This window comes from Zosterops lateralis, assembly GCF_965231275.1.
Source record: "Zosterops lateralis genome assembly, chromosome: 1".
NCBI lineage: Eukaryota > Metazoa > Chordata > Aves > Passeriformes > Zosteropidae > Zosterops > Zosterops lateralis.
The window spans coordinates 139,548,922-139,693,100 of NC_139762.1; the positions used below are offsets into that span (position 1 = coordinate 139,548,922).

Sequence of the window (144,179 nt, forward strand, 5' to 3'; positions counted from 1 at the left end):
TACAGCAATTATGACAAGGGGCTGCACCACAGTTTTCTTCTTGGAAACAAACGTGGACACATTTGTGGGGTGTGCTTTAAGGTGTGCAGGGAGAAGTGTATCTAGGCTAGTTCAGGCATTGTTTCTAGTTATCTGGATGTATACCATGGTTTTAAAATCCATACAACACTTTTCCTTTGTGTATAACACGAGTGCAAGAAACAGGTCACTGAGCTTTGATTAAAAGAGAGCATAAAATACATTAAACTTGGTTTGGGGAGTTTGGCATGAAAGTCTGTCACACAGTTGTTCAGGTTCTTCTACCAAGTCTCAGCTGTTGATCAGAAATTCACTGTGTTATTTTAAAACAGTAATCTATGTCCTTTGAAGGAAGGGAATGACTCATAAACTTGGTCTGGGCTCTGTTGCTACCTAATATGAATTTTTTTAAATATTGAAACAACCCATAAGTTCTAGACAGGATGGCTGGAGATTGAATCTTGAACAGATATACAGAGATATGAGCTGCACATATTTACATATGCAGGTATTTTTCTTCCATAATGTTCATTACTTCAGTATCAAAGCATGCATTTGGTTAGCAGCAATTCAAAGACCTGGAAGACCTTTGAAGGAAGCAGGGAAGAGGAGATTTAAGTGATTCCATTGCTGGACGACAGGGAGAGAGTTGGTAACATTCACCTACTTCTCATGGGAAGGAGCATGAGGAGCCTCATCTTAATAATGAATCTAATATAGTTTGCATTTTATATTAGTAAAATTATACTGGAGTTGGAGTACCTTAACCCTGTCCTGATCCAGTGTTGGTGTGTATGAGCAGTGTGGCACACCAGCTTAAATAACAAGTGAGAAATTTCCTCCTCAATCCATGTGCCTTTTCCTTTTCACACAGGAATCTGGTCCACACAGAGTCAGCTGGTCCTAAAGCAGTGCTGGAGGAAACCCTGGCAAGAGATGCAAGCAGAAGATTAGATTTAATTGAACGACATTTTGATTCGTAAAGATCACACAGATGGAGAAGCCTGATTTAAAGGAAAGCTAAAGGTCATGCACTACTTAGGCAGGAGTGGAATTTGTCCGTCCTGCTAACTCTAAAAATAAACTTTTAAGAATGTAATAAAATTGGACTTAGGACTAGAGGCATTTTGTATGTTTTGAAATGCTTATGCATGAGCTGTGTGGGACATGTAGGCCTAATGACGGGAACAGGGAATTTGCATAGTGATTAAAAACATGGGCATGAATCCCGTAAGTCTGCAAGATAGAAACCACATTGCTGTCCAAAGTACACCTATAAACTAAGACAATGACTTCACTGTCCCTGATTTGAGACGTCTCAGTACCACATCAGCAGCAATGTCTGTAACCTTTGAGCAGGGGGTGCATATGATCCAATCACTGAGACTGGGAAGGGTTATAGAACCTCATCCATTGACTTTAAAGGGCTTAGAAAAAAAACCTCTTCAGCTTGTGTATGATTTTTTTATCCTAATTAAATTCCATGATAGATAAGATTTGGGATAATAGAAAAAAAGTCTTCCACACCCAAAGGATGATATATGACCCCACATGTACATCAGTTTTAATTAGTGTTACCAGGAAAGGCAAGCCCTTCTAAAAAGTGGCTCAGGAATACTGACTTCTCTATAATGGGTAATGACCATGACAGAACTCAGAGCTTACAAAATTAAAACAGCTTTTTTTTCTGAGAGAAATATTTACCAAGTTCCTGGCTCTTTTAAGCCATGCATGCATTGAGTGATAGCATGGATATCCCTGTGTCTCATGCCTACTAATCTTGCTTGCCTCCTTCTGAGCCCCAAGATTACTACCAAAGGCACCAATGACACAAGATTTGGTGGGAGAGTTGCCTGAGCCACCAGTGTGGTGACACATAAGTGCCACCTACTTCCTTGTAGGTCATATAGACCATGAAAAAGTAGGAGAGCTTAAAACAATTCTCACTGTCATGACAAAATACGAAGCAGTCATCACCTGCAGTGCAATCCTGCCTTGAAGGTTATCAATCCAGCATGATATTTTGAGAAGACCAGCTGCTTGCTACAGAGAAACATTAGATATATTATATCATCAGAACAGATAGATATTCACCTTCCACCCTAAGGGAGGCATATTTGCTACCAGTTGTTTGAGGAAAGAATAGCTTAATGCAAAAATAAATACTCTAAGGCCTTTTAATATACAAGCATGAAATGAGGCTTCATCCTACAATACTCCAAGTAAACACCAAATCATTTTCATTCCCTGTGCCCTCCAGTGAGAGCTGAGGGTCTCAATTTCCTTGAGGAGCTTAGTGTGCATACTAAGAGGAAGTTGCCAGTCTGAGGATGGACATGTGTTCCAAACTGAATTTTGTTTCTCAGAAGCAGAAGAACTTTTCCTACACAACCAGGATTTACTCTGATCATGATTTGAAACCCACAAAGCAAATGTCAGTGAGATAAACTGGGAAGTGCTGTCTTTCAGTGGGACTTGCACACATCACTGTAGGAAGAAGGGTGATATTTTGAGTGGCATAAAACTGCCTACAGACCTCAAATATACTTCTTTTTCATTGCATTATAACTTGTGTAGAACTGTTCAATTCAAGGAGTCACTTCACCATGCATAAGAACAGAGTGGTATAAATCAGGTTGCTTCAGGAGCAGGTCTGATGTGAAACTATGCTTGAGATCTGGGCAACAGGCAAGATGGCTTCTTAAAGCAATTGCAAATATGTAGAAACTATTCAAAGAAGAAAATTTACACTGGTGAGTACAAGTTTGCTGTATAATAATCTTATTTCAGGTCTTTCTGTGCAGAGCCCAGGCATTCAGTGAAGTGCAGATGTACATGAAAACATCTGGCATCTGAGAAGAAACCTGCAGTAATCCAAGGCAGGGGGCTCAGCCCAGTGGGTCTTCTCTATGTCCCTGTGACTCTGAACACACAAAGCTCCATTTCACTGCATCTGATCTTTGGTGAGAACCTCACAAGGACATCTTTCTGGTGGCAAGCAAGAGATTGGAAGGCTTCCAGTTTTGGAAATCATGGTTTTAATCCTGGCAGGAGCAAAACACAGTAAAAGCAATCCCAAAGAAATTATAGCCAACGGGAAATTCCAATCATCCTTTAGGTATATCTATCAGTTCCTCAGGGTCATAACCCAGACCCTTGTGTGTGTGTAACAGCTCTAGTTGTCATCTTCTAAATAATTAGGAAAGACAGGATTTACGTGTTTTGCTGGTTTATGGGGATTTGCATTCATGATAAGCATTTTTTAAGCTCTTGGACTTCTAACTAGCAAATTCAGAACGGAATTGAAGTTAATTCAAGACTGAAGGTTCCTTATATGATCAAATTGTTTTAGGGTCTGTATCTGTCTGATTTCAATACAAATAATTCCCTTTGGATTTTGCTCTCAGTGAGACTTTTAATGCCAGATTTACAAGAGAGTCTAAGTGATTCAGAGGGTGAACTCCTCAGTCTGTTGCTCTGTTAATAAATAAAAAAATAAAATAATATATAAAATAAAATATTACAAAAATAAAAATTAAAAAAAAATAAAAATAAAAAATAGTGTCCCTACAAACACACAAAAGGAATGTAGAATGGAAAAGTAAAGTGGATTCATTAGTGCTGCTTTGGAGTGAGAATAGCACCTCATTTGTGCTATGCCAGAGCAAGGTGTGAAGCAATTACCAAAAGAAAGATCTTTCAAAATAGGGCCATCCCATCTCCTTGATAACAGCTCCCCAAAAATCTCTTCCCCTGGTCTCATTGCTCAGGAACATGTCCTGCATACAAGCACACCAACTGGAAACCTATTTACTTGAGATTGGCCACTTAATCCCCTTTTCTCTCTATTTTCCTACCTTTGTTCCTCTCTAAACAAATTATAGCCTTCCCTCTACCTGTCTTTGGTTTTTCCCCCCACCCTATCCCATATGAGGCCCTGTGGAATCCCCAGCTTCTCTTCCACCACACCCTATAATGTGCCCCATACACAGGCAAGGATGCCTCTCCCAGCTGTGAGGTGAGTTGGGGGGCTGTTTCCCTGGTGTCTTGGTTTAGAAAGACAGGTGTCCACCAGGGAAAGCTGGAGCTTCCCTTGGAATGGAGAATGTAAACCCCCTTCCCTCCAAGTTATTATAATTTTGCAATTAGGTGATTTCAGGCTAAGATATGGGAATAGGAATAACAGTTCTTTACTAGGAATATTAAAAATACGAATATAGTGGTACAAAAATACCAAGCAAGCAAACAAACAAACTAAAATCCTAGAAACACTGGCAGAGTCAGAAATACAACCTGACACCCTGCTGGCCAGGGTGTTGGAAGTAGTCCAAATAAATCCTCCTGGAGTGGCAGATGTGGTTCTGTTGGAGTAGAGATGATCCTGTAGAAGGGTCCAGTGGCGGTGAGATGGGTCTAGGTCTTCCTCCAGGAAATCCAATGGAAACAGACTGTCCTGCTGTTTCTGACTCCCAGTTTTTATCTTGGTAGGAATGCTTGGCTCCCCCCACTGGGTGGAGCATCTCCCAATGGGATGATGTACTGTTATCAGTCATGCAGTGAGCCTTGATGGCCCATTAACAGCAGATATCCCCCTGGAGGGAGGATGGGCCATGGGAGAGATAAGGAACATTGTTCCACCCGGTTTTAACAGCTGGCCATTAACAAAAGACACTCACCCCCTCCCCCCCAGAGTTATGAGGAATGAGTTATACAAGAGATAAAGGAAATATCTCCCCAGCCTATTTCAACAAATGGAAAATAGAATACACATTTTTGGTTGCATATTGCAACCCAAGACACCTAGGAAGGGCGTTACCTCCCACCCATGAAGCTGAGGCTCTCCTGGAACAGCCCCAGCCCAGTTTGGAATCTTGTGTCTCTGACTGGTATATTATGGTTCCATGACTTGTCCTTCTGCCTCTGTGTGTGTGTAGATGAGCCTTTAATCACACAGCCTGATAGAGTTCTTCCAAAATACATCACATCAGATGAAAAAGGATCCTGAGGACAACCCTCTGGCTCTGCATCTGTGTCTTGCAGCTTTTCTGTATAACTTTGAATAAAACACTTTTTGGTCTGTACCATGGGACATAACACAATGGGGGAAGAGGAGGAGTGTGATGATGTTGGGCACTTTTTTAATGTTGTGAGATACTGCCAAAGACCTGGTTGAGAAAAGGTTTAAAGAAGGGAACACAGAGGACTTTGCTTCATCCAGACTATGTTAGAAACAAAAAGGGAAGAGAGAAACAGATCTGTTCTGGGAGAAGGATACTTCGTGGACACTTGGGACATCCCTATTCATTTAAAGAGCACTGGAAAATCTTGGCTGTATGGAAGTGATCTGTACTCTCTGCATCATAGAATAAGTCTCCATGGGGACATGGGACAGGAGAAAAACAGAAATCTGGACCTGTGCTACCTTGTGCTACTACACATCCTTTATCCTATATTGCACAACTTCCAATGCCAGCCTTGCTGCCTTAGAGGGCTATGTCTGTCCATCTTCCTCATTTGGGGCATTAAATGCAGGTATTGATGCTTGTTTCATTTTCTCCCTTGAGGCCAAGATAAAGCACTACTACACTTGCTGAATTCATCACTTCATGCAAACCACATTTATATGACAGCAAATCTATATAACTTTCCCATGTCCATTTACTCTGTTGTTCAGCTGTCAGGAAAAAGCAGCCCATCAGGTCCTTGCCAAAGGGCACAGTAACTTCTTCTTTCTCCTGGCTCAGTAGGATCCTTTGCCCTACATGAAGCCAGACACCAGAGGAGAAGCCTCCTTGGGATTTTTCCTCAAAAGATGCAAAAAGACCCCCCCAAAGCCCCAGATCTCTATTCTAATAAATGATTGGGTTGTTTCCTCTCAGTAGTTCATCTTTAATGTTTGACAATCAGTTCCCAGCCTGTTCCCCTTCATATTTCCTGTTTTCCATAAGCCATAAACATGCATAAACCAGGAAAATTAAGGGAATGGAAGAGGAAGATAAGTTCCAAGGAAAGGTATCAATGTGAGGGAGAGAAAGTCTTGGTCTATCTGTACCTTGTTATCAGTCATGAGATGAGGACAAAACATTATTGTGAAAACAGACTTTGAGTCTAATGTAGTCTTTATAGGGCAATGGAAACAAAAGTTGCCCCAGAATAGATATCTAAGATTGCCTCATAAGAATCAGAATCATTAGATTCGAAGTGACCTCTGAGATCATCAAGTCCAACCCAACCTTAACCTCAACTAAACCATGGCACCAAGTGCCACATCTAGTCTTTTCTTAAACATATCCAGAGGTGGTGAATCCACCACCTCCCCAGGTAGACCATTCCAATACTTTATTACCCTTTCTGTAAAAAAGGGTAAAAACTTTTTCCTGATATCCAGCCTATATTTCCCGCGGTGCAGCTTGAGACTGTGTCCTCTTGTTCTGTCAGTTGCTGCCTGAAGAAAGAGACCAACCCCCCACTCGACTACAACCCCCTTTCAGGAAGTTGTAGAGGGTGACAAGGTCACCTCTGAGCCTCCTTTTCTACAGGCTGAACAACCCCAGCTCCCTCAGCTGTTCCTCACAGGGTTTGTGTTCCCAGCCCCTCACCAGCCTTGTTGCCTCCTCTGGATGTGCTCAAGTGTCTCAACATCCTTCCTGAACTGAGGGGCCAGAACTGGACACAGCACTCAAGATGCTGTGCCCAGTGCCCAGTACAGGGGAAGAATGACCTCCCTGCTCCTGCTGGCCCCACCATTCCTGATCCAGGCCAGGTGCCATCGGTCTTCTTGGCCACAAGGCCACACTGCTGGCTCTGGTTCAGCTGCTGTCACCAGCACCCCCAGGTTCCTTTCTGCCTGGGCACTGTTCAGCCACAACATCCCCAGCCTAGAGCACTGCAGAGGGTTATTGTGGCCAAAGTGCAGGACTCAACACTTGGACTGGTTAAACTGCATCTTAGTGGATTCTGCCCATCCATTCAACCATTCCAGGTCTCTCTGCAGAGCTCTTCTACTTTTCAACACTCTTCCAGCTTAGTGTTGTCTGCAAATTTACTAATAATTCAATACCTTCATACATGTCATCAATAAAAATATTGAACAGAACTGGCCCCAGAACAGACCCCTGAGGGACACCACTGGTGACTGGCTGCCAGCTGGATGCAGCACCATCCACCACCACTCTCTGGGCCATCCAGCCAGTTCCTAACCAAGATAAGAGTGATCCTGTCCAAGCCATGGGCTGCCAGCTTTTCCAAGGGTGTGCTGTGGTTACAGTGTCAAAGGCCTTGCTGAAGTCCAAATAGACAACATCCAGAGCCTTTCTCTCATCCACCAGGCAGGTCACCTGGTCATAAAAGGAGACCACGTTGGTCAAACTTGACCTACCCCTCCTAAACCTGTGCTGGCTGGGTCTGATACCCTGGGCCATCCTGTCAGTGCTGCATAATAGCTCTCACTATAAACTGCTCCATTATCTTACCGGGTACTGAGGTCAGGGTAACTGTCCTATAAATACAAAGATCCTCCTTTCTACCCTTTTTATGAATGGGAATCACACTGGCCAATTTCCAATCATCCAGAACCTCACCAGTGAGCCAGGACTGTTGGTAAATGATGGAGAGTGGCTTCGTAAGCTCATTTGCCAGCTTCCTCATCACCCAGGGATGGATCCCTCCTAGGCCCATAGATTTGTAGACATTCAAGCAGCTCAACATTTCTCTGACTGCCTTCTCCTGGATAACAGGAGGACCACTCTGCTCCCTGACACTGTCCACCAATCCAGTATGACAATTATCCTGAGGACAAGCCATCTTCCCACTAAAGAAACAAAAAAGGCGTTAAGCACTTCTGCCTCCTCCTCATCTGCAGTTACTAAGTTTCTTCCTCCATCCAATAGATAACAAAGGTTGGTCTCATCCTTCCTTTTACCATTAACATATTTGTAAAAAGGTTTTTTATTATCCTTTACAGAAGTTGTCAAATTAAGCTCAAATTGAGATTTAGCCACCCTAATTTTCTTCCTACATGCCCTAGTAACCCCTTTCACCATACTTTTCCACCATGAAAGGGATTGAACAGAACATTACCTGTACTCCTGCCCTATCAAACACTTGACTTAGTGCCCTAAAGTCCCTTTTAATTGCCCTGACACTCCTCTTTTCAATTTCATCACTACCAGCCTGGATTATCAGCAGTGGTGGGTAGTAATCAGGGGGCTGAATCAGCCCAGGAAGTCTCTCAGTAATATCCCATATCTGAGCCCCAGGGAGGCAGCAGACCACCCTGTGGGTTGGGTCTGGTTGACATTTGGGGCCCTCTGCTCCTCTCAGAAGGGAGTCACCTATGACAACTACTTTTCTTTTTAACATTAGAAGTAGTAATCTGTCTGAGTAATGAGGCATAACTGGGAGGCTCAGTGGGCAGATCAATTTCTTCTACATCATCTAAATGGCCCTCTAGATCCAGGGCCTCATAGCTATTCTGAAGTGGCACCTGGGTAGTAAATGGGGGTTGGGGGAAATTTCCATTATCTATCTGAGTAGGAACCTATTTCCACTCCCCTTCATCCACCAAGAGTCCTCCTATTGCCTGACAGTGGGAGGCATGAGAGTCCTCTGACTCTTGGTGGGTGTCTCTTAAGGACAGAAGGGCAGAGCTCCACCAATCTATTTCCTTTTCACTTTCCCTAATACTCCTTAGTCTATCAACTTCCTCCCTAAGCTCAGCCACCAACAAAAGGAAATCATTCACTTGTTCACACTTCATGCAGACTTCTTCTGCAATTCCTCCTGATGCCCCTGATAAGCTCAAACACTCCTCACAGGAATGGGTCTGGACAGACACGTCCTTCTTGGAGGATTCTACCTGTCTACGTACACTTTTCACTAACTGAAGTTCTGGATTGTGTACGAACCACTACTAAGAAAAAAACCCCAAAACTAACTAACCAACAGAACTGCAAACTAAAAGAAGAAATCTTCAGCCCTAGCTGCTTGCCCTGCCTGCACAAACTGCCTTGCAAGCTGTCGTGTCCTTATAGCTGTGCCATGCCCTTATTTTGAAATATTCATGGGAATGTATCCATTGGAGTAATCTTCCATTAAACTCTAAACTTGCATGGTACCTTTGAGTTTGGAAGCCATAGGGGGTCCCAATGCTCTCCACCCTTCTATTTGGTAATACAAGGATCTGTAACCAAGTATCAGTTCCCAAGTAGTCCCAAATCCTTAAAACCTTCATCTTGGATTTTGGTACCACTCTCAGTTCCATCGTAAATTTTGGAATTCATGGGCACCCCAGGCTTACAGGGGATTTTCAGAGCTTCTGTGTTATCTGAGGTGGATGGAGGAATCTGGAAACCAAGAGACAATATTCCAAGGGGAAAGATCAGCAACAAAATCCAATCAGGCTGAAGCTAAATAACCTGAACATTACCCTAATATTTACTTTTTTTTATGAGGCATAACGTTGCTGGACCCTACATTGATAAATCCATCCTATGTACAAATTGGAGTCATTTGAAACCGTTAATTTTAATTGTAACTCAGCAAGCATATCTCCACAATTTTTCCAGTACCACTTTAAGGGAGAATATGTTGGCAGGACAGTGGATGTTTGGTTGTGGAGTGAAAACCAACAGATGTGACCCAGCAGGCTGCTGATCCCTTTTTCTGCTCCTTGTTATCTTGCCCACGTCTCACAGCTCAGCAAAGAAATCCCACTTGGATAAAGTGAGGCAGAATTTTACTGGTGGCCAAATATCTTCTTATGCAATGAGGAAGACTCAGAGACAGCTTTTTAAAGTAATGTTTTCAGTGAAAGCTTAATATCTAAACATCCTAAAAATTTGTCTTAAGCTAGTGTGAAAAATGAGCCTTAGTCAACCCAAATGCTAACTTTGGCTTGCTGCAGCATACAAGGGAATAGCTGTAGGCTCCAGTTTTAAACAAAACAATACAGGAGTCTCCAAATCTCAGCTCTGCTCGCAGTGTCCTCTTTAGTTCTGGGTTTCTCATTCTGCCCATTTTCATTATTAATTTTCTTCACTGACCTCACAGCAGCAACACTGTCAGGTGCTGGGAGGAAGCACATTTGCACAAAAGCACTAAAGGATGACAGTCCTTGTCATCTGAAACCAAACAGGAGTGTTGAGGCTGAATGGGTTGGGACAGTCAGACCTTTCCCTAAAGCCCTTATGATTAATGAAAAAAACTTAGAAGTGTGCAAGCATGGTTTTTGTTGTTGTTGTTGTTGTAGTTGCTGCTTTTGTTTGGCTGTATTTTTGGGGTTTTGATTCTTCATACTTCATCTTGGATTTGCCATTGTGGTGACCCATGAGCAATGCAGAACCACCATGCTAGGACACTCCATTCTTGCCCTCTTCCATCCCCTCCTTGTGACTGTTACATGGCAAAAAGCTCATCTCCACACCCACAGGAGGCACAAGGAATGTGGGGGAGCCCCAGGACCCCAGATAGAGGCACAAACACCTGCCAGGGCTGTCCAAAAGGAGTTTTATCTCCATAGAGTGGGACTTCTGCTGTGGGCAGCAGCTCTCTGGGTCTCCTCATTGATTGAGGAGGGTCTCTGCATGGGGATGCATGGGAACATCTTTGGGTTGTGCAAAGCTTGTTAAGGGGTGGTGAGGGGGGTAACCAAAGCCAGGGAAAGGAAAGCATTAGCAAGGATTAGGGAGGGGCAAGTGTTGGAAAATAGAAGGATAAAGGGATAAAATGGCTGATCAGATGTAAACAGGTTGCTGGATGCTATGCTTGCTTGGCCATGCTCTGTGCCTCATGAATGGCATCTGTCCTATCTTCTCAATAAACACCATTTCAAACCTCATTTAAACCCCCTTTTCCTGGGTGAGAGACTCTCTGCTTGTACATGGGGACAGCTCCAAGTGCAGCAACTGGAGTGGGACCAGGAGCCATGGGATCCCTGTGTCAGTGGTGCAGTGCTCAGAGTCTCTAGTCACCAGTGAAGCTGGAGCTGGACCAGCCAGGGAGTAGGTGACATGGCCTGGGAGCAAGGGGGTCAGCAAGCCTCTGAGGTCAAGACCAAAGGAGGCTGGAGAGACAAGAAGGGTCCCAGAGAGTTTTTTGTGTGAGCAAGTTGGTCTGTAATGACAACTGAACTGGGGCTGTGACCCCAGGGACTGGCATCTCCAAGTGCCAGCATTGGTGCCTACTGTGTTCATGTGTGCTCTCTGTGTGCCTGTAACCTGAGTGTCCAGGATTTATGTAGGTGTGTAAACACGTGGTGTGTAGGTGTGTGCCCTTTGTGTGCAGGGAATGTGTGCTCAGCCTGGATGCCACGGGAACCTGGGGCAAGGAACTGCTCCAGACTCTCCTCTCCCTGACTGCTGGATCCAGCCTCTCCCAACAGCAACCACTGCCACTGCCATGACACCTCTAGGTACAGATGGGAAATGATTTCCATCTCTGTCAGCCCAACATCACTGCCTTGGCAGAAAAGGCCAAGGAAAGAAGGAAAGGGAGAGCATAGCTATAAACCCCAGGATGTGGTAGCAGCTGTATCCATCAGTCATGAGTCTGTCTGATCTGTAGATTCCATAGTCCCTCTTCCCTTCCTATCTCCTCTATTTGCATCCCACCAATCTCCTCTCCTCTGAAGGGAAAATGTGTAATTACTCCTCAAACCTAGCCAACGCATTGCTGCCTCCCTCCTTCCTGCCTTCTCAAACCTAATCTGTGATCAAATCCACCCACCAAAGTCAAATGTCTTTCCAGGGATGAACTTTCACACAATCTTGGGAGCAGTTTTCTAGTTTTGCGGTTGGTGAGAATAAAAAATTAATGTTTTTGGGTTTTTTTTCTGTGCAGAGGCATCAGTCACGCATTGTGTGTATACTAAATTCACAGGGTCATAGAAATTAGAGACTGTAGAGCCCAGGGGAGAGAACTGCTCCAGCTAAGGAGCTGTGCAAAATTGTTCTCTGCATTGCATTAAGGCGAGGAAGGTCTTTGAGCATTCCTGAACTGCCATGTCATCCTTGTTTTCTTGACACCTTCTTCCTGAAACACAGGTGTTGGCATTGTCTTTCCCAGAGAAAGTAGCTTTTTAATTTTAATGAGCAAGGAAGATGTGTGCTGTTGAGGAACAAGCTCAAATTAAAATATTATTATTATGTAATCAAATATGGGCCTTTCACAATGACATTTAAAGAGCCATATCCTTATTTTTAGTTAAAACCTGCACTGAGCTGGCTTATGATCCATCAACATCCCTGTCTGAGGATCTGACCTGTATGAGATTTATTTGATTCTATTCTCAGGCTATTATATACTCCCTCATTATGGATCAAGTCTTAATGCCAATCAAATGGCATTGGAAAACCTCCAAATGTTTTCAGCTGAGTGGGAATGGCCCTGTTCAGACCATGTGCTTAAGGTCAGTGTCTGCTCTCAGGTATAAATCCAGCAGAATGTCACTGAAATCAATTGAGATTTAGCGGATTTATAAAGATGGCATTGGCAGTAGCAATTGACTGCCTCCAAGAATCTGTCTGTGGCCTCAGCTCAGCCCTGAGCTCTCAGGATCCTCACACAGGTGCTGAAGTCAATGCACTAGAGGACCTGCTGTCTAGTTACCTTCTGACTCTTGTTTGAGCTTTTTTAGTTTAGTTTTCTGAAAAAACAGACATTGGGTGCACTTATTCTGGGGTGGAACATCATGATGTGATTGAAAATTTTCAGGTTTGCTGTAAATGTCCTATGTTCACCTATCCCTGTGAAAATATGAGCAACAAGAAGAAAGTGTGCTCCTTTCCTCTGCCACCTCAGCTGAGGGGCAGCTGAAATATCTGTGAATTTTTGTGTGGAAACCAGGACTTGCCCCGTGCTGTGCTGCTCCCACCATCCCACATCTTCATTCAGCCCCTGCAGAGAACCTGGAGATGCCCTCAGAAATTCCCTCTCTTCCATGGTGCCTACTCCAGACTTCCCAATGTGGGGAGTGACTTTGCTGCTCATCTTGTTCATGTCCTGAATTCACCCCTTGCTTTGTTGATATAAAAGTTCAGCAAAAGGGCAGGCCCATGCAAAGATTTAGAGGGATCCTAAGATACTGCTGCAACAAATCTTTTATTCCCACTCCAAGCAGAGGAGGTCTGGACATGAGAAGAAATGCACAAGGAGGAAGAAAAAACCATTTTCATTAGCAGTGACTTGCTGACGATGTGGTTTCTCTGTCAAAACCTGTGACCTGAATTACCACTGCCTGTGCTGCTGGAGGGTTTATTGGAAAACAGATAGCTTTGCAGGGAAAAGAAATCAGACTGGTGGACATGACTTTTTTTTTTTTTTTAATAAAAGGAAACAAACCCACTTCCTTATGTTGCATATAAGCAAAGAGGACATGATCAGAATACTCTTGATGATGAATCAGGCTGCAGTGTTCATCTGGTCCATGTGAATCACAGGTCAGGGATGTTCCAAACGAACTTTGTGGCCTCTGCAGCTAAAACATCCCAAAATGCATTCTTCAACTTGTAATTATTTAGATGCTGCTTTCCAGTAAGCTGAAAACAACCTCCCAATCAACACTCAAAGAAATGTCATGGCTGAGGGTTATCCTCACACCATCTCCCATTTTGTATGAACATCATCCCAGGGGAGTTCTGCAGCCAGCAGAGCCTTAAGGCTTCTGGCAGCCTGGAGCCCTCAATCAGATGATGTTCCCTAGTTATTGCCAAAATATCAGGGGTGGAGGAACTTCTTGGGCAGCTGTGAGCATGATGGGTGTATCCTGCCCCACTTCTGGATGAATGCATTGCCAGGAGGATAGTGAACAGGCTCAGATATACAATACCTTTCATGGCCTGAAGGACAGATTTGTGCAAGCTTAAACACAAAAACAAGACAACACAGGGTGGCCAACAAGGCCGAGTGCAAGGTCCTGTATGAGTCAAGGCAATCCCAAGAACAAACACAGACTGGGAGAAGTACGAATTGAGAGCAGCCCCAAGGAGAAGAACTTGGGTGTATTAATTGTTGGAAAGCTTGATGTGACCTGGCAATGTGCTGCAGCAGCCCAGGAAACCAACTATGCCCTGGACTGCATCCCAAGCAGTGTGGGCAACAGGTCGAAGAAGATGATTTTCTCCTTCTACTCTGCTCTGGTGAGACCCCACCTGCAGTGCTGCATCCAGCTCTGGGGTCCCCGAGAGAAGAAGGATGTGGACTCCTGGGAGCGAGTCCTGAGAGTGAAGATAAGGGGCTTGAGTACCTCTGCTATGGATAAAGGCTGATATAGTTGGGGCTGTTCAGCCTAGATATGAGAAGGCTCTCAAGGGACCTTAAAACACCTACCAGTAACTAAAGGAGACCTAGAAGAGATCTAGAGAGGGACTTTTTCCATGGGTAGATGGAGATAGGACAAGTAGCAATGTCTTTAAACTAAAGGAGAGTAGGTTAAATTAGACAGCATGAGGAAATTCTTCCTTGTGATGGTGGTAAGGCACTAGAACAAGTTGTCCAGAGAAGTTGTGGATGCCCATATCTGGAACCTCTGCCATTTTCAGAATATTTATTATTGAGCCAATACTTCTGTTCATCTTCATTCTTGTCAATGTTGTGGTGGGTTGACCTTGCTGAACACTAGGTACCCATCAAGCCACTCTATCACTCTCCCTTCTCAGCAGATTGAAAATAGATGGAAAATAACTTACGGGTTGAGATAAGGCAATTTACTAAAGCAAAAGCAAAAGTTTACATGCACTGAAGCAAAGACAAAAAAACCCCTGATTTCTCTACTTCCCATCAGCAAATTATGTTCAGCCACTTCCCAGGAAGCCAGATTTCAGCACATGTGGCAGATTTTCCAGACAGCAAATATTGCAAACAACAAAAGCACCCTGTTTGTCTTCCTTTTTTCAGCTTTTATTTCAGAGCTGATGTTGTACAGTATGGAATATCCCTTTGGTTAATTTGGGTCAGCTGGCCTGCTTGTGTCCCTTCCCAGGATCTTGCCCACTCCCAGCCCCTTGATGGGGGAATTCTGGGGAGACAGTGCTGATGCTGTGCCAGCTCTGCTCTGCAGGAGTCAAACACTGCTGTGTTCCCAACACCTTTCCAGCTATCAATGCCCAGCAGGGCACTGTGAGGGCTGCCATGGGAAAATGAACTCAATCTCAGATAGACCCAATAAAAATGCTTTGCTTCCTTCTGACTCCAGAGTTCCTGGATTAGTCAGATTCTCCTTTTTTATAATGCTTCTGCAAACATGTCACTAAAGGGGAAGTCAACACCCTGCAGACACAGATGAGTTTAGGCAGTGTCAGAGTGGCCAACAAGGGGACTGCTTGACTGCTCCCCTCCCAGCCAGGCTAGCTTAAAGTCAGCTTGGATGAACCTTGGATAACTTTGTACCCGTGTTTGCCCCTGGTGAGTATTTTTTGTTTCATTTTTTAAAGAATAGTGGGTGGGCTTTTGGCAACAAAATGGAGATCCCAGGCCACCTTAGGTAAGTTCTTGCTTTCCTCATAAAGAACAATTTATCCCCTCTTTATCAATAGGCAAAAGCTCCTAAACAAACATTACCACTCAGCAGGGGAATACTCAAACCTGCTAAATTTTTCTTCAGCAACCTCAGTGTTTGGAAATGTGCACATTACTGTAGAAGCTTTTTCATACTTCTGGTTGGTCCAACCTGGTTCAGTGTTGTGTTGTGTAGATATACCCAAGTCATGTCTGAAAACACCATGTCAAATACAAAAAGCAGGGTAATCATATTAATGGAATCTTCCAACCAGACAATCAGTCCTCCTGAAAAGCAAGATAAAGAAGCCAGGAAAGCCTGGCTGCCTCACTCAGGACTGTTGCAGTTTCTTTGTGTGCTCTTGCACTGCTCTGCATAAATACCCCTTGACTTACGAGCTTCATTTATTTGCTGAAATTAATGCAACAGCATGCAGTTACTATGGTGATGTTGGCTCCCTGACTATCTTAGGCTAAATCCATTACCCATGTGTGAGCTGGTTCTTGCAGTGCCTGAAGTTTGCTGGCTCTGGAGTACAACCAGACTGGAAGCCAACGTGTAGGAATGGCTGGGTGATCAGGGAATGTGGATATCACTTACACTGAGACACAGGCTCTGCAGTAGCTATGGACTTTTTTCAGGTGCCTCAATGTCCAAACATGCTCCATGCATGGAGGGGACAAGCACAAATGACCTTAAATCTTTATGAAGAAAGCAATTACACAATTGGTGTCTCCCAGCCTTGTTACTTGTATACTCTGCACAATACTTTACTTTTGCCAGGCTCCTGCCTTTAGAGGCAGGAGATAAGGGTAGTTCTGCCTTATTATCTTGAGTGCAAAAGGCAAGACTTCAAAAGTAGGTGGAATTCATGCAGTGACAAGGTCCTCAAAGTCTCTGAAATACCTTGAATGCCGTGACATCCTCTGTTTCCAGGGCTTCAGGGCAATTCACAGATGCAGAGTGCTCTCTCTGGTCTGCATAAAAGGCTCCTTTTGTAATTACTAGAAGCAAGTACGGAACTTCCAAGAGCTTTAACAATTTCTCTGCAGCTGGAAAACGGGTGCACTTAATCAAAGCTATGGTTTGTTGTGAATTACCTGCTCAGCTGTTGATAGTGACTGGCTTTACCCTGCAGCTCGTTCATGTTCCCTGGAGCCTTGGATACCTCTATGCTGCCATGATGATTTTATCTCGTTCAACCTTTTCTTCAGGAATAAATCTGTGCCCAGTGGTGTCTCAGTCAGCAGGTTTGTCTGCCTGCTGCAGCTCCCCATGGCACACAAAGTTGTGCTGTATCATATTATGGAAAAGAACAAAGTTGCTCAGATGTGCTATAACAAAGATGGGTTTCCCTGCTAGGGTGGCACAGAAATGTTTGCTCTTCTGAGAGATCAAAGAAAATCTGCAGAGTTTTCTGCTGACAGGGATGTGTCACTTCACAGCCCTTTGTTTGCAGAAGTACCCTGTCATTACCCATTACCCTGTCTGCAGCTGACTGGTGCCCAGAGAAGGAAAGAGAAGTGGGCTCATTGCACAGTCTTCCTGGCAGATGACTTACCTGCTGCTTGGAGCACTAATCAGGCTGGAAACATGTTTATGGGTAGATTTTGCAGAGTGTCTGTAGATGCAGAAATTATGGCAAAATTAGGGGACAAAAAGAAAAAAAAGGGGGGAAAAAAAGAAAAAATAAATAGGGAAAAAAAAAAAAAAGGCGGGGGGGAATAAAAAAAACTCAGGAATAAAGGGAATTTATTTACCTGAAAAGCTGGGGATCTTAAACCCCCCATTTTCTTAATGAACTTTAAAAACCACAACTGAGATCCATGGATGTATTTGAGCTCTTTATCTATGGAGAGTTATATCTTTGGATGTTCTTTCAGTTCCCACCGAGTCTGAAGCTCTTCAGGTGGTGTTCAACACCTGATGGAGAGAGAGGAGGGGTGAGCTCCAGAGATGTTTCTTCACGGAGACCTGTAAGGCTGACAAAATGCTCAGTTTGGGGTATTGTGAAGAAGAATGAGTGTCTCAAGCTGTTTTGATGCCTTGAGAGGCTACTTAGAACAGAGATTAGACAGTGTTAAAGGAATAAAGTAGATATTTGTTTAAAAGGCTTTCAAAGGATCCACCTTGGGCAGTACAAGAACCTGGCCAAGGCTACACCCAAGATGGATAATGGGTCATATGAGTTTTCACACTTTTATAAGTTTTGGTCCATTTACATATTGTGGTTAATTGTCCAAATACAGCTTCAGGTTATGAATTCCCATCCTCCCAGATTGCTCTCCTCAATTCACTGAGGCATAGATTTAGAAGAATTAAAGACTGTAGTCAAAATAGATAGTGCTGAGATAATGTAGCTAGGACTTCCCTTTTGCTAACAGAAGCCAGACTGAAAGAACTGATAATCCTTGGAAGGAACCGATCAATCAGAGGAGCTGTCAAACTAGGGCTTCTGCATCCTGAATAATCAATAGACCCCATGAATACAATACAATCATAAATCAAACAGTCCTGGGAAAAACAGGATTTAGCTGTCACAAACACTAAAGGTTAAAAAGTCAGAGCTGAGGAAGACAATCTTACTTCATCATTTTGGGACCCCACCCCATTAAAAAGACCACCGACCCATTTCAAAGAACAAACTACGCATGCTTGGTGGCTTTTTGGGCTAATTACCATACGAAGCGGGGAATGGGAGGTATCAGAGCTATGAATATGCATTTGTAGTTTGTGTATTCAATACTTCTGTAGATAAAAGGCCCTGTGATGATCTGTAAATTGCGCGTGTGTTTCTGGGAGCTATCCCTCACGCTGCCCGGCGTCGTAATAAACATACACTTTCTAACTTTAAACTGTTAGAGAGTCTTTGTCCGTCATAGTTGGATATTGGTAATAGATCAATGTCCATAGTTTTTTAATAAATCATCACTGTTGTTTATACTTTTTGGGCCTGAAGATGTAAGGGTATCCTTGGTTCTTGGGCTGGAAAAGGATTGTTTTGTCTAACTAAACTGTGAAGAGAACTTGGTAACACTTTATATGAAGTTCAGAGTTATATACTAATGTAGTACAGAATCTGGAAAACATGAAAACATGAAAGCTAAAACTTTAGGCATCAGTTTCAAAGGTCTTTCCTGGAGATGGGAGAACCATGAGAAAGTGGAAAGGCTGCAAAAAGAGAGGCTTCAACATATCAAGTTCTCTTGCAACATCAAGGCAACAGCTTTAGAATAAATTTGCAGATTGTTTTAACCAGTCTAAAGCAGCACAGCTATCATGCATCAACAAGCCCACTGGGCCAGGCATTGATGCATCTGAGCTTTCAGGTTTGTCACACCTCTGCATTTTGAAGAGAACTGTCTCCCATGAAACTTCCCTTTGCAGAGGACAGCACAGACTCTGCTGGTTAACGTCATGCTCCCTCACACAGACTTTCCTCTTATCCTTCCTTGTTTTGTCTTTTCTTGCAAGGAAATTATTTATTTTAATGCCATTTAAGCTGAAGGAATGTGGCTGCTGTTACTGTGCACTGTAATTCTGCTGCCCTTCCAGCACAGCACAGCCCTTCTCTCTCCATGGCAGCTAAAGGAAAAGGAGAGGGGAATGAGATCTGGGATACATTGAGGCGATTATTTTAAAAAGCCCATTGAGCAGACCATTTGGCAGTACAGATGTCCCCTGACATTAAAATGGGAAAGGAATTTGCTCTTTTCTCTAGCACACAGCCGTGGGTTTTGCCTCATTGGAGGGTAATCCTGGTAACTGCCCCATTCAGGATGTACTTCCAACCCTGCAATTTGGGAGTTCCAGCTCTGTTTGACTCCTTAGGTAAACAAAGATAAGAAACTCTTCCCCAAAATAAATAGGAAGCAGAAGACTGGACCTCATAGCTAAAAAACATCCTGTGTAACCATGCAATGCCTCTCCCCTTATCTCTGTATGTCCACATTATCTCCGTGTGACGTGCACTATCACCAGTTCACATCACAACAGAGAATTGGGTAGCTGTGGTTTTCTATGTGCAGTGGCCAGTTCAACCCACCCATGAAAACAGAGAGGATTTCGTTATTCAAAACACTTCATAGCCATGACAGTCTGAAATTAAATGGAAATGCTCTTTTTCAAAGGTGTAGGAACTAGACTACAGCTAGCAAGCAAAGTAGTTAAAACCCAGGTCCAGGCAGTTGTGAGGCTTTTCAAGGGTGTGATGCTGGAGAAACTAAGGTCAGGGGAACCCTGAGTCAGTGAAGGCTTAGGCGCTAGCAGGCATTATGCAGGCTAAAAGAGGGTAAATAGTGGCTGTAAGGTCAGTAGGAGCCTTTGTGGTCATCTCTGCTGAAATCCTGCCTAATGTACAGCAGCGTTCCCTCAGTGTTTCCTACCAGTTCCTGGCTGAGCATGAGTCCCTTTAGAAGGGCAGAGAGCCAGCCCAAACTCTCAGTCTTGGGTAAAGATATCAAGGGATGGATAACTCCCCACTGCCCTCAGGAAGGAGATGAGGGGCAGCAGCTTATGGCCCCTCTCACAGCTGCAGGGAGATGACTGTTTGTGTGGGTCACTGTCAGCACCAAAAGTGGGACAAAACCTCCTTGGTGTTTACTTTGACCTTCTGGTGAAGCTTTGCTCTCCTTTTTCTGAAGAGTTTCCAAGTCTCACTGGGGTGAGACAGTGTTAAAACCAGCATTCAAAGATACTTAGGCACTGAGTGAAATATGAATCAGGACCCACCTCCTGGCCCAAAGGCAGGTTTAGCTGGCAGCACACCTTCTTTGTTTGTGCTGTTTATTCATTGGCCTTGCTGTGATGGACTTTCACCTTACAAATATGTTTAGATCTACTTTTCAGACACTGTCTCTCATTGGATACAGTGAACCTGGAGTTGTACATAGAAAGTATAAGGCAAGCTGTAACTCCAAAATACCCCATACCTGTAAAAAGGTTGGTCAAAGGTGAATTCAATAGCTCCAAGACAAAATCTGTTTGAGCTGCAGATGTGTGAGGTGCTTAGAGCCCTGTGCTTTGTCTGGTTTCTGCTTCTTGACTTCTAACTGAGCATCTGAAGTCTCCCCTTAGACCTTCAACATGCTGTGATCTGCAAGCACAGAACCCTGCCTGTTCCATAGGAGCTTCAGTCAGCCCACATGCACTCAAGAGATCCTCACTGATTTTCACAATAATGCAAAATTCAAAACAGGTGAACTAGATCACCCCAAATCTCCAAATCTATATTAAAATAGCATTCAATATTGTAATAAATTTTGGGAAGTTTTGGGTTGCATTGTGGTTTCTGAACCTTCAGGGCACATTCAGTACATGTTCCTACCAAAATTAGAAATAGTGTAGATATAAATTAGAACACAATTAATATACATTAACATTATATTTAAGTATTACTATATAAACATTCAAGTACATAAAAGTTAATATAATTCATTGAAGCTAGAAATATTATTTAGAAATACAATTTTTCTTAGTCATAAGATATTCCCATGTATATCTTTTTTTTCCTGTGATAGTGTTAATTTTCTTTATAGCAGCTCATATGGTGCTGCTGGGGTTTGGATTTGTGCTGAAAGCCAATGTTTTCATTACTGCTGAGCAGTGCTCACACAGAATCGAGGGCTTTTCTGCTCCTCACCCCACCCCACCAGTGAGGAGGCTGGAGGGGAACAAGGAGCTGAGAGGGGACAAAGCAGGGACAGCTGACCCCAACTGACCCAAGGGATATTGCAGAGCACTTGAGATCACGCTCAGGGTATAAAGCTGGGGGAGAAGAAGGAAGAAGGTACATTCAGAGTGATGGTGTCCCAGGTAGGAAGATGGATCCTGTCTTTCCCAGGGATGGCTGAACACCTGCCTGCCCATAGGAAGAGGGGAATGAATTCCCTAGCTTGGGCATGCAGTTTCTGCTTTACCTGTTAAACTGTTTTTAACTCAACCCACGACTATTCTCACTTTTACCCTTCCCCTTCTCTCCCCTATCCCACATGAGGAGATGAGCTGACTATCAGGGTTAAACCACAACACCCTCAAAAAGTTATTTCCAGAAATGGGGGATTTCAGTGAAACAGCAACACTTCTGTGCACTGTGTTTGCTCAAATAGTGGCAGGGATTTTTCTCCCCTTCAGATTTTGTTAGGGATTGAAGCCTTAGCACAGATCAGCTCTAGAATTGCCACACAAATATTGCTTGTTACATCTGTAATTTGAATGCTGGGTATTCAGAAATGACAATTCAGCTTTCTAAAACTGAGCACTAAAAAGTGAAAGCTATTTCCAAAATCCATGAATAACTTGCTTATGCAATAACATCCACAATTCTGGTGTCAGAGTTAAACTTTGAATTCCACAGACTTTAACTTGCAGAAATACAGTCTCTGCATGTGCTACCTTGGGAGATGAAGATCCATCTGAAAAAAGTCTATAAATTTGAAAAATAACTCTCATAAAAACTAATGTGATTTATGTAAGCACATTAAGGGGAAAATACCCTGAACAGTTGGTTTAAGTGCTTAGACTTCTTTAACTGAATATTTCCATATGGTTACTTTGTAATTTTAGATTTTTTTCTTTGCTTCATACTCTTCTTTGTTAAATTTGAGAAACAAATCAAGGTACTGGCACAAAGAAATTAAGCAACAAAGATGCCTGCAATGAGTGCTTGATTGTTCCCACAGGAAGCAATGATTCTTTCTACAAATTCCCCTAATCCTCAAGGAAACATTATTCCAATTGTCCCAGGGTTGTTTGTATGATTGTGAACAGACAATCATAATTTTTTATATATATAAAAAGCAGAAAAATAAGTGAAGAAATGAACTACATTTATTTTTTAAAAAAGCAGGATTACATTAGCTAAGTAAAGATTAGCTTCCAAATGCCAGACATGGTTTGAATTCTTAGTGAATTGTTTCATGTTTTTAACACTTTCACATTTATCCCACAAGATTTTCACTTTTGCCTAGACTTTACTACCCCTGCAATGATCCACCACTAAAAATACTCAGTTTATCTGGAGCTCTCAAACTGGCTTATGTGCTGTTTTTAAAGTACAGCTTCCAAAGATTATTGAAAATGATTATTTAAACCAGCACAACACATTGTGTGAACCTTCTCAAACCAATGCAAGCCCACATTATATTGATTTAACTGAAGTTGATTCCTACCAACTCAAACTAAATGGATACAAATCACTTTTAGAGCAATGTGGAACTGCAGAGGAGTGGTATGATCTCACCTGCACATCTCAGTTCACTGACTGCAATATTTTACAGCAATATTCAACAAGAAAAATCTCTTTTTTTTTTCCCCAAGGAATTTCTTCTCCACTGCATTTAATTCTTCCTGTCCCAAAAGAACATGGTAAGAGCAAGTGAGAAGACAAAGTAATAAATGCCATAATAAATTTGCTTTCATTATATATGTTGGACCAGTTTATGGGTAAAGAGGAGGTTGATGTTCAGATGACAGAGGAGTCTGAAACTTGGTTCTCTGGCATGGCCTGAACATGTGTGGGGGCACAGACAGAACTAAGCAAAAATGGCAATATTTGTCCAAAAGTGCTGTGAATTTTCCTGAAAGTATCTGCAATCAGGGCTAATACGCATGATGGGGGGAAGAAGACAGGGATGGTGAAAGGATGGGCAAAACAGAGGGGAGAGAGAGATGTGGGGATAGGACTCACCTGAGCTGCTCCTGCAGCTTGTGGTAGAAGACCTCCATGAGGAACAGCAGGATTCTCTTGGGAAAACTCCTTATTTCTCCCAGACAAAAGGACTGGAAGTTCCCCCTCAGCCCTACCTGCCCACCCATGTGAGCAGGCAATATACAAATATGTCAATCATATTTATCACATGAAAACATTCAAATCAGCCATTCCTAACACAGAGATAAGATGCTGGGCAGGAGAAAGGATTTGAATTACACTTCCTTCCTTCAGACCTAATAAGCCATGATGGATTGATGGTCAATACCCCAACACTTAACACACTTTGTATGAATAAAGGGAACCTGCTGAGATATACAAATCTTTTGGCATTTGTTGCAGAGAGTATGTAGTTCTTAGCACATCTTCTTCAAGTGAAAGAGGGAAAAAAAAAAAAGCCATCAAGAATGGATTCATTGCTCTCTGCTTTATAACTTGACAGATGTAAGAATTTATTTATCAATAAAACACCAGGCAGTTGTCTGGCAGGGGTAGTGGCTGAGGCTAGTACAAGTAGATACAGCTGAATGGCTAATGCTGGAAACCAAGTTGGATTGGAGGAACTGAAACCTGTGATGTAGCAATGCTTTTTGTTATCAGAAAAAGGGAAAACAGTTATGAAAAAAAAATCAAAACAATAGTTACATAATCTGCTCTTTTTCCAAGGGACCATAATTATTAAGGCATTTTCTCATCTGAGCCACATGCAACTCATTAAAAAGGTACAATCCATAGCAAGCACAGACTGTGGACAGCACAAGTATTGAAATGCAGCTCTATCTCCCTAACCAGACTTTCAGTGAACTGCCCCTGTGTGCACCCCCAGCACTTGAGAGTGAGTCCTCTCATACATAGGCAATAACACTGTGCATCTGCTGGAGATCTGCAAAGCCTCATCAGTGTGATGTGCAGAGGAGGATGCCAGGGAAATGATTCAAACCTGGGAAAATGCCTTAGTCCAAAAGTCAGATTCATCTTGCCTAAATACAGAAGTCTATAACATAGGCTGTGATATGAGAGGTAGCCAGCACAGAGTTCCTTGATTGTTGCTAGAGAGAAACAGGAATGTTGTGAGGGACATTTATCCAGTCTGGTTTAAAGATTCACTTTGGGATGAGATGAACTTCACTGTGAAAGGGCTCATTGCTCTGAGCAGACTCCAAGGAGATGGTGACTAGTGCTGCACAGCCATCTGTTGGGTAGAAGTGCACATCTGGCCAGATATATCCATGAGAGAGACTGAAAAAGTTCAGTCTACTTAATTCTTCAGAAGCAGATCACAGTGCTAACATATCAAGGAGACCTTCATGTAAAGACAGGTTTTTTTTTTCCAATGGGCATTGTAAACAGCAGACAGAAACAGGAATTAACAGGTGTAGGCTGAAGCCAAATACGTGCAAAGAAAACACAAAGTGAAGGGTTTCATACAGTGAATGAAATAAGCCACTGCTCAACAGCAGAAGAGGTGGCTTCTTGATCTCTGGGAGCCTCCAATGACTTCATGAAACATCAGTGCTCCAGTTTAATGTAGATTAAATGAATAAACCTATTATCCTGAATAAAACTGTGTTGCTCCATAAATCAGACCAGATGAGATTACTTCAGAACCTCTGGCTGGTCTCTGTCTTAGATTTGTTTTAAAACCTGCATACTTTTCTACACCTAACAGCCTTCTCTGTTCTGCAGGGGAAATAAATAAACACATAGAAATACAGTAGGTTCTTCTGTCTTTAAAAGGAAGATAATCCTTTTCAATAATAACTGTGTTCTACTCAGTCGTGGCAGTGAGCACAAGGATTTCATCTGCACAGACAGGAACAATTGTGCAAGCCAAAGAGAACCAGCCACCTGAGCTGCTGCCCCCAGAATTAATGGTTCTTCAGTCTTGTGCTTACTCCAAGTGACAAATGTAGGTTAGAGGGGTTGAGTTTGTTCAGCCCCCTCCAGGTGGTACTGGCGTCCACAACCACCTGGTTTCTGAGATAACAAGAAATATTTGCCCTGAGCTCTGCATTGCTGGCTCAGTTTAGATCTTAGAGAATTCAGTAGAACATGTTCTATTGCCTCACATGAACTGCTGCCAGCTCCTCTGACTCCCTTGTGAAGCAGAGTTAGAGCATCACAGGGGTATCTGGGAGGTGATGCATGCACTGTGCTATGTCCTCATGTCTTTACACACATTGTTTCTTGCTTTGTACATTTTCCTTGCTGTAAAACAAGAAATAGTTTTGTGGAAACACGAAGTTACCATTCTTTATATAAGGTCTAATGTATTAAGGCAAGTTATTTTCTCAAACAGGAAATAAATATAATATATAAAACAAATATAATATATTTGTCAGGAATGCACCAAGCCCCATATGCAAACTTCAGAGAATTTGTTCTTCCTGGAGGCTTCCTTGCATCTTTTTGACTTTTGATATAATGGTTACCAACATTATTTTAATTTACAGCCTGAATGCATTCACCTGCATGATACTCTTTTCTCCTTCATCTGCTATACATCTCCCCTTCCCTGACATTTACTTTCCTATCAATTGACAGCAATAGGATTTCAGCTTTCCTTTTACAAGGTTGAGAAAATCTCATTTGCCCATTTCAGGGCTTCATCCTGCCAGCAGCTTAAAGTTATCATGTACATTACAATCTTTCCCCTCCTACTGGGAGGAAGCAAAGAGCTCTTATCCCAAGGCAAACTGTTTCATAAATTTCTAAGGGTAAGGTTCACTCAGTTACCTTGCCCTAAAGGACATCTTGACAGCTCCCTCAAATGTATTGGCTGCTTTTCAGCAGTTAATCTCTCAGTCCAGGTAACTCCTCCTACACGAATCTTGGAGATATTTTCCAATCTTAATGATTCCATGGTTCTGTGCTTTATTTGGATACCTTCTCTTCCTGAGTGGTGGGCTTACATATTATCTTGGGTGATGTCTCACCCTGCCTCATGGAAGTGTGCTGTGCAGCACACTTTGAACTACACTGGATGTGGCCCTTGCTCCAGGGGGTTGTTTCTGCACCCTGGCTGCAGGCACAGCCCTGTAGATCAGCTGGGGTGCTGCAGTGGTGAAGGTGTGCACCTCAACATCAGGAAAAAAAACAGTACATCCAATGAGGTGGTAGAAGATGGGGAAATGCATCCTTAGGAAGCTATTTTGAATCCACTTTCACTAAAAGCACCAAGGGCTCTGTCTGCACCTTCATAGAACCATAGTTTGGTTTGGGCTGGAAGGGAACATAAAGATCATCTAATTCCAACCCACCTGCCATGAGCAGGGACACCTCTCCCTGGTTTAGGTTGCTCAGATCCCCATCCAACCTGGACTTGAACACTTCCAGGGATGGGGCATCTACAGCTTCTCTGGACAACTTCTCTATTCCAGTGCCTCACCACCCTCACAGAAAAGAATTCATTTATAATACACAATCTAGATCTACTTTGTCTCATTTCAAAACCATTCTCCTTTGTCTTATCACTGCATGACTTTAGAAAAAGTCCCTCTCCAGCTCTTTTGCAGCTCCTTTAGGTCCCCAAATGTTATGTGAGGTCATTGGTCAGAGACAGACAAACAACAAGAACTCACTGAGGGTCATCAGCAAACAGCTCGTTTTATTCTTTAGAACTTCTTTTTATGGAGGGTTGAATTTCCCAGGTTTGGATACCTGGCTGCTTGGGATCTCTGTACCACCCAGATCTCTGGCCAGTGATGTGTCTATATTTATGGTTGCATGGGATTGGTTGAAGTCTCTGAGTTAAAATCCCTCCTATCATTGCTCACCTAGGGACTTGTTTAATTTCTAGGCTGGTTGAGTTTGTGGGGCAGCTTCAGACCAGCTGCACTGTGACACCCAGAAGTGCTGTAAGTTCTTCTCACTCACGTTTTTTATCTGGGCTGAACAACCCCAACTCTCTCAGCCTGTCTTCATAGGAGAGGTTTCCAATCCTCTGATCATCTTCAAGGCCTCATTTGGAATTCAAACAGATCCACATCCTTTTCATGCTAGGGACCCCAGAGCTGGATGCAGTATCCCAGGTGGGATCTCACCAGAGCAGAGCAGAAGGGCTGAATCCCCTCCCTCACCTGCTACCCGTGGGGCATTGGGTGCAGCCCAGGACTCCTTTGGTTTCTGGGCTGCCAGAGAACATTGCTGGGTCATGTTCAGCTTCCCACCCATGAGCATCCCCAATTCTTTCTCCTCAGGGCTGCTTTTGATCTGTTTATCCTTGTCTGTTTTTCTGCCTGGGATTGCCTCAAACCAGGTGCAGAATAGACCATGCTCAGCACACATGGACTCTGGACTACCAGTCTGACTCTACCCTTTGCTCCCAAGAGAACAGCCAATTACCTGCATATCTTTTTTCTGTTAAAGTCCAGGTAAATATTATAATATTTATTACTATATTACTATATTAATATTTTCCTGAGAATCATTTCTTTTCTCAATAAACTTACAAGGATGTGGCAACTGAGCTATAGCTGGAATGGATACCTAGATACCCAAGCAGCTTGTGCAGAAACCATAAACCTGAGACTGTAGGAAGTGAAATATAGAAATTAGTATGCTAATTGCATTATTCCAAAATAGGTCATGTTTCCAGTTCTGGTTCTCCATTAGTTTGGGACCTTTGACATATACAGTCAAGCTCCTATCCCCCGTTTGGGATTAGACTCCTGCCCCCAAGTAATCTCATATATTGTTAAATTAGCCACACCCCCGGCTCTGTAGTTGCTGCCTCCTAAACCGTGTAGTCACTGTGTTGGTGATGGAACCAGGGGTAAAGCTCTGGTTTCAGGCACTCCGTCCTTCCCGTCCCCACCGTGTGTTCTTGCCACGCTTCCCCCAGCCAGCCCGGACCCAGAATGACACAGCCGGCAGTGCTACAAGGTAATCCTGTTTAGTGTCTCTCCAGCAAACACAGATTTGCATCCTCCAGTTTTCTAAATCTATTTTTCCCCCAATTTCTTAGATGTAAGTTATACTGTGAATGCTCTGGTTTACACTAAGACCATTTTCAAGTCTTTGAAATCTTTTGCCCAGGTCTTGTATCTAATCTTTAAAGCAATTCCATAGTTTATAAAACTTTCCTTTTCTGCCATCAGTACTCCAACCATTGATAACAATATTTTCTCTGAAATGATTTGTTGATTTGTTAATAGCAGATCTAAAACAGCATTGCAGCTGACTTAGTGTTGGTTTAGTGAAGAATTCTGCTAGCTTTTGCACACAGAAATAATGTGACATAAGTATTTTCTAGGCAACATCTGGGGAATTGATTTCTAAACTCTTCTAGGTTTTATTCTTTAGCAGCATCTCAGCTGGTCTGTCCTGCACTGAGCTCCAAGCTGTGGGTTAACAGCAGATCTTCAGAATTATCCTTGCACAAGCACTCACCAACCCTCCTCTGAGGGATTCTGCTCATACCATTTATCCCTTCCCAGCCTATCTCAGTAGCTGGAAAGGACTGAAAAGTTATTTTAACCTATATATCTGGCAAGAAAGAAAAAAACACACAAACTTTTCTATCCTAGCTGGGTTATTATATTTCTTTTCTACCATTTAAAATAAATGCCTATTCATACTAAATTAAGCTGTGTGAGTAACATCTGCCAGGTGTGCTTCAGTGTTTTACTCACAATTTTCCCTGGCAATGAATTCCACCTGCAATTACCATTTTGTGTTATTTGTGTTTAAGTTAATACAGAATGTACAGCCACTGGTATATGTGTGTGATGTCCTTTGAGGAAAAGAATTTATCTTGAGAACTGCATGGTGGCACAGCTCATGTGCTTCTGTGATATTCAGAGGAGATGAAACTGTTAGCTGGTGCTGATCAAACAAGCACATAAGCCTGATTTTTAAAAGGTTCTTCTGTGTTACTATATTTATTTTGTTGGAGCCACAGAAAAATGCATTCTTGTCAAAATGTGTCTCTAAAAGGCTTCGCTTGCCATTCTTCTTGTGGGCTGGAAACTTAAACAGAAGCCTAATAGACAGTTCAACCTAATCAACAACATTTATTTTCTGAGTCTAATTTCACCTTCTGGTTTATTCCTGATTGTCCTGGGGGACAAGTGAAATGAAGTAAAATTACATGATGCTAATAACTTTACAGTCACTTAATGCACATATTTTCAAGTCTGTGCTTGGGAATAGATGGTATTCAAGGCACTGTGATGCCAAAGGTAAATTAGGTTTATTGTACTTTTGTGATGTCTGAACTGCAAAGAAGGGTCATCTATATTGGAGAGATTGAACATGCTACATGTTCAGTCTGTGAAACACACAGAAAGTACACATGGCTGTCTCTCTTTGCCATGTAGTTGCTTACCTTTATCCTCATTTTAGGTGCTTATGTCATTTCTTCCTTCTGCAGTAAAATATTTATGGCCAATTGTTTTCATAACATTTTAATCTTCCTGTATCTTTACCAAGGTAGAATCATAGAATCATTAAGGTTGGAAAAGACCTCTGAGATCATCAAGTCCCATCTTTGACCTTGCCCACTAAGCCATATTCATGAAGCATCATGTTCGCTTTTTTCTTGAACAGTTTAAAGAATGGTGAGTCCACCTCTACCTGTGTTATATTTTTTTCCTTTTCTACTTTCATATCCTATCTGTGTCTTTTTAATTTTTTTATAACTGCTTATTATTCCTCTCGGGCTTTACACTGTCCTTATAGCAAAACTTGCATTTATCTAAGAGTACAAAAGTGATGAAGTTTTTCATAGCACAGAGAGGTTTTTATGTGAGAGCTCCAGATTCACTGAATATTTCTGCAAATCTGGCTTTTAGTGTTCACTGTGTGTTTTTGTGTGCTGCAATATCAAAAGGTTTCTCTGACTTTCACAGACAGTTATTGAGAGCAGATTGTACCAAATCACAACCTTTACCCATAGCCAGTGCTCCTATATACAGCACTAATGACTCCTAGCAAGTAAAAACACATCTCTGTGCAATAGTTTTGCCTCACAAGAAATCTTTCTCTGCTGTCTCTGATGTGGGCCTGCACCCAGGTCCTGTGAAGAAGATGCTGAGACCACTGACTGTGTGTCAGAACCACTGAGCTCTTGCAACCCCTTGCCATTTGAATTCCAAGAGCAAGCAGGGAAGGAAGGATGTTGTTTATTGTTTCCCTTCTCTTTGCTCTTAATGCACTTTGGTGCCAGAGTCTGGCCATGTGAAGCGTGGAGGCTGAGGATGTGATCTAAAAGCCTGCTTTAACCTCTTGCTTTCAGAAGACTCTGGATCAGGGAAGGCTGTTACAGTCCTGTGACATCTGTCAGAAGTGTGGGGTGTGGTTTGCAAAAAAAAACACAATGAGAAGACCAAGCTAGACATGATAAAAATTCAGTTCTGGCAAAATCTGTGGCCACCAAATAGCCTTACCAAGTCTGTTAGCATGGTGTATAAAGTGTATAAATGGTTGCAAGTTACACAAAATAAGGGCAGTGACTCTTACATGTTTGAATAGAGAACACAATGTACCTCTTCAGTGGAGGTAAAGCAGGTATATATATATCATCTGTCATGTGTATGGATATACATACACCATCTGTCTCTTCTTCCTATCGGAATAAAGAAATACTGTGCAGTCCATCTGTGGTTAATCTTCTTAGTTTAACATCTATAAAGTTGGGAAGTATTTAATTAGAAATATTTATTTAGGAAGTATTTAACATTTAGTCATACTGATAAATAGGTGTGTTTCTGTATGATGCAAAATAAACAGGAATTATTACCTAATATAAATTTATAGATTACCAGTAAATCACTTCTAAAGAGAACCACCTGTGTGGAGCTTGATCCTGACCTGGGGCATAACCAGCAAGGTCAGTTATCACTCCTGCTCTGTTCACTGAGACAGGAACTATCCAGTGGCATTTTGGCCTGTGCAAGGAACAGTCCCATTCAACAGAATGAGTGGGAGAAGCTGGGGATGGGGCACTAGCTGGTCACTAGTCTCTGCTCTTTCCTCCCACTGGAAAGGAGCACAGTGCAATGGTAGCACTTAGCACATCTTTCAGAGCAAGCCAACCATTTTTGAACGACACTTTATTTACATAGGCGGGGAGAAATAGCTTCTTGGCAACTGCATACATGCCAAATGCTGATTTTCTATTTTAACTTCTAGACACAATGGCAATTGGTTTGTTTGAAAGATGATGGATTATGAACTGAAGGGAGAGCTAAAGAGGGGGGAGCAAACATGAGCCCAAATCTGCACTTTCCCAGTGCACTGCCTCAATTGACAGCCTGGTGAAACACTTGAAATTGGGTTTGGGCCCAAGGAGCTTTTGAAATAACCGAAACAATTTATTTTTAGCCGCAAATAGGGAGTAACTTTAAAATAGAAATGAAAAGCTGGACAAGCCAGGAAAACAAGGAAGAGTGTGGGAACAAGTTGATAAAGTTGAAACCCAGGCTGCCTTTGAGCATCTGCAGGGTAAATGCCTCCTCCCTTTCTTGTTGCAAGGAGTCAGGAAGGGACAAGAAATGAAATCCATACAAGGTTGATATTCACCAGCAATTAGCTTTGCCTATTCAAACTGTCAAGAATTACTCAGATGGCATTCCTAGGACAATATTTAGGAAGTTAACAGGAGGTTGGCAAAAAAATACTCCAGCCATCCTTCAAAAAATAACCCAAAGACATATTTCATGGCTCCTTCTCCAGCACCACCTGGGTCCATTCCTCTTGCAGCCTTAAAGCAAACAAATCACAGCTCGTCTACCTCTACCTTGGGAAGAGGCTTCTTAAGGTGGAAGAGCCACAGTTCTGCCCACAACTGGTTTAGCAATGTGTGTAAGAAGAAAAAAAAGTGCTGCAATTGCTTCATTTCTCCCCTTTTCTGATCAGTGCTGGTGATAATGGTTTCCTTGTTATGGCTTGTAGACTCCAGCATACTGCTGTGTTAAAGCATAGGAGGGCCCAAATATGATTCTTAAATAAAAAAGGTTTTGGTTCCAGCACAGCATGTTTGTAAAATATCTACTGACAAGTCAAAAACTGTTCCACATGGCTTATAAAACATATGTTAAAAATTATGCATCATAGACCAGCTTTAAATTATTCATTTTTAATTCCTTCAGCCTTCAAGGGCCTTTAAACATTGACTACTGAGAAACAATCCTGCCACTGAGGGAACAGTTATAAAATAATTAAAAAAAAAAAAAAAAGGCTACTTAAAAATATAGAGAAAAACGCTTTACCTAGGCACAGTTTCTGAATTTTAAAATATGAATAAAGGTCTGGATCCCCACTTGGTAAAAGCTGATACAGCTCCTTTGAAGTCTGCATAACTATCCCCCACCAGCAGTTGAAAGCCCTGGCCCAGACTTTAGAATAGATATAGTTTCTCTACATAAGACGACAAGCAAGATTTGCATGGTTAGTTCAAACCATTCCATATTCACTGAGCTGCTGAGGAAATACTGCCTGTGAAACAAATCCTGGATTCTTTCCCAAAACCATCTAAATGACACTTGCTGGTGAAATGCTACAGCATGAGGGGCATCAGATCCAGCAGGCTGGGCTGGACCCTGCTGTAATTCTCATGGCATTACCTCAGAGCACTTCTTACCTCCATGCTCCTTGGGGTGCATCAGGGAAGTTGAGAGCACCTGAAGGAATGGAGTGTAACACTGATATAAAAAGGAGAAATAGGCTCCACACTTGCTGTTTCAGGTGGATTTGGTCTTGTTCTTTGCTCTCAGCAGAGGTGGTTCACTTGCTCTTGGCTCAGGTGTGGCAGAGCCAAGATCTGTGGATCTTCTCCATGGTACACCCATATCACTGTGTCATGCCTTCCTGAGGCATCTCTGGGGCAAACACACTCCTCTCACACCTTGCTTTACAGAGATGAGTCTTTCTGTGCAAACCCAGCCAATGTAGAGCTCACCTGCACATCTCCTCCTTGTAACTTGTGACCAAGGTTGGTGTCCTGGAGGGGTGCACCATATCTTACCTCTTTTATGCTCCAGAGAAATGGTGCAGAGACAGGATGAAAATGCAGAAAAAAACAAATTCTCCCTTCCTTTCTTCAGTCACAGAATCATGGAAGAGTTTTGGTTGGAAGTGATCTTAGAGATCATCTCATCTCAATCCCCCTGCCATGGTCAGGGACACCATCCACTGACCAGGTTGCTCAAAGCTCAATCCAGCCCAGCCTTGAACACTGCCAGAGATGGAGCATCCACAGCTTCTCTGGACAACCTGTGCCAGTGTCAACTCGATTAACTATTAATAATTAGGACATTCTTGGCTGCTAGATTAAGCTTTCCTTGAAAAAACTTAGTGAAAAATTATATGTTGTATGATGATAAATCAGCTGTTTCACTAGATGCAGTCTTTCTTTTCTGTTAAACTCATGGACAGACCAGGTGTGGTACAACAGGCAGCGAAATGCAGAGTGTTCAGACTCTTCTTTCTCATCACTCTCTCACTCCCTCTCTCCCTGTGGAAATGCTTGGGAGAAATCTCCAAACCTGATGCACAACCCTATTACTGGTGAGCTGCTCCCCAGAGATTCTTTTTTTGTAAACAGTCCCACTAACCCACTATTATTGTGAAGCAAATGAAGCATCAAATTTAACCAATTTGCCTCAAAGTATGAGAGTGTCGAGGAAAAAAGGTAACAGACTCTAACAATCAAATTGGAGCTCCTCATCCCATCTCCAGCAAAGTGCCAAGCAGCTCCTGGGAAAAAGCAGTGAACAGCTATTTAATAGGCTGTTTCCACCACACAGTACTTCCTTATATTGATACAGTCCTCGTAAAATAAGACTAAAGTGCTTTTTTTTTTTTTTTTTTTTTTTATTTTTTTTTTTTTTATTTATTTTTTAATGCTCATTACTGTAAATTAAATCCCTTCCACACCCTCTTTTATGAGGGACACAGCATTATGCTGCTCTTCAGTACCCAGAGGCAGGATTTAGAGATGGGGTGAGTCCCTCAAAGGGCTCATGTTCCCTAAGCAGAAAGCTCAGGCTGTCACAGGTGCTCTCACAGCACGGCACACAATGTGATACTGGTCTAAGTCCACACTCAAGCTTTTACTAATACAACTCTATGGAAACAAGCCCAGTGGTGATTGATGAATTACAGCTCCTACATAGCACGTTACAGTTTCCAGTGAAAGTACCTTGTGCTGGATTTAATAAACCAACAACATGGGCAGCTTCAGTAAGTAGATTAATCACCTGTAAACTCATCTGCCTCGCAAAGGGAGTTGTGCACTGGCTGTCCAGTGTTACAGAACATGTTTTTCAGGCCTCAGGAATGCATTCTTCTCTCCGATATGTGCTGTGCATGTTCACTGTGCATATTTGCCTGCCTACAGAAGGGTGGAGGAGAGGAGATCAGAGATCATTTGCTTCTTTGGAGGTGCTATAATCCCCCCACTTCTGGTCATGGCCCCAGTCTTTACACATCTCACGGCTCCAGTCTTTACACATCGACACTAAAAAAAACAGCATTATGTTGTTAAATAGTTTTAGCAGACACTTCATCACTTGAATGTATCTGTCTAGGGGATTCTTTAATGATGCTGCTTTTTTATTTAATTCTACAGTTTTTTTATAGTCACCTTAAAAATGTCTGATGCTGGACAGAAAGAAGAGGGCTGAAGTACCTCTCCTGTAAAAGCAGGCTAAGGGCGGGGATTGTTCAGCTCAGAGAAGTCACTGGAGAGACCTTATAGCACCTTTCAGCATCTACAGGGCTGCAAGAAAGCTGGAAATGTTTGTCTGTTCGTCTGGGTTTTTCCCAAGGGAATCTAGTGATAGGATAAGGGGAATGGCTTTGAAATGAAAGGGAGTAGGTTCGATTAGATATTCAGAAGATACTTTTTCCTGTGAGGGTGGTGAGACGTGGGACCAGGTTGCCCCGACTAGGTGTGGATGACCCATTCATTAGTGTTCGAGCCCAGGCTGGATGGAGCTCTGAGCAACCTGGTCTAATACAAGGTGTCCCTGTCCATAGCAGGGGGTCCAAACCAGATTATATTTAAGACCCCTTCCAACCTAAACCATTCTATGACTCTGCGAATATCGACTATACACTATTTGCATTAGGGATGCCACATAGACTTTCTGCCCTGAGAAGCGCCAAATTTCTTTCCACTTTCCCCTGCTGCGATCATCTTTGGGATCAACTTTGGACAGGGCACTTTGGGGGCTGTGGGGAACACAAACACTCCTGGCCATTGACCCTCTAGGGAGGACCGGAGGAGAGCTCGGGGTGAGTCCGGGTTCCCATCGCACCTCTCCGGGCTCAGCCCCGCTCAGTGGCCTGGGGGAGGGCGATGGGAGGGGAATGGGGTGAGATGGGGGTGAGATGGAGGGCGATGGGGTGAGATGGGGAGTGATGAGGGGTGATGGAGGGGGGTGACGGGGGGCGATGAGGGTGTGTTGGGGGGTGTTGGGGGGTCCGCCCCTCCCGGGCCGGCCCCGAGGAGGAGCCGGCGGCCCCGCGCCGTCCACGTGGCCGAGGGCGCGCTATATGAGCGGGCAGGAAGCGCCGGGGAGGGAGCGAGGGGAGGGACGGGGCGCCCGGAGCGGCTCGGCGGGCAGGGCCGGCAGACGGACACACAGACAGCGCAGCGGCGACAGCCACGGCAGCGACCGTCCGTCCATCCTCCGGCCATGGGGCTGGGCAGGACCCCCGCAGCCCGCCGTGAGTACCGCCGGACCCTCGCCCTGTGTCTGTCCCTTTCCTCCCCGCTTACCTGCGAGCTCCCCGCTGCTGCAGAAGGCGCGGTGGGAGCCTCCCAAGCCTCCTCGCTCCTCGTTCGACTCTTGAGTTGTTGAGGTTTTTGTTTTTTTAAAAAATATTTCAGTTCTTTAGCAGCCGGGGCGGCCCCGGCGCTGGCGGAGCTCGCAGCATCCTCCGGCTGGGCGCTCCGGAGCGGGGAGACTTCTCCCCTGCCAGCCGGGATTTCCCCGCTGCAGGGCGGCGCAGGGGGGGCGAGGTGGGCTCCGGAGCGAGGGGGCACCTTCGGGGGATGCTCGGGGAGGGGACAGCGCCGGGGAACCCCCCCTGGGGTCCGGTCCAGCCCGGCGGAGCCCCGCGCCCCGGCGGTGCCGTGTGATTGCCGTCTCCCCTGGGCAGCTCTGTGCCGGAAGAGTAAAGCCGCTGTTGCTCCGTTAGAGGGCAAAAAGCTAAAGCAGACTCGCTGTCTGAGGTATCCGCTCGCACGTTCCTCCTTGCAGGATTATTTTCTAAATAACTAATCGTCGAGGTCAGCAGTTTTTATTTTTATTTTTTATTGTGCTTGGTGTTTTTATCTCAGTGGCAAGCATCCATCCCAGATTCTTAGTGTGACTATGTGTAGCCTTGGCAGAAATGAAAACAAGCCAGTTAAAAAAAAATAAAAAATAAAAAATTGCCTTGATGTATATTTACTCATTTGAGGCACACGAGATTTTTCAACTCTTTGTAACGGTTTGGCTCGTGTGTATCCAGTGTACTGAAATAACTCCTTCACATAATTGTAAGTCTGAATTATATATTTGTCTGCTGGGCGCATATGTTGAAGGAAAAACCTCCCTAATTATGGATCTTTCAGAGAGATTGGAAGGGTGACAAAGCCCTTGTAATCTTTTGGGTCAATTTTCATAAGCTCCAAAAGCTCTCTTTGAAAAGGAAATTAAATTTCAGTGTACAAAAGGGACAGGAGATTCAAGGAAATAAAAAAAGAGTCTCTTACTCTACTTTGTCCTCAGGAGTTCATTTACTTTGGTTGCTCTTCAGTGACACAAGTTAAAATTAAGAGTTGCCTTTGACTGGAGTCTTCCTGCCTCTTGGCATTTTGGGAGGTACTCAATTAGCAGCACACCTCTCCTGTACATTATTTACACAACATCAGCTGGAGGGGTGAAGCATCTGCTTGGAAACACTTAGCTTGTTACATCCACAGCATCCTGTGCCACCCATGCCAGCCAGTACCTTCCACAAGGCACTGTGTTCACCCCTCCTCAGTTGTTCTGTCCCGGTCCAGAGCTGATTGTGCTCTGCCCACTGTGCGCAATGTCTTGACAGAGCTGCTCTCGTGTTAGGAGAAGTTGGGGTTGGGTTCTCTTTCCTGCTTTCAGCAGAGGCAGAATGTTATCTGCAGGGCATGGCTGTGCTTAAGGTCCTTTCTGGGCTTATCTGGGAACCTGACAATTTATAATATGCTGGATGCACAAGATAAGTTTGGTAGCTGGGGGTAAGGGAATGGTTGGATGTGAATAAAAAGAGTGGGTTTGTTCGGTAGTTTATAGCACATGTTTTCTTGATTATCCTGGAAAGAGCAAAGCCCCAGCATAGAGCTGTGGAGAACTTGGTGCTCTGTTCCTCTGCTGATTTCTCACTTTGTTTGCTCTGTTTTGGTGCTGCTGTGAGGTAACATTTCTGTGTCGGGAGGTTTAAATTCTGTGCCTCAACAAAGTCCCAGTCTGTGTTCTGCCAAACCAGCTCTGAAGTTACCACTAAGTTTTTAAACCACAGTTCTGCTAATACATATTTATTTTACCTTTTTGCTTAGTAGTGAGTAGAAGCATTGTCTCTGAAACTGCAAAAGAGGAGAGAAACTGTATTACCTATTCTGTTGGCTCACTCTGTGCCCAATCTGATTCTGCGGGGCCAGACAGCGAGTTGCCCTGTTTGTATGAATTTGTCACACATCCCCGCCAGAAAGAAACTCAAAACCTTCTTTGCAGTTTTTCTTCCAAACTTGATTACGCTGCTAATGGTAACAGCCTCTGAATTGAGGAAGGTTGCTTTTCAAACTAAACATAATTTTATATAGAACTTGGTATGTTGTTATCAATTTTCTTCTTTTTTTGTTTATGTGAAACTGGGAGAAACTTGAGAGGAAATTAAGGTCGTGCAGATGGCAGTTCCATCTTCTAGGTTATAAAAACATCTTTTATGTCAAGTGAGTTGCAAATGCTGCCATTAAATGATAGTAGAAATAAATTTTTACTTGGATCATCTTTTTGCAATTATTTTCAAAAGCATAGTGAAGCAGAAACTTGCTTTTAAAAAGCAAAGGAGAGAGAGCAAACTCAGCTCCACAGCATATTTCAAGTGTTGTTAATCCCACCACCTGGTGGAGCTTTTCATGGATCAGGCTGAGGGAGCTCTGAAAAGGATGCAGTTTTTGTCTTGTTTCAACACTCACATGCCACATGTGGAGTTTCTTCAACTTCTTTCTTTTTCATAACAGATTTAGTTAATTTTCTATGTCTTCTGTATCTTTTATACTTTGCAGAAGGAAGCATAGGACAGTTGGTGTCTCATCTGAAGCAGCAGCTAGATGAAGTGGTGAAGTAGGGGATAAAGTTTTCACCTACAAATACTTCTCAAGTGGAAGAAATGTTTTTAATAACCATAATAACCAGCCCCTCTGCCAAGATACTCTGGTGGAACCTTTCGGTGCATGCCCAGTTAGTTTTGTACTAGTAATTTTATATTTTTATATAATTATTACTATAAGTTTTTTTTTACTATAAAATATTTACTAAACAGCCTGTCAAGCTTGCAAGGAGCAGAGAGGCAGATTTACTTTGAGCTGATCTGAGATTCCTGATATGGGTTATTAAAACATGGGAAAGAATTCCAGGAATTAAGGTGACATATGGCAGACATATTTTGCCCCTTCTGCCACAGTCTTGCCTGACTGCATCAAAACCTGTCTGCTGTGTTTATGGTGTGCCTCCTAACTGATAAACAAAAATCTGACTCACAGGTATGCAAGCTGAACGTAAACTCTGGGGTTATTTGTCAGCTCACAGCTCAGAGGAATTGCTTACAACAGCAGGAAAGCTCCTTGACCCATACAGATATTTCTTGTGCAGGACATGCAGCCTTGGGGGCAAAATGCTGCTGTAAACGTTTGTGTTGCTCTTTTTGCCACAGTGCCTGTGGCAGCAGCCAAGAGACCAGTGGAGGCTGTGGCTAGCCTAGGAATGTGACAGCTCCCATCTGCCTCTCCAGTCCTGGCAGGAATGGTGTGCCTGGTGCCCCTGGTGGGATGGATGGCTGCCTTTGCAGCCCATCCAGGGCATGTCTGCATCCCTCTCTGGGATAGCTTGGGGTCTCATTCATTGCCCAGGAGGTATCTGCTCTGTACCACCCAACATGTGTCTGCTGCAGGGAGCTGGGAATCTCCTACCAGCCTTTAGGGATCTTGGCTTCCCACCCATAGTGTCTTAGGGCTGTTTGAACTGCCCTGGACTGTCTGTCCTTCTCTTCTGTATCAGTACAGAAAGATGTGGCTGTCTGACACCTGGTGTTGTATTTGAGACTTGAGGAGGGTGGGTTTGATGTCGCAGGTATCTTCAGTGGCACCTGAACACTGAAAAATGTGTTTGGCAACTGAATTGACCCTGTGGGAGCTATCTGTGTTATCTGGGCACAAACCTCTATCTTGGGAAACAGATAACCTTATCAACATAAGTGTTCTCTCTTCAGGGTGTGTGCCTGTTAGTTGTTCGAAGTTGTCACTTCTGGTGTTCTTGTCTTGGTAAGGGCTCTGGGCTGACCTGGCACTAATTAACAGCTGCCACAGAGGAGCTGCTGTCACCCTTCTGGTCACCTTTCCCACTCTTACCCCAACCTCCTCTTCCCGCTGGTGCCAAGTGCCCTGTGCTCTGGTTTGCAAGTAACAAACTCAAGTTGCTTTGTGTAAAATGTCCTATAAAACTTTGAAAAGCTCTTTTTAAGTTAGGGCTGCACAACCCCCCTCAAGCTGTGAAATAGCTGTGGAATGTGGAAAATGGGGGGATCTTGACAGACAGCTCTTTTAAAAAGAAACTCCAGTAGAATTGCTCTGAAGCATGAGTTACAATTAGGAATGTCATCGGTTGTAAAGACTGTAGTAATTGTTAAAATGCAATTCTGGGGGAAAGGAGAGTGAAGCAATTCTTTCCTGGCTTTGCTTCACTTTGAAGTGTGATTAAGTTGCTTCATCTGGGCTGACGTGGAACGTCCCTCCTCAGGGAGAGGAAGATTTGTGTCTTCAGGACGAGATGACCAAACCTTTGAGCAGAGAGGAGTTGCTCTATTTCAGGAAACCTGTTAACCTCATCAAGCCACATCTGTCTCTCTGGGCCAGTCACACAGCTGTTTCTGCCAAGCAATTTCAAGATATCCTAGAATGCAAAAGAGATACAACACAAGTGGTTGAAACCTGCACCTGGTGACAAATGTTTGAAGTGTATCTGTCTTTCTCTGAGGTCATAATCTCAATAGAACTATTTGGGGTTTTTTTTTGTAGTAACTTTTCCGCGGAGTTCTGGATTTTTTAATTTTTGTTTTTAGGGCTTTGGTACACCAATACAAAACAAAGGTTTTTCCTTTTAAAGGACACAACTTTATTTCTAGAGGCTGGATCTTCAATCAATTACTTAATCTTACTTATCTGAAATACTTTGTGTGCTGACACATCATAGTGCTGTACCGGCTTGAAAAAGAAATCTAATTCTATCAAATCTGCCAGCTCAGTTAATATGACCCTGCCTGGGGAGCATAAGGCATCACCTTCAGTTCTTTTAGGAAGGTGTCAGGTTCCCACTGCCAGCTCAAATTCAAAGCACAGTACATGTGGCCAGGTTTGGATTTTAAAAAAAATTACTAAGGTACTTCTTGCATCCTGGCATACAAAACCACAGATCAGATTGGAAGATGTCATCTGAATACTTGGGTAGAAATAGTTTGAGTCCTACAGACAGTCCTTTGGGATTAATCTTGAAGCAGAGACCTGTGTTACTTCACCCTGAGACTTTGACAAACTCGTGTGTAAAGAACATGGTGTAGGGCTACCTGCAACTTGAGTCAGAGCTGACCTGGCAGGTTTTTGTCTCTTTTTTGACACTCTAGAGTGCATCCAAAGCTAGCAGGGAGTGATAAGGATACCCATGCCTGTATCTTAAATTTCTTTATCCTGGTGGGTTATGGTGGTGCCTTCTACGGAACCTACAGTCTGCGTCACTGCAAGACTTGTGCTGTAAATGCTGTCGCTCTGTGCATCTAATGCTTTCTCTTACTAGAGCTTCACTTAAATCAGTTCCTGCAAATTATCTGAATTAGATTTTTTGGTGGCCACTCTGAGAAAAATACTCATTTACATTGAATTGAAGCAATTTTTAGTTAAGCAAAGGCAGGTCAAAATAATTATCATTTTGAGAAAGTGATGCATTGTTGCATTTAGATTTACTTTGTCTTAATTCCAGGTCTGTTTCAAACCTCTCAGGTAGTAAAAATTACTCATTTTGAAAGACCCAAGTTTGCCTTTGGAGATGTCAGAATGATTCCTCTGAATTTGATGTGACCTGCATTGTCACAGTTTGTCAGCCAATGGCAATACTGATATTATAGCTAAATCTGGGGAGTTGTTTCTTTTCTCTTTGAAATTATTTTTGTGGTGAAGTTATTCTTTGGAAGGTTCACCCTGTTTTTCTTTTCAGGAACAATTCTATATATTTCTAGCAAGAAAATTATCTCTCCTGCTCCTCAGTCTAGTACTTATTAGAAGAATTAGAACTCTTCCTTCTTGATCGCTCTTCTCTTTTCAGCTCCTGTATCCTCTGCCTTTCCCCTTCAGTTAAAATCTGCCTTTATTGAGAAGCATTGACTTTATGGTCAGGTCTCCTATGGCTTCACTCTGCCTGTTACAACAGACTTGCTGCTCTTCTCAAGCAGCTGGCTTGATTCTAGCCTAAAAAATTAACCTGAGTAGTGAAAATTAACTTCTGCTTGTCCCCTATCCCATTAACAAATGTTCAGCTTCAAATCTCTGACTCTAATACTGAAGGCTCCCTAATATCTCCAGGGGATGAAGCAGCAGCACTGGTGGAAACACAAAGCAGGCAGATACTAAATTTGCAGGTAGGACACTGATGCATGTACAGCAGCTGAGAATGCCACAGCCACTGGAACTGTGCAAGTTATCATGGAATCATAGAAACAGCCTTAGTTGGAAGGAACCCACAAGGATGGTTGAACTGGCCCTGTGTAGGAGATCCCAAGAGTCCCACTCTGTCCCTGAGAGTGTTGTCCAAATGCTTCTTGAGCTGTGTCAGGCTTGGTGCTGTGATCACTGCCCTGGGGATCCTGTTCTAGTGCCCAGCCATCCTCTGGGGGAGAACCTTTTCCTGATATCCCACCTGAGCCTCCCTGGCACAGCTTCATGCGGTTCCCTTGGGTCCTGCCCCTGGTCACCAGAGAGAAGAGATGAGTTCCTGCTGGTCCTCTTACCCTTGTGAGGAAGCTGAGCATCTCTTTTCTATCTCCTCAAGGCTGAACAAACCTCAGCTGCTTCTCATATGGCTGCCCCTCAAGGCCCTTCACTGTCTTCATAGCTCTCCTTTGGGCACTTCCTAGTCTTTTTCTATCTTTCTTGTGTTGTGTTGCTGTTGTCATGTTACAATGAAGTTCTTTCTTGTGCTCTGGAGATTGTGTTGTAATGGCAACACAGAAGTACAAGGGGAAACTGCATTACCCTTTCTAAAAGGTCAGGAGTTAAACAGATCCTTGCAAAAGCTTCCCTTCCTTAGGAAGGCAATATTGAAATGTAAACTGGCACTCAGAATATATGGAAACCAAAGTTGTTTTTTCTGGTGCTAAGAGGAAGAAAACAATTTCAGAGGGTAGTGCTGGGATGCTTTATAAATTTGGTAAAAGGCAGCTCCCTTCTCTTGGGCTGCCAGAAATGCCTGTGGTGTGGCTTAATGGTGTAAGTGGGGACTCTGCAATGGATTTGTGGAGAAAATCTGGGCAGGGGACACAGCTGTGGGGTCAGGATATGGCTTTGCTTCAAGATCACAGGTACAGACAAAAGGATGTCAGCTCCACCAAGGTTATTCTGATGTCTGCAATGTGGTGATATGAAGTGCCCATGGAAGTACAAAGTGTGTGAGATACAGAGAGCTTCTTCAGAGCTTCAGGAGAGTTTTTTCTAGTTTCATCTCCATTTCTCTCCTTCCTGAGTAGGTATTGAAATGTCCTTTAGTCCTGCTCTTCAGGTTTTTTTTCCCTTTCATGGTTTAATTCCCCAGACAGCAGCTAAACTCCACACAGTCACTCTCCCACATTCCCTGCAGTAGGAGATAACTGGAAGGGTAAAAGTGAAAAAAAACTCATGTGATGAGACAAATTTATTATGTAAAGCATAAGCTGCACAGGGCCAGCAAAGCACACTAAGGAATTCATTCATCACTTCCCATGGGCAGGCAGTTGTTGAGCCATCCCCAGTAAAGCAGAGCTCCATCCCACATCATGGTAAATGGGAAGATAAATGCCATCACTCTGAATGTGCCTCCCTTTCTTCTTCTGCTCTCATCTTTGTGTGCTGATCAAGATACTATATGATGTGACCTTGGGTCAGTTGGAGTCAGCTGTCCTGGCTGTGTCCTTTTTCAGTTCTTTGTGCACCCTCAGCCTCCTTTCTGGGGTGTGGGGTGAGGAGCAGAAGAAGCCTTGGCTTTGTGTAAGCTCTGCTCAGCAATAATGAAGACATGCCTGTGTTATCAACAGTGTACCCAGCACAAATCTAAAACACAGCCCCATACCAGCTTCTATGAAGAAAATTAACTATCCCAGCCAAAACCAGCAGAGTCCTTCTTTTGTGCATTCTTCTTCTCATCCATCCTTTTTTTCCACAAATTCTCCTTGCTCAAAGAGAACAGGCTATTCCTGCAGCTGCCACCAGCTCCCTTCCTCTCCCGTTCTTTGTGTGCCAGGATCAGAGTGAACCAAGACAGCAGGAGAGCCAGGGACACTTCAACTTTGCATCTGAGGACAAGTGTGTGGTGTTGGGAGGACACACTTATGGCCTGCCCCAGACTTTCCAGCTGCAAAGGACAGTATTTTGGTTTCCTGGAGGTTTAGTTCAGCCTGTAAAGTGGTTGGAGATTCCAGTAAAGGTGTAAACATTGCACTTTTGACCAACAGCTTGATTTTTTTTGAACTACAAAAATAAAGGGAAATCTACCACATTGGGGAAAAGAGCTTTAGAGGAAGGGATTCACTCTCTGCCACTCCATTGAGTGGTGCAGTCAGCAAAGATGGGCAAAAGCACAGCTGATGCAATATAAGTCATCTATATTTGTTTTGTTTACTACAATGAAGTTATCACCATAATGCTACAAGGATTGTGAATTTGGTGCTTTATCCATGTTCATGAACTGGTTTTGCTTGCCTGGATCCTAAGACCTTACAGAGGAACATAGTCATTGACTCACTGTGGCTGTCACTGCAGATTATCTGTTAAAAAGTATGCAAAAATAGATATGCAGAAGTAAAAACTGCTTCAGACCCGGAGTTGCAGAGAAAAAGCCTGTATTGTGGTGGCAGGATGTGTGAAATAGCAGCAGCTTCACAACTTTGTGATAAAACTGTGAGGATGCTGGAGCACAGCTGTCCTGCATCCTGATGTTAAATCCATGTCTCACCAGTTCTAAGATAAGGATGTTGTGTGGACAGTGTGTCAAATGCTGTGTACAGGTTCATGTAGATGATGCCAATGCCTCTTCCCTCATCCTGTAGCATTGTAAGACCCTTGAATGCCCATTGTAGAAGGCCACCAGATTTGTCAGGAATGATTTGACATAATGCTCACAATTCAGACAGTTAACTACACTGCCAAAAGCTGGGTGTTAGTGCCCAGGTAAGACACTGATTTATGTTTCTCCCAAAGCTCTGTAACTCTGTTGTATAAAATGCCCAGTGCTTCAAACAGAAATTACCTCAAGCAACTACATAACTGGTTGTGAGGCCATAGAGCAGAGGAGCAGGATATAGATATACTGGCTGTTGAAAAATACAAGGTTATTGGAAAAACAAAAGGTGATACAGTAATTGCAGAAGTGGCTAAAACACTTGGAAACCAAGGAGTTTAGGATAAGCTGCTTCTCCCCAAGACCAAAGTCTCCTGTCGATACTGAGTTGAGTATTGGCAGAGGATGTTGCTATGCAGTTACAATTGTTGAATTGCAATTCATTTTGGAATGTTTTTAATAGAGGAAAAGACTGGAGGTCTGTATGGAAAAGAATCAATAGTTTAGAATTACCAATAAAACCCCTTTGGAGGGGGATGTCTCTGTTTCACAGAGCACTAGAAGTGTCTGATTGTTTCTTCCTCTGTTGCCGCCTGACCCGCTGCTGCTGTAGGAGAAGAGCTCATTTGCTGAGCTTTTTTTCTGCTGTCTTAAGAGGATACACACTTTTCCTTTGCCTGTAAAAGGTCTGGGTTAAGAATTCTATCACAGAATCAATTAAGTTGGAAAAGATCTTTAAGATCAAGTCCAACCATCAGCCTAGCACCAACACCACATTAACCATTAAACCATGGCCTCAAGTCTCTCATCCACAAGTTTTTTGAACAATTGTAGGGATGGTGACTCCACCATTCCCCTGGGCAGCCAGTTCCAATGCTTTACAACCCATTTAATGAAAAAAAAAAAAAAAAAAAGTCCCAATGCTTAGTTTTAACTTCCTCTGATGCAACTTGAGGCCATTTCCTCTCATCTTGTCACTTTTACTTGGGAGAAGAGACTGATCTCCAGCTGGCTACAACCTCCTTTCAGGTACTTGTAGAGAGAGGGAAGGTCTCCTCACAGCCTCCTTTTCTCCAGGCTAAACACCCTCATCTCCCTCAACTAGTCTTCATAGGACTTGTATTCCAGCCCCTTCACCAGGTATGTAAAGCTAAAACTCTACCAGATTAAGGTAGAAGTGTGCTCAGTGTGGCCACGGTCTCTACTGTTCCTTGGAGAAAAGCTTCGTGCACTCCAGTGACAGTAGCTCTTCTCCCTTTGACTAAAAATACCCAAGTCCTGTCTGTGGTGACTGTAATCACACTAACTGAGAAACTATCCTAAGAAATTTGCCTATTTTCAAGATTTTATCTTGGAAGGACAGTTGTCTTGTGGGACTAAGCTGGACCAAGAGTTGTATCTTGGTGCTGCAAAAAGCAGTCCTTAGATCCTCCTCAGGCAAGCTGTCAGAGACTCACGTACCCAACTTTTCTTCTTTTATGTGTGTGTGTGAATTTTTAAAGAAGCATTGCTCAAAATGTCTTTTTTCTGACTTATCTTACCCCACGCAAACTTAGAATTTCTCTGTATTTTATGAAATAAACCCACCAGGCACAACTCCATTTTGGAAAACAGCTTTCCATTAAGGTGTAACTCTCTCCTGCCCTGCTCTCAAAGCCACTAACCTTACTTTTGGCATGTCTCTAAACTTGGAAATTTGTATTATGAGTCTGGCTGTTGTCTGCCAGTGCAATTTTTTACACCTTTACTGTCTTGCTTGGAAGTTTAGTGGCTCTGATATGCAGGAGATATCAGTTTGTATCTTCAGCGGGGAGCTTCTCATGGAGCAGACTGGAGCTAGGACCAGACTCCGGGCAACTTGATGCACTTGCTATGGGAGTTTCAGGGTTGCCTGAAAGGTAACCCTTCCCACTTTTGGAGGAGACCAACTGGCTTTGCAAGGAGTCTCTTATGCAGGGTGAAACTCGGTGCCATCAGATCTGGTGCTGCCTGCTGTGCTGCTGGCAGCCTCCTCACTGAAATAGTGATGTGGCACGCTGCCATCCCTGCCCAAGGGTTAAATTAAGGGCAAAACCAGGAGAGATTTCCTTGTTTTGGAAAGTATCTCTTCCACAGTCCCTCATCTCTACAAAGGAACCCACCCAAATTTGCCTTTGTTACTTTTGTATCTGATCAGGCTTCTGTTGACAACTCTAGTTCTTGGAGCTGGAAATTCTGTTATTAGGGTGCTGACACTTTTCTGAATATTAAAAACCTCTTGCTTTTATAGCTGTCAGAATCAGTCTTTCAGATTTCCCCCTCTAGCTGCTGTGCTCTCTTGTGATCTGATTGCTCTTCCTGGGCAGGTGAGTGTCGGCATTGTTCTGCCTGGCACCAACAATATTGACTTCCAAGGAAAGGAGGGTGTTTTTGCATCTCAGATCAAGTCCTTTGTTTTGTTTATGATACTCTCTTCTGTCAGAAAAAAAATGCTGCATAACACTTTCCTCTTTCTCCAGGAGAGAATAGGGTCGTGCTCAGTAACCTTGAGTATAGACTTGTCATGTCTAGTGAGCTCATTAGAGCTTGATCTGCTCATTACCTGGAGACTGTTGAAGGCAAGACCAAAATATTTCAGAAGTCAGCAAGGGCAGCATGCTTCCCTCTGAGTGAGCATGGGAATGCTGTTCAGCACATGTATTTGAATTGATTGCTGAAGCTGACATCTGCTTACTGAGGTTTACAAAGCTTGTGGCTTCTCATAATCTGTAAAACACATGGCATTTGTATGAACTTGTCAATGGTAGTTCCCTTACCCAAAGCCAAAACGACTCTTCCATCTCTATAGCAGAGCCCTTTCCTTAGAGCCATCAGTCATCACTGTCTAAGAGTCTGGCTGAAAGTGAGTAAAAATAAAATTTTCTTTCTTACTCTTCCCTTCCCCAAGGAAATTCTTTTGTAGGTGTGACAGTCCTTCCCAGTCCATTTATAGCTCCTATTGAATTTTAACTTCCTGTCCAAAACTGTTGAGATGTGAGATGATTAATAAGACATTCTTCCTCAAAGGCCACAGAACAAAGGATCTTGGTGGAAGATTTCAAACTTGATGAGTGATCTTTAGGCCATACAACAGGCACCCAGGGATTGTCTTGGGTGTTGAGAGAGTTAAAATTGGTGTGGATTTTTTTCAGGAGGTGCAGAACAAAGCCACAGCACTGGTATTAGTATTAAAGATGTCCTTCAGCCTGCCCAGTTGTCTATTTTAGGAGGCATAAGTGATGTAAGCATCATGGCAGAGAGACTAAAACACTTGCTGTAGTTTAACCCCAACCAGCAACTGAGCACCACACTCACTCCCCCACCAGTGGGACTGGGGGGAGAACTGGAAGAGTAAAAACTGGAGAACTCATGGGCTATGATAAAGACAGTTTAATAGGGGAAAGCAAAATCTATGCACACAAACAAAACCAGGAAATAATTTCCTGCTAAAAGCCATGCCCAGGAGAGCAGGGGCCTGTCACAGGTAACGCTGACTTAAGAAGACAATGAATGTCACCCCAAATGTCTCTCTTTCCTCCTTGTTCCCCCCACTTTATATATTGAGCGTGGTCTGGAATGTCCCTTGGGTCATTCTTGTCCTGGCTGTGTCTCCTCCCAGCTTCCCATGGACTCCCAGTCTTCTCTCCACCATGGCAGAATGTAAACCACCCAAAACACAGCCCTGTGCTGGCCCAAATCAGACACCACTCCACACCTAATGCAGTAGTGTTTATGCAGGCTCATGCTATCCTTCTCACTAGGTAACTTCATAGTTCCCCATCACTTGTGGGATTTGTATCTTTGTCTAAGCAGGATGGAGATTTGTCACTTGGTTTCTTTCACCAGGATTCTCTAGATGCACACTGAAAACCAGTATGTTAGCAGGGGTGCAACCACAGCATCAGAAATTACAAAAGTGGTTTAGTCCTTTTGGTTTGGCTGAACAGAGATAAACCTTTCATTGAGGTAGTGACTTGGTTTCTCACAGGTGGTGACTTGGTTTCTCAGTTTACCTAAAAATAAACAGGGGGCTGACTAGCATGGTTATATTTTCATTGCTTGACCTATCAAAGAAGGCAATGTCAGGGAAAGGACACAAGTAACTTTCAGATGACACTGCATTAATTTGTAGCAATGCTGGAATTTCCATTGAGGTGCTTCCTAAGGATGTTGCAGGCATCTGGCAAAGGCTCTGCTTATACTTTCCTTTGATATATGGCCAGAACCAGAGACAGATGCTGTAGAATGGAGGGATTAAATGTGTTGATTTCTTGTAAAAAATGGTTGCTGTAGTTCATTTCACAGTTTGGGGGTAAGGGAGGGGGATCATTAAACATATCTTCACTCTGCTAGTATAATTTGAAGGTGGCTTTTTTTTTTTTTTTTTTGTGTTGGGTTTTGGTTTTTTTTCTTAAAGCACAGGGCTTATTTAAGAGCTTTGTAGGCAAAAATATTTTGTGATGCCAAACATCTTTTGTTGTGTGTTCAGAGCAGGACTTTCTGTGCTTTTCAGCTCAGGGTGCTTTAGACAGAATGGGAGAAGGACATGAAGGAGAATCGTGTTGTACTTAGCAGAATTAGAATAAGCCCACGAGCACATGGTTTGTACTTGTTAATTCCAAGAGCCTGAATCTGATCTCACTCCTACTAATCTCCAAAAGGATTATTCCTGATTTACACCATCCTGAATGAAATCAGAATCTGGCCCTGAAAGCCTGTTTGTACTTCAGACGTTGTCTCAAGGCAGCTGACCTGCAAATATGAAAAGGAGACCTGAGTTCCTGTGGGTTAACTGTTTGCATTTGTCAAGCTAAGTCAACTGCAGCTTGTTTAGCAGGGAAATGGTACTGCAAAACCTCAGGCTGGAACCCATTTACCTCTATTGGACTAATAGGAGGTAATCAGAGGATCCTCTTTGGCACAACACAAGAGCTCTGTATTTGCATAGCACCTTTCATCTGAAGATATTAAATAACTACTTCATTGCACTTCTGGAAGCTGTTCAGCCAGACAAATCTCTTTAATGACCTGCTGTGACTCTGGTTGCTAGCAGTGAAGCAAAAATAAGTTAGTACATTGAGTCTCTGGTCATGAGTGGCATCTGTAAGAAGAGGTCTGCAACCTAGAACAGTGTGAAGCTGTTAGCTGAAAATACTGGGGTTTCTGGAAAAGGCTACATCATACTTAGCTACTGAGAAGAAAAGTGATTTTTATTGGCACGAGTTCAGTTGGTGTTCAGTGAGACAGGTACCAAAAACAAATGTACAATTTCAGGGTGGGAAAGCACAGGTTGCCTTTAAGTCATCATGCCAACTCCTTTATGGCCCCACATTAATATTGTTTTTGTTCATGTTTTGGTTGTTGACATGCTCATTTTTAAGGCTGTGTTTATGTTGCAATTAAAGGAAAGTTGAAAACACCTTTTCATGGGGCTGCTCTAAAGGAAACTGGTATGTTATTATATACCTGTGCATATTCCCAAATAACCATGTTTGTCACTCTGCAGAGCACAGCTTAGGTGTTGTGACACATTTGCACAGTGTTTGAACATACTAGATACAGCCATACAGTGGGAACCAGATGTGTAGCCTCATGCAGTGGCCCACCTATTTCCTTTTAGATTTTGGTCGTGAATGCTGTTATCAGTTCAGATTTCTTAGTAACTGTTTCTTTGCCATGTCAGTTTGAGATGCTCCAAGCTTTAAACTACAGTAGTTAGATGACTGAGGAGGGTCCTGTCTTTATGGACTGTAGGACGTCTACATCCCATGATTCACCCAGCACAATGGAAAAAACACTGAACTCTGGGACACTTACCAAAAAGGCTCAGTATAGGAAGATTTTGCTCACACTGCTTCAGTTATCCTATGCAAACATCTGCTCCTGCTGTGGAGCTGAGCTGATTTTTCCTTTCCAACCTGAAAGCATGGTTATGGCAATAAATATATTGAACCAAATTTGACATGCACAATCATTTGTCTGGAAAATACCCCTAATTTTCCTTACGGTAACTAAGTCTGCTACTTCCTCAAATATGTATTTAGTTTTATTGCTAGTCACTTGAAGTTGTTAGCCATGGCTGATGTAAACCCTGCCTGTCTATCAGCAGAGACTGGAGGAGCTAATGACTGCATTCCTGGAGGTAAGACTTCATTGATTCCAGCTGCAACAGCTGGTGAGTGATGCTCTGAGGAGTTGGCATTAGAACAAAAAACCCAGTTGGCTTTGTGTCTCTAGTTTATATGAATAACACAGAAAACTCTGTACTGAGATCTCTGCATTTTTCTGTTTTCCACAAAATAATCATCATCATCTCAGGTCCACATCTCTCTACTTTTCTATACTTACCTGATATAAACCAGAGTAAGTGTCATGTAAGCAAGTGTGGGATTTGCTGGGGGAATGAGAACTGGTTAATCCCACACTCTTCAGCAAAGCTCTCCCTTCCTTCAATCTCACCTCTGCAGCAATGTGTGCATCAACCTGGGTCCTCTTCAGTGAAAAAGGGTGATACTGGACCTTCCTTGAAAGCTTTTGCTGTTTTATTGAATCAAATTCTCTAAAAATTCTCTTCATCTATATTTCCACTATAAGATAAGAGACATTGTTCCCTGTTTGTTTCTGCTCTCAGCTGGTCTCACAGCTGCTGCCACAGCTGATGTAAAGGTGGAGAAATTTTAATATACACCACATACCAGATATAAAATCTACTGCCTTGCCAAACTGGTTGATGTTGCTTAGCTGACATTTCTGCAGTGTAGGAAAAGCTGCATATTAGTGGCCCAGCACTTTGTAATTTTCTGTTATTTCTAAAATGGATGCGAGCAATTGGAAATATTGAGTAATTTTTAATTGAAGTGATATGATCAGGGGGTGATTAGTTTTTGGAGTGCCTTGGATGTATGGTGTGTTGTAGAGAGAAACCATCTGGAGCAGGGCTGTGGTTTAGCTGCTGTAATGAGTACCCATGGACTGCAGTGCCAAAATGACCAGGTTTATTACATCGATGAAGATCTTGAGTAATTCAATTCATTTTCGTGGCTCTAAATGAACTAAAATGAGAACATAATTTGGCCTGAAGTTTTAGTTTGATGCTCTTAATTGTTAAACCAAGAATCATTGATGCATTTTCCACTATGCTTAAAATAACCAGCCACAGCAAATCAGGCTGTGGAATTCCTTCCTCTGCCTGAAGCTTTTACCAAATTTACCCTGGCTGGGATTTCATCAGATTTTGCCTGGATGGCCAGTGTGACTTCATTTGGTGCTTCTTGTATTTGCTGCTCCTCTCAACTGCAAGCATCCACACTCTGCCTCTGACCTTGGGGATGGGCTGGCAGGGGAGAAGAATCATGGAATGACAGGATGATTTGTGTGGGAAAGGACCTTTAGCAGTCATCCAGTCCCACACCCCTGCAATGTGCAGGGACACCTTCACTAGATCAGAGCCCTGTCTCTGCTGGCCTTGAACATTTCCAGGTGTGCAGCACCCACCACTGCTCTGGGCAGCCTATTGCAGTAATAATGTCTCTACTGGGGATTACTGGGCAGAGGAGTTCCACCATAAATCTGTGTTAGTCACAAAGCTTGCAGCTTGCATTGCTGCAGGGTACCTGCAACAGCCCTGTTTGTGTTGCCAGGCTTGTAGCTGCTGGCCTTAATTACTCTAAAATGAAGACTGATTTGTGGTATCACACCAAAATTAATCCTCCCCTCTTCCTGAGGTTTTCATTTCGCAGTCATTCTGCTGAAGTCTGATCAGTCATGGTAATGTATAGCCCTGAAACTTGAATCCAAAGTGCTGCCCTGTATTCAATGTATCAAGGAGTGTTTGGAGCAGTGAGAGTTATTGGAGGAAGTGACTGGAAGTGGCTGAAAGAAAAAAAAAAGCAAACAATCTTGGAGAATGCTTTGATCTGAAATCAAATATCTGCACCAAGGAGGCAGTGTATTTTTAGGAAGAGGGCACAGGCTGCATGTAAGTAGATTCATTCTATTTGATGTGCTGAGATCAAGGTGTCTGAGTCTTTAACTGCTCATCTGGCCATCTTATCTTGTGTTTTCCCTCTTAATTTTCCCCTTATGTCTTAAAATTGTTTTTCCCACTTGTTCTGTGAAACATTCTTATGCAAAGCCAAGTCTCCTGAAACTCAAGGGGGCTTGCTTGTGGCACAAGAGCAAAAGAGATGTCAGAGTTTGGATTTTGCATAAAAACACATCACTTATTTCCTTTTTTTTTCCTCCCCAAGCTTGTTATTAAATGAGCAGTACTTTAATGAAGCATTTAATAGAGAAAACAAAACAAAACTTCTGTATCCTCTAGATTCTTCCCAAATCCCTGAATGAAAATTTATTGCAAAGCAATAATGAGCAGAACTTGAAAAGCTCTGCTCTCCCCTGGTTTGGAGTACCAGCCTCTATCACAGCATCAAACAGCCATGCCAGCTCTTTTTCATGGTGCCAGACAATTAAGTTTCATAGCAGATTCTCCCTCAATTTAATGCTGCTAATGACTATGTGAATGAGACTCACAATATAAGCACAAGTTTGAAATCTCAGCTTCAGCATTGGAGCTTAAACAATTTTACAGGAGGAGGCTGTTGGGAATGTAAGCATCAGTTTAAAATTGTCAAGTTTTCTAGTTTCTACTACAACTTCCCCAAAGCCACACAATCCACAGCAGAGGCAGGAATAAATTGCAGGAATCAGGTTCTTGCTGTAAGCAGGGACAAGTGGCGTGCCCTGAGCACTGCACATGATGAACAAGGCAGTGGTCTCTCCCTCTCAGCAAGAGGTGAGTCACTTGGGTAATTCCTATTTTAAACAGCACAACTGGATTCATGCTTCAAGCAGCTTCACACAGCTGAAGAGGAATAAACTTCAGGTTAAAACCTTGTATTTTGTGTCATTACCTTCTCCTCCTTCCTTTTTACCCCTGCAGTGAGAGCGTGTCAGAGGGTAACAATGGGAAGGGGAGCTTTGCTGCCTGTGGGAATAATAAACACCAGCAAGGTCTACACTGTGAGGTCCCAGTCTGCAACAAGAGAAATGGAGCACTTGTCTTGCCTCCTGATGTACAGGAAAGGAAAAGAGAAGCAAGTTTAGATGGATTTTTAACAAAATTATTTAGGTTTTGCAAGCTGCGACCTTGTAGCCTTTGAACTGATGAGAAGAATGAGTGGCTCATTTACTGTGAGGGTGATGAGACACTGGAACAGGCTGCTCAGAGAAGCTGTGGATGTCACATTCCTGGAAGAGTTCAAGGCCAGGTTGGATGGGGCTGTGACTAACTCACTTGAATGGAAAATGTCCCTGCCCATGGCAGGGGTTTGGAACAAGAAGGTCTCAGAGGTCCCTTCCACCCCAAGCCATTCTGAGATTATTAGCACTTGATACATAGCAGACATGGTTACAGATATGTGCAGTACATGACTGACAGTGTGCTGAGAGTAGATGTCCCTTAGCAGGATTTGCCATCAGCATGGCAGAGATGTGGGACACTGAGGCATTATCCAAGTGGGATGCTGCTGCTTGCCTGCCATGAGAGCAGAGGGGAGATCCAGCCACCCTGACCCCTAAGCAGAGAAAGGTGCATTGGTGCCGGAGTGAATCAGCCCAGGTGCACAGCAGTGCCCCGTGGGATGGGAGTTTGGAGAGCTGCCCAAAGTAGCTGCAAAGGTGTCATCCTTTTAAGCAGAAAGCCTTGGTGGCCTGAGGAATTTCTGCTGCCCAGGCAGCTCTATAACCTGAGATGCTGTGCAGTCTGCAGTGACTCTGGTGACCACTCAGAGATGTTATTCTCCTACTGTACTTGACATGCAGTGATGGAGAGTGGAGAGAGCTGCCACCATGGAACTCCTCTTCTCTGGCAGGATGAAGCCTGCCACTGTTTTATCTCTGTCTCCTCTTGGTCCCAGTGCTGGGAAGGGGGGGTTGAAATGTGCCAATTGCACCCATACCAGGGAACGTGGTTTTAGGTTTTCAGGGCTTGCTGAGCATTGCAGCTCCAGTACATTTTGTCCCCAGACATGTCTTTCATTCTTCATTTCTGTGGTTTTTCAGGCGAGGTGGCTCAGAGCACTGTCCTCCCAGATGTCCTGGGTTGGTGGTGAGGACAGAAAGGGACAAGAGAAAGCTGTCACTTGGAGCCAGTGGTTAAAGGAGCCAAGAAAACAAAGAGCTAGGAAAAATACCTGACTTCTGGGACTTATTTCCTTAAGAAGCAAAGTGGAGAACAAAAACATGTGGGATGACTAAGATATGAAGGAAAAGCAGGCTCATGTCTGGTGACAAGCTCTGCCTTTCAGCACTGAGGGTAGGGCTTGGTTTCTCCATCTTGCTCCAGGGCTAGTTCATGTGTGGCTCTTGTGGACAAGACTCCCACTCCATCTGCCCCTTCTCCTTGCTGCTGGCTGAGAGCCACTGGCAGAACCAAAACTGGGAATAATACCCTGCTGTGACCCCACAATGTAAAAACAACCTTGCAGAAACGAGTCTCAGAGGGAATTGGGTCTTCATTTTCTTTTAAGAATATTCTAGTTTCTCTCAATCAGGAGAAAACTGTTCTCCTTGTGAAATGAAAGGCAGTGAGTGCATGGAGGACAGGCATAGTACAAGGTGAAAGCAGTTCATGTTCCTTTTGGAACAGGGAGAGTTTTCCTGTGCTAGAACTTCCTTAGAGTGCAGATCAGTGTTGGGTACATCTGACAGAGTACAAACATCTGCAAAGCAAGTACTGCTGTCAGCCCTGGTGATCTGTCCTCCTTTTATGGGTCACAATGAAAAATAGGTACTTTAATATGTCATTTGTCTGTCTTAGAGGAGGCATTGGAAAAATAGGCTCTGGAGTGGGACTTCCTCTGTGCTGAGAGTTAAAGAAGCCTCAGTGACTTGCTCTGGCAAGGTTGAGGTGTGACATGAGATCAGATGGGTCCTGCCCCGGCACAGCTGGGAGTGAGATCCTATTAACCTCTTAGCTGGGATGCAAGTGCCAGAGGGCAGAGGCTGGAGTGTCTAAAGGAGGGAGCTAATGCTGGGTCTGTGGAGAACTGAAGCAGCAAGGTAGTGCCCACCCAGCAACCTGATGGGAGACATTCAGAGCCCAAACAGCGCTGAGTTGTCTGCAGCTTAATGGAAGTCAGTGAGGGCTGTGCTGCCTTGCTTCTTGTGTGTCATTAAAAAAACCCAATCCAACAAAAGACATATATATGTGTGTTTGTTATCTTTTGAAAAGTATCTAACATATAGGTATTCCTTTTAGACGAATGTTGAAGAGATGTACAAGCTTCCTTATGCTCCAAAATGAACAGGATCTGCTCCTCTTGCTGCAGGAAGAAATAAAAAAAAAAAAAAAAAAAAAAGAAAAATCACTGGTCTGGTTGACTGAGATGTGTCCTGCAGATCTGAGGACCCAGACTCTTTTCCATAAAACCTGAATACATGAAACAGAGTCAAAACCCAGATACTCCATTGTGCTTAGATCCATGGCTCAGCTGAAAACTGGTTGATGCCTTCCTGCTGCCCACACCCCCTGTACCCCGTCATGGATAGGTGGGCCAGGCTGACCCCATCCCAAATGCCCACACATGCAGTTAGTGAACCCTTTTCAAAGTGGTTTTTTCCCACGTGAGGAAACAACTTCCTCAAGTATTTATTACTTTGCCTTGTCCCCTGAGTGAAAGGGTGCTGTGAGCTCTTTGCACAGGGCAAACGTTAGAGTGTTCCTTTTTTTTTTCTCAAATGGAAGAAAAGCAGCATTCAAGTTTCAGTGGAGTGGTGATGTTTCATCAAAGTCTCGTTGACCCTGAAACTTGCTACTGTGCTATAATTTTGAGTAAAGCAGGAGAGCAGGGTTTCTGATATACCAGGTGCTGTGTCTCATGTTTGGGCTGTATTGCTGCCTCCATAGGGTTGAGGAGGAAATTACTCTTCCTGCCTGAAAGAGCCTTTTAAAATGTTCTGGTGGTCCTTTGGAGCACCAGCTGCTGGTGATAACCTGAGGATGAAATTTCTCCTGTACAACCATCTGAACAATTGTGATTTCAGTGGCAATTTCCCTTTGTTCACACTGCTCAAGTGTACTTTTCTGATGATTTGTAGCAGAGGATTCATTAGCTCCTTTTTCAGCAGGACAGCTCTGCTGTGTATGCAAGTCAGTGTTGATATTGTAACACATTTGTCTTTAATTTGATAGCCCATTGCTCTTACACATGTTCATTGTCATTGAAAAAGTGCTTTTAGTTGGCTTTTCTTAGGAAGGGATGAAGGGTTGCAGAAGTGAAATTTGTTTAGTAAGGAAACATCATTTCTGTTCTCTGTTATCAGCTAATATGTAGAAGAATAAAGCAAAAAATACTGGTCAATCACAGACAAGTAAAAGGAGCAATGCTTTGCAAATGCAGCTGAGGGATGTGAAAACATGATTCATTTTGAGAAGATTTTGTACTGTAATTCTGCATCACACCTCTGGCTCTCAACACTCTACTCTCTGTCTCTCTGTGTGTTCAGCTCATAATATTCTGATTATTTGTCACTAGCTGGGCAGTTATAGGCCCTAGTTATGATGTAATCTGAAATCCCCTGAGACACCAAAATACTTGAAGACAAGCAGAGATGTTGCTAAATAGCTGGAAAATCTGACCACAGAAAACCCAGATGTCTGCTAGAGGCACTGTTTTCTTAATTACCTAATTTTGAGTACTTAAGGAAGTGTGTTAACAAGAAACAAAACTAAGTTGTGGGCAGTTCTTTTGAGGTTTGGCATGACTGTTATGGATGATCCTTAGACTTTCAGATGCTTACAGAAAAAACAAGCAAAGAAACCTCTATTGCGTGCCATTTTAGCATGTTGCTTGTTTTATTTATTTGTAACTCTGGAAGCTTTTAAATCAAAAGTTGCATTTTAAGTTGGGGAATATTAAGCCTGTTTTGCAATGATGCTTCCTTTATTTGCAAGGTTTTTGTGGAGCCTTTTATGAACACTTGACTTTGCAGAAACCTTCCAATTACCATCCACCCACATTCAACTTTGCTCCGAGGTGCCTCCCTGGTGCTCTGGCTGCCCTTTCTCAGTGCCAGGCCTCAGGGAGTCACAACTTCCCAGCACAAAGCATTTGCCCTGTAGTTCTGCTTTTGCTTTGTTGTATTCTAATTTTTTTTTTAAGTTTTCCCCCTCTGACCTGCTGCTGCTGACCTTGCTGAACCTCTGTCCTGATCTATATCTTATGCTACCCTGAAATATCATGCACAGGAAGCATCTGGCTATTCCCCTGCAGTAATGGGGCATTCTTTCAGCGGATTATCTCCGTTTCATTCTGCTTTGTTCTGGCACGAAGCCTGCAAAAGTCATTTGACAAACCTAAGCTCTGTGCAGATCCAGATCATCCATCTCTCGGCACTCCTGAGACGCTGGCGATTCACGCGGTGTCCACCTGCTCGGAGCTGGCTGCCTTGGGGACCTGGGCATTTATTTGTCAGGTTTGCTTTTTTTCCCCTTCTCGTTGCTTTGTCAGTCATAGCCCCTAGGAAAGGAACTGCAAGTTGCTAGAAGAAGGTGAATCAAAAGCTGCTCGAATTTGGGAAGTGAAGTGTGTGATGGAGATGGGCCTTTTAAACATCCACTGACAGTATTCGTGGTGGCAAGGATGGGGGGGATTTTTCAGAAGCTTCTGGCTTCTGTACTTGCAGATTTCCTGTTGAGAAGGAAGTTAGCTTCGGTTTTGCAGGTGCAAGAGAAAACAGATGTCTGTGGCTTCCTTCTGATTTTACACTGGCTTTTTCTTTTTCAAAATAAATTTGGCTCAGCTGCCTTGCACAGCCCTGGCAGGTACCCAGCCCCTGTCGTGTTTCTTTTTTGAGTCAACAATAAATCCAGCCAGAGGAGAGCAGCTTAATGGTCTGTAGTAATCATCCATCCAAAATCCTGGCTAAAATCTTCATCTCTCTAGCCTATGTAGCTCCTTTCCTCCCAAAGGGGAACCATTTGTGTGTATGGTGGGCTGCCAGGGGGTCCTGGTTGTGCCTTCAAGGCTAGGTTGGATGAGGCTTAGAACAACCTGGTCTAGTGAAAAGTGTCCCTGCTCACAGCTGAGGGCTGGAACTGGATGATCTTTAAGTGTCCTCCCACCCCAAACATTCTGATTGTCGTGAGCAGTGCAGGTGATGTTGGTACAGCATAAAATTCCTAGGATCCCTCTCATCCCTGGTGAAGTATGTGCCTAACATATGTCCCCTTTTGAAAAATCAGGAGAACCTTCAATTGGGATGTAATACCTTTTTCCAGGCTAAAATATCATCTGCTCAGTTCCAGATAAATGGGTTTCACTTAGATGCTGCAGGTTTTAGTCTTGTGTATTATTACTATGTTGATAAGATTAATGATGTTGTCATGGTCATCTTAATGGTGTTTCACTAAAATACCTCCTTTTCAGGTCAGGTAGCAATGTGGGAATCTCTCTCTTCATGTTTTAATTTTTTTTTCTAACTTTCCTATTAGCAGGGTAAGCATTGAGGTGTTATTCCCAGTGCTGAGACCAGAGGGTCCATTCAAAGAATTCAAAACCTCATGGCTCCTAAGGGCCTACTGAAGGGTATTTGATATTTGAGGCTGCACCAAACCCCTCAGAATACAGCTGCAAGGAACAAAAGCCTCTGAGAAATGTACTTATTCATTACTGTGTGCAGTCATACATTATAAAGTTTGATGCTTGCTTGCAGACTGGGTGACAGGGACTCCATTTGCACTGTGTTTGCCTCTTAATCATTATAATAATTTCTTATACATCAACTCTAAAAGGCAGATTAAGCCCAAGCATGACAAAACCTCCCGTGGTATTGCTGCTGAGATCTGCCCAATAAAAGCAGCGCTAGGTTTATTTTACTTCTTTTTTTTTTTGAGGCAAGGTTCTTATTTACCTATTATCAAACCCTGCAATTACTTAAAGACATTATTCTTCTGCTCAGTGATGAAATGAGCCCCAAAGTCGCACCAGTGAGGTCACCCAGGTACCTGCAAATGAGGTGCCTGAGCTTAGCAGCAGTTTGCTAATTACAGCTGGTGCAGTGCCCTGGAAGCAACATTCATTAGTGAGATGCTGTTGGGCTGCATGGCACGCTGGTGGCTGTGCTGCTCTCAGCATCATAGAAATCCTGAAGTGAGTGATAACTCTCCAGTCAGCACATGAGCAGAAGCAGAGCAGACATCCTGACAGAGACCAGACTGTGCTGCTTGGTTCACAGCACAGTCCTTGTGAACTGCAAGAATTCGTTTTCCCTTTTCGGGGCCCCTGAGCTTGAGTTTCAAAATGAGAACCATATTTTGAGCTCTTTGTTCCAGCAGAAAATCAGCTCCGCTTTCCTGCTGAAACTCTCTCAGTGCTGCAAAGGTGTAAAAATAAGCCAGGCTCTGGCTCATGCTTTAAATTCAGTGTTTTGTGTTTGGCTCTTTTGGTGGGTCCCCTGTGCCCTGTGCGGGCTGTGGCTGAGCAGGGGAGGTCCCACAGTCCTATCTGTCCCACAGTCCCACTGTGCTGAGTGTGGCTGCCCTCCTGCCTACAACTCCTTCAGATCATTTTGTGCGAGATGTCTCTTTTCCAAGTGAGTAAACCACAGATGCAACTTTCTGCAAAATTACCAACTTTTACAGAACATTTATGGCTCCCTGCGAGGTCTCCTCCTCTACTCCCACTGTGCTGCTGCTTTTCTGAAGGCAAATTAAACAGATCTATTCCAATCTGACTGAAGCCATTGAGTTACTTAAACAGATTGACCTGACTTGGGCTTATCAATTTCTTTAATGAAGTGTCCTCTGCAACTTCTGCTTGGCTTTTTGCCATCCTTCTCATTAAAAAATTTATTTTGGAATCTCTGTTCCAGGTGGAGTCATTGCCAAATAGTTGGCTAGGTATATGCCTGACCCTTACCCCCTAATAATGCTTTAATTTTCATTTTTAAATCTAGCAAAGGCACTGAGAAATTACCTTGCTTATAGATGTATGATTTGGAAAGTGTTTTAAGTCTAAGTGAGGAGCAGCAGTGAAGATGGTGCTTCTTCCCTCTGGCTCCATGGAAATAACCCTGCATAACAGAAAGAGTTTCAAGATTAGAATGGTGATTTTTGCAGCCTGGGTGAGATTACTTTTTGTGGTCACCTTTTAAAACAACAGCAGTGACAGATCACACCCAGGCTGGAGGGATAACAACTTCCCATTGAAACTTCTTAATGAAATTGAACCTTCAGGATCAAATGGTGGATATCTGAAAGGTTTACCCAAAGTGTAGCAAAAAAAAAAATCATTATTGATGTATAGAAAATCTAGCGTGCTTCTTTGGGATGAGTATATATCAAAAACAATTGGATTAATAGATTTACTCCAATAAAAAAAAAATCTGTGCTCTGTCCTTGAATATCTCTCCCTGGGCTCGTCTTTCTTGATGTTGATGGTCCTTCCCCTAAAGCTGTTAAATTGGCTGATGTTAGGAGATTGTTTTGGTCTTTTTCCTTGAGGCATTAAGGTCATTCATGTATTGTACATCAAGGCCAGATCCTCCACACGTGCATGAAGTCACAGCTGTTTGAAGGCCTTACTCAGGCTACAAGGGGAATGCCTGTTCTGCACTCCAGATCCTTCAAACTTGAAACTTCACCCAAAAATACCTCCCAAGTTCTTCCTCCTCTCCAAAAAAATAACAAGCAGTGCTGGCTGTCTTCTTTCAGGTCACAGATTTTTAATCCTTCAGGTGAAAGCCTGAGCAGAGCCCTCAGTGGTGGGAAGGGAGGATGTCCTTCAGTCTTCTTCTCAACAATACTGACTTTCTTTGAAAGCCCGTCTCGTCCATGTGTGTTGGGCACAACACTTACAGTGTGGGAACTCTAAGGAAGCACAGGCAGAGAGAAATGAGTGATTTTTGGGTGCCTGTTGTATGCAGCCATGAGGTATAGGGCAAATGCTCATCAATCAAGGTGCATCATGCAGGGACATCACACCAGGTACCTCTGGGAACATTACCACTGCTACTACTTTGGTTTTTTTCCTTTTAAAACAAAGTCTCTGTAGAGTTTAGGTGCCAGTGTGGGAAGAGGGCTACTGACCAGAAGGGGTTTGATGCACCAGTTTGTACTCAGGCATCCTCTTGTTGTCTCTCAGACTCTTTCCCAGTGCAGAGTCCAGAGTTCTATCTGAGCTGACCAGCTTTAGCAGGAACTGGTTAATTTAGAGTAAATAAATTGGTGCTGCCTGGCTTGAGTCTGAGGCCAGTGTGTACAGCCTGATTAGGTTTAGGATGTTTCAGTTCTGAGTGCCTAACTTAACGCACACGTTAATAAAAAAATATATGAGCACCCACCAGAAAAGCAGAGTCTTAATGGCATTGACTGAGAGTTTTCCAAGGTGTGTGGTCCAAGCAGGTGGATAATAAAAGTAAAGTTGTCCAGAGAACCATGTATATTGGATTTGCAGGCAGTATTGTGGAGCTGTGGTCAGGCTGACCACAGATAGACCTGTTCTGACTCAAATAATCAGGTAGCAGTCTGCATGGAAGCCATAAGAGTTTGGAGAAGGTGTTTTTTGTGTCCTGTGTGTGCCCTGTGGGCCTGATCCTGCATTCCTGTGCTGGTTCTGAGAAACTGCCCATTAAAATCAAAGAGGTTTTTGACTGACTAAGGAGTTCAGACTATATTGCTGTGGATTTTAATTCCTTCCATTCATTTTCCTTTGATTATCAGTACAATGCTTCATTTTTGCACAGTGTAATATTTTATTAAAGGCCCATTTGTAGCTAATAACATTTATGAAGAGGCAGCTTTGACTGAAACTGCATCTGAATGTCACTTGAATAATGAATGGGAATGCCATATATCCATTAAAACTTGAACAATGATAACTGTATGTCTGCTAGAGTCCCCTTTTTGATGGATATGGCCCGCAGCCATTAAAATACAGTGAGAATTCTTGTTCACAGTCCCACAATGGCTGATAATAACACTCTTGATAAGAATTTGCAGCTCAAGACACCAATTTTACAAAAGGGATTTATTGCAACTAACAGCAGCTCTGAAGATTAAAATGTAACCATCCTTCAGTTCTACTTTTACTTTTTTTAAGTATCACGTATATAAAGAAAGGATTTTACTTCCCCATCACTCTCTGGAGTTGGTTTCCTGCTGGCCCTTGTTAAAAGTTGCTCACTTTTTGAATATAAAATGTTAGCCAATATCCCCACTGGTTTAAAAGGAACAAAAAAAAAAAAAAAAAAACAAAAAACAAAAAAACACCAAAAGTTTTCATCCTATTTTTAAACACAGAGGGTTTGTAGAATTTAGAAATAAATGTCACCTACTGGGTCATCTAGTCAATTTTCTATGTCCCTCCAATATTTCTTGCAAGCCTTCATGTTTCTGGGATTTTTAATGTTTCTGGATGCATTGCTGCTGCAGCTCTTCAGCTCAGGGACGTGTGGATGTCACCAGGCTCTAACAAGGAGACTCACAAGGCACTTTGAAGTTGGAGGAAAATAGGGGAAAAAATCTTCTTAATAGAAAGTGACTTTGCTTAGCTTACAGTAAATATGGGGTGCTTCAAAAAATGTATTAACTGTAGAGCCTTGTAACTGTTTTCTTGGACCTACAAAGCTAATGCAAGAGGCAGTGTAGTACAGTGGCTGAGATGACTGACAGATTTATATTTTGCTTTTTGACCTTCAAAAAGTCACTTAATCGAGCTTTTCCTTCCCCCTGCCCCCACCCTCATCCCTTCTGTAGAGCAGGGTTTATCTGAGCACAAGGTGCTTACTAAGCACCAATTGAACACCTACTGTGCCAGGACCCTGAGCTTTATCTCTCCAGCATGGTCAAATCCAAAATAATAAGTTGGTCTTCTGAAGAAATAGGTTGTTGAAAGAATCATGTAGGCTTGGGTTTTTGACTGGCACAAAGAAACTGAATTTCTTAAATATTTGGCAAGCTGAGTTTAACATTTCTTCTATAATTATGAATATAATTTGTTGAGTTTGCTGATTTTGTACCTCTGTTTCTGTGTTGGGTTCTGATCTGGCAGCAGGAGCTGGAAGGCTCACATCCTTGTACATTAAACAGGATGCAGTGCCTAATTATTATCTTGATTAAATTTGATGATTAAGTGATCTATAATTGTGTGTAAGCCCAGACATCCCAAGATATTACTCCAAGCCATGGTGACTGATCATTTGGTCAGGGTTGGGGTGGCACTGCATTGATTAAATCTTACTTTAAGGAGAAGTTGGTTCACATCTCTGCAAGCACTTAAAGCTCTGTGGAATTTTGCTACATTTCTCTTTGCTGAGCAATATGTAAAAGTTCATCAAGTGCAAGTCTAGTTAAGTAATAAATGTCAAGGAAATATCTACAGAATGTATTTGTAAAATATCTTAATGACTCCTTGTTTAATTTAAGAAGACAGAAAAATACCACGTTCCTGATAAATTTCTGAAGTCAGTACAAAAAAAAAAAAAGAGAAAATAAATATATGCCAGCATCATAACTTCCTCTTGATGACTAAAACTATGACATTTTTAAAGCCAGAGTTGAAGCAATTTTAGGTGTGATTCAGTTGAAATCTCTGCCTTCCTGTGTCCTCTCAGAATAAACCACCCATGCATTTTAAATTTTGCTCCTTTCATATGCTATGGAATATTGATAAAAAATGATAATAATAAAAAAGCAATACCCCTTATAGCAAAGAAAAGGCTGTCTGGTAGTCAAATCTTTTTCAAGTTTGGTGCAGCTTGGGCTGAAAGGCTGGAAAATCACCCAGTAATAAGTTTGTGGAGATGAAATCCACTTGGATAAAAAGCACAGAGCTATGCAACTTGACAGGCTGAGTCCTAAAGGGCAGCAGTCTTGGATCCAATAGTCTCTCTCATTTTGAGTAATTGCTGTGCAATACAGATTCAAACATTTATTGCTGAGTACAGGTGCATTTGCTCTCCCTGGTGACCCTCTATAAGCAAATGTGCAAGACGATTTTATTACCAGGAATGCAATTCACACAAACTGTTTGCTTTAGAGAATTAAATAAACCCAGACAAAGGACAGTCAATACTGTTGTTTTACCTTCTTGCATTTAAATGCTGCCTCCTGGATGGTTCAATAGCAAGCTGGAAGACAGAGAGGTTCTCTGTGATGATCCATGTGAAGAAATTTACCTTTGAGGAAAAACCACAAGAGCACCAAAATCAAGGGGGTACTTTGCTGTAGACAAAATCAGAGTATCACCTTCATCTGAGCAGGCTGCTGTGATTGATGGCTAGTGGGAATTTGGTTGACTGGAGAAATCTTGGCTAAAAATTTGTTTCCAAACTAGAATGGCCGAGCAGTGGCAAAACTTTGATTTTGCTGCCAATGCAGCATTTGAAGAGCGAAACCATATTTGTGGCTGTGGTTGAAAGAGCTTCTAGGAGACATTTGAACCCATGCCATGAATTTTTGAACTAGGAGCATTTTTCAGTGCAAGGGAAAATGACATCTCAGAACAGCACTTGCCTGGGGAGGGGCTGTGATCAGTCTTGCCTTTGGGCAGAGCCTTCTCTGAGACCAGCATCTCTTCAGTGCAATTAAAAATAAAGGCATCTGGTGCCTGGCTCGTGGTGATGACAGCACATTGCACGGATGTGGAGGGACATTAGGAGCCATTTAAAGTGCCAACTTACTTGTTATTTTGCTGAATTCGTGCAGTGTTGACTGTCCCTTGTTGGGATGAAATTAAAATAAGCAGAGTCAGAAAGGTTAATGCCTTTGGTCTTCTCCTTTCTATCAGCTTTATGAGCACAAGAGGGCTAAGGCACCCCTTATATGTCTTCATAAACCCCTGAGAACTCCAATCAGAGATACAGATACAGATCCAGTACAACACCCTGGACTCTCAAACCTGGTAATTGCTTCCATTCAGATACAGGCTGAATTTTTCTGTCCCCCAGCACTGTGTTCTGTACCCTGATAAAGTAAAGGAAAAGAGAAGCACTATAAAATATAAATTGGATGTGATTGATAGCACCTCATGGAAGCAAGAGTAAATACTGAAATGCTGATTTATCTTTCCAAGACCAACAGCTGGGCTTTTTATGAGACTTGAACTAAGGAATATAAACACTAGGTGACAGCCACAGTAGGACTGACTATCCAGGCTATAGCTCCAGTCTATCCAGTTATTGAGAGCCAGCACAGAGCAGTGCAGAGAAGCCATCAGAACATTGTAGGAGGTCCTCAGCTGTTGCAGATCTGTTAGTGGGGCAGGGATGAGATCTCCTAAGGCTCAATCCTAGCCTGGGGTTTTCATCCTTTGCAGGGTCCAGGGTCAGTCCTTTAGCCCCATGGAGCACAAACATCACAGGTATGGGATGAAAGCCATCATGGACCATTTTCTGTGTGTTGAACCCTGGGTTTGGAGCAAAAGGTTTTGTCTTGAGCAAAGATAGGTGGGAGGAGGTGTGTCTTCTCAGCACTCTTGAGTGTGTGATCTGGCAGAGAACTCTTCTCTGCCAAAATTTTCTTTGTAATCATTTATATAAAATGATATAAAGATATAATAATATATAATGAGATAAATAAACTGCAGGTGTCACACATAGCCAAGTGAAGTAGAAGCTATGGCAAAGCTGGTCAAGGGGACTTTCTCCTTCAAAAACTCATGTAATGGGTGACCCAGACTTTGAAGACAAAATACTTGGCAAGTGAGTTCAAATTAAAAAAAAAAAACATCTTTTATTCTGTCAAAAGCTTTTGTTTCTTGCCAACTCAGTAATGTGCTGTTAGGACAGGTAGAAAGGGCTGCTTTCCAAAAATAAGCAGGTATTATGCAACAAGCTTAGTTATATTAATAAGTGAAAAATGGACGTACTATTCATTATCTGCTTTCAAATCCAAGTAGACAGCCATACTGATGATTACTGATTATTTTTTTATTCTTACAAAGAGAAGTGTTTGAGGAAAGGCAGAACTCATTCTTTAGCATTCTTTTGATTCCACACTGCAGCTTGGTAATTGATGAAAGATGTTCCATGTGTTGAATACATTACTTAAAACTTTTCTGTTGGCTTTGTGATCTGAACTAGGTCTGACAAGTTACATCAAGAGTCTTTCATAGGACACTCCCTCTGGCAGGAATAATACCCTTCTTGCAGGACCTGCTTCTGGAGTTCTCTTTGAAGTGAATGGACTTGATGTGGATAGACAGCACTTGTCTCTATTCTGTTGTTTTGGGGGGGTTGTCCTGATTCTGTTGAATATAGGAGCTGTCCTGCCTGTAACGTGCACTGTTATAAATAGAAGCAATACTAAAATTCATCCTCAATAGTTTTTAAAAGGGGATTTTGGATAAAACAGCTGGTGGAAATAATTTGAAAGATTCAGCTGGCTTTGTGTGAAGTCGGAGCAGGCTCAAAATACACTGACAAGTCCAGCAGTGAAAAAAATCTCTGTTGTCAGCTGATGTATCTCCTTCCCCTGCACTCTGTGTTATTCTCACTGTCTCTCTGTAGGCACTGGAGAAGTCTATGGAGGTTTGGCTCCCTGGGGAGGAAGGAGCAGCAGAGACAGCGTGTAGTGAACTGACCACAGCCCACATTCCAGTTCTCCCTGCACTGCTGGTGGGGTAGTAGACAGAGAAATCAGGAGTGAAGTTGAGCCTCAGAATAAGGGAGGAATGGGGGGAAGATATTTTTAGATATAGTTTTATTTCCCATTATCCTGTTCTGATTCCCAAGTTGAGTCTGTTTTGGCTATGATAGTAACTGGTGAGTGATCTCTTCCTGTCCTTATCTCAGCCCATAAGTTTTTCATTTTATTTTTCTCCTCTGTCCAGCTTAGGAGGGGAGTGTCAAAGTGGCTTTGGTGGGCACCAGATATCCTGCCAGGGTCAACCCAGCACAATGAGACTCCCTACATTTCCAGTGGCAGGAGTGAGTCTGCACTGTGATCACTCAGGGGAAGAATTTAACTCCAAAATTACAAGCGTGCATTGAAAATGTGAGACTGAGGTGTCTGTCTCAGAGGTGGGCTGGAACTGCACATCCTGGCTCTTATCCTGGCTGCTCGTAGGGAGTGACCCAAGAGGTTAAACACCTCCATCATCACAAGGTTGCTTACATTACCTCTCTGGATAAGCAACCTGCTGTTAATATCACACTAAGCACCCAGACTGATGTCTTCAATGTGGCCTAAAAGGGGTTGTGCAGATATGAATAGCTGCATGTGGCTTCTCTGACCCAGAGAAAAGCAGTATGTGAAATTTGGGCTTGTATGCCTAGATGGAGATCTATAGCTAGAAGAAAACAAATAAGGAACGAGTTGATAATATGTACCCGTGTCACACTCAGAAATGCTCTTGAATAAGGGAGGTGACAATAGCATGGTGTCTTCTAGAAGCAGGTGGAGGCAGCAGATAACTGTGGTGACTGGTGCCAGGCAAAGCAGCTCCTGCTGCCAGGGCCCAGCATGGAGCCTTGTGGCTCCTTTGCAGGCATTGCCCTGGGTCACAGAATCACAGCCAGGGAACTAGCTGGCAGCTCTCTGTCTGCAGCTTTCTTTATCCCCATAAAGAGTTTCAAATGCTGCTCCCCACTCCTTGCTTTTTAACAGATGACACTGGAGAACTTCCATTTTTTTTCCCCCCAGTTTTTTTTAAGGCTCTCCCTGCCTCATCATGTCATGGCTGACAGCCCTGACAGCTGACCACCGACTTCTGCACCAGCAAGATTTTCATGGAATCACAGAGGCATTAAGGCCGGAAAAGACCTCTAAGATTATCAAGGCTGTCCAGAAACCAATCTGTGGCAGAGCTGCCTAAAACCCCCTCCTCCCACCGCAGGCACTAAGCCCTCACCCCACCCCAGGTGGCTGCTCCATTCTTCTGCCCCAGGCATCAGGGATATGGGGCACATCCCGAGCCTGGGAACAGTCACCCTGCCTCCCTGCCCAGCAGCTCTGCAATCTGGGCTCAATTCCTGCAGCAGAAGGCAGCTGAAGCAGCTCAGTGTTACCCTCTCCAGGCACCGGCTGCTCTCACCTGGCGCCTCGCAGCTAATCACAGTGACAGAAGCCATTGTTTATTTTCCTCCATCCTTGTCTTCCTTGTTTTATGGAAAATTAGAGCAGGCAGGCAAGCCATCCATCAGCCTGTAAATGCTGCAGAGCCTTTTGGCTTTGTGCTAAATAATTGTGCATTTTATTGCTATTTACACATTTATTTTCCGAGGCAATAAAATACAAACTGCAGTCCTCAAGACTTTATATTTTGCATCTGTATCGCAGCAGCCACACAGGCTTCAGCAGCAGCATGCAGCCTGCTGCCATAAATTCACTTTCTTATTTTAGTAGGGCTAACATTTATTTATAATTAATGTCAGAGACCTTAACAGGAATGCCAATTATTGATTTTTTTTCTTTTTTAAGAAAAAGAAATTACTTTTTTTCTTATTACTGCCATAGCAGCACAATCAAATTGAGGAGGCTAATCTTATCCACAACAGTGAAAAGAAAAGGCTCTTAAAAACTGAGTTGGTGGTAAAGTTATAAAAAGCATCATGCAACCTCTTAAATCTGGAGTTTGTATATATGGAGATTATTGTGTGGGGGGCAGGGGGCAGTAATTCAAATTAGCAGCTCTGCTGGTGTCAGTGAAGGCGTGTGGGAATGGGAAAGATCTACAGCAGGAGCCACTGTAACCAGTCCAAAATGAGAGCCTTGGGAAGTGGCAAGGGGGCTCAATGTCCCAGTGCAGCTGGGGATGGGGACACCCAGGGGCTGGGGTGGATCCCCAGACTCCTGCTGTGATTGAGGAGTGACTGCTGTGCCTGCAGGTTTGCACTGCCAGCAGTGCCCATGGGGTGCAGCACTTCCCAAACAATGATTGTATGTGGGACTCATCTCCCCTTGCCACAATCACATGCACAAAGATGTGAATTGGACCAAAGAAGCCTTGAAACTTATTTTTGTGGTTTGAATCTCCCATTACCTGCTTAGTGCTGAGATATCTACCCATGCATTTGTAAACTAAATGGCCCTTACCAGTAGCCTTTGCACATCTTGTGCTTCTCTGTCAGTCCAACTATGCCAGGAAATCTGCTGAGGGAGGTATCAGACTTGGCAAAGAGTGATGGGAACAGCAGCCAACTCCATCTTAAACTAATTTTTACCCCTGGCAGGGATGGCTGCCTAACAAGTGTTCCGAGGCTGAAACACAGCCCTGAAAAAGCTGCAGGTGGGAAGTGTGAAGGGGCTGCAGAGGGCAAAATAATGTGTATGCTGCTGCACCAGCTTCCCATTCCTAATGATTTACCATGAAAATGCTGAGCAGCTGTGGGAAAGGGAAGAAGTGGATTAGGAGCAGAGTTGGGAGCCAGGGATGGAAGTGACATTTCTACCTCAAGCTCTGTAATGGTGAGAATAAGACAGATGTCTGCAGGCTCACTCACCCCTTCCACATCTGCAAAGCACAGCTGGCAACAGCATGTCTGGTGTATGGTGGTATTTGGAGGGATTGCCAAAAAAAAAGGACTTGCCATCAACAGTTGTCATGGGGGTTGAATAACCTATTTGTTTTGTGCTGCCTTTCTCTCCAAGGGCTTCTCCTCCTGCAGCAAGTGAACCTCAGTGGGTCAGGAAATGAAACCAGAGGTGATCAGTCCATCTCTGTGACACCTTCCTAAAGAGCTTCAAAAACAATAAGGAAGCCCTGTGTCAGCTGGGAGGGGTGTGATGTCTGTGCATGAATGTGGCCAGAGATGCTGGCAGGGTAAAGATGGATGTTGTTGAAAATGAGGGTGAACTGTGTGATTTAATCTGAGGAACAGCAAACCAATCCTGGAGGATTCTGCTCTGTCTTCCTGGGGGCACTGAGTGGCTGAAGTTGTGGAAAACAGTGAGGAGTGAATTCTCAGCATCTCTGGAAACTCATACCCCAAACATCCCTTGTGGAGTACCACAGATGGAAGCAGTGAGTGCTTTGGCTTGTTTGTCATTGCACAGCCACAAATGCCACCTGAATTTTGTCACTTAAAGTCTGGCTTCTTTTCTTTTTTTCTGCCTAGCACTGTTAGGGTTTTTATTTTCTTTGCTCGCTCATCAGGAAGACAGCTCTATTTTCATTTCTTAATTAGCTTGGTATTTCTACACTCATTCAGAGATGTCTGGCCAAGTTGAAGTAACGTGCAACACCTGCCAAGCCAAAGGCTTTGCACACCAGGACTAGAATAGCCTGGGGACAGGAGAACATGTGCTCTCACAGAGCTGTATTGTCTGGGCTTGGGGCAGGTATCCCCCACAGGAACCTCACCTGCGCAGGGGGGGGGTGTTGCTGACAGGGATCTGGACAAAAAGGAGCTTTATTCTTGCCCAATAGCACTGATGGGGATGCAAAAACTTCTTCATTTGCTCTGTCTGCTGTGACAGTGCTAGAGAGCCTGGCCACCAGATGTGCCCTGATTTTATTGTGCTTGTGTTGAACAAGTTGAGCTGTAAATCATGTTTCACCCTATGGATGCTATTGCAGACCCAGCCCTACTTTTTCGAGTTGGAGAAGGCACCAAAAGCATCCAAGGGCTTGTGGGAATGGGGCAAGGGGTAATGGTTTTAAACTAAAAGTGTTTACATTCAGACTAGATATAAGGAAAAAATTTTTATGAGGAGGGTGGTAAAACACTGGCACAGGTTGTTGCGAGAGGCTGTAGATGCCCCATCTCTGGAAACATTGAAGGTCAGTTTTGATGGGGCTCTGAGGAAGCTGATCTTGTTGAAGATATCCCTGCTCATTGCAGTGGAATTGGACTAGATGGCCTTTAAAGATCCTTTCAAACCCAAACCACTCCATGATTCTAATAAAAGCTATGAGGAAGAGGGGCAATGTCTCATTTTACATCCTTTGCTATAGAAGAGGGGTTTTATCTCAGTGGGAGGTTTGTTTGGTTCAGACCAGCAGAACTTTGGAGATCCCTGTGTGCTTCCTGCCCTCCCTGCACGCAGCAGCATGACCCATATAAGGGTAAATTCCAACAGTAAGCCCTGTCAGCAGGTCAGTAAACCTGCTCCCAGACCCTGCCAGCTCCTGCTAATCCAGGCAAATCCTCTTTCTATGTACCTGCCCCCGGTTCTTCCATTACCTTGGAGTAAAAAGGTGAGGATAAAGGAAAGGAAGTTATGGAAACACACTTTAACCATTTTGGTAGGTGCATGAGAGAAAAATCAGTGTCCCTGAAGTGCAGTGTGGCCCCTGCTGTCTCTGTGGGCTCTGTACAGGTGTCTGTGTGCAGTCTGCCCACTCTACCTGCTCTTCCCCCCATGACTGCCTGGACAATGGCATCCCAGGACTTTCCCTGTCCTTCCCAGCACAGAGTCATGTCCTGTGATAAGGCTGAGCTTATTTCCCAGGCTGCCTGTATCTAAAATCAGGGGAACATTTTCTTTCTGGGTCCATTTAGTCAGGAGAAAAGGAGGCTGAGGGGAGACTTTCTCTACAACTCCCTGAAAGGAATAACCTGATGGGGGTCAGTCTCTTTGCCCAAGTAGCAAGAGATAGAATGAGAAGGAACAGCCTCACACCATGCCAGGGCATGTTTAAATGCCCTGTGTGTTTGGATTGGATATTAAGAAAAATTTCTTCACCACAAAGGCTGTCAAGCATTGGAACAGGCTTCTCAGAGGAGTAAGGAAATCACCATCCCTGAAAATGTTAAAACAACATATGGATGTGGTTTAATGATGGCTTGACAGTGCTGGGTTAACTGTTGGACTCTGTGATCTCAGAGGTCTTTTCCAACCTGGGTGATTCTATGATTCTTGTCCCCTGCACTGCTGTGCAAGCCAGGGTGCAGCTTCAGCTTGTAGGCTCTGCAGAGGGATGCTCTGAGGTGATCCCAAAGAGTTTGGTTTTTATTGAGGACTGAGAGGATCACAGCACAGTGTTTCATCTGAAGGCTGGGCTTTAAGACTTAAGAGTTTGGGGAAGCACATTTTTTGCTGCTGTCTTATGATCTGGTACTGATAGCAACTCACTTGAGAGGAAAGAGAACTTCCTGTACTGGTTGTTTGTGGGGGAAAGAGTTAAAAAGTCATCTATTAGTTATGTGTGGCTGGCTGGTACTGCCTTTGCATGGGAGGAAACCTCTCAGCACCTCACCCAGCTGAGCCTCCCACGAGCCTATGAACAAACGTCCAGGATTGAAGCCAAACCGTCTCAGTTTCGGGTGTCAGCCGGGAGCTGCCCCTCTCCGAGTGGCTCTGAGGGGTGAGCAGCCTTGTCCTTGGCTGCCATTCTGGCTGGACAGAAATGACTGCAGATATTTGTAAAACTCAAGAGAGATGACTTTGCCTCCCCACACTGTGTGCTGTCACTGCAAACATCACTGTCGTGCGTCTCTCGTGCTTTCCTTGCTAAGGAAATGAGAGATGCACCAAGTCTGCCATGCACACAAACCAGAGCAGGGGCAATGAAATTCAGAAGCAAGAAATACAGGAGGCTGCAAAATGAGAACTATTTCCTGCAAAATGAGAACAATTTCCATCAGCTGCAAGTTTGGAAACGTCTTGGCAGCAGTGATGCTGGGAACTGGAAACTTGGAAACTTCATCTTTCAAACAAAGATCCAGCAATCCAGTCCTGAGGGACAGGAACCCCTGGAATCCATTCTCTTTTCCTAAGGATGGAAACTCCCCAGCAACAGCAATTACCAAGTACTGGATCATCCCCCATAGCAGAGTGTGACAACACTTCTAGGGCTGGGAAACCACATTTCATTTTAGAGGAAGTTAAAAACAATGTGCCCTTTAGCTGATGTGTCTCCTCATAAGAAGTCATAGGTCAGTTCTCCTCTGAGAATGTCTGGGTTCTGTTTGTAATGACTTCTCTTTGGATGCAGTCATTATTTTTAAGCATTCACTTTTTGTTTTTGAACAAGAGAATCGTAGTTTAAAAATATTAAAAACTCATATTATTCTGTTTAAAACCAAGCCAAGCAGAACAGTGCATTTCCCAGAGTTTCTTGGTATACGTTTCCTTGCAAATCTTAGAGAGATTTTAATTAAAAGTTTCTTTTTCCTTTCCTTAATAAAGGCAAAACAGAAATAAAAATCTTGTAGCTGCCACTTTTAAAGCAAACTTTTGGACACAAATTGGTGGCTCATTTAAGAGAAAACCCAAAACCCCGGGGCTCTGCTGCCTGTGGTCACTGGGGACTGTTAGTTTTTAACAGTGTGCCCATTAAAACTTGCCAGGAACTTTATTTCTAGGGAAGTAGTGACATTTTCATAAACTCCATTTTAAAAGTTACCATGAAATTTTTCATCACAGTTGAGAGCAGGATCCCACATCTGTTGCAATAATCATATGCACAAAACCTTGCAATCCCAAAGAAAAGCTTCCCTGTCCCAGTGAAAATGGAGGCATGATTTCAGTGGGGAAAGGATATGGCAGTAAGTGGAATTGGTCACCACTTTCTTGTGTTAAAATTTCTCCTTTCACAAAATCAATTATACCATTTTAGAATTGAAAATTTAAGTACTAAATTAATCGAATCTTCTTCTGCTAATTATTTCTGTGTGGCTAAGTGATACTTTGAATTTCTCTTTGAATGAGGAAGCCCTTAAATATTCAAGGATTGCTGGCTACCTTAGCAGACTCCTTGTTTATGTTTTAGCCATCTAAGTAAGGCAAGTGGAAAAGATGCCATAGTTGTGTGCATGTCTCTCTGTGTGTGTTTCTCCAGCATTCAATTATCAGCATCCAGAACCTCAGTATTACCATTTTTAATGCAGTTCAGGATGCTCAGCTGAGTGCTGTATGTGCAGCTCTGATGTATGCAAATCCATTTTACATGCAGCTCTTGACATATTTTCATATTCAGGATTATGGGAAGCTTTTTGTGTGCCACTTTGATGTATGCTAATCTTTGTTTCTCTAAAAACACTTTTAAAAGTCCAGACAAGTAGACAATGTTTCTTCTTCACTGAAACCGTGTTTTTTTTCTGTAGACAGGCTCCCACATAGTTCAGAGCAAAGCTTCCACCAGTGGTGTGCTGGAGGGCCATATTCATGTGCCCTGCTCTGGGCAGCTTGTATCCGTCAGGTACCAGAGACAACCTGAGATCTAGCAGTACTCTGGGTAAAAGGCAGCCTGAATCATTCATTTCTCTCTTGACTGTCACCTCTGTTGTGAATGTGAGGCAAAAGCTGGAATGAGAACCTCACACATGGAGGCTGGGTGATGTCTGGGCTGGTAGCAGAAGCACACAGTGCAGTTGGATCCAAATAGGTCAAGTACACATATTAGGGACATAAATGATCAATCAATTAAAATGGTTGCCTAATGGCTTTGCAATTCTGGCTCGTCACACAGTATATTAACTATCAAATGTGTTACTTATATCTCTAATACATTTTATTGCATAGAATTTATAGAAGTCTTACAAACTTTCTGTGGCTGCCAAAATTATCATAGTGTGCACAGTAGATGAAAACCTTGGAAGTATTATTTTGTTTTTGCAAGGTTTGCAGTGGATGCCAAGTCCAGACTATGCACAGATGCTAAAACACCTCTGAATTTAATTGTGGGTAGTTTGACACCTTTGTAGCACCATAAAGACTAAATGTAAATCCCAGGTTAATGAATGAGAAAATCCCTGTGGTGTCATTAAATCTTCCCCAGAGTGAGCTCAGTCTGCCTGGTGAATAAATGTTTAATGCAGTGCTGTGTCAGATGAAGCCATCGATTGTGAGAGAAACGCTGTTGGTTTAACGAGGATCCCATCAGCTGAGCTCCAGTTAACAGCCCCACAGTGCCAGCAATTGCTTGCTATTGCTTCAGGCCAGGAATCCCAGCAAAGACAGTCAGAGGTGCTCACATGGGCACAGAAACATTTTTCCTGGATTTTCCTAGAGTTTTGCGATTATTGACAGTATCATCAATATTATCATCATCACCATCTAATCTTTCTTGGTATTCAGAATTGTAATGCCATGAGATCCCCTGCAGTGCATTAATCACTTCAATCACTTCCTTTATATCAGAAATTAATGTTCCTCACAACATTCTTTGAAGTCACCAACAACTGCATTTATAGCCATATGCATTTCCCTACAGCTTTAACCAAGGAATAGGTGGGTGAATATTTTTGAGCTGGATATTCACAGATGGTGGAGCAAAACACCTGTGGTTGGGTTGCATTTTGTATTGGGTCCAGGTTTTGGTAGTGGGATTGGGGTTGGCTGCCAGAAGCTGTCCCCATGTCCAGCATGGGCACCTGGCATCCAGACAGGCTGAACCCACTACACATCTTTAGTTCAGAATATTCAACCTGAAATAATCTTACATCCTCACCTGTAATCCTATAAAGTTAAAATGAATGTAGCTACAGGATTCACCTTTCAGTAGTTTTAGTTTGCATCTGTTTGTACTACTGCTGCTGCTATTGTTAATTAGTCACTGTGTGCTTGAATTCCATGAAATTAGCTTTCTTACTGTCTTTGGTGAATAAGCATGACTTTAAAAACAATCCATAGTCATCCTAACGTGAAGCTAAAACTGAAAAGAAGAGGTGATTTTTTTTCCTTTCTCTTATAAGGAGTAAAAGAAGTGCTTTGTATTTGGAGGGTGGTGGTGATGTTTTTGTTTTATTTTGAATTTCAAAATGTTTTTGTATCTTTTAATTACTAAAAGTTACACGTTTTCTAGAAAAAACTTTTGCAAAATGAAAATTAGATTTCTTCATGTGAAATGTCAAAGATTCTTCTTCTTGAAAATTTCTTAATACAGCAAGTCGAGGTGAAAAATAGATTTAATTTTAACAAGCTGATTGGAAACAAGACAGAAATAAAAATAAATTGTGCTTGAGAGACTCTTTACCAGCTCCAATTGTAGACTTGTCCTATCATGAGTCATTTAAAAATTCTCCTAGGTGCAAACACACACAAGGTGTCCTGGAAATCCCTTTGATAGCTCTTCTTTTCCAAGCAAAGGGTAGCAGAGCTTTGATCACAGCCTACAAATCACGTAATGGCATGGGAAGGATGTGGAAGTACAAGAGCAGTCTGTCCACTGTGGAATTTGCTATCAAAGTTTGTCAACAGGAATCAAACAGCAATTTTTATGTGTCCAGTTGTCTGCTTAGATGTTTTTTAAAGAAGTCTTTGAAGTTGAGCAATTCGCAGAGATTGAGTGAATAAATTTTAGTGAGTGAGTGAATTTTAGTTTAGGATTTTCACCACAGAGTTACTCTTTGCATTGTCCCAGCTTTGGAATCCAGTCCAAAAAAATCCCATCCCAATCCATGGTTAGTGTTGGCCCACCACAGAAAAGTTCTCATCCAGTAGGTTAAACCTATGTGTCTGTCCAGCACTGTAAAGTACAGAATAAGGAAGGAAAAGAGAATTTTTAAAAGAATTTGTTAAAATATATTTGCTATTTAAAACATCAGTGTGTCTGTGGGAAAGGGGATTTGGAAAATATAAAAGAAAATGAAGTACTACCAGGGAGGTGCAGAGGTGCCATTTTCTGATTAATGGAGTGTGTGCAAAAGAGGTAGGGCTCCTCCAAAATCACTTTCTAGCAAGACAGGGGATGTGGAAGTCATTCTGACATGCAGCTTATTTTTCCACTGTTGTTTTTCATTGCATCCCTGGCTGACCTGGCAGACTCCAGCCTCTTCTTGGCTGTAAATGCTGCTGTTCACGACTTGGCTGGACAGTTCTGTCATTCCAGTGCTCCTGTTTTGTCCTGAAAATGTTTGAACTGAGGATTGAGCCAGAGGAATGGACCATAAACAGGTCAGCAGTGGAGCTGCACACTAAGTTTGAATTCATCAACAAATTCAGGCCTTTTCCCTGGCCTCTCCCAGTTTATCTCATGGTTGTTTCCTGGTATGAAGATGAGGCTGAGTGCTCCCTTGGCACTCTAATGACCTGGAAAACTTAAGACCAAGCTCCCACTGGCAAGCCTGTGGTGCATTACCAGTGTGCTTTTCTTCACTGAACCTGGCCTGATACCAAGCCTGGCTGCAGTAACAAAAGGCCATTATATGAACAGTCACTTATTCACATTATAGTTCCCAGTGGAAATAAATTGATCCTGAGATTATCTCCACGGTCCCAGACATTCCTGTGTTTCTGAATGATAAGTGATACCCAGGTGAATGTCATCCTTGCAGAGCTGGTGCCACAGGTGGAGGGAGCTGGGCTCTCCCCACCCTTCCCCTTCACCCCACACCCAGTTTCACACCTCTCTCAAGGCTGGAAGTGAGGTGCTGTGTGAAGAGATGGTGGAAGGGGACATGAAATTTATCAAATAGGAGGAAATTTTATTGGGATAATAGAATGGATCATAAGTATTTTTAGAATCATAGAATTGAAGTTTGAGTTGGAAAGGACCCTTACAGATCATCTAGTCCAACAGGGCCCCTCTGCCATGGGCAGGGACATCTTCAACTAGATCATTTTGTTCAGAGTCCCATCCAACCTGGTCTCCAACACTTTTAGGGCTGGGCATCTATCACCTTTCTGGGAAAGTTGTTCCAGTGTTTGACCACACTCACTATAAAAAGTTCTACCCTGTATCTAGTATAAATCTACCATCTTTTAGTACAAAATCATTTTGCCTTATCTTGTCACTACAGGCTCTGCTAAAGGGTCTCTTCCTACCCTTCTTAAGCCCACTTTAAGGACTGGGAAATTGCTCTGAGGTTTCCCCAAGAGCCTTCTCTTTTCTTGGCTGAACAAACCCAACTCTCTCAGCCTGTTCTTCATAGGAGAGGTCCTTCTCCTCAGATGTGCTCTCAATCTTTTCATCCTCTTGCCTGTATTGATATCCTGGGTTACTGTTGTTGAACTTAATGAAGGAGATTTTGGAGCCAGAGAGTCTTTCATGTCATTTGCAGTCCCATTCAAAGCAAAATTTCCCACTTGGCCTGAAGTCATGAGTACAGAGTGTAGCCCATGGAGGACAGTACAATTAATCCTGAGCATTAACTATGTGGTTTCTCCAGCCTTTGCAGGAGTGAACTCCTGGAATGCAAGGGAGGAGGATATGGTGGAGGAAGAAATGTCTTCACCATGGTGGGAGGTGGCAGGGATGGCAGTTCTCCATACCCAAGGATAAGGGCAGACTCATGACCTTTTCCAAGCCACATCCTCCAGCCTTTTCTTCAAACACTGCAAGGGTGTTCTCATTTCCAGACCACTCAGCAACAAGCCTGATAAAGTCTGCCAAGATAAATACTTATTTTGAGGCAACAGAATGAAAATTCCCCTCTCAAGTTCCTGTTGATCCCATACACATCTTGCACAAAAAAGTGCTTGTTTACCCTGTTACCATGTAGGCAGGGCAGTGTCAGAGGACCAGGGAGATTCCCTATTGACCTGGCCATCTCAGCCTGCTGCCAAACTGGTCACTGATAAGGCACAAATGGGTAATGATTTTTTTTTTCAGATCACTGGCAGCTAAAATGCTGCCAGGTTACGCTCCATAAACCATCTCCAGTTTTTCTTCTATTCCCTGTGATGGATGAAACCCTGCCCAATAGCTGGCTTCACATTCCAGAAGCATGGAGGAGCTGCTGCATTCAAATTTTTCTGAAGCTACTTTCTCTCATGGCTTAAATGTTCCTGAATGCTTTTGTTTTCCAGGCAGTGTTGATATGATTAGTGTGAGTTGCTTGGAGTGAACATTTTAATAATTCTGAGAGCAATATACCAACTACCTGGCCTGATTTCAATGCTGCAATGCCACTTGACAGTGGCGATCGAACAGATTCATGCCTCTCATCATGGTCAGTGATGGGGCAGAAGAGTTAGAGATCATTTTCTCCCTGATTAAATGGCAGGTGAGACTTGGATCTGCCCTTCTGTCTGTGAGCATACAGGGATAGCTGCACACATGCCATCTCTGTGATGGACAGGAGAAAGGAGCCAGTGAGCTCTGAGAGACAAAACACAACCTGATTTTAATTAATCACAGAATGGTTTGTGTTGGGGAGGACTTCAGAGATCATCTAGTTCCAACCCCCCTCTACTGTGGGCAGGGACATCTTCCACTAGACCAGGCTGCTCAGGGTGCCAGTCAGACTGGCCTTGAACACTGCCAGGAATGAGGAATTGTATGAAATCCATAATGCAATTAAGGGATGGATGGATGGATGGATGGATGGATGGATGGATGGATGGATGGATGGATGGATGGATGGATGGACGGATGGAGGGATAGGTGGGTGGATGGATGGGTGGGTGGATGAATGGATGAAGGGAAAGGGATGTGGCAGCTTTTCCAAAATTGTGTCATGTGGTGGCTTTTGGTGCCCTGTGAGGGCAGGGCTCACCTTTGCCTGCCAGAGCATCAAACAGGCTGAAGTGGCAGAGGCTGTGCTGGGGCACAGGCAGCACCCTGTCTTGTCTCCATGAGGCTTTCAGTGCCTGGTGAGACTGATCTGCTGGAGCTGAAGGACATGGCCCAGAGGTCTGACAGGGGGTCCCAGCATCATCTGGCTGAGATTGAGGCTCACTCCCTGTGCTCAGCCCTGACTGTCTGCCAGGCTGTCCTGTAATTCACATTCTGTCTCACGTAGCAAAGGCTCAGAGGTCTCTGGTGAGGTGTCAGACCAATGAAGTGTTTCTTTCTAAAGGTCAGCCAGCTCTGGTTAGGGGGAGGTGGGCGGTGATGAGCCAGGGTAGGGCAGACAAGCTGTGGTTTGGAGTGAAACAGTTCCCTCCATTGTTTCTCTCCAGGCCCAGCACAGACCTGGGGTGTGAATTTATGTGTGTTTTTCCAGGGACATGCTTTTTGTTGCCCTAGAATGAGATCTTTCATGGCTGCTCTGGGCCCTTGTGGGTACAGTAAGGCAAGATTTAACCTCCCAGGCCAGGGCTTTGAGACCAAGGGTTGCTTGAGTAGTTACTCACTAGAAGTGTGGACAGGAAAAAAGTCCTCAAGTGGCAGAAAGGATGCTCAGGGATACGCTGTCGGTGCTGCCAAACTTATAACAATATAGCTGTCAGTGACTTAGCTGGGAAACTACTTAATCTCTGTAGGTTTTACAGGGCAGGAATCTGAGCTGTGCTTCTGAAAATGGGCACTTGCAGTTCTGCTGCTGAAACCTTTCTAGCACAGCACATTCTCTTGAAGTCAGAATTGCAGCAAATCTTGAACTTAAATGTAGTTTCCAGCTGTACAATATTGTGGGATGTCCAAGGGTTGTGTGATGGCCACCCTCAGTCATGAGAGAGCTGCAGCAGGTCACAATGTCTTTTCCCACATTCCAACAGGGCAGGTGGATATGTGAGTTTTGAGTCTATAAAGGATTTGGGGACCTTTGAGCTGCTCAAGCCCTGCATGGAGCAATGGCAATGTCTCTGTGCCAGGATGCTGCTGTTCCCTATTGCCTTTGTGCTCTTCTGCCTGACATGCTGTGCCTGGAACATGCTGGCAACTTCAAACTGGAGAGTGCATTTTACACCAAGGTTTTAATGTAAGCTACAGACCAGAAAATCTGGATCCTGAACCGTCAGCATCTAACACAAGCTAGCAAAGATCTCCTCAACATGGTGCTGGTACAAAGCACTTCTTTGCTAGGAAAGCAGGCATCAAAAAAGGGCCAAATGCCAATGTACTGGGACCTTTACAGTGTGGAAGGATGAGTAATAGTAATATGGTGATTTTGTTTTTTCATTATTATTTTCTTCATGCATTTTGTATAAGGCCCATCAATTAAAAAAAAAAAAAAAATTACCACTGTGTTAATATTGTGTGTCTGACCACACAGACCTTGTGTAATGCCCAAATGCCCTTCCCCTGCACCCCGTAAGTTGTCCCATGCCCAAGGCAGCAACAAAGTCTGAGTCCCAAAGGCAGAGTTGACTCACCTGGGTGAGTTTCATGCCTGAAGCTGAGGCTGTGCCCTGGGAGGGATGCAGGCAGGGTGCCCCTTCTGTGAGTTCTTGTTTCAGGTTCCTACCTGTCCTCAGGCTCCTTTGGGCTGGTGCTGGCTCCTGGGATGGGCCTGGGAGCAGCTCTAGCAGGGCATTATTTAGGTTCCCCTTTTCTTTCTGTGCTCCTTTGTGGGTGTGCAGATGTGCTTTTGTCAGTGAACCTGACAAGTGCAGTGAGAATACATTGCTTTTGTAAGTGCATTTGTAAAAAAAAAAAAAAAAAAAAAAAAAAAAAAAAAAAAAGTATTTCCTTAAGGTGTTAAGAATTACTTTATGTGAGTCCACTGAACCAATGTGGTTGAACCATTGTTAATTACCAGAATGGCAAGGGACAGGGACATTTTTCAGACTATAAGTTTACAATGCAAATAAAATCCACCTCTGAGGAGGAAAAAAAAAAAAAGAAAAAACAAACCTCTTTTTATTCCTTCTTTCTAACACTTGAGAAGACAATGACGACAATCACAATTGACTGATCCTGGTACCTTTTATGTAGACAGAAGATTAAGTTTGACTCTCCCTTAGGGCCATTTGATTACCCTGGACCCACCTCTACACTCAGGACAGAGTTTGGGGGAACTTGTCTCTTCTTCTGAACCCTCCTCTCTGGTTTTCTGGGACATGACCCTTTGCATTTTCTCTGCACTGCTCATCACTGTGTATTACCAGCATAAATAAACTGTCCCAGGGTGCACAAAGGTGCCTTTGACATGGGCTGAAAGAGGGGGGAGTGGGAAGGTAGCAGGCAAAATCCAGAAATAAGACCTTAAGCACCCAATCACTTAAGGTAGCTTAACCTGCTGCCTACATGGGCTGAGCTGGGATCTCTGCACGCAGGCACAGCTGCAGGCATGCAGTGTTAAGCTCTGGTTATCTCTCAGGGGTCTGTAGCTGGGAGAGGGCTGGACACTTAATATCCCTACCTTAAGTCCCCAGAAATTGTTTCTGGGTCTGAGGCCAAAATAGCCTGTTCACAGATGTGCTAATGCCGAGGTCATGCCAGGGATGGTGATAAGGACTGTGGCTGGTATCCTGCTACGTGCTTGTAATGGCTTAATTTAACTATCACAAGTAGTATCCAGGAGTATAACATTCCCAACAGCTGAGGTTGGCATCCCTGCATGGTTTCCCACACCTGACCTTCCACTTCCCAGCACCTCAGTGGATCCTGTGGAAACACTTCTGCAAAGATTTATGCATCTTGTGTGAGCAGAGGGAGGGAGACAGACACAGGGATAGTCTGAGATGTGGTACAAGATGCTGTGAAGAATAAAAGTAGCGATGTCTGGGTTGGATCTTCCAGGTGTTTTAAGAAAGCCAAAAGAGAAAGAAAAAAAAAAAAAAAAAAAAACAACACACCACAAACTTCAAGTCTCACTGAACTCAAAAAACGTTTTACATTCACTTCAGTCATCCTTTTCCTCAGGCCCTAAATCAAATATATAGTCCCTGGATCCTTTCTGTCACCATATACATATGTGTATATATGTGTGTGTGTACTTGTATATATATTTCTATCATAAGTATCTATAGGAAGAATGAACATTCAGAGGAAACTGTAAGCAGTAAGAATTAAAATAGAGTATCCAGTGTTCATATTCACAAGGGAAAAGGGCCTTAGGAACTCTTCCCATCACATGCTAAAAAAGACACAATGATTAGGAATTTGAAGACATTGTAGCCCAGTGTGTAGACTCAGATTTGGGGTTTTTTTCCTCCTTGAGTTATAAATATAAATTTAACCTTAGCTGAGTTACAACAAATAAATAAATATGATGAAATGGGTGCTTGTTTTGGAGGCCAGAACAGTTTTATCAGCAATGCTCCATTTTACAGGCTTTTCCAAGAAAGGCTGGATAATCCCTCTCCCTTCTTCTGTTAAAAATACAAGAGAAGAGCAGGAGCTGTGTTTACAAATACTGGCTTGGCCCAGCGCTGACAGCAGTGGGGGGTTGACCCGCCAGCATTACAGCTCTTGAATTATCCACTCCATAAATGGAAAATCAGTTTGCTTCTGGGATTCAGCGTGTTTTCAGGGCTGTTAGAGGCTGTGTTTTTGTTTAAACTCACAGCTACATCCAGGCTGGGAAAGCAAAAGTGTTTGGGGCCGTTCTGTGGCACAGAGAGCAGCTGGTGTGGATGGGGCTGTTCTCCTGAGCTCCCCTTCTGGTTCTCCAGGGCACAGTGTCAGCATCCCCATCACACCTCTAAGGCTGGGATTCCTGAGTTTTACCCAGGGATACTTCAGAAGATTTCTGCTTGATGTAAAAACTTCCCTCTGCAACATTCAAGTGAATGCAGGATGGTTCCCTGAATTACTGGTGCAAGGAGCCCAAGCAGATGGGGTTAATGAAGCCCTTTGTTATCCAGCCTGACCCACTTGTCAGCCCTTGAGCTCTATAAATGCATATGGAGGGGGCAGACTTAAAATAAATCTGGAGGCGTTTGGCAAACAGGAGCTAATTGAAGGGCACATGCTGCCCATCATGTGCTGAGGAGGAAAAACCTGGGGCAAAGGCTTAAAACCGAGCTCTGAGGCTCCTGTTTTCTGAATTAGCTGTGTGAGACTCTGTAAATATTTACACACCACCTCTAAAATCCCAGCTGTTTCCAAGGTGCTGTGTCAAACCCCTTGGAAAAGCGGTTTGGCCTGGGACAGCTCCTCACAGATTCCCAGGAGAGGAGGCAGCAGGAAAGCTGGGGATGCTGCAGCTGCACTTCCCTCCTGTCTGGATAAACAACTCCTTGGGCTGATGCAGGGAGGGTGGTCCTGCATCAATGCCATGCTCAGAAGGGGTTAAAATGCTGAGGTTTCATGGTAACAGCAGTTTTGCTGGCTCTTTGCTGGTCTGAAGCCTGCAGCTGAGTGGTGAATGAGACTTCTCTCACTGGGCTTTCACTTGTTCATGAATTGCACATATTCTGACATGGTTGCTTCTCTGATTTTTTTTTTCTACCTTTAGAAAAAACAACAAAACAAAACAAAGAGTGTTATTTAAGCAATGATACTTTGGGACTTTTTGTAAATATCTGAAGTTTTATAAACAACGTGTTTTTCTTCCCACAAAACAATGCCTGTCCCACAGCAGCATTCCCACAAAACATTGTGGGTTGAAGGGATTCATTTTATGACTTTTAAAAACTTGTTTAAATCACTGCTGCCAGGCAGGGAACACCAGGAGGAAAAGGGAGAGCAGCTCTGGGTCCCTCTGTACCTCCAAAGCAGCTCTGTGCCTCGCAGCCTGGGTTGGGGTCAAGCTGGTATCACCTACCTTTTCTTGATAGAAAAAAAGAGGAGTTTTCCATGTGAAACAAAGGCCATTTGTACTTTGATTTCCCCTTGTTTGTCCCAGGATATATCAGCTGTTTTTCCTTGGCTTTCCCTAATCACAAATCCAATCCCAATCCTTAAGAAATTAAACTGGCTGGGGAAAGAAAGAGAAAAACACTGATTCATCTTCCTCCCTATCCTGCTCCTCCCTCCTTTGTCAGGAACTTGCTGTTCAGCTGCTCTGAGTTATGAACACTTTGCTGCTTCCTACCTTGTGGCTATCAAGGTCAGCCTGAAGGAGGGAGGTGAGTCATTGTCATTCAAATAGCTACAAACTGTAATTCAAATAAGGCCAGAGCAGAAAGCTGATTCAATACAAAGAGACTCAATGTCCACAGGTCTATGCTCTGCCCTTTCCAAAATTTCACCCTCCCACTCCTCAGTGTGCAAATACCAGAGCAGAGCTTGAAGCCAGGGCTGCTGTTTCGAGGGCTCTGACCTGGTAAGAAGTTCTGGGATGGAGAGGGAAAAGCAGAGAAATTACGTTGGGAGGAATGAAAAAAAATCTGACTTTTTTTTTTTTGTTTGTTTTTTGTCTGTGTGTCTCTATAGGTTGCAAACTTCTCTCCATGGCTTAAATGGACATCAGATCATGTCTCTCTGATGGAATGTACAACTCCAGATGATGCAATCCTTCAAGAACTAAATTCCAAGAAAAAGAATACAATTTCAAAAATCTGCTTGTTTTAATGTATGGCTTGCTCTCACACACAAAACCTGAGTTTTAATTTCTGTACACAGAAAGATAAGGTTCTGTCTTCAGTAAACCCTCATCAGGAGAGGATAACAACAGGACACAGAGAGGTGGAAGGAACTTTGAAGCACCGTGAGAAGGAAATACCCATCTTGTCCTTTTGTAAGTCCACTTGGGGAAGAAGAAGCTTCTCCCTTATGGCTGGAAGTAGTGGAATCACTCTTCCCAGCGTAAGCCTGGGGTGGTGACTGGCAGGCAGCCGCTGCAGCCTTTCCCTTTTGCCTTACCTTGGACCCAGGGGTGGGAGAGAACCCAAGGGCAAAGATGGTTTTAAGGAAGAGGAATGTGAAGATGTTCACCTTTGTCTTCTTGCTCATCACGGCGACGTCGTTTCTGCTGAACTACACCCACCAGGTGACCACCACCACGTGGGACCCCAGGCAGCTCGTTGTGCAGTTCTCAGAGCATGTCCAGAAACTCTTCAAGCACCCCAGGAGACCTTGCAGCTGTCACACGTGCATTTCGGAGCCGGGTCATTCCCTCTGGTTCGATCAGAGGTTTAACTCAACTATGCAACCTTTCCTGACCTCACAGAATGCCTTCATCCCAGAGGACAGCTACAGATGGTGGCTGGTAAGTGAATACAGCCCAGACTTTGGGTGATGGTGGCATACAGGGATGCCAAGTACATAGAAAGTGATGTTTTCTGCCCAAACCATTTGCTGTCTCAGCTGACAAGTTGGAGGTAGAAGGAAGTGGGTGTTTGTGCTGCTGTTGAGCTCAGGGAGGCTTGGATTGCACATTCACTTGCTCCAAGCCAGAGAAGTCCCTGACAGAGTTAGGTGGTAGATCCAGAACTTGCAGATGTCAACGCTGTCATTTTCTCCCTTCTCTTCCAAAGACCAGGCTTCATAACCTCTCTGTTTCTGCTTTAGGTGGGCTTTTTACCAAGGTGGATAATCAAACTAATTGTGAAGTGTGTAATTCCCCCAAGGCTCTCCCTACCATAAGATATGTAAATAATTAGCAGGATAAAATAGGAAATTATTAATTCCATGTGTATGAGAACATCTTCTGTTGTGGCTGATGGTGTAAAACAGATCCAGAAAGCTCATGGGTGGCTGTGGGTCACTGGGAAGGAACAGCCCCAAGTGTATCCTTGAGCAGGGTGGTCCAGCTACCCCTTGAAGCCTGATCCAAGCATCATGAAAGCGAGCAGATGCCTTGTTCATAAAGCACAGAAGGGAAAAAGATGCATCCCCTTGTTTTGCCTAACAAAAGCCCCTTTTATGTTCTCTTGAAACAAGACATCAGTTGTTTGATTTACTTATGGCTGTGCTGCTGAGGTGCTAAAGTGCAGGTTCTGCTGCAACAACCCCAGTGAAATCACAGTTTCATGGCACTTGGTTTCTCCCTCTTCCAGAAAAATAGTCCCCTGTGCCTTTCTTTGAAGCCACAACAGCCTGGAGCCTGGTGTCTTGCAGTGAACACAACCCTTGTTGAATTCTGGGCTTTCAGGCCTTCTCTGGCACCCTGGGGGGCCTCTACAACAGGTGCCCCTATTGCACTGGGGACATTTGGGTTTTAGAATGGTTGTCAAGTGCTGTGGGAATGAGGCTGTATGGGATTTATCACCTCTCACTCCACTGGCTGTTACATTTAGTGTTGAAAAATAAATGCCACTGAACTCTGCCATCTTTAACTGTTGTGTAAATGACATCATTGTTTTATGATGAGGTTCTCCTCTTTGCGCTGAGTCTCAAATACTCCAGGTGCTGAATCTTTTCACCAGCCCCTTGGCCATGACTTTGATTTCCCATTGCTTGTGGTTTTTCTTGCAGCTTTCAGACACTTTTCCTTCTGGTCCCCATGTTTGTTGTCTGGACTTTGCTGGAGCCTTGAGAAGGGAAGATGGCAAGCTCAGGTTCTTGCCCTTGCCCTTGGTTGAGGTTTCACCAGGGAGCTGGGCTGATCTAACAGCTGGCAGTTTCCAAAGTGAGGGCATACCCCAGGACTGAGTTCAGTAATGAGAGGATGAGGTTACTCATGGACACCATGAGCAAAGCCACTCTGCATTCTGCACTCAGAACTCACTGATGTAATCCATGAGGTTTGAATGCATTCTCTCTTAGGAAAAAAAAAAAAATAGAAAGAAAAACCTTGTGACTCAGTACAGAAGTCTGAATATGTAATGCTCCTTCTTGTAGTGAAACAGAAAAAAAAAGAAGCAGTGCTTCCTCAATTTCAGAATCAACAAGGGTGAAAAAGAGCTCTGAGATCATTGAGTCCAACCTGTGACTGAGCACAACCTTGTCAACCAGACCAGGGCACCACGTTCCATATCCAGTCTTTCCTTAAACACCTCCAGGGATGGTCACTCCACCACCTCCCTGAGCAACCCATTCCAATGTCTAATCACTCTTCCTGTGAAGAAATTCCTTCTAATGTCCAGCTTAAACCTCTCCAACTGTAGTTTTAGACTGTGTCCTCTCGTCCTGTTGCCAGTTCCCTGGGAGAAGATTTTTGTGGTCTCACCTGGCCACAATCTCCTTTCAGGAGGTTGTAGAGAGTGACAAGGTCACTCCTGAGCCTCCTTTTCTTCAGGCTGAACAACCCCAGCTCCCTCAGCCTCAGTCACCTCATAGGGACTGTGCTCCAGACCCTTCACCAGCTTTGTTACCTTCTCTGGACTTGCTCCAGCACCTCAATGTCCTTCTTGAAGTGAGGGGCTAAGAACTGGACACAGCACTCAAGGTGTGGCCTTGAGTGCATTAAAAATTCATCCCAACATGAAGCAGATTCTTTCAGAGGAGGTTTCTTTTTCAGCGAAGTGAAAAAAACAGACTTTCAGAACAGCCGAAAGTCTCCCCATCCCAAACAAAAGCTGTTCATTAATTTTCAGGGCTGTCTAACCATGTTTTAGTGTTTTCATTTTTATTTATTTTTTTTTTTTTTTTAATTCAGATCAAGTTCAAAGGGAATACACCACTTCAGAATACAAAATCAAAGCAATTTTTTTTCAGATGGTAAAAATAAATCTTCTAAGATTCCTAGACTTTTTCAGTCTTCAACCAGGATGTGTGAAATATTTTGATGTCTCACGTAACTGCATTGTGTATTGGAAGTTTTTACTTATGAAAATCTAATGTGTAGTAGATGGAGAAAGTTCCCTGACTCCTCTGAAAGATGGTTTTGGGTAAACCTCAGGCATAATGTGGCTTCATCTCCTCATTGCAACTGATTCCTTATGTACATGTTGCTTTGGGTAAGCTGTTCCAAGATGGTGTCATTCCTTCAGTAAATAATTCCCAGGTGCATCCTGAGGGCAACTCCCTTTTTGCTGCTCATTTTTAGGCTCATCTTCAAAGCAATTCTGAGATTTCGGCCAGTCTTTAGGAAAACATTGCTCATGGCCATGTTTCACTCTTGTGTGCTTTGCCAACTCAGTAATTTGTGACTTTTTTGCTATATTTGTACATAAAAAGGAAGCATGAGGAAACCTGAGATTGCTGAAACTTCTGTTCAGGGTGGGGGAATGACTATGTGTGCTCTCTCAGGAGCTGATTTCAGACAGTCTGGTGGTTTTGTTGAGCTGTAACTGGGGCTCTGAGATGCACTGGAGCTCTTTATCACACAGCTGTGACATCCCTGTCATAGGGAATCATGTGATGTGCTGTCCTAAAAGCAGGCAGAGCCCTTGTCTGTCCACCAGACTCAATCTGCCCTCCCTTCCCCTTAACTCTGTTGCTGTAGAGGTAAGTGCTATTCATCCAAATAGTCCTACACCATTGGTACCTCTCCAGTACTAATCAGTGAGGACTGATTTCAGAGATTAATGACCAGTATTGGAGACAAAGGGACATTTGGGGCTGAAGAACGGGGTGGTTTCCCTTGCTTACAGCTCTTCCCATGGCTGTCAGGCTGCTCCATGGTTTACATGGAGAATATCTAGTTTGAACACTTTCAGCCTGGTAGGATGTGACCTTTAGAAGGAAATATTCCTTCTTGCTCTGAATAAAACTGTTTGTGTACACTGGATTTAGTGTCACCATCTGTGCAGGTGGGAAGGAGCAAGACAGAGAAGGTCAGTGCCACCATCCCTGCAATGGCTCCTCTTGCTGCATGGGGCAGGGCTGCTCCAGAGAGGCCCCTGAAAATGTACCTGGCTGTTTCTTTGTTCATGGAAACAAGGGGGATGTTGTCAGGACTGCTCCCTGCTTCTCATTTGCTTAAATATACACAGCTGATAAACTGTCCTTTCATTATTTTGGTCTGGGTAGCAAATAATGGCCCAAATTCTCCTCCCATGTACACCTCTGCAGCTGTTCTGCACTTGTTGTGACTTAAAGTCAAATTGGAATCCTCTACTCTCAGGGAGGATCTGGGAATTAATACCACTTCAGGCTGTGAACATTTTGTTGAGAAATTCCTTCCTCCCTCCCTTTTCTCTCTCTCACCCTTCCTGTCTCTCACCTCCTCTCTCTCTCTCTCCTCTGCCTTCCCTCATCTTATGCTCAGGGACTGTGAGAGTGTTTTTGCAAGGTGGCACCTGGTGTTACGTGATACATTCCTTTCTGTTTATATTTTCTTTCCCACCTCCCTGAGCTGGTTCACCTGCAAGTTTTCCATTGTTTTACCATGACACAAATGCTGTGGATGTTCTCACTAAATTTAGTAACCCGTATATGAGGAAACGTGGCAAGGATTACCTGCTGTAACAAAGCACAGCATTTATTTATGGTTTTCTTGTTTTGTTCTAAGGGCTGGATGCATTGTTCTTGGTGGTCAGAAAGTATAAAAAATAGATTAGAACCTGCTGTTCTAAACCTAAAATGTTGAGGTTGATGGATTGAAGTTGTGATAAGTAAAATTTAGGCTCAGAGTTTCCTGTCAATCTTCTCTGTAGCACATTATTCATAAACTATCATGTTATAAGAACTTTTATCTCAAGTCTTACAATGTTTGAGGGTTTTGCCTTTTCTTTGGAAGAAAGCTCAGATCTTGGGGTGGTGTTACTAGCATATCTAAAAGAAAATATTAGTTTAAACTCATTATGTTTGTAGGAAAAATATAATATATGGCTTAAAAATTTGCTTTCAGCTGGTGAACAAGGCGGCATCCCCACCCAGCACATACTGGGGAAGTATGTGCTGCACTGATTTTTAAGGCAGCAGCAGAGCTGCTTGGCACCTGAGTCATGCATTTTGAATGCTCTCTGAGGAAAATGTGTCCAAATACTTTGATCACCAGAAGTTTCCTTTGAAACTGGGCTGCTGTGTGTGAAAGCAATTCAGAGGGCTTTGAAGCTACCAGATCACTGCAGAAAGTGGTACCAAATCCCAAATCCAGGCCAGGCCCCAGGCTCTGGTCCCAGTGCCTGCCACATGCCCAGTCCCACCCATTCCCACCTGCAGTTGAGCTGCTTGGTTGTAAGTATGACATTTAGACCAGATTTGGACATACGGGAAGAGCCTGACCCTGGGCCACCTCTTGCCCTCACTGGCAACCCCCAGGTTAGTCCAGCTGGGTAGGAGCTGCTCCTCCTGTGGTGAGGATAGATGGATGTGAAGGTGGTCCAAGCTCACAGGTCTCTCTCAGCACGAGGGTCAGAGTGCTGTAGAGATTACCCATACCCACTATGGAAGTCAGAATTTCTACAACTCAGCATATTATTGTGTGTTATTTACAAAATGTATATGCAAGTATATATTTATATTTGAGGAGGTAAATTTTTTGACTACACAAATCATTAAACAAAGCCCAAACTCTTGACAGCTCCTCTATTTTTTCCTTTCAACTCTTAGATGCATAGTTATTGAAGGACATTAAATATAACAAGAATAAAGCCATATTTTCCTGACCAAAGAGGCATTTTTAAAATTGATGATTTCCTTTTAAACTCTTCATGAGTCTGTGGAACAGAGATTACCTGGATTTGCCCCACCAGACTGTCACTAGGATTAATCTTGTAGCTGGGAAGTGCTGCATGAGCATTAATGCCTCCAAACTGCAGCAGTGAGGCAATTAGTAGCTGTGCAAAAGAGATTCTCATGGAGCTTTATTCGCTCTTTATCTTTTAAAGACAGTTAAAAAAATTTTAGAAAAGCCACAACCCCCAGTATTGCTACCCCAGCTTCCCCCAGGCTGCCTGGCTGAGTGTTGGCAGGGCTGCCTCACCAGTGCTGGCTGCTGCCAAACCCACAGCTGTGCCTGTCTCTCCACCACGAGGATTCTGTCTTGGTTCATGTTCTATCTGCATCTACACCAAACCAATGATTGCAGGCTGATCTATTCTACCTGCTAATAATTTGGGGTTTTTGAAGTTGTGCTTAATACGCTGCCAGACTTGGCCATGGGTACAGGATGCACACCAGGAGAGCTTTCCTTTGAGGTTCTCCTGACTCCTTTGAGGCCCCAAGATAAGAAGGATGGGGGTGTCTTGGAGCAAGTCCAGAGGAGGCCATGAAGAGAGCTGGAACACCTTTATTGTAAAGCCAGACTGAGAGAATTTGGGTTATTGAACCTGAAGGAGGCAAGGCTCTGGGGAACTTTATTGCTGGGTTTCAATATCTAAAGGGGCTACAAGAGAGCTGGACAGGGACTTGTCACAAGGGCATGTACTGGTAGGACAAGGGGGAATGGCTTTAACCTGGAAGAGGGCAAGTTTAAGATGAGTTATTAGGAAGAAATTCTTTCCTTTGAGGGTGATGAGGCACTGGCACAGGTTGCTCAGAGAAGTGGATGCCCTATTCTTGGTAGTTTTCAAGGCCAGGTTGGATGGGGCTTGGAACAACCAGGTCTAGTGGGACCTGTCCCTGCTCATGGCAGGGGTGTTGGAATGAGATGGTCTTTAAGGCTTCTTCCAACTCAAACCATTTTGTCATTCCGTGACTGTAGCTGTGTCCTCACCACTCCAAGCCATTAGCTCTGAGCAGCCTTGGCTGAATTCACACTCTCCATTTGCAACCCCTTAGCCAAGCTTTGGGTATTGCTGCTTGGTAGTGCTGTCAATGTGACAGTGTTGGAGATCCCAGTGAAGCTTCTGAGAAGTTTAAAAAAACAGCAAATCCCTTGTCATCCTTAGCGGGGGCATCCACAGTCATGAGGAGGTAACTCTCTTCCTTGGAGAGCCATTCATAGATAAAGAAAGGGAGTGCATGAACTTTGAGGGTTCTTTTTTCTTGCCCTTTTTTTTTTTCTTTTTTTTTTTTTCCTTGCTTGCTTTTTAAAATAAGAAGATGCAAAACCAGCTAGTTCACTTCTGTATATGAGATGGGAAGTTTCTAAGGCAGGAAGACAAGTTAGGAAACTTGTCAATCTGAACTCCAAATGCAGTTTTTAACAACCTAAGTTAACTCTCAAGTGATGCACAAATATTTTATGGAGAGAAGCTGGACTGTTTAGTGATCCAATCATATTTTATATGTGGACACAAGATGGGTTAAGGTGCTTTATGATCTTGGACAAAAAGTTGAACTGCTTCTTCAGATGTACATATTACTTGCACAGACCTCTGAGAAAAGCAGCCACTTCACTCAGGACACAGGGGTGAAGTATTTCTGTGTAGTTAAGGCCACTTGTAGCAGCTCTATCCATGCACATGTCCCTGTCACACATCTACAGACTTTCACTCTGTGCTTTTTGTTGATTTATGGGAAAGGCCAGACTGGTGGGAGCTCGCTGAAAAGGAGGGTGGGGGGAAAAGAAAAGACAACAATACTCAGAAAAAAAAAAAAATAGGACGAAAATTTGGTGTGGGAAAGTGAACTATAATCAGCTTGTAATTGTAATGCTATTCAAATGGTCTTTTTGCAATAAGCCAGGCAAACATTGTGCAATAAGGAACTGGGTGCATGTTAAGTCTGAACATTTACAAGCTGAATATGCCTTGGAGTTAACCAGCTTTGTTGCTTCCTATTCTCTGTTTTGCTGAAACGTCAAAGACTAACCAGTGTTGATAGAAGGTTAGGCCTGACATGTATAGTTCAATCAGATAATTATTGGGAAATCAAAACAGAGCACTTAAAATGAGTTAAGGACAGATGTCTCTCATTGTATGGATGTTCAGCACACAGTGCAATAAAGTCATCACCCTATTTGAGGTCCCTGAGAGAATTTCTAACATTAGTAATGGTCTTTCCCATGGAAGTTGTGTACAACAGAGGGATTGTAGGTCAATGGTGTCTTGCTTTCAGGTTGATGTTGATTCCCATGTTTCAGTTTAGTTGCAGTAGAGTTATTCTAGACAGAAGCATAAAAGAATGGTAGATGCCTGAGCTCTGTAAATGAAGGTGCTTATCCTTAAGAATGTTCCTTACTGTTTTAATGCAGCAAAAGTGCATCAGTACTCCAGGTCTTTCCCTTTTCTGATGCTGTCAATCTGGATGAAAAGAAAATTTAACTTTAAAGGACAGCCATTCCAAAGTCTCAAATTATTTTGAAGGCTGCAGGTTTGCTAACATTGTTTTTCTCATATTTAGAGTACAAAGAACACACAGGAGTTTAGATATGTGGCCATGTGTTTATTGCATCACACACAAATTTAGAAGATGACCTTTCTTATTTACATAATTGAGCCTTGCACTGAATAGTGACATACATGGTCATAATTACAGTGCTTGTCTGGTCATTCTAATTACCTTGCATCTTAATCACCTTGTGCAGTCCATATTCAAGTGTATAGATTAGGAAGGATTAGTGGGAAGATTAAGTCTGTGTATGCATTTCTTTGTCTTCTTTGTTTCAAGTTCTCAATGTCATCTTCTTGCTCTGAGTTCCAGAGACCTGTTATACATTTCAGTGCAAGTAAAGTCCTGCAAAAAGCACAGAGTTTAAACAAAAATTACAGTGCTGCACCTGTTTGTGTTTGTGTGAGAGACATAGCAGGACAAATTAACAGTTCCTGGTGCAGTCAAGGGAAACACATTGGAAAATAAAGCCAAATTAGCCCAGGCCATTCCTGAGAGTCGTGGGAAAAGGTGTTTCTCTTCTCTCCCTCCCTGTCTTTCCATGCCCTGGGCTGTCAGAGCAAGACAGAGACTTTTTGGCCCATTTTGTGCTGGATCCATTCTCCTTTTGTGAGCTGGGAAGTGAGTGGCACCACGAGGGTGGGCAATGCTGTTTGTGAGCATGCCAGCCCCCCCAACCTCTTCAGTAAATCTCAGAGGGCTGAGCCTCAGAAAGGGAGTGTCTGACCATCACCTGCGCTGTACCTTCCCACTCCAGCCATTGTTTCCACCATGCACCACAGAGCTGCAACAGAACAGTTTCCATCCATGGCAACAGACACAATGGCCAAGATCCGGGTGGTTTTCTTCATCCTGGAGAATTTTTTTTAGATGATTATACATCTCCAGTACGCAGGGCTAACTCTAGTAGAGTTTCTTATTGCATGAGCAGCTGGTTCCTCCACAGTTCACTTCCCATTTCTGTCTCCCACTCCTGGCATATGCCAAAATTTGTGGCAGGGATATCAGCCACTTCTGTCTTCCATCAGATCCCCTGAGACTTTTCCATCATTTGTAGGACAGTTAAGAGAAATCTTACACATATCCTAACAGAAGATACCTGACCCAGGGTGGGTTTAGGCTTACAGAACACCAGAGGAACATTTATTCTCCCAAGGCCAGCCTCGGGGAAAATGCTTGATCTGTCATGGCTAGATAGTGATGCCTTGGAAGGCTGACCTGAGACAGAGACTGGACAGAGCTAGAGAATAAAGTAGGTATTTATTGATAGGCCTTCAGGATCCACCTTGGGCAGGACAGGAGCCTGACCAAGGCTAAACCCAGGGTTGACTGTGAAATGCCACACACAAAATTGCTGGCCAGTCACAAGATCTTACATTTTTATCAGTTTTGGTCCATTTGCATATTGGGGTTTAATTGTCCAGTTACAACTTCAGGTTGTAAGATCTCATCTTTCTTGTTCCTCCCTTCCGTCCACCGTTGGTCATGCTTTTGGGCCTGAAAGTTGTCCTTGGTTCAGACAGAAAAAGGATTTGTTTTGTCTACTTACCCTATGAAGAAAGCTTACTGGCACTTAATATGAGGCTTAGAACTACATCCCTAGGCAGCACAGAATCTGCAAATATGAAAGCTAAAGCTTAAGGCATCAATAGAGACTGAGGAAGTGTGGGAATCTGATGAGAAGGAAGAGAAAAAGGAAGCCAAGTTTAAAAAGTTAACGGGTTTTCCACTTGATTTTTTTCACTCTGGCTCCCAACCCTCAGCCTTGTCCTGCAGAAGGCCATGTCTGTGAGTAGGTGCAGGAATGCTCTTTGAGGAGACATTTCAAGCCATCTCTAGTTCACAGAAAACCTGCCTGCATTGGTGACCTGGAGCAATTTCTCTCCCTGACAGAAACTGCAAGGAGAGAAAGCCCCGAGGAGCCTGAACTCCACCCTGGCAGAGCTGTTTGGGCTCATCCCTGGGGACGGGGACCCCCTGCAGGAGCGCGGCCCCCACAGCTGCCGGCGCTGCGCCGTCGTGGGCAACTCGGGCAACCTGCGCCAGTCCCAGTACGGCCCCGACATCGACTCCCACGACTTTGTGCTCAGGTGAGTGCAAACCACCTCAGATACACGTGCCTCTGTTGTCTGAAATTCACTGGTGTTTGTGGGGGAGGCAAGTACGCACAAGGTTTCGGGTTCTGTCTAGTGAAACCTGCTACTTAAGTCAAGTCTAAGCTTCGGGGGCTATCGTGGTTTGAAAGCAAAACAAGTGAGAGGCTCCAAGACAGAAATACAGTTTAATAAGAAGAAAGGTAAAAAGGTAAAATAAAATAAAATAAAATAAAATAAATGCAATAGCACAAAAGACCACTGACAGAGTCAGAATACAACCTGAGCAGGATGGCGGAAGCAGTCCAGATGAGGTGGTCTTCCTGAGGCAGTGATCCTGTAGAAAGGTCTGGTAGCTCTGGTCCTCTGGGAATCCAGTAGGTAAGGGCTGCTTGTGCTGTCCCAAATCCCAGATTCTATCCAGGTGGGAATGCTTGGCTCCTCCCCCTGGGCGGAGCATCTCACAATGGGATGATGAGTGTGAAGTGGGTCCTTGATGGCCCATTAAACAGAGATAACTCCTGGAGGGAGTTACCTGTGAGTCATGGGCAAGGCATTGATGGGCCATTAGCAGAAGAGCCCAAAGGAAGGGGGCCTGGGAAAACACTGCTCCACTTGGTTTAACAGTTCATGAAGATGGTGATAGAATAAATACTTTATGTACATCCTACACTAGAACCCAGGACAGGGGCTTAGACTGTGTGTGTGTGGCTATAAACTATGTGCATTGGAGATACAACCTCATATTTTAGCTTGGACAAAAAAAAAAAAAAAAACCACGTTAATAAGTATTGATACTGTAGCTTGCTCTGCACAATCCATAGTTGCCTGTCTTAAAAAGTATAAGGGAAAAAATATTTGCATTTATGAGTAAAAGTTACTTCTGCAGCCAGTACTCATGAGTGATCTTTTAGACATTTAACTGACTGTATTAGATTTGACTTTCTTTCACTAGTTTATTTTTGGAACCTTTTTGGAAGCAGTGGTAAGGTGGGGAAGCCAAAGACACTTTGCAGTGGACAGGAGTCACCTCTTTGGCTGCAGCTAATTTGTAAAGGATGGCATTGCCTCTCCCTTTTCGAGGCAAAGGTTGGCTACTTTGTTCCACTGAAAGGCAAGCCGGATCTAAGTAAGCAGAGCTTATCACTCAGAGGGCAGCCAAAATATTTGGACTAAGTTAATCTCCAAAATATCATCTACCTTTCACACCACAGCTGCCAGCACAGTACAACTTGAAGAGCAATGAAAGGCAGGAAGGGAGGAACTGATCTTGAAATCCACATGTGGGATTATTCTCTCAGAAGCAACAAAAGCCTTAGTAGGAAGCTGTGCACTGAAGTCAAGAATAAATCAACAGAAGATCAACACTGTTTGAACTGTTGAGCCACCTTGGCTTCTGATGTGACTTGAGCACGGCATAGAGTCTTCAGGTGACACCTAAATCTTCACAAGTCATATCAGGAGTTGCTTCCTTCAGTTGCATGTCTTGTTCCCTGCCAAAAGTACCTCCCCAAAGGCAGAGGCACCAACCTGACCTTCAGATCCATGAAGGGAAGGGAAGAGTGCTCAACACAATTCCTACAGTTTGTAAATCTGTGGCAGCTGCAAATGTGGGAAGCTGTTGGTGCATTTATGCTTAACTCTGTCTCCTTCCACACAGAGACAGCCCCGTTCCTGTGTGGACTTTCTTTTATTGCCTGTCCTACGTTTCTAGACTTGTGCAGAAAAGACTTTGCTAGACTCAAAAGCTGGTAATAATAACTAGATAGTAACACAGCCAGGTGCGTGTTTCTGCTCCGAGGCCTTGCCCATCCCATAGCCAGCCATGCCTGGCAAGGGCAAAACTCTCGGTCACTTAATGAACGTTCCTGTCTCAGATTTATATTTGAGCAATCTTAAGCCAGATCTGAAAGGATTGCACAAGGTTTTAGGATTCATCGTGGGAATTTGTGCAGAGAAGGTGACCCCTCTGTGCGTCAAACACAAAATCTCTGGTGACCTGAAGTTCACTTCCACATGCTCTGGCAATACAGCCAAGTGCAGGGAAGAGCCAAGGAATCTGAGGGGGCACCTTTCCTTCCAAACAGCGTGTTCCAGCCCAGTTTTGTCTGACTGTTTACTTTCATGACAGAAGGAAGTTCCTGCCTGGTCCTTCCTGCTGAGACTGGGTGTGAACTCTTCCTTCTGCCATGTGGCACTGACAGCCCCACCATGGGTGGTAGGAAAGGTACACAGCCCCAAGCGCAGATTGTAAGATGACCAACATGTCACACTTGTCTTTGTCTTGATGGAAAGAAACACCTGTATTTTATACTTTTGACTGATTAATCTCAAGGCAAAACACAGAAGGTCCCATGCTTTTCCAATATTTCTACACAGTGTGGTGTGGGTCGCTGGCACGGAGGCCAACAGGGAACTCAATAACAAATCCACGAGGCTGGCAGGATATTTTAACTACACTAATAACTCCCTTGAAGGGAGTTAGAAGAAACTTAAGTAATTCACCTGGGGGAGAGTTGCAATAACACAGCCTGGCACAGACTTGATAAACAGATTTTGCCTCTCCTGTTATCATTAACCAGGGCAGCATGTTGTCTGGCAATGTATGATGCTCCTCATTACCTCGTCAGCTACATCCTTCCTTGTCCTCCCTGTGCCTCTGCCAGGAGCTGAGCTAATGTTATTGCAGGAAAAAAAAAAATTTGCTCAGAGACAACTGAGGGGTTTCTCCATGGTTTTGCACAGCACCAAGTTGCTTCAGGGATCTCTAATATGCACTGTGCTGCACCACAGAAATATGCAAATCTCTGCCACTGAGGAGCTCAACCATCAGAGAGAGAATGGCTCATGTGTTCCCAGATTGGCTTTCAGAAGTGAACACAGACATAGAGGCATTTCTGCAGTCCTGAGTTCAAAATCCCCTCTCTGTTCCCTGTATGGGCCACTCATTTAAGAGTTGGACTCGATGATCCTTGTGGATCCCTTCTAAGAATATCCTCTGATTCTGTGAATCTGTGATACATCCAGCAAGAGGCAGGGTAGCCCTGTTTAGCCAACACATCTTAACTGAGCCCTGGAGGCCCTGGGCAGCTCTCCATGCACTGACCCCAGGGTTATCTAAGGCACGCCATGTGTGTGCAGGGACCTTGAGTATCTGTGGACATTGAAATACATACTGCAAAGTAAAAGTAAAGGTTTGAGTCAGCAACAGGTCCTGTATTTGGCACTGTCTTTGTGTCTATTTGGCACTGACTTTGGTGCCTTTTTTGCGGGAGAACCATAAGCAATATTTGCTGCTTCTCATCACACATAGAGTTTATTACCTTGATCCTAGACATTGAAGTACACCTGTATGGGTAAGGGGGAAATGGAACTGCAAGAAGTCAAGCTGATGTACTTTAGGGCAATGTTTTTCTCACCAGCTGGAGGATGCAGCTTTAGGATGAAGTGAGATGTGTCCTCATGGACTCACCATTCATTTGATGACTGTAAAGGGAACACAAGGATGTGCTCAGAGATACACCTGCTTGGTAGACACTCCTGTTCAGCCCAAGGAATTCCACACTAAAGCTGAACTTTCATTTACTGTTCAATCACATGGATTGTGATGATTCCAGCATGCCTGAGGATCCCTATACCCTGTCAAGACTGTCTGAACACCCTGCATACAGCACTCCCCTTAGCCATGGGAGCATGTTTCTGCACCTCAAGCCAATGACTTGGTAAAAATTCACATAAACTTGTACTTACCTAATTCCTCTTTCTCAATTCTTATTTTCGGGCTGCAGAATGAACCGTGCCCCCACTGCCGGCTACGAATCAGATGTTGGGAGCAAGACCACTCACCACTTTGTTTATCCTGAGAGCTACAAAGAGCTGGCAGCAAATGTGAGCATGATCCTGATCCCCTTCAAAACCCTGGACCTGCGCTGGGTTGTCACCGCTCTTACCACAGGCACCATCAACTTGTGAGTAAGGGCAGGCGCAAGGGGTGGGAGCTCCATACTTCATGTTGCTGTAGGAGATGATAGCCTACATGGGGAAAATCCCTGCTTCTGATAAGGCCTAGGGGTACTTTATAGACCCTCTGAAGTCAGGCTCAAGTCAAGACCCTCTCACTTGATTTCTAGAAAGAGCTTAATGTTGTGATGCAGTTACTGAGGCAAAGATCAAGACCTTTACATCTGCAGGAGTCTCAGAGAAGTAAAGTTTGTCTCCTGTTGCAGCAGCCCTCTTGTTAGAGGATAGAAATGAGCCAAGACACAGATTTCTTGTTTATCACAGCATGAAAAGGAACCTGGTTTATTCCTCTTTACAGCTCAGCCATCCTGACTCCAACCATTCACTGACTCTGGCTGCAGTAAGCTGCTACCGTAGGTTTCCCTTGCAGCCTCTGACTGCAGGTATCAGTTTGCAGATTCTGAATGCAGACTTTTACCCAGCTAGACTGTGGCTGCAGGTTCCAACAACAGGCTCTGACTGCAGAGCCAGACTGACTTCACAGCAATTATTCTCTCTCTCCTCAGGATGCTTCCTCATGGTCTTCCAGTCATGATGATCTTCCTCTTACTAGCTAACCCACTCCCTTTTATCACACTTATCTTTATTGGATATAGCTGTGACTCAGCAGGGGCAAGGCTGTATTGGGTAATTAACACAGCTGTTACTTATCAGGGGTGAGATCACCTGTATTCCCTTCTCTTACAGTCTCCTGGTAGATACATTTACGGCAGCACCAGAATTAGAAACGTGATCAAAATGCATGTTTCTTCCTGGAAGCCTGCTAGGAGTCTGCTTCCTTCCTGTAAGCTGCCTTTTCCTAATCCAGAGAATGAAATACGTGACATTTGTAGTGTGTGTGGGGTTATCTGCTGGATGCGAAACCACAGCCTTGTGGGGTTGCTTGGTGACACTCTGCTACACATAGACAGCAAGAGCAGATCAGATTGCTTTACTCCAGGGAGAAATATTTCAAGACATTTCAACTTTTTTCCCAATTTCAAAGTCTCAGAAGATTTAAACTTGGAAAAGTGTGTCTTGGGCATGTTGACTGCGCATAAGACCCACTTTGCAATTTTAAGTAAAATTCTTTGATGCAAAAAGAAATGAAGTTTTATTTCTTCTCTTCATTTTCTTTTCTCTCTTTGTAGATACATGTTAGATTATTTTCATTTCTTACTGAGATTCCCTTAACTTGTACAAATTTGTGTTAGCTTCCTTTTACCTTTTTATCACCAGCATTTAATACATACAGTCATAAACTGGCTTGAAAAAAATCTACCTTCAATATATGCTCATAACTTGGGAAAATCAGTACACTTAGAAAAGTGTAACACTCACTACAAGAAAGTCATTGAGGTGCTAAACCCTGTCCAGAGAAGGGTCATGGAAATGGGGAAGGGTCTGCAGTACAAATCTGATGAGGATCAGCTGAGGGAGCTGGGGGTGTTCAAGCTGGAGAAAAGGAGGCTCAAGGGGGACCTTACCAGTCTCTACAACTCTTGAAAAGAGGCTGTAGCAGGTGGGGATTGATCTCTTCTCTTAAGTAACAAAAGACAGGACAAGAGGAAATGCCACAAGTTTCACCAGGGGAAGTTTAGATTGAATATCAAAAACAATTTCTTCACCAATAGAGTTGTGCAGTGCTGGAACAGGCTGCTCATGGGAGTGAGGGTGTCACCATCCCTGAAGGGATTTAAACAATGTATAGGTGTGGCACTGAGGGACATGGTTTAGTGATGACTTGGTAGTGGTGAGTTAACTGTTGGACTCAATTATCTCAGAGGTCTTTCCACCCCGAATGATTCTGTTGTTCCATAATTTACATGGACATACATTTTACAGGCAGGTCCACTGCCTGGCCCTGCCCCAGGAGAAAGCTCTTGGTACTTTCTGAACTCTGAGCTCTGCACTAATTTCAAGTGATCCCTTAGCCTATTAGGAAGATATAACTGCTTGGCCACAATGCAGTCACAGCACATGAAAGGGAAAACACCTTTGCTTAATAAATAACAGGCTATATTATATATTTATAATTAGATTGTATACATGGGCTTGGTAAGCATCTGGTATAAATTAGTGTGTATTTAACCACATGAAAGAAATATCACTATTTTAAGATATTTGCCATACTCAAAACAGGGAAATTGCATAATTAATAAGCTGGAATAATAAAAGCAGAAAATCATAAGCATACAAATCATAGCAATGCACGTAGCATAATTTTAGCCTTGCAGAATTAACCTATGAGCATGCATTAAACACACAGTGTCAGACAATGGGTGTAAGGAAATTTGTTGAGTGCACATTTTTAAAGGAGAGAAGGCATGAAATAAAAATAAAACACATTTGAAAGTCAGTATTTTAGAAAGGAAGAAGCATTTATCTCCTTACCCCAGTCTGCTTGGGCATTGTTCCATGTGCACAGCTTACATAGTGTCAGCTGAGTTTAGACTAACAAGAACCCAAGTGTACTCATAGCTAAAAAATATAAGCATCCTGTATTGGTTTCACTTTTACACAGTGTTCAATTTTCTGTATTTCAGCCAAATGAAAGAATTTCCTAAAACTCAAAACCTGAGAGTTAAACATATTCTTCTCTTAGCATTGTCATAATTCTTGCAATTTTTACGATACAAAACAAAAGATTCAAACTTCAGATTGCCTTAATATTAGCTTCAATTGCTACCTGAGTGATGCTCTCAGACATTCTCAGCCCCATTTGACTGATGTATTTCCATCTAAAAACGTCTCTGTAAGACTAAGCTTTGTTCTAGAAAAGACTAAGAAACACATTTTCTGGGATAGGAAACTTTCAGGCCCTCGTCAGCCATATATTTACCCTGGTCACCTTCACTTGCAAGTCTTTTAGGAATCTGTATGGTGAAAAAACTCCACTTAGTTTGTCAAAGACAGTTATTGTATTCCTTAAAATATTACACATCTTGGGTCAAAGGTTCAGTAAATGTTTTGTACAAGGTGTTGAGGGACAATGACAGAGTTCACTAGAGCCTTTCACAGTGGCTCATGGAAGATGTTTCCCAGGTGATATGTTACACTGCTTGTAGCCACCTTCCTCACAGGTGTCACTCCTGTCCCACTCCTGTGTGGCACCTCCTGGGTTACTCATTCCCTGGCTGCCCTGCAGCCCAGGTGTTACATGCTCATAATGAGCAGAGGTCTTAATCAGTGTACAGGTCTTAATTTTTTGTGTCATTTTATGAAATTCTGTAGCCATGTGACAGCAGGACTTGGATATTTCTTCTGAAACAATGAAGTAGCCCTTGGTTAAGATGACTAATGTCACCTGACAAGAGCTGCAGCAATCTCCTTGTTAGGTCAGAGATGTCCACAAGCACTGTCATGAACGCTGCATACTCGTCTCTTTGGTCTTCTATTGAATCTATCCATGAAATACAGCCCTCTTGTTTCTTCCACATCACCTTTTTAGAAAAATTACTGTTTATTTATATGATAGTAAGGAAATTCTACCAGCAAAGGAGCCCTTTTTTGTCTTCATGAGCACAAAAAGGGCGTGGGATCACCAAGACTATGTGTACTGATTTGCTGATCAAGGTCAGGCACAGGCATATTTCCTGAGACCAGGTTGAGAAGTCTGCATGCGTGTCCCTTTCCCCAACAGCATCACCTTTTAAGAGCATTGGAAGCACCCCAAACCTGTCTCACTGCCTCCAGCCCAGAGCAGGGATTGCAGGTCAGGAGAACATTGCCAGGTCATCACTGGTTTGGGAAGATTTAGACTGAGTTTTAAAAGTGATAATGTTCCGTGGTTCAAAGAAAATAAAACTTTAATGACAGGAGCCTTGTTACCAAAACCCAAGTGAAAATATTCCAACTGAACTAATGGAAGGCTTTGGTGATTCACCACAACCCGTCTAAAAAGTATGCAGGATATATTTTGGGATATACTCCAATTACAAGGCCAGCTAACCCAAACTTTTTCAGTTTAAACAAACTCAGAATGATTTTTTTCTTACAGTGCTCGTGATGAGCTGTGCTCATGTCAGCACACACTGTGCATGAGAGATGGGAAATAAAAGTTTTTTTCATTTCCAAGACATGACTCGTGATTTCAACCCAGTCATAAGGTGTAACTTGGAAATTTTATGCTGGAGGCCTTCAGCATCATCCTGGGGAGGAGGGAAATAACTTTCTGTGAGGGGCTGTGTACCGGGAATGCCCGAGTTTCAAATAACCACAGAACTGGTGAACTTGCTGCCGTGGACTCTGAAAATCCTGTGAGAGCTCCGAGTATTAGGAGAGGAAAAGTCTCCCCCTGGTGGGAGAAGGTTTTTCTGCCATGGAATTAAATTGAAAGTCTTTCCCATCATCGAAGAGCAAAGACTGCAACAATAATGATCCAAAAATTAGAAGTCTCGAGCTCGACATAGTATTGACTCTACAGTGTATTCTCAACTAAATCTTTGGTCTCCTACTGTCAATAATTAAATTGAATATTCAGGAACATAATAGTTTCCCATAAAATTGCTGCAGTGACAGCTCAGTTCTTTTCCTGCTGTGTTACTTAATTGCAGCCTCATTTTATAACAACTTCTTGAATCTACTACTTCTGAATAATTTGAATTTATTACTGTATGTGAAGAATATTTTTTCTTTGGAATACATGAAAACACTAAAAAGTTGGGCTTTTATTTATCATGGTTATGTCTTTCTTTTTTTTGTTAACAGCACGTATGTTCCAGTCCCAAGGAAAATCAAAGTCAAAAAAGAAAAGGTGAGCAATACTGGTTTGTAGATTTGTTCTGCTAATTTATTTGTAGGTCTTTTGCCTCTTTGGGAGACTGCAAGAATCCAAGCAAGCCCTTGACATTTATAAAATGTTGCAGCCAAAATACAGACACTTTGCAAGGCTCAGCTAAGCTAAAGATTTGGCTCCTGTGTGTCATTTAGGCCATAGATCAACCACTAAATAACTGTGGTTGGAAAGAAGTTGCTCTTGTGGCTGTGCCATTGCATGAACACTGTTCTGAGGGTTGCATCACTTCCTCTGGTGCTGCTCAGGGGCATTAAAAGTGCAGCATTGTCCTCCACAGTAACTGCTCTGTTCCTACCCATTGCAGTCCTTTGTATGTAATGATACTGAGGAGAGACTTCAGAGGTTTTCTTAAATCATTTTAATATTTGAACCCCAAAAATGTTTCTCACTCCCGGGTCAGTTCTTTGTTGTAATAAGGAGCTAAGTGAACTCTGAACAAATAAAACTGTGTGTTTCCAAGTCAGTGGAGAATTCCTGGTGGTAGGCTCTAAGCCCACAGCTGCAGTAATTACCTGTACCCAATTAAACAAGCTTGGAGGCTGAGCTGAGGCCAAGTCCAGTAAGGTTTTGCTCCAGGTGTATTACAGGGCTCACAGGCTGTGTTCAAGCACAGTTTGCATGGGAGCACGGACTAAAGGCAGGATTTGCCATGGGGCAGGATGTTAATTTCCATGTAGGAACTTTAGCCACTGTGCAAAGACTCTGTTGTTGTAGCTGTGTGGTTTGAGGACATAGCCAAGGCAGGCTGTTGGGAGAGGAAGAACCTCTTCCATGGAGCTTCCAGAAAAATAAAGGTCTTATTGTCACAGCCTTTGGAGACACTGATTTTCCAAAGAAGTCCAGGTGTCTAGTCTATCAAAGGCTGTTAAAGAAATTAATCCAGAACATCAAAATTACAGATTAAAGCACACACCTTTCATTCAAGAGGCCAGGTTTTGCCAAAGCCTTCAAGTGAGACCCTGAACTAGTATCAAGTTTATTTTCCTTTGCTTCAAACCATGGACCTCTAGGGTGCATTAAATAATCCCTTAGCTCATCCTTACCTGTTGTGAGATGCATGATAACCTCTGCAAAACCCCTGTGAGAAGCACCAGGGCAGGTTGTTAAACTCCCATCACAGCTGAGTGGCAGCAGCCCAGGCTGTGGTGATACGCAGCAGCTTCCTGAGAAGCCTGTGTTTCTTCCCACACTGTGCAATGCAAAACACCCTGTGAGAAGAGATTACACACTCATGCAATATCAGCAATTAACCTCTGACTCTGTAAAAGGAAAAGCCTTGCAGCTAACCAGATAGCACTGAACTGCTGTCACTGTAATTACAGACACAGCGTGGAGGGAAAAGCCTCTGTTTGCCTCACTCAGGGAAGGGGCTTGAAACCAAGGGCTCCTACCAGTCCTTGGATTTACTTTTCTCTCAGGTTTTATCTTAAGTGTTCTGTGTCTGTGAGATGACCTCTGTGAGATAAACAAATGCATTTTATGTCTTGCGAGAAAAAAACAGACAGCATAGAAAAATGGCATGTTTGAAAAACAGGATAAAAGGACCATACAGGGCCTGATAGGCTTCCTGATAGTTTACATTTGGCCCTTGGTTGCCTTAGATCTGTACCTATAGAGATACCAAGACATGGCTGGCACATTGTGGAGAAGAGGCAGTTGCTCTAATGTTCCCACTTCAATTGCAGTTGGACTGACAGGGGTCTTTTCCAATCTTAATTAATCTATGTTTCTGTGAAACATGTCATGGCATCTCATGCTTGCCTTGTTCAGGACTCCAGCTCCCCAGAGCTCACCTGCAGGGTGCTGCAGGGAAAATTGAATGGCTAATGCCTAATTTCCATCTTACTTGTGCCATTCTATACTCATTGGTTTCAGTAGGAATCTCCAGGATTTACATTACTGTGAGCAGGAGGGATATCAAGACCAAGGAATGGCTATTGATACGTAATTGCACATGGGAAACATTCCTGAATGCACTTAATATGAAACTTATTTTGACTTTCACCTGCCTTCAAGGAATAACTATTATTCCTTTCTTAGCTGGTCCCCTACCCCAGTGTCCTTTAGGAATGATGTGGTACCATTGTTTTTTTCTAGTATTTTATATTATTTTCTAATATTTTACTAATGAGTCTTTCTCTCCAATTTTGCTTAGATCCTGGTTTATAATCCAGCTTTTATGAAATACATCTATGAAAACTGGCTTGAGCACCATGGGAGATACCCCTCTACAGGCCTTCTGTCTTTGATGTTTGCTCTCCATGTGTGCGATGAGGTAAAGTTGTCTGTGCTTGGATATATGGATGAAAAATCAGGACATTTCACACTGAAGAGCCAGGAACAACCCGCTCACTCAGCCTTTGTTTCCCCTTGTCCACCTTCTCTACTATTTACCTCTTCAAACATATGCAGACTCCTCAGAAACATGCAGACATGCTCAAGTGACAGTGATGGATTTTTTTTTAATGACAGCAAATTGTAGGATTTACAATGCACTCCAGGAGAATATAATTAAACACAAACAGAGATTTCAGCTGGTATCAAAAGACATCTAAACATGAATGGTCTCTGTGTCCATCCTGCTAGTGAAAGTTTGAGTTATGTTTTGTCTCGTATTCTCAAACTCAGGCTTGTGGATTTATACTGTAGGTGATAGTAAATGCCTTTGCTCCAGCAGTTACTTGTGGAAATTCCCTGGTGTGAGTGATGTGAGGTGCTCCAAGGTGATTGGAGACTCAGCTAGTTAGAGTAAGGCCAGGTCTATAAAATCCTACAAGCATGGGCTTGTCAGCATGGGGGATAAAAACCAGTTTGTTGGCAAAATTCTGCTCAGGACACATGTCTGCTGATGAGAGTTTTGGTCACCCAGGCCTGTTTTGCTTGGAGAGGTGATGGAAATACTCCTAAAGATCCTGGAAGAAACTCTGTCATAGTCACAGCAGATTGGGTGGAGCCTGTTTTCTGGTAAGCAGGGAATTAACAGGGCTCTGATATTACCAAAAACAACTTAAAAATGGCTCATATTTGAATAGGCCTGGGTGTGGTTGGTTTAGGGAGCTGCTTTGAGGCTATGACCCATTCAAATCCAGTCAGACATATCCCCACTCTCAGTTTAAATAAATCAGTGGTGATGTTTGGACTGTTACTATCAGAGGAGACAGGCTTTAGGAGAGGAGAGGCTGTTGGTGGGTACACATGCAAAGAACAAAAAATCCATCTATCTCTGAAGTAACTTCAAATATCATATAATCAACCATATAAATGTGGTCACCATGGGTCATTATTGGGAAGACCAGAACCAAACCAAATTCTTTTTCACTCTTTGTGGCTTAATTTGCTAAAGAAGAGATTCCCATCCCAAGCCACAGATCTCCTGAGGTCAATCATGTTTAAGGCAGAGGAATGCATTGTCCTATTGCTAAACAAGAATTTATGGATACAAATCTCCTTTTCCCTCTGAGTTCAGATCTGGTGTGTCTCAGCATAGCTTAGGATGCCACATGCCTTGGGTAAGCTTTAGGCTGTTTCCTTGTGGTCACATCAGGGAGCAGAAGAGCTCGGGAGGCCACTGAGGACTGTAAATACACTGAGAATAAAGAGTTTCTCCAGCATTTCAGATTAAGAGCAATCGCTTTCCAGTCTGTAACACTGGTTCTCCCTTCCCTCCTAGGTGAATGTGTACGGCTTTGGAGCTGACAGCAAAGGACACTGGCATCATTACTGGGAAAACAACACCTCGGGTGGGGCTTTCCGGAAGACAGGTGTCCACGACGGGGATTTTGAGTTCAATATAACTTTGACTCTTGCCTCCATCGAAAAAATAAAATTTTTCAAGGGCAGATGACCCTGGCCACAGGGATGAGTGGGGGCTGCAATTTCCAGCATGCAGCAGAACAAAGCTCAGTGAGGATGATCTGGGCACCAGGCAGGTTTGGAGCATCTCACACTGCAGGGAGCAAAGTCCAGGACCGGCTGCAGGCTGCACATGATTTCCTTCCTCTCTGTGGAGAGCCGGGAGCTGCCAATCAGCTATGGGAATAAATTAATCTCTGCTTAGGCTCCATGGCTCCATTCTTGAATTACTGATGAAAGATCTGCCTGTTGCAATTAGAGGAAGCCTGAGCACAGGAACTGCTGTCTGTGTGTCTGTTCTCTCCTCAAGCAAGGTAGGAGATCCTTGAAGAAGAGTGAAAATGACTTCTGGGACTTGAGATTTGCTAAGGCAGCTGTGAACATCATAGTAAGGATTACCTCAAAGAAATGAATTCACTTCTGCTGTTGATCTTCTTTTTGAACCACCTCTTCTCTGTTCTCTTATTACTTCTGTTTTTATGCTGTATTAAGGAAAAACATGATGAAGTTGCCTGGAGGAGTAAATATTTCAACCATTGCCTCATTTTGCATTGATAGTGTCTAGAAAATACGAATCAAATCATCTCATGTATTATTTAATATTGCTTCCTACACACCCATAATGATGGAGAAAATAACAGTGAAAACTCCAGGAAAAAATGGCCTTTTTAGCCACTTGTCTGTCTCATTGATTAGGTGTAATTTTTGGGGTTTTGGCTGTTTATTTGTTTGGGTTTTTTTCTGGAAAGTACTCTGGATTTTTTTATTATTCTTATTTTTATTTAATCAGTTTAAGATGGGAAAGTGGACTTTCTTCAAGTCATTTATATGTGCCTTTTATAACTGTGCAACAAATGTGATTTTTTTTTTAAGATGACAAACCCTAAATTAAACATTTTTATAAGAGGGGGGAAATTAACCAAAGTTTAGCTTCTGTCTGGTATGCTTTTGTAGTCAAAACCAATAATAACAACTCCTATATTGTATTTGAACAAACACAAACAAGACAATTTTTACTGGTAGCTTTTACCTTTTTTATGGGAAAATATTCAAAAGTCCCAAGGAAAATTTCCTTCTTAATTTTTTTTACAAGTTTAAAAATGCAGAATCTCCTCACAAGGTCTCAATCTGAAATGGAAAAAAAAAAATCATGGTTTGGGATATTGACTTGTTATACACTAAAATCTTTTGTTCTGTAGCAGCACCTACAAAGACACAATCTGCACAAGCTGATCTTAGAGCATGAGACAGACTTCAAAATTATGTATATCTCTGGAGAAAATGTGTATATTAGTGTCAGTACCTCAAGGCAATGAGAGGAGGGAGGCTACAGTGGAGTTTTTATATCCACAGATTTTTGCTGGAATCAATGCTTTAAAGCTTCAAGGACAGATAAAGTATAAATCCAAGTTCAGGCAGTGAAGAATAGAAAACAGTGGTCTTTTCTTCTCAATATCATGAAAACAGGATTCGTGGATTATGGATCCACTTTCAGCCTTGGTGAAACCAGAGGAGTTCTTGCCACAGACGTCAAGGGATTTTTGATAAGGCTTGGGAAAAATGGCATATTTAATTTTGAATGTATCACATTGGTTGGAGTTTATGGCAAAAGAAATCAACATGTACGTGTCCTCTCTTCTATGGACCAGTTGTGGCAGAATGTCCAAGCAGATGAGTATTTGAGATAGGTGAAAGCCTTTCAACAGTGATGTGCTTCTTCCAAGATTTATCTCCTTGTCTTTCTGCAGATGGTACCAGCAAGGTGCCCTTCAGGGCAGCAGCACATGGCACAGTGTCATGGTCAGCTGGAATTTTGGGCCACAGCACCCCTCACCAACTTGAATTGATTTATCCATGTGAGTATTACTGGACTGGTGGCGTATAAAGAGCCCAGGATGCCAAATGTCCATGTGGGAATCCAGCTCCCTCAGCTTGTGTGACCCTTCATTTCAGCAACATGGAAAGGGCAGGATTTTCAAATCCTCACGATGAGACCTGTTCATGATCCTCATGTCAAGAGGCCATTTCCCAGCGTGGTGGCCAGCAGAATTCACCTGCATGTCACAGGCACAGCAGATTTGATGGGCTTACTGTCTTCTACATCTCCTTTGTACAAGAATGAAGCATTACTGCCTGAACCATGTTTGTTTGCTTTAAGCATTCCTGCTTGTTTAAATTGCTGTCAATCAATATGCCTCTTGTGAGGTGCTGCACTGATACAAACAAAGCAAGTTTAAGAGGTAAAAGACTACGTGTAAGACACCAGTGATAACTTCCCAGTGTGGCTGGATTTTGAAGCTTCAAATACTTTTCTTTTTTTTTTTTTTTTCCTCATGGACAATTCAGAAACATTGACTGTTCTTTCAGTCATTTTTAGAAAGACTTGGAAGAAAACTCATGGTGGTTTATCCCCTTGGTTTCTTTGTTTTTGTTTGGTTTTGTTTGGTTTGGTTTGGTTTTGTTTGTTTGTTTGTTTTTGTTTGTTTTTTTGTTTTGTTTTGTTTTTTGGGTTTTTTTTTTTTTTATCACAGGGGTCAATTTGGAATCAATGACAGTGGAAAAAGAAGCCAGCTGTATTCTAGCCTGTGTTGTTATGAAAGTTTCCTTTTGCTGTTCTAACAAAATTTCCATTTTCCCCTGAACATTTTCTCTCTGACAGCACATATAAAACCTTGTGGCTCATACATGCAGATGGATTTAGTGTCTTCATCATGGAACAAGCTGCAATTCCCATTTATTTTTTGTTGCCAGCAGTAAGCAGTAACTGTGTGCTGCTGATGCCCATTTTTCAGAGTGTAAGGAGGGCAGAGAGTGGATCTCTCCAGGTGTAGGATGAGGAATAGTCTGTGCCATCACATTTCTATTCCAGGGGAATTTTTTCTAGAGTCCTTTAGGCAGCTGACTGTTGTGTTATATTCTTGTTTCAGTTTCTCCACAATTTTGCTGCTCTTTCAATTGCCTTCAGAATCAGGAGATACTGACAGATGATGCTGAGGAAAGAATTAATTCCCACTGGCATCGTTGAAGACTGTTTTCCTGCTAGAAACTTTTTGGGTTTATTTGGTTTAAAAGAAACAAGGAAAACATTTAACAACATGTCAAGGCTTCAAACTCTTGGACTGTATTTGCCACCACTGCAAAATCTCTGAAGCACTCCTTGAGTGTGTGTTATGTTTTGTACCAAAGCCAAATCTCTTGAGCACTTTTTTCCTCCCATGACCAGGTTTTCTTAGTACTTTTCTCTGACTACACAATCAATTATGATTTTTTTTCTCTAATGGTGGAGAGTCTCACACAATCATTCGTTGACATTTTATTTATTTAATTTTTCAGTATGATATGAATCAAAATAAATTTTTTATTGTAATCCAACTAAAGTGTTTCTGTGCACACTTCTTCTCCACAGTATTTTGATTATCTCCTAGATCCTCCTCTGTCACATAACAGTGTAATGAAGCTTATTCCACTTCCTCACACCCATCCAGTCAGACTCAATGATCTTAGAGGTCTTTTTCAACCTTTTTGATTCTGTGATCCCTTGGGCGACATTGGCATGTTTCAGGCTGCTTGTGGTCATGGCATCACACTACTCAAGTGGCAGCTCTAGGCCTTGCTGGAGAAAAGAAAGTGAACTTAAGTGCATGTTGTCTCCTGAAGCATCTGTGCTCCATTTAAGAGATAAGTAAGGGAAATGAATGCAGACTTGGAAATGAGTGACTTGAGAAAAGATTCAACTTGTCTGACCTGGCTGAGATCTGAGGATCCACCCCAGGTTCCTGTTTTCAGGGCACTGCAGTCATGGCTGGCTTAGCTGCCCATTAGAAGAACCCCATCCAGGAGATGGATCCCTTTGGTCAGGTATCACCTCAGCAGGTCACACCTGCATCTGCATGACCATGGCTCTACATGTGGAAACACATTGGCTGTTTCTCATGGGCCTCATCAACTGCTTAATTTTCCTTATCTGTCCTTTCCTTTTCATTGTTTAAGGGACTGAGTAGGGTAGATGGTCTGGCAGTGATGCAAGTTGCCCTTTGAAATGGAACCATCCTGATGGTAGGAGCTCAGGCAGTCATCAGGAAGCTCCTGTTCAGACACAGGCAGTGGTAAGTTGCTCACAGTAAGAGCTGCTGTCTAGGGTGACCTTCAGAGGAACAGGTTCTCAGAAACTGCTTGACCCTTTGCTTTTCAACCCAGACTCTAGACATGCTGCATCATTAACCACCATTAATGGATACAGCCCAGCCAGAATCACACTTGTTGAAAATGAGTGGGAAGTGGAGACACACAGATCTGAGGAGCTATTCCAGTCACTTCAGGTGCAGAGGAGATGCAAAGCATTTGATGCTCTGTTATCCTCAGCAAAGCAAAATAACACCAAGGAACAGCTTTCTTGGAAATCATTTTGTAGTTTGCTTCATGTCCACTCACAAGAGGTGCAGTGCAATGTGGCTTCCCAGTCTGAAATGATTTTGTCAGGAAAGTAATTTGCATAAAATTACAGTCTGGGAACCACTTGAGACTAGTGAGACAAGCAGCAACAACAACAGCAGCATGCAGACAGATGGACCGACCACAGGACTTGGACAGAGGACTTGCTTATTCCATCAAATGAAGAACAAAAGTACCCACAGGGGAACTGTATGGCTTCAGTCCATGGCAGGGGTTCCTTTGATGGTTCACAGTCAGAATAGCAATTAAACCAAATGAATGAAAAGGCAAAGGAATCCCTTGTCACCCTTAAAAATCTGTTTTCCCTTGTCTTTCCTATAGAATTTGAGGTAGTTGATCTCATTTGAGGTAGTTGATCTCATTTATTGTCTTCAGCCAATATGAAATAAAATAGGGTTCACACAGTGAAGAGTTCTTTATGGTCAGGTACTGGTATGCAGAGGTAAATCTCTGTGTTGTCAGTTAAATTTTCTCCAGTAGGAAATTTACTATGTTGGTCTACTCCTTAGTTTGTAGTTTCTAAGGTAACCTCTGGCTGGCAGAATATAAATATATCCATATGGGAGTTTGTCTGTCCCCATGACATTAACACTCCCACTAAGACAGGACATTTTCCATAATAGTTAATGTTTCCACATAATCAGAGACTCCAGAGTTACTCAGCTGGCCTCCCTGTCCACCCAGACTCCAGATCAGTAAGGAAAGCATCCTGACCTGTGCCACAAATGCTGCATCCTGCAGCACCATGGCTTCCCCCAAGGATGCCCCAAATCAAGTGTTACATCAAGGAGCCCCTTATGGCCATATCTCCCCTTCTGCATTTTTGTGTTCCTCTCCTTTACTGGGGCTGGCCCCCAAGAGCTGCCACCATCCAGGGAAGTTGCACATTGCTCCCCCAGCCCCATCCCAAACCCACAGTCTGGGGCAGGGGGTGTGAATGGACTGACCATTCTTGAGCTGTGCTCTGAAGCATGGCCGGTGTGTAGCCACATCCCATGTTCAGCCTGTGCAAACACCAGAGTGGGTTTCATGTGGTAGAAAAGAGCAGAGTGATTTCATAGCATCAATCATAGAATCATTGTGTCCTGAGATGTCTTTATGATGCTGAATTGTATCCCCATTCATCTGTTTAGCCCAGAAATAAGTTTTGTGCCTTTAAAACTAGATCCGAGAGCAAAGTGGGGGAGAAAGAAAAGTGGTGGAATTTTTTTTGCAGCTTCTATTCAAAAACAGAGGTGGTTGGATAGAATGGTTGGGTTGGAAAGGACCTTCAAGATCATCCAATTCCAGCCCTGCTTCCATAGGCAGGGACACCATCCACTAGACCAGGGTGCTCTGAGATCCATCCAACCTGGCCTTGAACTCTTTCAGGGACATGGCATCCACAGCTTCTCTGGGGAACCTGTGCCTGAGTCTCATCACCCTCAGTGTAAATAATTTCTTAATAACATCTAATCTAAATCTCTGGTCTGTTAATTTAAAACTGTTCCCCCTTGTCCCATCACTACTTCAACTCCTCTTTCTCCTTTAAATGTTGAAGGATTCAGGTATCAGAGGGTGGGTAAGTGTGAGCAAGTTCCTCAAGATAGGGATGAGGCACAGAGCTCCTGCCTGCAGTGGTAGAGTCACAGGAAAGAGACATGGGAGGAACTTATGACCAATGGTTTTTCACTGGGGGCACACAAGAGTTGGCTGGAGGGAGGAATTCTGCAGGCTGATAGGCTCCATCATTTGAGGGTTTGATTTGAATAGGTAAATAAGGGAATAGAAATAAGCAAATTTAAAGGCCAAGACAGGATACATAAAAATAAAGCAAATGCATCTTTTGGACAAACTTTTGAAGAAAAGTAGAGTTTTACCCATTTGTTTGGTTCATCAAAGTGATGTCTTGGGAAGGCTGACCTGGAACAGAGACTGGACAGAGCTAAGAGAATAAAGTAGGTATTTATTAAAAGGCCTTTAAGGGTACACCTTGAGCAGTACAAGAGCCTGGCCAGGGCTGCACCCAACATGGACCCAAAATGGTCACAAAATGGATGACTGGTCACAAAGTCTCACACTTTTATAAGTTTTGGTCCATTTGCTTATTGAGGTTAATTGTCCAATTACTGCTTCAGATTATGAAGTCCCATCCTTCTTGTTGTCTCTCTTCAGTCCACCATTGTTTGTGCTTTTGGGCCTGAAAACTTGTAATGGTTGTCCTTGGTCCTCAGCAGGAAAGGATTTGTTTTGTCTACCTACTCTGTGAAGAGAGCTGAATAACACTTAATATGAGGCTCAGAGCTACACATCTAGGCAGCAAAGAATCTGAAAACATGAAAGCTAAAACTTAAGGCATCAAAAGTAGTTGGGCTGGGAGTGAATCTTTTGGATGATGCTTTTGGGCACACATGTTGTGATCTGACCCACAGCCAACTCACTCACTTCCCACAGCCACCAGTCCAAAGCACAGCACTATGTGGGTGCTAGAAACAAAACTAACTCCATTCCAGACAGATTAAAATAAACTAGATATTTGAGGAATCCTGTGGATTCCAGGGGATCTCTGGAAGTCTGGGAACATGTATTGCCAACGACACCTGAGATAAACCTAGGTCAAATTTACACCTAACTACCTCAATTACTAGATGCTTCTAATTACACATCCATCCCAGAGATATCCCACTGGGATCAGGTGAGATTAATACTCACCACTAGTAGTAAAGACAAGAAACTAGCTAAAAAAACCTACAATCTGCTTCAGGAGGAATTCACCTGGGGCATCGGTGGCTCTTCACTTCTTGTTGCATGTAGGGGCTGGAATAACATTTTAGACCAACAGGAGAGCAATGAGAAATCACTCTTATGTGGCTGTAGGCTTCCTTCAGTGTTTGCTTCCTTCCTTGAAGGTGAGCGCCATTCCACCTCTCCTGTGGTGGCTTCCTGTGGGCCAAGGGAACGTCACTGCTTGTCACCAGTTGCAGATTTTGCAACATGGCTTTACACTTAGTAAAGAGATCCAGCAGATGCACACAAATGAAGCCAGAATGAAGTTTTTTATTTCCTCTAATAAGCAAAGGAATGGGAAACACCAGCATGCACACAGATAAATGGGCCTCTGAGCAGTGAGATGTGATTAACTCATTTTAGTCAGCGCTAGGGATCTCAGCACCTCATTAGCTTTTTCATTAATGGTTACAACTAATATCTGATTAGTGTCTGTTTTGCCAGTAATGAGTTCTCCTTCTTAATGGAGACAGAGTTTTCCACTCTCTGGCAGTGAAAGGAAGAGGGAAGGAGCTTGCTAATTACTGTGCTGACGGGGCACTTGGCTGCCAAGGTCTGACCCAAGTGTCCTCCCACGCCCATTTTTCTGGCCCTGCCACACTGGCACAGGCTAACCTGCCCCCTGTGCCAAGTGCACTCAGCCAGGCAGAGGGAGAAGACCCAATTGTGGCTCCTTAAATCAGCCCAAGCTGTGTGTCAGTAGGTGGGACAGCCTTGGCAGGACTGTTCCTCTGCCTGGGCTAAGGGGTACCAGGAGCAACAAGTGACAGGAGATGCACAGTGCTGGGAGAAGGAGCACTGGGCAAGGATAGGAAGCAACGGCTGCTCTCACAGGCAGTATTCAGTGCAGCGATTTTTCTAGTAGGTTTTTCTAATAGACTTCAATAATTTCTCCACTAGAGCGTGCTGTTTTCCCGTTCCCATGAGTTATCCCGTGGCTTCTGGAGCACTGCCACAGCAGAGTGTCACGTCACAGGCTCAGAGTGTGTTCCCTCCTGACACTTCTATCCTCACAGCTGTAAGCCTTGGGATTTATTTGCTGAATCTATCTATTTTGGCCTCTGGGTAATAACTAAATGCAAGAGGCCACAGGCCATGAGGGAGAACAAGATGGGAGAAGTTCTGCAAGGCTTCACATCCTAAGGGGTGAAGTGCTGCTTTCTGTGCAGTTTTCCTTTCTGCTTGAAAGGGGACAGCAGTCCCAGATGTGTTGTGGACTTTTTCTTTTAGACCCTTTAGAAATGTTCATCAGTGGAAAAAAAATGCTTTCCTTGTATCCTAATTTCCTGATAAGGAACAAATATTTGGGACTCCTGGCTATGTTGTAGTGGTACAAATCTTTTATTTGGGGATATAAAAAGCTTTAGTTAGATCAAAATGTCCTTTTTGCACCATAAAGGTAACTCAGTTATTTCTAAAAGGAACTTTCATGTTATGCTACCAATACCATCAGCTTGTGTAGTTTTGGATTTATTTGTTCTCAGCTGTAGTACCCCTATGTTGAATGAGGCACAGATATGTTGTAAAAAACAATCAATGCTGCAAATTAATTATCTAGGTTCAATGAAAACAAAAGGTCTATGTGGCTGCTGGCTGCCAGAAGTGTGTGAGCTGTTTGCCTAGTGCTTTCTTCATGATAATGGAAAGCTCAGTAAGGCTCATCTCCCAGATCCAGATATCCTTCCAGGAACAGCCAACTATTCACTTCTGTGGCTACATCAGCACTGCTCAGACATCATTTTCTGGAGCTGGTCTCACCCACAGTGCTGAGGATGAATTCACTCCACCAGACTGATCATATCTGTTCTGATTAGCACCTAACCCTGCATCCCTTGTAGCCCCAAGTACTGTCCCTGTTACCTAAAATAATGTTATTCCTTAAACTCATCTATATTTTAGGTAAAAATATATTAAATAATGTAAGAGTGCTGCAGCAGTACCATCAGAGTGGGATTCCTATGGCACGAAGCTGACTGTTTGCCCTGTGTCCCCAGAGGTAGCAGGAAGGGAATGCTGAGCATTGCAAAGGGTGAACTGGCAGCTGGCATTTAAGAGGCGTGTTCTGGGACATGTTTATATATATAGATATATAAACATAAAGGTAGGATATAATAAGATAGGTCATATCCCATTCTTGTGGCCAAGGGCATGGAGTATGGCTGTACAGCTAAACCTCAGTCTTAAAAATGCTAGATGGCTTCATCTCTACCGTCTTTGGGAACAGTTCTTGGCTGATGCTGTGTCCCAGGCTAAGCCTGGGCACAGTCTGAGGAGGGATGAATAGTCATGAGCTAAAACTGTGCCAGGAAACACACTATGGACTAAATAACATTGATGGTATCAGATCCTAGTTAGTCCCTAGCCTGAAGATGTACCCTGAGCCTTTTTTTCTACCATATGACCAAATAGCCTATTAAAAGGCCAAGAAATACTGTCTGGCTTTGATGTCCTTGCCCTTCTGTTAAGGGGAGGTGAAGGTGGCTGAGACATGTTCATTTCGGTACTATCAAATAGCAGTAGAAACAACAATGGCCACACATTGCAGCTTGGGAGGTTCAGGCTGGACATTAGGCAAGAGGCCTTTCCCACCAGGAGGGTGAGAAGAAAACAGGTCAGGCAGGAAAAGAAATGGGACCTCTGTCCCTGGAGGACATCAGAGCATGGCTAGATAAAGCCATGGCTGGTCTCATACTGTGCTGTGGATTCTCTCTCGGGTCAGACACCTTCAGAGAGTCTTTTCAGCTGGGGAGTCTAGGAAGTTCTGGTGAACAGCATTTTTCTGTTGATTTGCAAGGCTGGGGTTACAGGGTTATGGCAGTGGGCTCCTGCAGGAGGGCAATGGCTATGGTGAACCAGCTGACGTGGCAGGGTTTGGAAAAAAAGACAGAAAAATTCCTTTAAACTCATCAGCAAAGAGTCTCTGTCATCCAGGATTTTTGGGAGAGGCTCTGTTTTGCAGGAAGGACAGAGAGATTACTGTGCTTACAGCAACAAATGTTGGCTTCACCACTGGTACAGGACAACTTTAGTTCTTTGTGTTTCAAGTATTCACTTCCTTTGATAACGGTGCCCTTCAGACCCTCCTCTTCTCTGCAGTCCCACAGCACTGTGATACTTGGCCATGTTCTCATGGATCATCTCCTCCCAAAGGTCAAAGCTACACCAATTTACACCAGGCAGTACTATTTTCCATTAGTCCCAGAAAAAAATTAAAAAGGATTAAAAAATTCCATTTTTGTAATCACCTGTGCCCTCTCCTTGAATTTAACTTTCTGGATCTGGATTTATGGAAATGCCACATGGGATTTATAGATATGCCATGCTTGGTATCCATTCCATTCAACTCTTTCAGCTTGTCTTTTGTCAAACCTCTGCCTGGAGCTCAGCACAGGAAGATCTGGGCCTTGACCAGACAGTTTTGATCTGCTCAGCAGCCATGAAAAATAAAGCCTGCCAAAGCTTGTCTGTCAGTCAAAGGTTTTCCTGTACCTCAACAGGTTCCTAAAAATTCTATCACTGAATGGCAATGCAGGAGGGCCACAGGTTGTCTCTAAAATGACAGTGATATGCTGAGTCCTTGTTACTGCAGCAAAAGTGTTCAGTGTCTCCATAATGGTGTCTGTCCTCAGTACCAGATGTACAAACACAGAACAAAAATTGTTCCTATCCCAAAGATACTCAGGCTATGTAATTTTTAATATATTTACTGTGCTATGAAGAATAATCAAGAAATGGAATTAATGACTACATAATTTTCAAAATTATCTTGAACCTTTTTTTAATAAAGTGGGTTGTATAGAAATATGCATATATTTACACAACAAAAAAATCTAACTATCCTTGGAGCTTAAGTTTTAATTTTTTTAACATGTTATCCAAATCATCTTTTTCCAGCCTCCAAATTTTTAGGAGTTGTGGAGTAAATTCGGAGGCCAGAGAAAAGAGTAAAACGCACCTGTGTTTACAACATAGCAATAGGTTCCAGAACACAGTGAAAATTTTCCTTGGAAAAAATTATTAACTTTTGAAGTCCCATTCTGTCATTCTGTTTTGAAAGAACCCTCATCTGTGGAGGGAGAGTACAGCATGGCTGCTTTAAGCATAAAGTTAACAAATTTCACCTACAATAATTTAGTCTGTAGGTCAGTCATTAACCATTATCCAGGCCACTATTCTAAAATTTACCTTGACTGGAGTTGTGATACTCACAGTTATAAACTCCTGGACCTGACAAGCAACATCCATCCTGGCTTTGAGGAATCTCTCACCCCTCAGCACCAACCCAGCTGCTGAGAATTCGCCCTGCACTGACATCAGCCTAAAGCTGCTTAGGCAGTGGGGTTGGTCTGATCCCGTGTTGGCCTGAATTCAGTTTAGGACATGACACAGAGGCTGCTGAAGCTACCAGGTGATCTTTCCATTTTCTTTAGTGGGTTTGGATGAGGACTCAGGTGATGTCTGTGTCAGATGTCACAGACCTTTAGCACAGCTCACATCCACCCAGCCAGCTGCATTTAGAGCTATATTCCAGGTGTTGCCTCGTGGAAATGGCCCCCAAACCAGGCAGAAACTAGGCAGAAAGGACAGGACAGCTGTGGGGCAGGGATTCATGCTGTGTTTTATTTATCACTATGGACCCAAACAGAGTCAGCTCAAAGCCAGATCCTACCAATGCACTCCTAAGCAGGAGGAAATGCCACTGTGCCAGGGGCAGGTTGAGCCATCCCCATGTTCTTTGCCATCTCCATCACTGCTCCTCCCCACTGCCAAGCAGGTGTTGGCCACCCACTGTTAGCTTTGACTCAGAGACTAGGTTTGGCACTTCTCCTTTACTAACAGGAGAGATGGCAATCAAAGCCCATGCATGTTTTCTTTTCCACTCAGCAGTTGGACTGGAACAATGGAAAGCGATTTATGCTGGAAAAGAGTTTTACAAAGAAAACGATGCCACAAATGTAGTCCCTACCAAAATGGGAATGGGCAAGGGAAGGGAGTTCACAGCACAGAGATCAGTAAAGTAACTTGTGCTGGTTAAAAGGTTAATTTAAGTTGTGGGTCCTGATACTGTGTGAAGGACAGAAATGTCATTTCATGGCTCATTCGCTCTTTCCTATGGAAAAAACTACTTTAGGAAAATTGTAACTTCATTTTGTAGCAGTTATCTGTGGAAAGCCATCCCTGAACTGGCCCAGAGAATGGAGAGAAAGAGGTCAAATGGGCTGGGTTGGACTCAGTGATTTTGGAGGTCTCTTCCAACCTAGTGATTTTGTGATTCTGTGTGACCTGCCTTCCCCACTTGATAGCAGGGAAACATCTTCATTCGTTGCAGGCTGGTCCACAGATCTCATCATTTCATCATCATACGAGTGCCCCTATTCAACCCAATCCCAGTTAAGTCCATAGCTGATATCAGCCTGCCATCAGGAGGTGACAGGTCCATCATCCCTTCCCATATATTTTCTTCCCCATCATCACCAGTGCAATCATCTCAGAGAGGAACAGGCAGCAAGCCCATCAGAGGGTCCTGCTGAGTCAGCTCTCTGTTAGGCCTGATTTGGGGTTATTAACTGACCTTGCTAAGACAGGAGGTAGTGAACTGAAAGCTGGAAAACCTCCTGCTCCATCCCTCATCCCCTGCTCCATGCAATAGCCTCAGGAAAGGGTCTGGCTCATCAGTTTGTTATTGATCCATGTCACAGCAGTTGTAATTGCAGGGATGGGAATAACAATTAAAGCAGTGGAAACAGTGTAAGCTGTGGAGGTTCCAGAGGAGGAACTTCTCCCATGCAGGAGTGGGCAGAGGTGGTCCAGAGACTGCATGGTCAGGAGCAGCACACTTGGTTCTCACTTTGCAAACCCAGATGGAAGCCACCCCATTTTCCTCAACCCACACCTGATCACATGTGCATCCACCTCATTTCTTCTGGCCCGTGGACAAACAGACCTCTTGAACTCTTGAGGGTTGTTCAAAATCCTGGAAGGCAGACCTGAACATCTCTGATGGGCACATAACACTTGGACAAGGGGACCCCACTCATGCAAGAAGACAAACAGCACATTCCACTAACCTTGAGATGATCTGCATAGTCCATGTGTCCTGCTGCTCTGTGCTGGATAAGAGAGCTCTGCATCCTAAGATCCTCCCTTTTAAGGAATAATTAAGCAGATTTTAAGCCAGGACAGTTTCACAGAACAAGAACAGACTAGGATCTCCACTGTTTAGAGCTATCAAAACAGGATTTAACACAATATTCTTACTGAACAAAAGAAAAATTGTTTTACAGAATCTGGTAGAGCTCCAGCCCCACTGATGGTTGTTTTTTCCCCCTTCCTATCCAAGCTACAGCTTGTGTAAGAGAGCAAGGCTGCACTGGTGCAACTGTGGGGAGGAGAGAGGTGAAAAGAGGGAGCGAGACCTGTCCCTTCCAGCAGCCGGGAGATGCCATTTAATGTCACAAGGAAGAGGTTGTGCAGATGCACAACCACATCACTGGGCACAAGGACAAACAGCAGCAGCCACGGCTCATGGGGAGAAGCCCATATCTCCTTTTGTTTTCTCCTCTGGTAAATCCATACCAATGTATGGGCTGCTCTGGAGTGACTGTCCCACACAGCTATAGGAACCAGCAATAACCAATAAACACAATTAAGAGATTACATCATCCAGCTTCTGGCAGAAAAGCCTCCCCAGTTCTTTATGATCTTTTACTAGAAGGGTAAACAAGGACACATGACATGTGTACAGCTTCATTTATTGTGTCCCTGGTCTGCATTTTAGTCCTCATTCTAGTCTCTTCTCTGCTGACAGTTAATGAAATTCCAAAGTGGGCTTTTTCTGATTTTTCCCACCCCTCCCATCGCTCCCATTTCTGATTTCTGAGATGTTCTGAAAATAATTTTGTTAGCAGGAAAATAAACAGGACATTACTCTTGATGGCATTCAATTGTATTTTCTCTTTCCCTGATGTCAGGCCCTGGCAGAGGAGGGTAAAGAGGAACTCAGGGCCATCAGAAAAGCTTTTCTGGCACAGACGAGAAACCTGCACACTGCCAAACCCTTTGCTATTGTTCAGTGTGCACCCTGCTGTTTGTTTGGGACCTGGAAAATGGAGCCTTACTGTGAAATTTTAAGTGAAAAATATTAAAGCTGGGCATTGCAAAGGCAGGTCAAGCAGCAGAATGAGCTGGTCCAGCAAATGGGCATTTTTGCCTTCTGTGACAGTTCGTGGTGAGAAATGAGCATTTGGATTTTTTAATGACTATTGTTTTTGGCTTATAGATGAGGAGTTTTGAAAGAGACTGAGGAGACGTAAGAAAGAACACGAACCAGACTTGGATCTTTTCAGACTCCATTCACAGAGCATCCTTTATCCCCAGAGACACAGCTGGGCCCTCCTTGACTCAGCTTACCATTGTCTAGCACCCACTTTAATGGGCCCCTGACATCCTGCTCATCCAGCAAGCCTGTGTCCATCTCTACTGAAGGTGCTGAGTGCTTTTGTTTATTTCTTCACATTTCCCACCTCAGACTGAGCACAGATTGGGGTGTTGCAGGATCAGTTCCTTGCCAGAGCAACTTTGCTTAAGCGCAAGCTGTGTTAGTTAAATTGCAGTTATTAAACTTTGGAGGGACTTCCTCTGCACCACATGGCAAAGCTGCCCCTCCTCAGAGTCTCACATCTTCAGGAGTTTCCTCACATCCCTAAAGACCTCAGGATGCTCCAGTCAGGCAGCATAAGGAAGAGCCAGCAGCTGAGGAGGCTCAGCTGAGCCCCTGATGGCAGTGAGTTCTGCCACCTCACTGCTCAGACTTACCTCCAGATGGCAAACAGCATGTGCTCAGTCAAACCCGAGTCACAGGCTGCAGTAACAAGTGACAACATCAAGACTGACAGCGAGGGAGAGAAAATGCTTGAGGCAACAGTCCAGACTGAATGCAGCTGGTTGGGTGCAGGAGGGAAAACAAGATGCTTCAGGTGCAAGAAGGCATCTGAAATCACTCTCATTTTCCTCAGAGATGAGCATCAGCCTGCTCTCCATCCTGCCAAGCACGTTGCACTGCTTTCACTGTGATTGCTCCTGAAATGTCTAAGTCTCCACTTCCCCTTCCAGCTCTGACTTTTCCTTGAGAGCATAAACATGCAACACAGGGTGACAGACCAAAGGCTCAGCTGCCCCACGTCCCATCTGCAATGGATATCTTGATATCTTGAGGATGTGCGCACTCAGCAAGTCAATTATTCATTCGCTTCTCTCCAAACTTCTGGCATTTGGCACCCCAAAAAAGAAGTTATACTTCAATCCATCTTGTCCCACATGGATTTCTCTGGCTGTTTTGACTCACATTGAAAGGCACTGCAGGTGTTGAAAGGGATCTGAACTTTTCCCATCAAGAGAGGGCAGTGCTGGCCTCGCTGTCACAGCCCAGGGACACCTGTGCCAAGGAGAGATAAAGTGCATTATAAGTTATTGAAGTGGCACAGCTCTGTGTTTTGGTCTCCCAGCAAGCCAACTGAAGAATTCTGGGGGTTACAAAAGCCAGGAGTTAATCAGTAACTCAGATGTTTATCACCTGCATGTTTAACTATTTTTTTTTCCTTTCTTGCAATACCTGCTGGTTTGGGTTATTTTAACTTCTTTTAATGAGTAACTACTGGGAAGGGAATTAAATACACCTGTTCTCTCAACATGTTATGATTTTTGGTGGTGGCCATTTTGACTGTAAGCAGATGTTTCCCACAGTCATTAACATATAGAAAGGAAAATTCTAATGCTTCTACCAAAAAAAAAAACCAAAAAACAAAAAACAAAAAACAAAACAAAACAAAACAAAAAAAAAAAAAAAACAAAAAAAAAAAAAAAAAAAAAAAAAACAAAAAAAACAAAAAAAAAAAAAAAAAAAAAAAAAAAAAAAAAAAAAAAAAAACAAAAAAAAAACCACTCAACCTTTTCAATACACACAATGTCTAGAATGTCTAGTCTGGCATGTTCCCAGTACAGTGCTGTTCTGCAGGCACCTCAGTATGACTTTACCCCTTTTATGCTCTCTCAGCATCCCCTGTTGTTCTCTCCTTTCCACCTGTTCACTCAGAACCACAGAAACATTTGGAGAAAAGAAATCTTTGACAGTTTTGTGACCCACATATCTTCCCTCTGCTCACTGCCAGTGCTTACCAGGAGAGGAGTAAGGAGGTGAACCATTTTTCATTGTATAGTGAATTTTGGTTTAGGTACTTTCTATAGTTTTGCCATTGCTACCTGTGTAGATGGAAGAAGCCAACAGTTCTGCCTGCTCAGGTGTAACCTGAGGCAGTGTGGTCCATGAGCACTGCAATGCTGAGTATGAAGGCTTTTGCTGTCTATGAAAGTATGTAAAGACAGCATTAAGCATTAATATGCACTTTTAAGGCAATTCTTCCTCTACAAAGGATGGGCTGATTTCTCTGCACCCCGTCCCCCTCTATCACTCTGATTCTTTCTTGCATTTAATTTCTCCCCAGATCTTCACTGTGTTTGGTTGCTTTCCTCTCTCTCTTTCTTAAAAATACTTTTAAAGTATTAAAAGTAAATATATAAAAGCTTTTAAAGCAACCATTAAAAAGTTCATGGTATCAAAGCTTTGCTCATGCTCATAATCCTCCCTTCTCACTACTGATAACAACATGCAATAATCCAAGTTTAACTCCTCTCTGCCCACCAGAAGTTCTACAGCTGCTCTCCTTAATTCATCTCCAGCTTCCTGGTTGGGCTGTCCCAGAGCCTCTGCTCACCCACATAACCTCCAGCAGAGAAATAGTCTGTGAACATGGGCCTGAGCTCACTCAAGATAAAAGCCAGGGGCATATAATTAAATGAAGGCACAATGCTTCTGCAGCACACACTCCTGGTGATGTTGGCAGAGCCTGAAAGCACTCTGCTGGATGCCAACAGCCCAGGCAGCATTTAAAGGAGTGAGACTGAGAAAGGAAGGATGGATTGATGGAACATATTCTTCCTGTAAACTGGAAAAGTCTAGCCACAGAAAGCCAGAAACAACAAATCCAGAACTGCACAGGGCAAATTTTATGGTTGCTTTTCAGAGAAGAAACTCTCTTGACCTGGCAATGATTTTACTTGCTTCCTAGCATTGATTCTGAAATCCCCTTTTCTCTTTCCAGCCTACATTAAACACTAATTAAAGCCCCTATTGCAAAAACAGCCCTAGGTTCATAGTACTATTTATTGAGCTGCCTGAAAACTCCCAGCTCTCCAGTGAGATAAGAGAGAACAATATTTTTGTGTTACCAATTTGTTACCAAATTTGCTAGCAAACTGTTTCAGTTATATGCAGTGAGATGAAAAAGGCAAAAGAAAGGAGAAAGCAAGAGGTAGAGATTTCACAAAAAAAAAGGGGGTCAGTAATTTTCCTTTTGCTGGAGCCAGAGTAGTAGTTTGGTCACAAGGAATAGAACAATACTGAGCAAACAAGAGGTCCATGCTCTGCAGCATGAAGAGAGCTCAGCCTCCACAGAACATGCCAAGAAAACCTGTGACCACAGTGACAGGCTAATAGTGTTGCATAGTTGGTTTTCCATAACAGGTCTCTTGTTGAACATGAAACTGCCATACAAAGTCATTGGTCAGGCTGAGGAGTTTTGGTCTTATAAAACACAAGCTTCACATGAAGTCCAGAGTCATCCCTAGATACAAAGAGGGTTTTTGCCATTTTCCACAGGGCTCCAGGCAATCAAGGGAGTCATCCTTCTGCAGTGCAGGGGCTTGACTGTAAATTACTGTATTTCCTTCCAAGGCATTGTCCAGATGTCAAATGCAGTATGGGCTCTCAAAGTGTTAAACCTTAAAACTTTTGCTGTCTCCATTTCACAGAGTTACCTTCAAGTCTGAATTTATGGTGGTGAGAGACAGCAGTGAGTGCATACACATTTACCTTAAGTGCAGTATTTCACATGCCACTGAGAGCCCCCCCAGAGCTCCTTGCACAGCTCAAATGTGTTTGCTAATTACACACCCAGGAGGAATCTCCCCGAGCTCAGACATCCAGGCTTGACTTGGTCAGGGGCTGAGCAACCACCATATTGCCCTATTCAGTGATTGTTAACAAGGAAGTGGTAACTTTTTACATTTCTATCTACATTCTGCCACTCATTGTGCAACCAATTTATCTTTTCTGCTCAGTTGCTGATGCATCATCATTTCTGGTGGGTACCTTCAGTCAAGTGGCTGCAGGTGAGGGAAGCACACAGGGCTGTGTGCTGGCAGTGGAGGAAGGAGAAGGGTTGGATGGCTGCAGCAGATAAGTAAGGGGCAAGACAGCAAATTCCCATAGTTGCCCACTGATTTCCCACTAAGTTTTGCAGAGTAGATGTTCTTACACTGTAAACTCTTCTGAACTGTTCTGATGAACAGTGTTCATGGCAGAACCAGGCATTGTAGGCACATATGACCTGTGAACCAGGAAAGGTAATTTTCATTGTTTTTTGCAGTTTGTCTTGCCTGAGGACAGCCACTCTTTTTAGCTGCTTTGCAAGAGAAGGCCTTATCTTTCAGAAACATATCAATATCATCACATGGAAACAAATCACACCCAGAGCTGTAGTGAACGGATATGAGCAGAAGCACTTTTTATGACTGCAGACCTTAATTCTCAGAGATAATTAAGGGAAGAGGGAGGATGAAAGAGAATAGCTCATCATGCTCAGAGCACACACAGGTCAAAACATGCCAGGCAGCACTGTTCCTCTTTTAGCACTGAACTCAGGATCACTTGGAAGGTGTATGTCCCAGGAAAAGGTATCACTCACTCCTCTGAGACGTGATGGACGTGCTTGCAGGGCTGTGATGTGAGGGAATTGGTTGCTGATTCACCACTGGGATTTTTGTCGGAGTTAAAATATTACTTTACTTTCCCGACACTACATGGCCCAGCCTGGAACTCACCAAACCTAATAAGGTTTATAATCTGCTAAACTTCAGCTTTGCCTGCAGTTTTCTCCTTGCTTCCTCTCCTGTGCTACTAATCATTGCTTTATTTCTGGAAAGTGGAATCCAGACACGGAGGAAAGTGACCAATCAAGCAATAATATTCCAGTTGTGGCCAGTGCCAAACACAGAACTTCCTAACTGTGTGCTTACATGTACAAGGATTTAGAGTCCAAGAGCAGGAGATTGGAGATGACTGCTCCTTATAACCACCTTGAGGTCCAGTTTTTTTCCTCTCCCCCAGATCAGACACTCAAAAGATCCAAGGCATTGCGCCAGGACTGAGTTTCATTTAAGCTAAAGTGGATTCTCAGTGGAAATTCAGCATCAGTCTTGAGCTCTGGGCACACCTGGAAAGGCCTAACACAATCTTAGCATTTGTACCTACACCAGTCCCTGTGCCTGGGAGGGAGCTCTCAGATGGCCCTGCACATTCAGTGTAGTTTTCACCACCACTGCCACTCTGGGAGGTGCACAAGGGGGTTTGCAACACACAAACACACCCAGGCACACGCAACAGCACACAGGAATCTCACAGTAGGTTTCTGAGTTCATTGTTTCTCTTCAGGTGTCAGTAAAACCACAAAATAAGACCCAAAGGAAATTAAAAGTTGGGGTTTTCAGGTCATGACTTCCATGACAGTTCTCCATGTTTTCAGGTGCCTTTCACCTTCCCTGAGACTGGTTCTTTGTCTTGATAAAACAATGTCTATCTCTTCCACTACTGCTAAGTGGTTTCCATGAATCTTGGCAGTCCTTCCTGTTTAAAAACACCCTCTATTTCCCTGAGCATGTGTGGAAAATATTTCAGCCTCCAAAATACCTTCCAGCACAAGGAAAGGAAGGAAAAGAGGTGAACTTCACCCTACCTTGTGCTATGGGAAGAATGAAGTCATCAGATTTGATGACTCACTTTTCTCCTCTACGCAAGGTGAGACATTGTTTTGTCATCAAGGGTGGCTACAAAGAAAAATCTTAATTTACACATCAGCTTCCTCATACCAGAACCATGCCTGTGTTCTGTGTGGTGCCCATGTGCTGATACTCAAACAGCACAGCATGCCCCATCTCAGAGCTAAAAGATTAGGAGAGTCAGGATTATTCAAGACATAAACTCTTATTAAGTCACTTCTGAAGTTCCTGTCCTTGAAGCCTGAAGGTTTGGGGTCGAGAGAGAAAAAAATCAGTCTAAGTATATGACAAAGAGGAACAGAGGTGATTACTTTAAGGAAATGAGTGTGGATGAGGATATAAGTCTCTTAGTCACACACAGATTGTACAGATGCCAAGAGCATCACCCCTCACACACACACCCTCTCTTTTTTGCTGCCATTTATAGTATCAAAAAACCAACCAATCAACCAACCAAAACCAACCAAAAAACCAAACCAACCAAACAAAACTAAATCAAACCCCACCTTTATTTAATGGTTTGACCACTCCAGCTAGTAGAAGCCAAAATTGGACCTGCCCAGGATTTGAATGGGAAATCCTTGCTGTGGGTTCACAACAAAGAATGAGAGTTGATCAGTTGGTAGAAAAAGAGTGGAGCAAAACTGAAGTTTCTCCTTTGGTACCATCTTCACAGACCAGCAAAAAGAAGACAATGATGACATGAACCCCCCCTACAAACTGACAGGTCATCACTAACACGAGGGTCTTGCATCAGCAGCAAGGACACCGAGCATGGCAGAGGAGTTAAGGATTTATGAAGAGCCTGAAGAATTATTAACACAGCGTAGATTTGATCTCAGAATTTTAGGGGCTCTCTGAGATTGGGATGGATCAGCTGTGATTCTCTGTATGAAGAAAATACTGTTTTGGCTTCTCCAAGATTTGGGTATGCGCCATCCCCACTCAAATCATAATGAAATTATTGATGTTCCAGACATGGACCACGAAGATGTGTCTGTTCTCACATGCCCAGCTCCATGATTTTTTGTGCTGAAAGGAAAACAGACATTCCCCAGATGAAACTCATGTTGTTACCACTTGTCCCACACTAAAAATCTTTCGTCTTAAAAAGCAAAGGTCATGTATGAGTTGGGATGGGACAAGATTAGCTGAGTGACTGGATGTCAATGCAACTGAAAAATGTCAATATAAAACTGAATAGCAGGCAGTGGAGTTCTGGCTGAAACTTAATTTTTCCCTTTGCTCTAAAAGTGCTCAAACACATGCTGGAAGCACCAACTTGAAGAACTGCTAAACTCAGTAAAGTCCAGAATGAATCATATCCATTCAGCTATTGGCATAAAACTTCTGTTTCAGCAACTGATTTCTGAGAAGGTCATCAGTTTACGTCTTTCCTTTCCTTTTGTTTCTTCACTTAAGGACTGCAGGGCTGAGCTCAGACCATCCCTCTCCCAACCAGACAAACCCTGCCAAAGCTGAAAACCAGCAGGTGTGCTGGAAACTGGTGTCAGGAACTTCATTGCTACACAGCAGTGCCATTTCTTTAAAATATGCAAGTGGTTCCAGGGTAAATTATGCCTGAAAAAGGTTTGCTAGAGAGGAAAATACTTAGCCAGGTTTTGGAGAGCATGGCTCTGAGTGGGCACTGCCAACACTGTTTCTGGATGCCAGATTTTCCCAAGGCTGCTGCAGTCTCAATGCCACCCAGCTCCTCACAAAGTATTTTATTCCTACCCTGTCCTCCAAAAAGTCTTTTCAAAAGGAGAGAGCTATAGGAAGATCTTTTAGAGGCTATCTAGCTGAGGTGTCTTCAGTATATTCCTTGTTTCACTGCCATGCATTTGAGAAATACACCCTTAATCTATGGCAGAAATCAGGAAATATTAGGATGCAAAGTTCTACACATGTAGTCCTTTAAAAGACTTGGAGGAACAGATGCTTCAGGGAATTACCATGTGAATTCGCAGCATGCACAATGCTGGGCAGAAATGCTGTTTATGGTGATTATGTCATTTTTGTGAAAACAAAACATGCAGCAAACAGGCTAGGATAGCACTCTTCAAATATTTCAGAAATGCAAAGCTTTCCTAGTTGTAGTTGTTAGAAGCCTGATCTTTCTGCAATGTAAATACTCTCTGGGAGGACAAGAGTTATAAAATATGGCCCCAAGTCTCTCAGTTTGCACTGAGAGTCCAATCTAGGATTAAGTAATGCACTCATAAATTGAATTTCAGGGACAGACAGAGAAATGTTTAACCTCCAGTGTAAGGCAGGCTGCAAGCAACCTGCACTAGATGTTATCTAGTAAATAAATCTAGCCTACAGCAGGCTTTCTCACAAGTTTTCTGGCAGCCATCCTATTTTCATCCCTCCTAAGAGCTCCACCCGAAGAAATCAAAAAGTCGTGTGAGGAGAAGCAGAAATCCTCTTTCCTCACCCTCTTTCCAGGTTTGCCTTCCATCCAGGCATTTGGAAGTCCCCCACACCTCAGTCCTACTCTGCACCTGCAGGTAAGTCCTGCCACTGCTCCTGGCATGGAGCATCCTGCTGTCCCCAGCTGTGACAGAACAAGGCACTTCTGTGGACACCATGAAGTGCACTGAAAGCGATTCTGATACAAAATCCTGGGGTTCTTGCCACCCCTGTCAAAACTCCAAGAAACTTCAAGAGCTCCCTGCAGTGAGGCAAGAATGCAATACCTTACCCAGATTTTTGTAAAATATGTAGCACAAAGGTAAATTCCTAGAAGACATTTCAAACCTTCTTTTCTGGTGTTTAATTTTCTATCAGACCTTACAGGATTTATTTGCCACGACCAAATCTTTTCCATTCAGTATAATGTTCTCTTCAGGTTCCAGCTCCTTGGCTTCCTACCCAGGGAACTCTGTCTCAGGATTTTTCCCATTAAAAGTAGGTTGGGCCTCACCTGCTGAGGGCTGGGCTGCTCCCTGCAGGATCCCAAGTGCATTCCTGAAATAGTTGTTGGGAGGAAACTTATCCTGGGGTCCATCCTGCTTGAATATGTAAAGGATTCCAGTGTTATCTGCAGGTTTTCTGCAGGGCCCTGCCCTGTGCTCTCCTCTCCTACTTTATCTGGGGTTTCCTACTCTTTGAGAGCAGCCAGGAAGATGCTGGTGGTGCCTGTTTCCTACAGCAATGCCTCTCCCCAGTGGGTTCTCTCCATGGATGCCATTGCAGTGGGATGTGTCCACTTGTGCACACTTCTATTCCAGCCACAAGCAGTCCACACAAGGTCTTTTTAAGTGCAGTCTCATCCTCATGAAGATATGACATTAAATACTAATTATTGATAACAAATAATATATTAGTGTTTATTGATGCATTTATTTATTATTAATTACTCATTTCTTCATGGTGTATAGGAGAAATACCCTTTCTGGGTGTTGTTGGGACAGGTGTGTGTGTGAGTGTGCATGTGTGGTAATTGTGCATATACTCTGCACCTGCAGTACACCTCAGGTACTGTGTGATTGTGATTGCAGACTGCTGGTAATCTGAGAAATCTTCATCTTTCGTGGGAAAATGCAGATGCAAATAAACTCAAAATGTATCCTAGGAAAGAATTCACCATTTCAGACAGAAGTGTCAAGAAAAAAAAACAACGCACCCAATCAATCTCTCAAGTGGAAAAATCTGTTCACTTTTCCAGTGAAAAAAATCAGGATTATAAGTCATAAGTGGCCTTTTCTTTCATAATTTAGAGTTGCTTGGTGGAGCTGGGATTGCTTTGTGCAACACCTGGGCAGGAAGGAGTCTTCAGCTGGTTTGTTTCTTCCCACATTCTGTTTTTATTTATTTTTCTTTTTAAACTCAAAATTACACCTGAAAAATCAAGTGGCAGAGGTATACTTTGAAACATAAAGCATCCTGTGCCTTTGTGAGAAACAAGTGGCAAACAAGGCAAAAAAGAGCAACTCTCTGTGACTCAGTGGCGAGTCATCCATCTGCCATCAGTGCAAGTGATAAATCCTCATTCGAAGGAATATAAAACTTGAAAGATGGCTGTGGCTGCAGCTTTGCTGTTCCAGATTTAGGGATGTTTTTAAGAGGCAATCAAACAATCCGTTTAGTTAGTAAAACTTGTGACTTGCTTTCTCCCACTCACACAGCCCAGAGCCAGCACAGGGTATAATAATGTCCATTGTTTTGATTACAAGTAATGTGGGGGAAGTAATACTTCCCTTTAACCGAGGCAGTCTGAGGCAGCATTTTAAAGAATGCTGAATCGTGTTACAGGACATTTCAACTCCTGAGAAATGCAGTGCAAGGTCTGGATAAATGCATATCTGCTCCCAACAGGCCTCTCAGCAAAGGTCAGTGGGCAGACTGAGTAGCTGTCTGAGGTTTCAAAATACTGGTGTCCTTCAGGAAGGGTTATCTTTGGCCAGACCCTGGCAGGTGGGACAGGACAGAGCAGCCTTTGGAGGCAGCACTGCCCCAGTTCATGGTGCAGCTCAGCAGTTTGGTTACGTGAGCTGTGCAGGGTTCCAGCTACAGACTGGGGTTTGTTTGTGTGGAACAGGGACAGTGACTGATGTGGACCTGGCTTCTGCTCACACTGAAGTCCATCTGACTTCTCTCCTCCCTTTCCAGCTTGGGTGCCAGGTCCAAGTTGCTGCAGCAGCAGCTGAGCTATGGCAGTTCTAATTAGAAAGGTTTATTTTTCTGCCATCTTGTCCATCCCTCTCAGGGCTGCAGTTGCACAGCCCTGTGTATTTCACTGCTGAAGAACACACTCCCTGCAATAAGCTGGGTGGTTACTATTATGGCCACTATTAAAACATAAAAGAGAGATAAAGACGTGTTTCAAAAGTGACAAAGGGACAGAAAGGCAGATGCACACAAACGGCTCAGTAGTTAACTCATATTTCTGGATAAGTCTTATCTGAAGTCAGAATTTCATGTTTACATGTTGAACTCTCATAAATGTCTCCTGAGCCAAAAGCAAAGTACAATAATGCAGTACGTCATTTCAGGGTGGTATTGACCAAGCTTTGCCACAGTTCCCAGCAAATCCCACTGAGTGTGCTGAGAGCTGCCTTGGCACAGTAATGAAATAAATGATAAAGAGGATTTTATCAATAACTGATATTCAGGGAATTTTCAGCAGACATCACAAATCAACATTGATCTTTACTCAAGCACATGACTGCTCTGAATAAACACATACAAGAAAGTGAGTGCAAATGTGCCAGTAAATAGTGCCTCCAGAACAGTAGCAGGAGCAGTAGTTTATCTCCTGGTTGGTATCAAGGTGGTAGCTCTCATTTTGGAGGTGTGCAAGGTGAAATCAGCAGACACTGATCCCAAAAGGAGGAGGCTCAAGTCTGTAATTTGCATTGTGTCCTTCACAGGTCCTCCAGTGATCTCAGTTAACTCCTATTCCTTTGGCACAGGTCCTTTGAGTTGTGGTTACAAACACACACATCTTGTGAAAGAGAAGGTTTCCTCCCTTAGATACATGGAGAGTACATTTAGGGTCCATCAAACTTGTTGATTTCCATCACTGATGAATGTTTGTTTTCCATGTGTGGAGTAATTTCTACAGCTGATGAGTCTTCCCATGGTGCTCTTCCAAGTTGTGATCACTGTAAAGAAGTAACATTCAATCTGTCTCAATTTTCATCATCATACAGTGGAAGGGGCACCAGGCTGGGCTCAGAGAGGCACAGGGAGCTGCTGGAAGAACCTTGGGGCTGTAACCATAAGCAGAAGCCCCAGCTCCTGGCACAGCTTGTGAATTTGCAATGCTGAGTGGGGCAACCAGAAAGGAATGGAGAGATGCTAGAGAGCCCTCTCTGCAGAGTGTGAGTTTCTGAGCTCTACCAGTATGAATATAACTGACACCAAGTGAAAAAGTGTTGATTTTACAAAAAGTAAAACTAAAAGGAACCTTAAATGTAAGTGACATTCCCCTCCCCCCAAAAGATATATGTATTTCCATAATGCTAAAGTAATTTCTTAATTTCTTTATCTTGCATTAAAAAAACAGGCAAGGTGTTATGTAAAACACTTGTTGCATAAACTCCAGTGTTTCACCATCTTGGTGAACATCACATTCCTAAAGTGCCAGCCTCCAACACCAAAAACCCTGGTAAATTGAATAAGATAATTTATGGCAGTACCTTGCTCCACCATTCAAAACGTCTTTTGCATAACTGACTCTTTTGATGGCACCTTTACCTTGGCAAAGAAAACAGATGCATACATATGTTCTGTTGAGAAGGTGTAACATGTTGGTACTGGCTTTACCAGACAAGTCTGGAGAAATGGAGGATGTGCTCTGTGACATCCATGGGGGAACAAGATACTGCTCAGAGGTGATCCTACTCCTACCAGAGGTGATCAAAGTAAGAGCAGTCAGAAAAGAAGGGGTGCAGATCTCTGCTTGCCTTTCAATCCCACCACTCTCCCCCCAAAAATCTGTCTCCTGCATATCCTTTGAGCCACTATATTTGGACCTGTAGATATTCTTCTGTCCCGTTTTCTCCAGACCTTTTCATTTTTTTTTTCTCATGTAGCAGAACCAGGAGAACACCTTTTCTCATGTGCTGCAGACTTTCCAGCTATGCAGATGGTCCAGTCATGTGGCTTTCACAGGACTGCCCCATCCTGAACCACAAACCCATATGGAAGAGGGTCAGCTCTCAGGATGTTGGGAGAAAACCATCTGCACGATCAAGGCTGGTTTCTAAACCTTTATCTTACAGCTAATGCTTTTGGCCTTGAAAGGTCACTGGAATGGCTGTGATATGGCCTCGAGGGCTGGGGAAGGAGCTTCCCACCCACTCTCCTGTAGGAGTGCAACCACTTCTCCCTGTTATCTTGAATGAGCATTGCCCAGCCCTTAACACTGCACATTATCTGACAATATTGGGCAAATCTTGCTCAATTCAAACACTCAGCAGAACTCCTGATGTGAGTGGGAGCCCCCCATCAGCACTGAGGTCATTACTGAAGATATTTAAACACTCTCCACTTCCCTCCCTCCTCCTCCTCCCTCTGCCCACTTCTCCACACTCCAAACCAAACAATTTCCCCTTTCTGTGCTATATTAAGATAATATTCAGAAAACCCAATACATTATCCTCAGGATTAAGTAGCATCAGCAGAGCGTGTTCACACGTTGCTGCTGTGCTTCTATCAGGGGCACATTTATTCTCAGCAGGCACTAAATGTTCCCAGCTATTCCCTGAGCTGGGAAGGTGGCTAGCATACCAAAGCCACACATTTAGAGGCTGTGGAACAGTTTAACTACAGATATATTAAGGAATTTGCCTCAGGAATGTAAACAGATCCAGAAGGTTTTGTGTGCCAAGGCAATTAATTTTAAGAGTTCCCTTGCATGCACATACATGAGTATGCACACGTACCTGCTACACCCTTCTGCCTGCACCATACATAAATATGCAACAAAAGCAACATTTCTGAGGCACTAATAATAGTAAATGCCCTTGCCACAGAGATAAAAACTTCATACTTATTTGGGGTAAAGTTGGAGGTCATTCACTGGTCACACAAGGAGTTGTCCATTCATGATACAATATTATAGGATGACTTGGGCTTAGCTGCAGTGCATGGAGAATGTACATAAAATTCATCTTTGAGGAGGTGAATATGGTTAAATAAATTTACTGGAACAAAGAACAGCTTGACCTCAGGAATGAAAAATCAAATTTAATCTTGTCAGGCATTTATTGGAGCCTTGGGTCATCTTAATCCTTCAGTGAAAATTGTTTACTCCCTGTGTGGTTTTGTGCAGCTCTCAGACACTGAAATGAAATGTTTTTACATGCCCTGGTCAGTCAATTCAAGGTTTAATCACTGTCAAACTCTCCTTTTAGGCATGGACTGCTTCAAGAATACACTCAACGCACTGCACCTAAAATTTTTCATGACCCTTTGGCATAAAGGTATCAAGACACTAAACAGGACTGCAGCACAGATGTTCAATAATGCTCAGTCACCATCCAATTAATCAGTGTTGTACTGATCAATTTCTGCACATGCACTCGGGTGCCCTGTCATCAGGGACCTATTCCTCATTTTCATTCAGATTTGAAACTATGTTGGCCACTAGCTCAGTACCCTGAGAGTCCTGTTCCATTTTTTGTGCCAGTAAGACTATCATCCTGGAAAGATCAGGCCCCTCTCAAAATCAAAGTGCAGCTCTTTTTAAAAGTGAGCTTATCACTCTCCACAACTCTCTGAAAGCAAGTTGTAGTGAGCTGGGGGTCAGTTTCTTCTCACAGGTAACAAGTGACATCTTCTGACATAAATGATTCTATCATTTCTGACACTAAATACAAATTTTCTTCAGTCTAAGTGGTTGGGATCTAAGAGTTCTTCAAACATATTTAGGTCAAGGAATTAAAATTTCAGAGTATTTTCTCTGAAGTTCCTCTGTTCAAATAAAGGGTAAAATATTTACAGTTCATGTCATGTCCACCTTTAATTTTAATATAGCCATTTGGATTCTTACCATGCTTGAATTTTCCTGGGTTTTTTGGTTTGCTTGTTTATTTGTTTGGGGCTTTTTTGGCCTGTGGACTTAGGAAATAAGTGTTTCATATACTTTAAATGAAACAAAGTAAATAGTAAAACAAATTGTACTTAAGCAACTAATTTTATTGCCAAAACATTCTGCTAAGAACTGTTTGGAGATTGTTCCAAAAACATTACACATCGCAAATTACCAAACTGCCATTCTTTCTTGTTTGAATTTGTTCACCTCGTTAAAAGTGTTAAGAAAATTCTTCTTTACAACTTCAGATAAGATATAGAATTCAGTCTAATACAGACTATAGATCTTAGTCTGATTTCATCCAAGTAAAAGCTTAATTTTTCTCTCATTTTTAACTTTTTTGAGTTTATAAATACTGTTGAGTGATTTTTTTAAATACAGGCAGCATCTAATAAACCCCTCATTTGAAGCAACCATGCAAATACCATAGAGTGGGAGGAGAAGGGAATTCTGTGCTCCCTGCAAAAGGGAGGGACATTAAAATACTTCTGAAGGACTCTGGGCAGTCTAATTCTACTCAATATGACCATGGTAGAAGGTTTCCCTAACAGGAAGAACTGCACCACGCTCTTGGCACCCTTCACACAACAGGTTCCGTGTGACACTGTCCCCCCAGAGCTCAGGGGACACCTGAGGTGGCACTTGGAGGTTGGTGTGAGCTGATGCTGCACCTCCAGCACCTCCATGGCATCCAGATGGAGACCCACATCCCTGGGCAGGACACATAACTCACCTGCTGCTTCCTGAGTGCACCTACAAGGGCAACTGAAACAAGCTGGGGCTTTTTGAGAGTGAAGTTAAGCTTTATGGAGGACACAAAGAATCCACACACCTCCCTGATGCACGACAAAAAACAGTCCAAGTGCTGGCAAAACCCTCAGATTGTTTGGGGTTTTTTTGACAGTAGCAATACAGGCACAAACAAATAGTGTAATCACTGTGGCTTTTCTTTATTTTTTCTGCTTTTTAGTGAAGCGATGCTTCATTGCTTTACAAGATACTTGGAACTCAAAACTAATTGAATCTTGATTTTTAATTAGTTCTGAGGTCATGCCCAGCAGTCCCAGCCACAGCCCCATGAGCTGGCTTTCCCAGGAGTGACAAAAATGCTGGAGGACGGCACCCTTCGGCTGGCACAGAGCAGTTCTTCCCCATGGACATGCAGAGTGGGATGTGAGGAGCTCCACACAGTTCTCACCATGAGGGATGCTTGGACTTTTAAAGCAAGAGCAGGGAAAGGCTTTCTACAAACCTCTAATAATAGGTGCGAGGTGTCACTATAATATCTGCTCTCATAAAAGGGGCTCAGATCATCTCTTCCTGTTGTTCTTCAAAGCAGTTTAAAGGGTGAGATTGTCTAATTCTGTCCACCTAAACTTGTCATAGGTAGTGCAAACTGATCTTGTACTCTCCCTCTGTAACCAGTGGAGGAAATAAACACAGGGGAGAACAATCCACCCCCTCTTAGATACTTCCTTTGAGAATGGGAGGGATGATCTTGCATAGGTGCTTCTGCATTGCCTACAAATGATTGCTGTGCCTTTTAGTAGAGAATAATTCCACCTTTAAATCACACTGGGGACAAAAAAAAGACAATGCCCAGCAACTCTGGCTTTTCCCAGCTCTGCATTAAAACTCAGCTGTCTCAGCAGTAAATGGGGAACACATCTGACTCTGTCAATTGTCAACATCACAACTCACCCACTGCCTAAGCCTTTATGTGATTTTTTTTCTATGTCTATTTATAGCTGTTTTTCATTGAATAGACTCACCTGACCAGAGGGCTGTCACATCACTTCGCTCATGACACTTTTAAAGGGAGGGTTTATAGTAACCTACAGTAAAAGCCTGTCTCCAGCATTGTGTAGCCACAATTTTGGATGACTACTGGTGTTTTTTAAATATTAAAAGTCCTTTCCATGTATTGGTGATAAGGACGAGGGGAAGAACTGTCCAAGAGCAGCATCAAAATCATTTTGTTGCATCTGAAATCACAAAGAAGTTCTGGCATTTTGAGATTTTCATGGATATAACATTTAAATGCTGTCCCATTTCAACTTCTGCTCAGAAGCAGCTCGATATAATTTGAAATCCAATACTCATCTAGACTTACACTGTGGGCAGTTCCTTGCTTTTCTCAGTGGTGGGGTTTGGCTGTGCAGGTGACACCCAGAAATCAGTTTCATTGAGACCTCCCCAGATCAGTGTCTTTGGCATCTTGATGTCTCATCCTCTTTTTTCACTCTGTTTTCCTGAAAAAAAAACAATCCCAAAAACTAAAAGCAAACCACTATTTAAAAAAAAAAAAAAAAAAAAAAAAAAAAAAAAAAAAAAAAAAAAAAAAAAAAAAAGCAGCATGAATCATCACCTTGAAGTTTCTTTCTCCTTTGGCTTGCTTTGAGTAGATGCCAGCCTGAAATTAATAACTTCCAGGCTGCCTTTGCTATTTAATCAGAAGCCCACTGATTACTGTGATCCACTCTTTGTCCGTTTTCTTTGGAGAGGATTTTAATTAATAGTCTAGAGTATATTCCCTTGTACAAGTGCTCCAATTATGTAATCACTACCACTGTACATACAATAATTAATTAATGTTAAACCAGAGAAAGCTTGGCATTGTGATTCATTGGTTTGATAATCTTTGGTCTGTTATTTGGCTGCTTTATCTTCTATAGTCTGTGGAGCAAATCCCTTGGGAATCTGGTTCAGTGTGTCAGGACTCTCAGGTTCTGCTCCAGTGTTGCCAATATGTAGTTTAATATCCAAGATCTCCATTTACCAGTGCCCCAAGTCTGTTGTGAAGGTCTTCAGTGGTTGCTGAAACCAAATGAGCTCATCTGGGGTAAAAGGTAACAGGGTTTGATGGGGTTGAGCTGCTGAGCAGCTGGAGGAGAGGTGAGTTTTGTCAGACAATGCCATCAGTTCACCAAGGAGAAAATCAGAGACATCACAGGCTGTGCAAGCACCCAACCTGCTGACAAGAAAAGCTCTGCCTTGCCAGGGCACAGCAAACCACAGCAAACACCCCCAAATATGGGCCAGTGACACCACCCCATCTCAGCTCTCTGATAAAGGCCACTTCTTTCACTGCAAGTGCTGCTCCTGGACTTAAAATGAACCTGATGCTTGACAAGAGGCAAAGCAATGGGCTCTGATTATCCATGCCTGCTTGAGAAGCCTGCACATCCAAGGACACAGTTTTTGTATAAAAAGTAAATTTCTTTACTGTCAGTGCACGGAAACTCACAATGTAAAAGATGAAGTTCTTCAACAGCACGTCCAAAACTTTTTTGTTATTCTGTTTTGAGAAATGACGTATCAGAGGACAATTTTGTATTTTGAAAGTGAGAAAAGTTTCCAGAGCCCTCAAAGTTCCCTTTCTCCCTGAAATCTGGTATGGTGCAACACTACTTCACTGTGAACACTCAGCATGTAGCAGGAAAGTAGAACAAAATATTGGGCTGTAGACATTTTCCAAAGAAAAATAGGGTTTTTTCTTTTTTCATTAAACAGAAAATTTAAACCACATTTTGCCAGCAAAAATAATTTCAAACTTGAAGGGGGGACTGAGATAAAAATAAGCATCTCAGATTCCCTGTGGCCTGGCTAAAACAATATTCTGTCCCTTATCTTCATTATAGACAGTATGAGGAGTGAAATCCAAAAGAAATCCAAAAGAAATAGAATTACATATTGATGGTTCATGCAACGAATGGAGTTCAGTGAGCACTCCCAAGGCTTTTCTTCTGCACAGGTTTTAGTCTTCTGGCCAGTGCTGGGCTGCTGTGGTCCTTCTCCCAGCTATGTTCTCATAACTGAGCTAAGTTCAAATATTTATATCTTTAAGAAATGTAAAAGTAAAGAGCTCATCATGTCCTGTTGGCACATCATTTTGTGGCTGCTTGAGTCTTGCAATTTCTGCTTCTAGAACAGAGGGAAATTCCCTGGAGGTGGCTATTGCTTGGGGCTAATCTTGTTTATTTTAACGGAGACACAAATCTATGATCCTCCAAACAGAAGCAGAAAACAGTCCAACCCCTCCCTCACCCAGAAGCCTCTGTGCAGGAGGAAGCCACATCTGAGACCCCCTGAGCATCTCCTCAGCCTGGGGGTGATCCTGCATCCACAGCCACTGGAAACTCTCAGCATCAATTTACAGACAGTTCAGTATGACAGCTGAGAGCTACACCAGCCTCCAAAGCCCTGACTTCTGGCAAGTGAAGGGTTGAAGTCCAGCATCAAACATCTAAGCTGGGACCAGACCAGGCAAGGCTTGCATCCAAGTGCATCAGGGAGCATCACCACACTCCCCACACTTCCAGCTTAGGGCAGACCTGAAATACAAAGATTTAGTGGCATCATTGCATTGATCTGAGGTGGGGAAAGAATCATAATGTGAACTAAAGTCACAATATCAAAAAACCTCTCCATGGAGAGGGAAGAGATACACAGAAAAGGAGCCTATCTTATTTTAAATATTTATTTAAATATTTAGACATATTTATATTTTTACAGCTGATGCAATCTGAGAGGAAATTTGATCAAATGTTTTTGTCAACATGAGTCATCACTGGCTAAATGAACTGAGTCCATGTGTATTGCCTAGTCCTGCTGCCTTTCTCTTGGAATTTCCAAGGATATCAAATGCATGACCCTTAGAGTTGCAGCTGTATGTCTTCATAGTCACATGTGGCTTTTTAGGTTGAAAGTGGTTATTACTTGGTGCAATTGTGCTGTAAGAAAATATTGTTATTTACTCCCCTAGTTCAGTAATTGAAACTATATCATCAGATAATAAATCTGCCATTGATACCTCTATTTTTCCCCATGGTCTGAAACATCTTTTCCTTGCCTGAAACTTGAAGTCAACATTTGTGCTCTTTGTATTATTACTAGTTCTTCATAGACAACATATTTTTGTACTCATTTATGCCCCCTTTAAGCACTGAAGGTTGTAGAAAGGTGGGTAATTGTCTGAGAACTGTAAAGACTCAATCTGCCAGCAGCAGCCAGCCCTGTGCACTCATCTCTGGTTTAGAGATTGATGGGATCCACCACCTTCTTTGCATCCATCATGTAAGTCCATGTAGCTGGACAAGCCTAAACAGCTCTGTTAATTGTGTCACATTGGTCTTCATGCATTTCTTCACTCAAATGAGTTTTGTTAGCTCAGACCTTGATATCCTGCTTTCAGCAGCACTGCTGTAATCATCTGTGAAAGAGCTTAAGTGGACTGCCAGGTCCAATCTTCAGATATCCTCAGCCAGATCATAAACTCACTCTTGTAGGACAGATACAAAATAGCCCTGACGAACAGATCTGAGCCCCAAAATTATCTGTATTTTCTATTATATTTGGTTGAATAATGCTGTGAAAATTGCTCTCTGGAGTCCCTGAATTGAAAATTAGGCATATTGCTATTTAAGAAGAAAAAGCCCTGAAAAATTTTAATCAAAGACATGTGAAGAAGGAGGGGAGAAAAAAAGGAAGGTTTTATGGAACCTTTCAACTGGAAAAAATGCAGTTAGCTTTACTAATAATAATAACTGGACACACATGTGATCCCTTTTCAGGAACTACCACTGAGAAAAGAATGGAATAAGACAGCAGGAGCACAACCAGAGCTCCCCTCCCTCAGCGGGCAGATTTCTGTGTGGTGGGAGGTTTGAAATGCCCCAACAGGACTGGCCATCACTCAGAGCACCAGTTGCCTCCTCCTAAGCACACAAGCAGTCATTACATTGCCACTCTTAGTGGCAATTTAGCAAGAGGAGCTTGGAGGAGGGATCCAGGATGATTATAGGGATGGAGCACTTCTCCTACATAGAAAGGCTGGGAGGATTTGGATTACTCAGCCTGGGAAAAGAGAAGGCTTTGGGATAACCTGATTGTGGCATTGCAGTACCTGAAGGGAGCCTACAAGAAAGGTGGAGAGAGACTTTTTACAATGGCCTGGAGTGACACAAAAAGGGGAAATTACTTCCAACTGGAAAGGAATATGTTTAGATTAGATATTAGGAAGAAAGTCTTTCCTATGAGGATGGTGAGGCACAGGTTATCCAGGGAAGCTGTGGGTGCCCCATCCCTGGAAGCCAAGGCCAGACTGGATGAGACTCTGAGCAACCTGGTCTAGTGAAGGTGTCCTTGCCCATGGCAGTCTGGTTGGATCTGGGTGATCTTTAAGGTCCAGTCCAACCCAAACCATTCTGTGATTCTCTCTTGGAGTATGGAACAGCACAAGGAAGAAGCCCATAACTCTGGCCCGGGATGTGAGAGAGGATGGGACAGATATGAGGGCCCCCAACATACAAGTGCTTTTATGGCATGAAGTATCTGCTGACTGAACTCCATGTGCACAGTCCTGCTTTTACAACGTGTATTTTGTAGGGACACAGACATTTTCTAACAGAACTGGGAGTTACTGTGGTTCTCCAGGAGCCTTTGGCAGGATGTTTTTCTCCTCTTGTGGAAAAATTATGGTAAAAAACACATTACTAAGGGAGGCCTAGAGGCATGTTCCCTGCAAATGGAGGCATTTTTTCAAGACTTACCAGGATCTGCTTCTCTACTGCGTACA

The 144,179-nt window shown here is 43.2% G+C and overlaps 1 protein-coding gene across 4 annotated transcripts; it reads left to right on the forward strand.

The window, feature by feature from the left end:
• The first annotated feature begins 15,210 nt into the window (after positions 1 to 15,210).
• Positions 15,211 to 112,307, forward strand: ST3GAL1 (ST3 beta-galactoside alpha-2,3-sialyltransferase 1). Of its 4 annotated transcripts, none has more exons than XM_083869906.1 (7): positions 15,211 to 15,417; positions 85,594 to 86,368; positions 96,097 to 96,293; positions 100,085 to 100,264; positions 105,006 to 105,051; positions 107,249 to 107,368; positions 108,764 to 112,307. In XM_083869906.1, exons 2-7 carry the CDS (start codon positions 86,060 to 86,062, stop codon positions 108,935 to 108,937), a joined length of 1,026 nt encoding a protein of 341 aa, XP_083726032.1. In that variant the 5' UTR covers positions 15,211 to 15,417; positions 85,594 to 86,059; the 3' UTR covers positions 108,938 to 112,307. The 4 variants fall into 4 exon arrangements, with proteins under 4 accessions (XP_083726032.1, XP_083726030.1, XP_083726033.1 ...); XM_083869904.1 differs by lacking the exon at positions 15,211 to 15,417 and adding an exon at positions 35,647 to 35,894; XM_083869907.1 differs by lacking the exon at positions 15,211 to 15,417 and adding an exon at positions 77,542 to 77,561.
• Positions 112,308 to 144,179: the final 31,872 nt, after the last annotated feature.

Coding starts and splice junctions, on each gene's coding strand:
- ST3GAL1 (XM_083869906.1), top strand. CDS start 86,060: ATGGTTTTAAGGAAGAGGAATGTGAAGATGTTCACCTTTGTCTTCTTG. Junction 86,369..96,096: donor ACAGCTACAGATGGTGGCTG/GTAAGTGAATAC, acceptor TCTCCCTGACAG/AAACTGCAAGGAGAGAAAGC. Junction 107,369..108,763: donor CTCTCCATGTGTGCGATGAG/GTAAAGTTGTCT, acceptor CTTCCCTCCTAG/GTGAATGTGTACGGCTTTGG.